Source organism: Salvelinus fontinalis, chromosome 28 (genome assembly GCF_029448725.1).
Source record: "Salvelinus fontinalis isolate EN_2023a chromosome 28, ASM2944872v1, whole genome shotgun sequence".
Taxonomy (NCBI): domain Eukaryota; kingdom Metazoa; phylum Chordata; class Actinopteri; order Salmoniformes; family Salmonidae; genus Salvelinus; species Salvelinus fontinalis.
In genome coordinates this window covers 10,164,617-10,308,795 of record NC_074692.1, presented here as the reverse complement: position 1 = coordinate 10,308,795, position 144,179 = coordinate 10,164,617, and the positions used below count along the sequence as shown (strand labels likewise).

Genomic DNA, 144,179 nt, shown 5'->3' with positions numbered 1-144,179 from the left:
GCACTCGCCCTGAGGTGCGTGTCATCAGCCCGGTGCCACCTGTATCGGTCCCACGCATCAGGTCTCCAGTGCCTCTCCACAGTCCAGTACGTCCTGTCCCTCTTCTCCGCACTGGCTCGGAGGTGCGTGTCATCAGCCCGGTGCCCCCTGTACCGGTCCCATGCATCAGGCCTCCAGTGTGCCTCCACAGTCCAGAGCTGCCGGCGACAGTTCCCAGTCCAGAGCTGCCGGCGACAGTTCCCAGTCCAGAGCTTCCGGCGACAGTTCCCAGTCCAGAGCTTCCGGCAACGTTTCACAGTCCTCCTTATCTCAGCTCACTGGTCACGATAACAACACCCACCTGTAGCATGCGCTCCAGCAGGTATATCTCACTGGTCATCCCCAAACACCGGAACCTCCGGCAACGTTTCACAGTCCGGAACCTCCAACGACGTGCCACAGTCCGGAAACTCCAACGACGGTCCACAGGCCGGAACCTTCAACGACGGTCCACAGTCCGGAACCTCCAGAGACGGTCCACAGTCCGGAACCTCCAGAGACGGTCCACAGTCCGGAACCTCCAGAGACGGTCCACAGTCCGGAATCTCCTGAGACGGGCCACAGTCCGGAGCCTCCAGCGACGGGCCACAGTCCGGAGCCTCCAGCGACGGTCTCCAGTCTGGAGCCTCCAGCGACGTCCCCAGTCCGGAGCCTCCAGCGATGGTCCCAAGCCCGGAGCCTCCAGCGACAGTCCCCAGTCCGGAGCATCCAGCGACGATCAGCAGTCCGGAGTCTTCAGCGACGAGCTGCAGTCCGGAGCCTCCAGCGGGGGTTCCCAGTCCAGAGCCCCCGGCGTCGAGCTGCAGGCCGGAGCCTCCAGTGGTGGTTCCCAGTTCAGAGCCTCCGGCGATGATCCACAGTCCGGTGCCTCCGGCAACGATTCACGGTACGGAGTCTCCAACGACGGTCGGTGGTCCAAAGCCTCCAGCGACGGTCGGCGGTCCAGAGCCTCCAGTGACGGTCGGCGGTCCAGAGCCTCCAGTGACGGTCGGCGGTCCAGTGCCTCCAGGGACGGTCGGCGGTCCAGAGCCTTCAGCAGGGGTTCTCAATCCAGAGCCTCCTGCGACGATCTACGGTCCGGTTCCTCCGGCATAGATCCACGGTCCGGTGCCTCCAGCGACGACCCACAGTCCGGAGCTTCCGGCGATGCGTCCCGCACCGGAGCCGCCCCCGATGCCCTGTGTCATCCGTCATAGATGCCCACCCCGACCCTCCCCTATTGAGTCGGGTTTTGCGGTCGGAGTCAGCACCTTTGGGGGGGGTACGCCCCGACCATGTCACGCCCTGACCATAGTAAGCTATTTATTCTCTGTGTTGGTTGGGGCGTGATAGTGACTTGGGTGGGTCATCTAGGTGTTTTTTATTTATATGGTGGCCTGATATGGTTACCATTCAGAGGTAGCTGTTTATCATTTTCTCCTTGATTGGGGATAATTTTTAGGTAGCCAATTGTACTCAGTTGTGTTTGTGGGATCTTGTCTATGTTTAGTTGCCTGCCAGCACTATTTGTGTTCATTCATTAAAAGAGAATGTACGCATACGACGCTGCGCCTTGGTCCATTCCATACGACGATCGTGACATACACTGTATATAGACTTTCTTTTTTTTCTATTGTATTATTGACTATACGCTTGTTTATTCCATGTGTAACTCGATGTTGTTGTTTGTGTCGCACCGATTTGCTTTATCTTGGCCAGGTTGCATTTGTAAATGAGAACTTGTTCTCAACTAGCTTACCTCGCTAAATAGAGGTGAAATAAAAAAAGTGTCCATCCCATCTAATACCTCCCACACCGAGACAATACTACAAGCAGTCTACAACTACCTGAAAATAGGAAAAATACACCATTGTATTGCAGTCTCATTATGTGTGTATCAACCACAGATTAATGTATCCTACCCCTCTAGTATTGTTCTTATGAATGGCTGCAGGATATGGTTTACAAACAGTATTGTTGGATTACAGGTTGTACTGTCAAATGGGAGGAAATGCTGGCCTGGGTCCCTGGCTGCTGCTCTCCTGAGGAGATTGTGTTGGGAGGGGGTGACAATAAGAAGTGTGATACGGGGTGAGTATTCCAACTGCTGATATTAGGCAATGGTGTTTGGCACCATGATCCATCTAAAGCCTTTTGAGTTGTCTGGTGACTAGCCAGTATTTCTAAACAATTTATTTTTTAGCCAACCCAGTCCGGAACGACTGCCACCCACCAACACTCACATTACTGTAAGGGACTGAACAAGACACTTAAAATGGTTCAAGTGGTGGCTAAAATCTCTAAAACCTAATCACAACTAATTAGGTTAATATTGGGTTAAAATGTCATGAGATGCGTAAACACACATTTATCACTTTTATGTTGGCCACTGCAGCCACTTCCCAGTATTGTGTCCTTGGCGCTCCAGCTACTGTAGGGGGACACAATGTAAGGACAGGCAAACCAAGGGTTAATAGTAGTACCTACCTCAGTGCTGTGGAACCGTGGGAGTTCAGACTCCTATAGCTGCTCTGGTTCTGTTTTGGGCTGCGCAATCACATAAAGGAAGTTAGTGGGAGCCAGTCACATGGGACAGCTTCCTTCTTTTGTTTACTGGAAGATTGTATCAACCTTTGTGGCTCCTGGATGCTGTCCTGTCACACCATGCCTGCTGCCCCATATTGTGCCCCTGCATTTTTCTATCCATCGTCACCCTCTGTCCCTCTCCCTAAGCTCGCATAAGACTCCTCTCCCTTCACACTGCATTCTTGGGCCCAGCACTTCTTCATGTCAATGCTAATATATTTATATTTTCAGTTGCTCATGTCTGAAATACAAGCTAGTTGAGGTTAAAGTTGCTATATGGTTGTTTCATCATGAACAATATGAACATGTAGAGTGTGGTAACAAAGGGAGTCACTGCTAAGTGAGAAACCTGATTTCTCTTTCATCAGAGGAATGTGTCATAGAGTAAACCTTTATAGCACTAATAAGCAGAAGAGTGCCTCTCCCACTGACCATGGTTCCCAGGAAGTGAGAACACCATTCCCTTCGTTACCTCAATTAAGTAATAATGCTCGAGAAGCCGGGTCTTTGGAGGATATATTGGCACGGGTGTTTTTCGTCGAGGGCCGGCAAACCGTGCCAATGTATCATCCAAACACCGGCTTCGAGGATATTATCACTTTTATACAATGGGTTAGCAATAAAATACAATGGGTTACTAACATATTCAAATAATTGTCATTAAAAATGTTATTTTGATTAATTTATTCACACTATTTCATCCTTCCACAAGATATAGTCCCGACACAAATCTAGGGTTGCTTCCCAAGCCGGCTGGTCGTTCTATCCGTTCGGTTGCCAGACCCAGACGTTCAGTCTTTTTATTCTGAATCTGTGGACGCGACCCAGTTGTTCGTTCTAAATGTTCCATTTCCGTATTGGCTGGCAATGTTTTTATCCCTTGGTTGCTAGTTAGCCAACTACGGCTAATTTACAGTCACATCAAACAGTGCAGCCAGAATAACAACAGTAGTTGCATTTGCATTTGTTTAAGCTGTTTTTTAGTGACATAAATCTGGTTACATCCGTAGCAATGAACTAATGAGGCGCGATTTCGCCTGGCATAGAAAATGTGCTCTCTCATCAGGACACTGTTGTTCAGAGAAGCTACCCAACAACACAACTAACACAATCACTTCAAACTGAAGCAGGAAAGACTGCATTCAAGCTGCAATTCGTTTAGTTTGACCTTTTTTATTTTCTTTGTATATATCCATAAAAATTATGCCAGTTGATAAACACTGCCTGCCTGTCTGTTTCATCCCGACTCCCGACATGTTCATTACTATGGGACAGCTGGAGATCGTTGAATATTGAAACAATGTTGCAAATGTCGGAGAGACAGACAGCAAAGTTTATACAAATCTCCACTGTTGAAAACTAAATGTTAGTCGAAAAGAAATCTGATATAATGTCCAGATACTTTTTATTGTGGAGATCAAGTTCATAAATTGCCTGGCTGGGCTGATGAGACAGTGGATTGCGCAGTCAGATGGAACAGAGTAAATAGGCATTTTAAAGTCATATATTTAGCCGGTTGTAACTTGTGAAATAGATACGGGCTGGAATGCAGTTTTAACCAATCAGCATTCAGGATTAGAACCATCCATTGTATAACAGTCAATAACTACTGGGATTTTATTCTCACAGTTCTGACCTCATGATACCACCGTTTTACCTGTGTTCTTCCAACTGTAAATTACAGCATCAAACCATAGCAAAATATGGCAAGTTAAAACCCCCAAAATGTGTTAAAGCCGTTTTGTTTACTGTCTCTATGAAATCAGATTATATAAAATGTTTTTCAGATTCAGGTTTATTTTATTTTCATTGTACGTACTGTATAAAATAAATCTGCTGAGGAAGGATTCTGTATTTGCTGAAGAAGTGTTCTCAAGGTTTTGACTTTCCCTGTGTTGGTCGGATGCGCTCTTTCCGAGACTCTAAACCCCCTCCCTTGAGCCCTAGATAACAGATACATTTCATAGAGTAAATGTTAGCTTCCCCAAATCCCATTAAAGCCACTGTGTGAGGTGCAGCCAGGAAAAATTGGTGAATTTAGTGAGTTTGGGAAATATGTGGCCTTTTCCTGACAAGGATATCCCCTAGGACACTGTTTCTCCCCAGTACTTTATCCATCTTTCCTTTTCTATCTAGTTCTCTCTTTCTCTCCCTCTCTCACCATCTCTCTTTCTCTCACTCATCTTTTACTTCCCTGCTTGCTGAGCCTTGCTCCCCAAGTCTCTATCTATCATATATATATATATACAGTAGTTGAAGTCAGAAGTTTACATTACATTTACATTTACATTTAAGTCATTTAGCAGACGCTCTTATCCAGAGCGACTTACAAGTACATACATTCATACTTTTTTTTTTTTTTTGTAAATTTTTTGTACATTACACCTTGGCCAAATACATTTATACTCAGTTTTTCAGAATTCCTGTCAATATATGTCGATATAGGACTCATTTTACTGTGGATATCAAATCAAATTTTATTTGTCACATACACATGGTTAGCAGATGTTAATGCGAGTGTAGTGAAATGCTTGTGCTTCTAGTTCCGACAATGCAGTAATAACCAACAAGTAATCTAACCTAACAATTCCACAACTACTACCTTATACACACAAGTGTAAAGGGATAAAGAATATGTACATAAAGATATATGAATGAGTGATGGTACAGAACGGCATAGGCAATATGCAGTAGATGGTATAGAGTACAGTATATACATATACATATGAGATGAGTAATGTAGGGGACATTATATTAAGTGGCATTGTTTAAAGTGGCTAGTGATACATTTTTACATAATTTCCATCAATTCCCATAATTAAAGTGGCTGGAGTTGAGTCAGTATGTTGGCAGCGGCCACTAAATGTTAGTGGTGGCTGTTTAACAGTCTGATGGCCTTGAGATAGAAGCTGTTTTTCAGTCTCTCGGTCCCTGCTTTGATGCACCTGTACTGACCTCGCCTTCTGGATGATAGCGGGGTGAACAGGCAGTGGCTCGGGTGGTTGTTGTCCTTGATGATCTTTATGGCCTTCCTGTGACATTGGGTGGTGTAGGTGTCCTGCAGGGCAGGTAGTTTGCCCCCGGTGATGCGTTGTGCAGACCTCACTATCCTCTGGAGAGCCTCCTGAGGTTGAAGAGGCGCTGCTGCGCCTTCTTCACAATGCTGTCTGTGTGGGTGGACCAATTCAGTTTGTCCGTGATGTGTACACCGAGGAACTTAAAACGTTCCACCTTCTCCACTACTGTCCCGTCGATGTGGATAGGTGGGTGCTCCCTCTGCTGTTTCCTGAAGTCCACAATAATCTCCTTTGTTTTGTTGACATTGAGTGTGAGGTTATTTTCCTGACACCACACTCTGAGGGCCCTCACCTCCTCCCTGTAGGCCGTCTCGTCGTTGTTGGTAATCAAGCCTACCACTGTAGTGTCGTCCGCAAACTTGATGATTGAGTTGGAGGCGTGCATGGCCACGCAGTCGTGGGTGAACAGGGAATACAGGAGAGGGCTCAGAACGCACCCTTGTGGGGCCCCAGTGTTGAGGATCAGCGGGGTGGAGATGTTGTTACCTACCCTCACCACCTGGATGCGGCCCGTCAGGAAGTCCAGGACCCAGTTGCACAGGGCGGGGTCGAGACCCAGGGTCTCGAGCTTGATGACGAGTTTGGAGTGTACTATGGTGTTAACTGCTGAGCTGTAGTCGATGAACAGCATTCTCACATAGGTCTTCCTCTTGTCCAGATGGGTTAGGGCAGTGTGCAGTGTGGTTGCGATTGCGTCGTCTGTGGACCTATTGGGTCGGTAAGCAAATTGGAGTGGGTCTAGGGTGTCAGGTAGGGTGGAGGTGATATGGTCCTCAACTAGTCTCTCAAAGCACTTCATGATGACGGAAGTGAGTGCTACGGGGCGGTAGTCGTTTAGCTCAGTTACCTTAGCTTTCTTGGGAACAGGAACAATGGTGGCCCTCTTGAAGCATGTGGGAACAGCAGACTGGGATAAGGATTGATTGAATATGTCCTTAAACACACCAGCCAGCTGGTCTGCGCATGCTCTGAGGACGCGGCTGGGAATGCCGTCTGGGCCTGCAGCCTTGCGAGGGTTAACACGTTTAAATGTTTTACTCACCTCGGCTGCAGTGAAGGAGAGCCCGCAGGTTTTGGTAGCGGTCCGTGTCAGTGGCACTGTATTGTCCTCAAAGCGAGCAAAAAAGTTATTTAGTCTGTCTGGGAGCAAGACGGGGCTGGTTTTCTTTTTGTAATCCGTGATTGACTGTAGACCCTGCCACATACCTCTTGTGTCTGAGCTGTTGAATTGCGACTACTTTGTCTCTATACTGGCACTTAGCTTGTTTGATTGCCTTGCGGAGGGAATAGCTACACTGTTTGTATTCGGTCATGTTTCCGGTCACCTTGCCCTGGTTAAAAGCAGTGGTTCGCGCTTTCAGTTTCACGCGAATGCTGCCATCAATCCACGGTTTCTAGTTTGGGAATGTTTTAATCGTTGCTGTGGGTACAACATCATTGTCAAGTTGTCTAGGTGTTATAATTATTTCATCTCTGCCCAAACTTGAAAACGGCTTGCTCAACACGTGAAGGATGCAAAGGGACAACTCAATTCCTTTCCAGTGTTTTATTATGGTTTTGATGCCATTTGTTGAATATGTTGAAACAGTTGATTTGTTGAATAGAGTAGTTGAATGACAGAGGAATAAGGAATACGGAATAGGAATAGGAATAGGTTGATAACCTTAAACAGAGAATAAACATACACTTTCATCAATGCACTTTCTAATGAACTCACTCACCGAATCAGCGTATTCGTCAATGTTGTTGTTGGACGCAATGCGGAACATATCCTAATCCACGTGATCGAAGCAGTCTTGAAGAGTGGAATCAGATTGGTCCGACCAGCGTTGAACAGACCTGAGCGCGGGAGCTTGCTGTTTTAGCTTCTGTTTATAGGCTGGAAGCAACAAAATGGAGTCGTGGTCAGCTTTTCCGAAAGGAGGGCGGGGGAGGGCCTTATATGCGTCGCGGAAGTTAGTATAACAATGATCCAATGTTTTACCAGCCCTGGTAGCACAATCGATATGCTGATAGAATTTAGGGAGTTTTGTTTTCAGATTAGCCTTGTTAAAATCCCCAGCTACGATGAATGCAGCCTCAGGGTGTGTGGTTTCCAGTTTACAAAGAGTCAGATAAAGTTTGTTCAGGGCCATCGATGTGTCTGCTTGGGGGAGAATATATGGGGCTGTGATCATAATCGAAGAGAATTCCCTTGGTAGATAATGCGGTTGACATTTGATTGTGAGGAATTCTAACTTGAGTTCCTGTATGTTGTTATGATCACACCACGTCTTGTTAATCATAAGGCATACACCCCCACCCCTCTTCTTACCAGAAAGATGTTTGTTTCTGTCGGCGCGATGCGTGAAGAAACCAGCTGGCTGCACCGACTCCGTTAGCGTCTCTCGAGTGAGCCATGTTTCCGTGAAGCAAAGAACGTTACAGTCTCTGATGTCTCTCTGGAATGTTACCCTTGCTCGGATTTCATCAACCTTGTTGTCAAGAGACTGGACATTGGCGAGTAGTATGCTAGGGAGTGGAACATGATGTCATGTTTGGCCGAATGCACCGAAAGCGTTGTCTTGGCTGTTTGCTTAGGGTCGTTTTACTGTTGGAAGGGGAACCTCCGCCCCAGTCTGAGGTCCTGAGCGCTCTGAAGCAGGTGTTCATCAAGGATCTCTCTGTACTTTGCTTCATTCATCTTTCCCTCGATTCTGACTAGTCTCCCAGTCCCTGCCGCTGAAAAACATCCCCACAGCATGATGCTGCCACCACCATGCCTCACAGTAGGGATGGTGCCAGGTTTCCTCCAGACGTGACCCTTGGTATTCAGGCCAAAGAGTTCAATATTGGTTTCATCAGAAGAGAGCATCTTATTTTTTCATGGTCTGAGAGTTCTTTAGGTGCCTTTTGGCAAACTCCAAGTGCTGTCCTCCCTTTTACTGAGGAGTGGCTTCTGTCTGGCCACTCTACCATAAAGGCCTGATTGGTTGAGTGCTGCAGAGATGGTTGTCCTTCTGAAAGGTTCTCCCATCTCCACAGAGGAGCTCTGGAGCTCTGTCAGAGTGACCATTGGGTTCTTGGTCACCTCCCTGACCAATGCCCTTCTTCCCCGATTGCTCAGTTTGGTTGGGCGGCCAGCTCTAGGAAGAGTCTTGGTGGTTCCAAACTTCTTCCGTTTTAGAAGGATGGAGGCCACTGTGTTCTTGGGGATCTTCAACGCTGCAGAAATGCTTTGGTACCCTTCCCCAGATCTGTGACTCGACACAATCCTGTCTCGGAGCTCTACGGATTATTCCTTCGACCTCATGGCTTGGTTTTTGCTCTGACATGCACTGTCAACTGTGGGACCTTATTTAGACAGGTGTGTGCCTTTCCAAATCATGTCCAATCATTTGAAATTACCACAGGTGGACTCCAATCCAGTTGTAGAAACATCTCAAGGATGATAAATGGAGACAGAATGCACCTGAGTTAAATCTGAGTCTGAATACTTATGTAAATAAGGTAGTTCTAAAAAACCTATTTTCGCTTTGTCATTATGGGGTATTGGGTGTAAATTGCTGAGGGTGTTTTTGTATTTAATCTATTTTAGAATAAGGCTGTAACGTAACAAAATGTGGAAAAAGTCAAGTGGTCTGAATACTTTCAAAAGGCACTATATATTATCTCCTGTCCTCCTCTGCTGTGGGTCTACAGTATCAGGCAGAAATGTTATGTCCCACACCCATTTCTTGGGCCATGAGTCAAGAGGTCCTCCCAGATTTTTTTTTTTACTACTTTTACTTCCCATTAAATGTAAAAATAGATTGAGCACACATCCATCTCAAAATATGTACTTTCTCAACACGACATGATGCTTTGCACTGGTGACACTGGAGGAACTTTCTCTCAAACAGATTATCCAAAGATCTCCCAAAAGAATACCTAAATTGGAAAATGAGTGCACCATTTTCACATTATGGTCCCTGAGGTGTTGTTTACCAGCCAATGAGCCAAGAGAACTGGTGGTCCAGGAAATGGCTCAACAAAAGGCTTCCAGCGGTATGGGAGTATCTGTCTGCCCATGCAGCTCAGTATTGTCATGATGAGGTAATTCACCAAATTGACAATATTCTGACTTATTGCATCACCTCCTCCAGGCCAATCTGAATTCCAGTTAGGAGAGTCACCTTTTCCTAGAAACACTCCTCTATTCATTATTTTTATTTTAGTGGCTTACTAATATCCTCCCTTTATGGGTATATGGTCGTGCATAGCTCAATCAAACATTTTGCCAGGTCGCAATTGTAAATGAGAACGTGTTCTCAACTTGCCTTCCTGGTTAAATAAAGGTGAAATAAAAAATAAATAAATAAAAATGTATCTTATCATTACTTCAGGATAAAATCCTGCATATATTATCAACATCAACTTCTGCAATTTTGATACTCGAAGATGAGAGATCCTGAATTTGATATTCCTTCATAGGGTAGGCTGATGTAGTCACGATTAGAGTGTTGTGAGAGGCTAAGGATCATTGATCAGCAGGACAGACTGGCTCCATGCCCCATGGAATTCTGGGTAAATATCTGCGGACCAGTCATGGGAATGAAATACATGTCAAGTCTCAGAGCCGGGTTAGTAACACTGGCTCCAACACAGCAAGGCCACAACTGTGCCTCTGTGTGTGAGTGAGGGACTTTCCTTCTTTCCCTCTTTCTTTCATTCTTCCTTTTCCTTCTCTCTCAATATTTGCAGCAAAACAATCTACTTAAGACTGATGGACTCTGGAAGTTTTAGCAAAATATAGTGTTACTTTAAGTTTTTTTTACAAGACTGAATAGTTGTGTATGCCTCAATTGTGTGTGTGTGATCTAATGATTGTTTGGGGAGAGGGAAGGAAGGGTGAGGAAGATTAGTACTCTCCTATGAGCGCTGTGTAATGTCGGTATGTGAGCGCTGAGTACTATGGTAGTAGATCGTGACACTGGTTTAGAAAGAGACTTGTAGATCAGTGTTGTGCTAGCTGGACAATGAACCACCAGAGGGTTTTTGCTACACATTGAAGACAGCATGTACATATCTTCCTTTCTTCCATAGCATGTGGTCCTATTCTGCAGCTCACATAGAGAGCCCGCCCAGATCAACAATATCCATATTTGGCTGTACAAATGTTTTTTCTTACTGTCCTCTATCTCTCTCTCCTTTCCCTCTCTCTCTAAACCTCCGTTAAGCAAGATGTTCCATATAATATGGTACCATCAACACTAAATCACCTTCAACTTCCTCCTCACTAATGTGTCCTGAATGCCTAAAATGTGAAAACCAAAACCGTTATGTAAGGCAAGTTTCAGCTCAAGCCCTCATGCTTTTCACTGGGTTTTCAGATGTTACTCTCTCCAAACAATGCCACATTTAAGAGTCAACACATTTCAGACCTATTTTGTTTGTGTCTGGTACAGAGTATTGTCCTATTCATGATATGACTACTTCTACATAGTGGGAAACACACAGAGTAACTGGGCGGAAATAATTCTGCAACGACATCTGTGAGAAAGAAGGAGAAACAAAAGGTTGATTACACCTTGGGCATTATACCACGATCCCACACAAATGGGACTATTGTAAAATATAATCAGCAGCCTGATAAGTGCACATCGGACATGTGAAGTCTAAGGAGGCAATCAGCAGTCGAAACGATAACAAAGCTTCTCTCCGCCATGGTTTCGCAAAGAAGCTGAGGGATGGTGCTGGAGAAATGTAACCACTCTCAAATCATAGACAGAGCTAAGGACTGACCATGCATGATATCAACATTAAAGTTTCAACACTGTTTTGAGGCTATGTAATATTTGTTTATTTTTACTTTGTTTACTTGTTTGGATTAAAAAAAGTTGATATTTTGGGTTTTTATGACAGTTGTACTCAGCTCATGAGGCATTTATATGTTATATTGTATTCAAGAATCAATGGTTGCATATCATTAATTTATGAATTTAAAGTCCAAAAATACATAGTAGCTACTGCATATTTCCCCTTTAAGTGCAGTGCAGTTCTTCAGTACTTTATTTCAACTTAATTTGGATGATAAAAAGTCCCTGTTATCATGAGGTCCTATTCTGCAGCTCACATGTCAAGCCTTGTATGAGTTTACTAGTTCCATATGAATGCATAATAAAAGCATTGTTCTAAGGATTTTGATTGATGTGCAATTAAGAACTTTTTACGATATCTGACTAAGATCTCAAATATGTCTCCCTGGTGTTTGGGGGTTCTTTCATCTCTGCCTTAAAACTCAAACCTGGCACATTGCCATTTTAAAGGTCCAATGCAGCTGTTTTGCCTCAATGTCAAATAATTTCTGGGGAACAATTAAGTACTTTACTGTAATTGTTTTCCGTTAAAAATAGTCAAAAATAAACAAAAATAGCTTCTTAGCAAAGAGCAATTTCTCAAGCAAGAATTTTGCTATAACTGTCTGGGAGTGGTCTGATTGGGGAGAGGGAAACTGAAAACTAGTTGTTATTGGCAGAGAGGTTTGGAACTCTCTTATTGGTCTTTAACTAATTTACCCCATCGTGATGCCACCATGGAAGGCCAAAACTTCCATGATGCACCCCGACCCAAAAGGCAGTGAGAATCTAAGGACATATGGCTTTCTTGAGCTAACTTCAGCAGTGCTCTGAGGATGCTCCCCCCTTTCTGATCTTTTGCTGTGTTCAATGGTACTGTACTGTGAGTATTTAACTTATGCACTATGTAGCAGCCTCCCTGGGGTGGAGATGATCTTTGACTGTACATTATCGTCACAGTAATACTGTGGTTTATGCATCCTCAAGAGGTTTATTAGAATAACATTGGAAATATCTATTTGTACAAATGTTATTTGGGGAAAATAGAGCTTTTGCATATGCACAATTGATGCTCTGTATCATGGCATCTGTGTCCAGTGTCTTCTATAGTTTGTCATTTCTGGGCAACAGAATATCTAACTTGGTACTGCTGTTTTATTCTGTCATCATTGACCATTTTAAAGCCCTACTGTTTATGGAACTTAAACAATTATAATTGTTTCATAATGTGTTGGTTTGTTAGACCCAAATGAACTGACTTATTCTAACTTGACATACTTCTGGTCAAAACATGGCATGTTCATAGACACAAACAGTGTCTCCTTCCTGTCGTGTTCCATTCATACCAGTGTCCCATCAGGTCAGAGGTAGAAATCACTTCTCCCAGCGTTCTGTGCAACAGGAAATAGCCTCCTATTCCCAGGCCGGGCGTGGGGTGGAGAATCAGTGTTGCCACAGGATGATGTTACACTCACTGTAGTAAGGGAGAACCAGGATGAACGTAACACTTTGTTTTTTTCCTAATTACTCAGCGATCAATAGCGATAGAGACACCATATTTTATTAGTTGTGATTTCATTTCAGTGGAAATAAGTTGAAATTAAATAGACAGAGAACAGAACTACCACAACCTTACTGTTGTACTTGCCAGCAGGACAGGAGTAACAGCTTTGGGACAGAAGTAACGGCTGGCGAGAAGTGCACAATATCTGTCTTATCTCCATGTTTCTTGTTTGTAATGCTCGTTACTTTCAACAAATGTACTATCAGCCATAATTTCATTTTTGTATCGAGTTAAATAAATTATGCTTTTGGTTCTAAATGTATGCAAATGAACCATGCGTCAACAGCACAATGTTGCACAACCACAATATTTAGCCTTATGAATATTAGTCAGACTAAAATGGATGACATGATAGCTGTATTAACCATAATTCTTTCATCTCACTTTAATGGGAATGTAGTAGGAGATGTTTTTCACCATTTTCATTGACTATTCATGCTTAATTCGACCAAGCAGGTGAGCTTCAGCTGTCCTTGTCATGCGCACTCTTGTCTTGATAGAATAAACATCTTTATTCACTTCACAAACAACAAACTCATCATGTTTCTCAAATTTCCATGGCTTGACATAAGGTAATAAGGACCCCCAGAATTATAAAGATACGTATTTGAACCACTTAACTTTCGATGAAAGCTCATGTGAGAAGCTGATCCATCAAGTGAATTAAGTCATAATTCTATTGATGTCATATATCATTTTCAAACATTCAGTCACTTGTTGATATTTTGCTAACATTATAAAAGCAATGTGAACTAGAGGAGACAACGGCCTGTGCTGAAACATTCATTTACATTTTATTCCAGGTCATCAGCTTACATTGTGTTACTTTCCCCCTACCCGTCTCACCTGCAACTTTTCCCAGACTAACACCCAAGAGCTAGCATGACACTTGAAGCCTGTGCTGTCATTTAGTCACTAGATGGAATAAAAAAATGACATATGTTTGGAACCTTAAACAACAACTGCGAAACATGTTCGGACTGGGCTGTTTTTTTGCAGGTAGGTCGTCCTCCGCATTATGAACATGCTGACTTCACTACGTCATTCTAGCTTTTGTGATATCTCAGAAAATGGGCATGTGTGTTACTTTCGCCCTGTGTTACTTTCGTCGCGGCTTTCCCCTTCACTTTGCAGTAGAGGGATATCAGTAAGACCCTGCAAGCTTTGGTTCTGAGGGTGGAAATGGGCTATAACGGGGAGAGTGATGACTAGTCTTTCCTAAAGCACTGTGTTCATTTGGTTCTTAATTAAAGGATAATAAACACTTAATACTATACCTCACACTCTCTGATGATACTGTATGTACTTAAAGCATGGCAGAAAAGAGATGAACGACGCTCACTCGTGAAGAGAATTACATGGTTTACATCATTTTCATCAAACCATTCAGTAACCACTCGTGCCCTGTGGATGGGGGCATTGTCATCCAATGGGGGCATAGCCATGGTAGCCAAAATTATGGCCTGTCCAAGCATGATGGAATGCTCATTGCTTAATTAACTCAGGAACCACACCTGCTTTCAAATCACTACAGTATGTATCCCTCATTTACTCAAGTGTTTCCATTATTTTGGCAGTTAACTGTACCTGTTGATAGATATACCCGTCCCTGAGATCTGGATTTTCTCCTCTCACCCAGGACAGGTAACTGCTGACTTTACCTTCCTATCTCTGAGAAATCTCAGCCGGACTCCCATTTTCACTTAACTGACATCTGCCATCCTGTGTCATCTCAGCAAACGGTTTACAGCCCCAGCACAAAGGGAAAGAGCTGGAGGGCATTAGGACTTTGTTTACCATTTAACCCGATATCTCTTCTTCTTTCTCTATCAGCACAGTTCTGCGGGTTCTGTAACATCACCACATTCCACATACAGTCAGAAGCCTGGGAAAAATGGTCCAGAGTGGAGAGAATAATATTTACATGTCTATTTACAGTTTTATTTCCCCACAAATGTCTGCTGTGACCTCGTGCAAAGAGTTTTGGGTTACACTCTTTTATGAGGCTCTGCCAAAATGTGTGTTTGTTTTTTATTGCTGGGTGTGCCATGTTGCAGTAGACCAGATTGAAGCCTTCACACTGTTTTGAGCTACTTTCATTTGGGTGGAATAATTGTAGACGAGAGTGAACATATGTTCGAGTTGGGGTGAAGAAGAGAAATAAGTCATGCTAGTTTTGTCACAACTGTCGCTGTGATTGCCTCAGGTCTCAACATTTTGCATGGAAACCTTTATACTGAAAACTATAAACACCGAACTAGGACACATTTTGCATAAGAGAAATTCAAGAAAATAGTGTCAGTTGTTCTTTGACTCATTAAGTCCACGTTGGGAGTGGAGTAAGTCTGCAAATTCAAAGTTCCCTCAACAGTTACTTGATTATGTTTTACAGTTAAGATAGGCCTATACATGTACTGTACCTGCTTTCCATTTAGAAGACACTTATTTGCTGACCATATGATCACTGTCCTTACCTCCTTCATTGCGGCTCCTAATAAGTTCAGTTTCAGGGAGCCATACTGCTAGGCTTGCCAGCCTGCCATTCAGAGCCGCTGAGCTATACAGTACTGGCTGGCAGGGTAGGTCAGGGTCGCCATGTCTTTGTCCCCCAGGCACCCTCTCAGTGTCCCCAGACAGGCACCAGTGCTCCAGTGTTGGACCGGCCATCCGTGTGGACATGTGCTGGACAAGCGCTCACGACAGTGAGGCCGCAACACTGGGAAGAACTCACCCGTGCGTCTGCCTATCTAGTCCCTGGGAAACAAAGACCCGTTTGTACTTCTGGACTCATGGACTACTCATTACCCCATCGCAATGCAACAACGCTGCCAGCTCCTCCAAAGCCAACCTCCACCCTTGCCGGCCTGTTTGGTTGTGTCCTTTCATTCATTGCCACCACATTCAGCTCCTCTCCTAATTTGTGATTTGTGTTTTGAATGGATGGAGGGGGTCAGGGGTGCAGAGAGAGGCAGAGACAGGCCAGGGAGATGGTCCCTCATTTGGGACTGAACGGCTGCCAATCTCCCAGCTGCCTTTGCTCAACTGGAGGATTACAAAGGAGAGACTGACTCCCACCTTCTTCTGGTGCTCTTCCTGTAAGTCCCCCTGTTTAAGATCTGTGTCAATTAGCCTCCCTGGTAGTGTGTGTGTGTGTGACAATAGTAAGTCCATCATCAGCATCAGCCTTGCTCACCTGTTCCTCATACATGAGAGGGTAACAACTGGTTACTGATTCCCCAGCAGTTCTCCCTCCCAAATGCCCCCCTGTGTCTGTCAAAGCTTCTACTCTGGGGATCTGTGGTGTAATTTAGCTCACCACACTCTGTGTAACTCACCCTTCATTTGTCACGGAGCTTATTGAATGGCCTGCTATTACATTCTAGTACTTTCCAGTGGTTTCCATGTGTGTAGAATTGAGCTGTACAATAATGCTTGATGATTCATCAAATTCTACAATAAAGCTCAATATGAAAAAAGACCTCATGGGAAAGCGACAAAATCATTCTTACTTAATCTGTCAATCATCCAATGAATAGTTTGCATAGTCAATTTACACACAGCTCTGACACTCACACGCACCCCACCAGACATGCCACCAGGGGTCTTTTCAAAGTCCCCAAATCCAGAACAAATTCAAGAAAACGTACAGTATTATATAGGGCCCTTATTTCATGGAACTTCCTTCCATCTCATATTGATCAAATAAACAGCAAACCTGTTTTCAAAAAACAGATAAAGCAACACCTCGTGGCACAACGCCTCTCCACTATTTGACCTAGATAGTTTGTGTGTATGCATTGATACTGTATGTACGTGTGCCTTTGAAAAAAGTGTATGTAGTTCTGTCCTTGAGCTGTTCTTGTCTATTGATGTTCAGTATTATGTCATGTTTCATGTTTTCATGTTTTCATGTGTGGAGCCCAGGAAGAGTAGCTGCTGCTTTTGCAACAGCTAATGGGGATCCTAATAAAATACCAAAATACCAAATACTAAGTAACATCCTCCACAAGTGAATCTCACTATATCTTTATATTCCCATCATGGACACTTTCACATCAGTCTCTATCAGTTGAGCAGTGGATCTCGTAAGCATTCTTGTCCTTGAGTAGCATCTGAATGAACACATTGTTCTCTGTGTGATAAAGTGTAAATGTGCAATTGACTCTTGGCCATGAACGATAGAATCTACGGAAATATTCATGTTTTCCCCTGATTGAGTTTGCCTTGCCAAGTGGAAGTCGCATGCTGATGTCATTACATGTAGTTGGACAATAAGAAAACGGGGCAACAAAACATACAGTACGAGGTCAACAAGGCTGCCGTCTCCAATACTACAATACTATTTGCATAAAGTTATATTCTAGGTTCCATTAAAAATGGATCGCTTTCCTAGTCAATTATAATGTATTAGATATCTCAGATGATCAAATTGTATTTGTCCAGCTCAACCCATTATGTAAACATTAATGTGCTTGTTATACTTTACATTGTTTTCTTTATTCAGTGCAAACAACAAATTTAGACCCAGATCTGTCCAAAATACATACCCCAAATCTCTCTCACTTGTCATCTGTCCAACACATCAGAATGACATGAATGAGTGGCATGTTAACCAAGCAGGAGAAAAGTCACCACATGTTACCAGTCATGCAATTCCACCGATTCCACTCTCTACTGTCCTCTCCACACTCCACTCACTCCCTCACAGCACTGACAGGCCATACTGAGGCATCTCAGCTATTTCCTTGATTATTCTCTTCTCTGTTGTTTGGGCGCATGCTATATTTGTGAAATCTGAGTTATGTGGAGTATTTCGTCATGTGTCTGTCTGTTAATTTGATTTGGGCTGATATGTTATCTTATACTGTTATAGTGTGTCAACTGTGTTATCTTATACCCTTATAGTGTGTCAATTGTACCATATAACTTGTTATAGAGACACAAATTATATGGATAAACTTCAGAGGTGACCTTCGCTTGTTCATGCCCCTCAAAAACCAAGACTGCTTTTCAGAATTGACCCCAGTGAGCACCATGGGGTTTGGGGCTTCAGCAGTTCAGTCAGACCAGAATCAAACTGATTTAGGCTACACATTTATTTCATTGAAATGATCGTGACCTTTCACAAAAAAACAAAGCTAAATCTTGACCCATAGACATGACTTTTTTTCCTGTCGTATTTTTTTGAATAGCCTTTATTTGACCATTTGGTTCTAATATGCTGTATATGTATAATTCCTCTCTGAAAAGACAGGTGCACATAGGTGCTGGAGCCAACAGCATGTAATGCAACACAGTAAATAAGACAGAAACTGGACAGGAAGGGGAGTAGTGGAATATGGAGTAGCTGCCTGGCTGTGAGAGTGTGAAGGAAGGCCTGCTGTGAAGTTGTGAACTTTAGGAGCAGCGGGCTGGCTCTGGCCAGTGGCTGGCAGACGCACACATGCTGCAGACAGCTGCAGCTCACACGTACAGATCTGTGCCAGTGACATCTCTGCTGCCTTTTTGTGGTAAATAGCATCGCCAACAGCTGCAACACGCTGAACTGCTGTACTGAAGTAATGTGTGACAGTCAATGATACATGGTGCATGTACAGTACCAGTCAAATGTTTGGACACACCTACTCATTCAAGGGTTTTTCTTTATTTTTATTATTTTCTATATTGTAGAATAATAGTGAAGACATCAAAACTATGAAATAACACATATGGAATCACAACATTTAAATTCTAATTTAAACAAAATTAGATTCTTCAAAGTAGCCACCCTTTGCCTTGATGATAGCTTTGCACACTCTTGGCATTTTCTCAACCAGCTTCATGAGGTAGTCACCTGGAATGCATTTCAATTAACAGGTGTGCCTTGTTAAAAGTTCATTTGTGGAATTTCTTTCCTTAATGTGTTTTAGCCAGCCAAACCTGTTAATTGAAATTCATTCCAGGTGACCACCTCATGAAGCTGGTTGAGAGAATGCCAAGGCAAACGGTTCCTACTTTGAAGAATCTCATATTTAAAATATATTTAGATTTGTTTAACACATTTTTGGTGACTACATGATTCCATGTTTGTTATTTCATAGTTGTGATGTCTGCAGTATTATTCTACAATGTAGAAAATAGTACAATTTTTTTTTTATAACTTGAATGAGTAGATGTGTCCAAACTTTTGACTGGTACTGTATGTGTGTGTAAACTTGAGTGGATCAAATCAGTGTGGCTGTAACAATGTCACACAGAATATAGTTTTTTTGTGTCTTTTCCTATCAGCACTGACTAGCAATGGGAAAATGTACTTGCTACGACTGTGATACGTGGTTGTCTCACCCAGCTACCTTGGGCTCCTGAGTGGCGCAGCGATCTAAGGCACTGCATCTCAGTACTTGAGGTGTCACTACAGACACCCTGGTTTGAGCCCAGTCTGTATCACAACCGGCCGTGATTGGGAGTACCATAGGGCGGCGCACAATTGGCCCAGGGTCGTCTGGGTTTGGCCGGAGAAGGCCGTCTTTGCAAATAAGAATTTGTTCTTAACTGACTTGCCTAGTTAAATAAAGGTTTAAAAAAGGTATATATATATCTTAAGATGAATTTGCAAGTTGCTCTGGATAAGATTGTGTGCTAGGCTAAATGACTAATACTGTTTGTAAATGTAAAATGTAAGAATGTTTTCCTGCAACATATCCAGACAGAATTGCCTCTTTTACAGCTAGAGAGAAGGGGAGAATATAAACTGGTGTATATGGGTTAAAAATGGCAGATTTGGTCACTGATAAAAGTCTAACTGTTGTGTCCTCAACTTTGGTCTATACAAACTGTTCCAGTTCAATTGTTACCATGATCATGCATCTGCTTTTCAAATGTCTTCAGTAAGAAACATTTCAATTTAGCCCTATCCATATAGGCCAATTCCCACGAGTGTAAATGGTTAAGTAGCATGGCTGTGTTATAAGCTCCCCCAGTACTTGATCCCTAGAGGAATGAATGAGTCAGTGGGAAGCAGCCATCTGTCCCACCAGGTGTTCTGCTGAGATCAATGGGAGATGAAAGGGCTCTATAACTTGACAATTATCACCTACGACCACTGGGGACTATCAGGAGAATTTACCCATATGCTCCTCTCAGCCTCTCACAGGCCGCTATCAGGCCTCGGGTCCTCCTCCGTGACATCACTTTCCAATGACATCCTCACATAGTGATTACATAGAAGTCATCAGGTTGATGGGAAATGGGTAAGAAGACAGGAGGAGGGTGAGATGGACCACAGAGAGAAGGAGAGAGAGAGAGAGAGAGAGATGGGGACAGGGAAGGGGGTGGGGGAGGCAGCAAGGTTCCCATGCCCCAGGGGCCCCAGGGGAGTAGTGATGGCAGATGTGTCGTCTGGGGTCCAGCTCAGGCCTCCTGCTCTGGGGATGGCAGTCTGCAATCTGTGCAGAGACCAGAGAGACTGTCATCCATCACCCTCAGAAGACCTTGCTCGATAAATACATAAACAGAAGATCTCACTCGGGGCTCGTCCAATCACAGTTGGGCATCTTGACTCAGATTTTTAAAAAATTACTAGGTCACCACAAATCCCAGGTCAAGATGTCATCTAGTTTGTTCATGTATCATTCTATTTCGGGTAGCTTAAGAAAAAGAGAGAAATATCTCAGTCTTGACCAAAAACTCTTGTGTCTTACCATGAAAATAACTTATGAAGTAAAATCAGCTCAAGGGATAGGCCAGGAGTCAGAGCTGAGGGATGGAAGGGAGAGAGAGGGAGAGAGATACAAGGGAGGAAGGATCCTTCCAGAGCCTCCCAGAGCCAGTTTTCCATGAGGCTGTCAGCATGAGACAGCTGTGAGGAGAGGCATTTATCTCCTAATGCACTGTATTATAGAGTCCTTGGAAAAAGCCTTGTCTCTGTGAGGGTGGATGAAAAAGATCCGGAGCGGATCCCTACTTTAAATAGATTAGGACTGCCAGCAGTCACACATCTGCAGCCCTCATTATCTCCCTTTGAAGCCCCATGAGTGGCTGTCGACACCGATCAAATATGGCAAGTGGTGCAGCCGGGTCGGGCTGCTGCTGTGCCAGGGAAATCATACAGGGTTTGAAGATCCGCAGGTGACCGTCTTTGAGGCCTCCTTTCTTCTCAAGCCGTGGATGATTTGTAAATAAACATCTGAAAGAGCTGATAAGTACATCACTTGGTTTCTCCCTTGGGAATGACAAAAAAGGAGGTGGGGAAAACATAACAAATTAAGCAAGGACTTCCTGTGGATGAAAAACAACCGTGGGTTATTCAATGACAATAGGATCAGGAATAGCACCACAGGAAATTACCTCGGAGGCCGAGAATAATGGGAGAATCTGAACTGCGTTTCCTTGACTCCTCGCGTCCCATCTCCTCACCCTCTTCTTAAAACCCATTGGATGAGAAGGGCAGAAGGGAGGTATCTTGGACCTTCTCATCCAATGGGGTTTTAGGAGGTGAGGAGAGAGGATGTAAGGAATCTCCCAATGTCTGGAGAATTCACTTGAACTCACTTCAGAATATATTTTTCACGTGGTTAATGTAATCGGATGAAATCAAGATATATCTACAAGGGCCAGAGTTTTTCCAGATCATGTGATCTGACCAGACAAAACTTCGGACCCTAGGGTCAGGTCATAGAGTCCTTGGAAATTGATATATAATTTGTATTTTTACAACTTCACCATTTGCCCAATTGACTCTGAACTTTATTAACTGAATAATGTTTTGACACCTGAAATGGAAAGATTGAGGTTTTACCTATTGGCCCTCTTCTTAGAGGAGACTGCTCCTCATTCAGCCTACTAGGATCTCAGTTAATGTGTATCTCTGACGGAGGTCAACAAACCTATTGGGAATGAATGACTAACTATGAGGTAGATTTATCAGGCTGGTTAAGTCTTTCTTTTTCCACACCACTGGTCTTCTCAATGAGCTGTGAAATAGACAGATGCAGTACATGAGAGACTAGGAGGTGGATTGCTTTGTTAACACTATGACACTTACAGCAGCACATTCACTCACTTGGCTGTAAATAACCCAATTCGTAAGCTCATCAAGATAATTTGTACTAGTGTCTTGAGACAAAACCAATTCGTCAGGAGACATTTCAAAAGTCTGAGGATTCTCTGTGTGTGTTGATCATTAATCTATTGTGTTCCCAGAAAGCTTTATTTTCTTTGTTGCTATTTAGAGGCAAGACATTAAACCCTACCCCCTTCAGCAGGACTTCCATCCCTATGGTTCTTTGGGGAGAACACATACCTAAAGCACCTGTGACACCACAGAGACAGAGAGACAGAGAGACAGAGAGACAGAGAGACAGAGAGACAGAGAGACATCCTCCCTCTAACTAACCAACCCCCCCACCATCCACATAATATAATAACACAATACAGACACAAATAACTCTGAAACAAAACACAACACAGGGACACAGGTCAAAGTATTAACAAGCTGCACCGCAAGCTGTTATCTCCCAGTAGACCGACCAACCTGATACCATTGTTGTTAGTTTGGGTTTGGTACCACACCCTCGCCCACACGAAGCCATGCAAGTGAGATCTCCGGGCATAGCTGGAGGAAAGGGCACTGACTGAGAGACAAAGGGCAGCTTTCCACCACTGTTTGGCCTCCTCTCATTGTGCTGCCTCCTGGTCAATAGTGTAGGAAAGGCACCCTCAGTAAGAGCACCACTGCCCCCTACTGGGGAGAATAGCACATACAGTGCCCTCAGAAAATATTCACACACCTTTACTTTTTCCACATTTTGTTATGTTTACAGCCTGAATAAAACATGCATTAAATTGAGATTTTGTGTCACTGATTTACATACAATACCCCATAATGTGTGTGTGTGTGTGTGGGGGGGGGGGGGGGGGCAATCCTGTAGAGGGGGGTTGTAAGATGAGAAAACTGAGGATGGATCAACAACATTCAATTACTCCACAATACTAACCTAAATGACAGAGTTAAAAGAAGGAAGCTGCACAGAATAAAAAATATTCCAAAACATGCATCCTGTTTGCAACATGGCACTTAATCTAACGCAACACATCACTGAGTACCACTCTTCATATTTTCAGCCATGGTGGTGGCTGCATCAGGTTATTGGTATGCTTGTCATTGGCAAGGACTAGGGAGTTTTTTAGAATAAAAAGAAACGAAATACAGCTATAAGCACAGGCAAAATTTAGCAGGACAACAACCTAAAACACAAGGCCAAATCCACACTGGAGTTGCTTACCAAGACTACATTGAATGTCCCTGAGTGGCTGAGTTACAGTTTTGACTTAAATCGGCTTGAACATTTATGGCAAGACTGGAAAATGACTGTCTAGCAATGATCAACTTGACAGAGCTTGAAGAATTTTAAAAAGAATGATAGGCAAATATTGTACAATCCAGGTGTGCAAAGCTCTTAGAGGCTTACCCAAAAAGACTCACTGCTGTAATCAACGCCAGAGGTGCTTCTACAAAGTATTGTAAATTAGATACTATTTCTGTATTTCATTTTCAATAGATTTGCAGAAATTCTAAAAACATGTTTTCACTTTGTCATTATGGGGTATTGTGTGTAGATGAGTGAAAAATAATATATTTAAATTTGGCGCCCTGCACGCAAACGTCCCACCTGACCAACATCCAGTGAAAGTGCAGGGCGCCAAATTCAAACAACAGAAATCTCATAATTAAAATTCCTCAAACATACATGTATTATACACCATTTTAAAGATAAACTTGTTGTTAATCCCACCACAGTGTCCGATTTCAAAAAGGCTTTACGACGAAAGCATACCATGCGATTATGTTAGGTCAGTACCTAGTCACAAAAAAACACAGCCATTTTTCCAGCCAAAGAGAGGAGTCACAAAAAGCAGAAATAGAGATAAAATTAATCACTAACCTTAATCACTAACATCTTCATCAGATGACACTCATAGGACTTCATGTTACACAATACATGTATGTTTTGTTTGATAAAGTTCATATTTATATCCAAAAATCTCAGTTTACATTGGCGCGTTATGTTCAGTAGTTCCAAAACATCCGGTGATTTTGCAGAGAGCCACATCATTTTATAGAAATACTCATAATAAACATTGTTAAAAGATACAACTGTTATGCATGGAATTTTAGATCCACTTCTCCTTAATGCAACCGCTATGTCAGATTTCAGAAAAACTTTAGTGAAAAAGCACACCATGCAATAATCTGAGTACAGCGCTCAGACACAAAATCAAGCCATACAGATATTCGCCATGTTGTGGAGTAAACAGAAGCCAGAAATAGCATTATAAATAGTCACTTACCTTTGATGATCTTCATCAGAATGCACTCCCAGGAAACCAAGTTCAACAATAAATGTTTGTTTTGTTCGATGAAGTCCATCATTTATGTCCAAATACCTCCTTTTTGTTAGCACGTTTAGCCCAGTAATCCAAATTCATGAGGTGCGATCACCAGGTCCAGACGAAAAGTCAAAAAGTTCCGTTACAGTCCGTAGAAACATGTCAAACGATGTATAGAATCAATCTTTAGGATGTTTTTTTTTTTTTTTTTTAACCCCTTTTCTCCCCAATTTTCATGGTATCCAATCGCTAGTAATTACTAACTTGTCTTATCGCTACAACTCCCGTACGGGCTCGAGAGAGACGAAGGTTTAAAGCCATGCATCCTCCGAAGGACAACCCAACCAAGCCGCACTGCTTCTTAACACAGCGCGCCTCCAACCCGGAACCCAGCCGCACCAATGTGTCGGAGGAAACACCGTGCACCTGGCCCCCTTGGTTAGCGCGCACTGCGCCCGGCCCGCCACAGGAGTCGCTGGAGCGCGATGAGACAAGGACATCCCTACCGGCCAAACCCTCCCTAACCCGGACGACGCTAGGCCAATTGTGCGTCGCCCCACGGACCCCCCGGTCGCGGCCGGCTGCAACAGAGCCTGGGCGCGAACCCAGAGACTCTGGTGGCGCAGCTAGCACTGCGATGCAGTGCCCTAGACCACTGCGCCACCCGGGAGGCCCCTTTAGGATGTTTTTAACATAAATCTTCAATAATGTTCCAACCGGAGAATTCCTTTGCATTTCTAAAGACAATGGAACGCAAGCTAACTCTCACGTGAACGTGCATGGTCAGCTCATGCCACTCTGGCAGACCTCTGACTCATGCTCTCATTCCCCCCTCCTTCACAGTAGAAACCTCAAACAAGGTTCTTAAGACTGTTGACATCTAGTGGAAGCCTTAGGAAGTGCAATATGACCCCATTTCCACTGTATCTTGGATAGGCAAAGACTTAAAAACTACAAACCTCAGATTTCCCACTTCCTGGTTGGATTTTTTCTCAGGTTTTTGCCTGACATATGAGTTCTGTTATACTCACAGACATCATTCAAACAGTTTTAGAAATTTGAGACTGTTTTCTATCCAAACTAATAATATGCATATCCTAGCATCTGGACCTGAGTAGCAGGCAGTTTACTCTGGGCACGCTTTCATCCGGACATGAAAATACTGCCCCCTACCCCAAAGAAGTTAAAACATTTTGAATTCAGGCTGTAACACAACAAAATATGAAATAAGTCAAGGGGTATGAATACTTTCTGAAGGCACTGTATCAGGGCTGACTCAAGCAGGTCAACTTCATGTTGGTATGAATGATTTGGGAGACAGGCGCAGGAATGCATAATAAGGGATTTTATTCAGCTCAAATTACGGTGTGCCGTGTAAAGGGACGGGGACGAAGACCAAACAAACACATAACAAAACACAGGGTTGAAACCCAAACAAAAGATCGAGGAGCACCTTGGATAAATACACACGCGCACAATGATTATCACACGGGACGAGACCCGTAATCATCCGCGCAATCCACAAGGCGAAAGCCCAAAACACACAGCACAGGTACTCACACGCACCAACAGACATAGTAACAATAATCGACAGCCCAATGGAAACCAAAGGGCACACTTATACAAGTACTAATCAGTGGGAATAGGGGACAGGTGTGCGTAATGAAAGTTCCGGAAGGGCCCGTGACAGTAGTACCCCCCCCCCCCCCCCCCCCCCAACGGCACTGCCCTCGCCTCGAGGACGATCACAGGGATGCAGTGCGGGCGATCAGAAATTGCTTCGTAGTCGGACGGGCCAGTTGCCACTGCCGAAGTTGGCGTCGTTGCACGGACCAGTCGAAGCGTCGTCGGACAGGCCGTTCCCACTGTCTCCCTTAATGGTCGTTTATTCTGTCATGTTGGCATGAAGAGAATCGGGAGACAGGCGCAGGAATGCGTAATAGGGTTTTCTATTGAACCCAAATTACGGCGTGCCAAGTAAAGGCATGGGGACGAAGACCAAATAAACACTAAACAAAACACAGGGTAGAAACCCAAAACAAAAGAGCGAGGAGTACCTCGAATAAATAACACACACGAACAATGATTATCACACGGGACGAGACCCGGAATCATCTGCGCAATCCACAAGGGCACGAAAGCCCAAAACACACAGCACAGGTACTCACACGCACCAACGGACATTGGAACAATAATCGACAGCCCAAAGGAAACAAAAGGGCACACTTATACAAATACTAATTTGTGGGAATAGGCGACAGGTGTGGGTAATGAAAGTTCCGGAGGGGTCCGTGACAGAATGTAATGAAAAGGTCACAGCACAGCATTCATATTGGTTCAATGTTCATGTGACAACATTTTAATTACAAGAATTGATCATCCAAACTGTCAATTTTTCATCCCAACTATAGTAACAAATTTAAAGATGGATGCACTATGCATAAATCGCTATGCATAGTTTGCCTATTTTCAGTTTATGTGACAAAACAAGCAAGTATAGTGTAGAGTAGGTATTGCAATGCCATCGGGGGGTACGTGTGATTCACATTTTAAAAAATAAAATAAAAATATTTTCCAATGAGGCTATACATTTAGGTGAGTTTTTTTTCTTGCCTGAGTAGCCTCGTTTCACTGCCAAAAATAAAATTAAACCATCTAGTGTTTAGCGAAATAACAACACAATGTCAAACACAGGTAACCTAGTCAAATAATTAACATCCTATCACATTAACCGTTACTCTCTCGCGGGAAACCTTCACTCTTGCGCAGACATTTAGAAACTAAACATGACAATTTGAAAAATAAGCTACGGGAGATTTTCTGCAAACCACTAGAAACCAGAACAACAGGAGAGGATATTTTTGAAGTATTGGACAGCTTTTGACATCAAATGGACTTAGGTGGTCAAGATGTGTTGGTATTTGTACTGATGGCGCAAAAGCCATGACAGTGGAGTGGTAATACAGTTGCTCCCTACCCCACTTGGGTACACTGCGGCAACCACCGAGAGGCTCTTGCTGCCAAAGGAATGCCTGACAGCTTGAAAGACGTTTTGGACACTACAGTGAATATGGTTAACTTTGTTAAAGCAAGGCCCCTGAACTTGTGTATTTTCTGCATTATGCAATAATATGGGCAGCGACCATGTAACACTTTTACAACATACAGAAGTGCGCTGGTTATCAAGGGGCAAAGTATTGACACTTTTTTTTTTAAATTGAGAGACGAGCTTAAAGTTTTCTTTACTGACTATCATTTTCACTTGTCTGACCTCTTGCATGATGATACGTTTCTCACACAACTTGCCTATCTGGTGTTTTTTCTTGCCTGAATGATCTGAATCTAGGATTACAGGGACTCTCCGCAACTATATTCAATGTGTGGAACAAAATTGAGGCTATGATTAAGAAGTTGGAGCTCTTTTCTGTCAGCATTAACAAGGACAACACACAGGTCTTTCCATCATTGTATGATTTTCTGTGCAAATGAACTCAAGCTTACGGACAATGTGATATAGTGAAGCATCTGAGTGAGCTAGGTGCGCAATTACACAGGTACTTTCCCGAAACGAACAACACAAACAACTGGATTCGTTATCCCTTTCATGCCCTGCCTCCAGTCCACTTACCGATATCTGAACAAGAGAGCCTCATTGAAATTGCAACAAGCGGTTCTGTGAAAATTTAATTTAATCAGAAGCCACTGCCAGATTTCTGGATAGGGCTGCGCTCAGAGTTTCTTGCCTTAGAAAATCGCGCTGTTAAGACACTGATGCCCTTTGCAACCACGTACCTATGTGAGTGTGGATTCTCGGCCCTCACTAGCATGAAAACTAAATACAGGCACAGACCTTGTGTGGAAAATGATTTAAGACTGAGACTCTCTCCAATACAACCCAACATTGCAGAGTTATGTGCATCCTTTCAAGCAGACCCTTCTCATTAACCTGTGGTGAGTTATTCACAATTTTTGATGAACAAATACATTTTTTTTTATGTAAGATGGCTAAATAAAGAGCAAAATGATTGATTATTATTATATTATTATTTTTGCCCTGGTCTTATAAGAGCTATTTGTCACTTCTCACGAGCCGGGTTGTGACAAACTCACACTCATTCTTATGTTTAATAAATGTATTGTATAGTGTGTGTACAAAACCGAAAAGTAAAAGACGCAAAAACCAAACTTAAAAACGGGAAGCATAGAAATAGCTGACATAGAACAGATCTACCACATCAACTAGCTTTCAATGAGAATGACAGATCTGTAACACACATTTCTATGTGAAATTTGTAAGGTCTCCCAAAAAGTTGCAAATTGCAGCTATATCAATATTTTCTTAATATGGATGATCAGTTATTGTAGAGCGGAGCTGCTGGTGGTTTAGTTTTGTAAGGGCGCTGGCAACATTTATTAATCAGTGCCTGATAAGATAAGACTAATAACAAAAGGGAATTTCAAAAATGTTTTTGTGTAAGAACAGGCTCAGAAATAAAACAGTGGCATGTCCAAGAGGGTTGTTTGCTTCCAGTGCCCTGGCCTACAAATTACTCTAGCGTTCTCTCAAGTGTAACAGCTAACAATCAAAATATCTTTACCTTTCAATTGTTTTCACAGTGAGTGTTGAGCCCTGTGAAGTGGGCTGGCAAGCACATGATGCATCCTGGTTTCTGGGTAGGCTACACACTCACCCCGCCTGCTTGCAGCTGTGTCAACAATACAGTAAGCTGGGAGACTCCCTGACTGCAGACAGACATCTTCTATTAATCTACAAATGGAGTCTCAGAGAAGCAACATGATTACGAACATAGCTGTAGAAATGTGCATAACATATTATTTCATATATCATAACATGAAATACCAGATTTGATTGATCCTTTTGAATTGTAAGTATGTACTGCATGGAAATCCAATAATAACACTTTATGAATTGTGCCTTTGTAGCTAATGATTATGTTGTTACAACGTTTTAGTTTTTCTACAACTTGTTTTGAAAAATTCAATCATATCATTAGGCCCTGAATAAAAACTTCAACATGTTTCATTTAATGTCATTCGAATATACAGAATAAAGTACTTTGTGTTAAACCATTAGCCATCTATGACCACTTCTTCATTCCTGGTGATCTCAGCTCCTTGGCTCCAGTGATCAAAAGAGTGGAGACTTTTACTTATGAAACATCCTGCCGGTGCGCTCCACTATGTCCTCCACTGTAAGTCACCATATGGAACTAATCTCTGTAGCCCTTACTAAAGCGTTTGGCCACAGCAGAACAGGGGTCAAAGATGACTAGAGGTTGGCAGGGTCCCACCCATAGAGATATAACCAAAGATGGTGGATAAATGAGGTCACTCAGGCCGTTTACCATTGGAAGAAAAAAAAGATAAGTTCCGGTCTACTTATCTGTGTGTCTCCATAAGACACCAATGCAATAGCAGCTGGCTCTGGTCTACTTAGCTCATTGACTTTCATTGAGGCAGAAAAAAATGAAAAAAACAGCAGCAAGTGGAGTGTCTCGCTTCCTTTTCCTGATATACCGTGTTCTATATCTATGGTCCAGATCCCACCGCTGTGTCTGCGGTAGGAGCATATTGGCTGTTCAACAAACCAACGCCTGAGGTCATCACGTCAATTGGCTTCAACACTAGTCTGGGGGAGAATCTCAATTGCAAACTCCTCTCCATTACAAACTCTCTCCTCTCTCCTCACCTCCTTCTCAAAACCCATTAGAGGAGAAGGTCAGAGGGGAGGGACCTCTGGCTTTCTCACCCCTCTGTGGAAAGGGTTCTACATGGAACCCAAAACGGTTCTACTTAGAACCAAAAGGGTTCTACCTGGAACCAACAAGGGTTCTTCAAAGAGTTATCCTATGGGGAAAGCCAACGAACCCTTTTAGGTTCTAGATAGCACCTTTTTTTTCTAAGTTTGTATTGGCAGGCTTTTGGCAGATTTCCACTAGATATCACAGCCACAATGTGAAAATTGGCTATATCGCTTTTTTGTCTTAATTAAAAGCTAGAATCCTTAATTTTGAACTTATAAATTAGTGATATACACCCATTGCATCTTGAAGAATATAACTTCTAAAGGGCTAGAGCTGCCACTTTCAAGGAGCAGGACACTAATCCGGACTAATCCCGCTATGACCTCCGACAAACCATCAAACAAACAAAGCGTCAAGAAAAGACTAAGATCGAATCCTACTACGCCGGCTCTGACACTAGACAGATATGGCAGGGCTTGCAAACTATCATGGATTACAAAGGGAAATCCAGCATCGAGCTGCCCAGCGAGGCGAGCCTACCAGACGAGATAAATACCTTCTATGCTCGCGTCGAGGCAAGCAACAATGAACCATGCATGAGAGCACCAGCTGTTCCAGACGACTGTGTGATGTCACTCTCCATAGCCGATATGAGTAAGACCTTTAAACAGGTTAACATTCGCAAGGCCGCGGGGCCAGACTGAATACCAGGACACGTACTCAGAGCATGCGCTGACCAACTGGCAAGTGTCTTCACTGACATTTTCAACCTATCCCTGACCCGGTCTGTAATACCAACTTGTTTCAAGCAGATCACCATAGCCCCATGCCCAGCAATACCAAGGTAACCTGCCTAAATTATTATTGCCCCTTGGCACTCTCATCAACAGCCGAGAAATGCTTTGAAAAGCTAGTCACGGCTCACATCAACACCATCATCCCAGACACCCTGAACCCACTCCAATTAGCATACATCCCTAACTGGGCTTGGGCGATATACCGTTTATACCGTATACGGGTTATTTCGAAGTACAGACGGTATGATTTTCAATAATGTTTAAACAAACAGGGGCACCTTCTTTGAACTAACTCTTTCACTGACTCTATGCACACACACTGGTCTCTACCCACACACTCACATATATTACACTGACACCCCAACACACACATACACTACATACTGTACACCCACATAATATGCACACACACGCATACTGAAGCCACACACACACTCACGCGTTTTCACACATATCTGCTGCTGCTACTGCTCCACATACGCTGCTGCTACTGCTCCACATACGCTGCTGCTACTGCTCCACATACGCTGCTGCTACTGCCCCACATACGCTGCTGCCCCACATACGCTGCTGCTACTGCCCCATATATGCTGCTGCCCCACATACGCTGCCGCTACTGCTCCACATACGCTGCCGCTACTGCTCCACATACGCTGCCGCTACTGCTCCACATACGCTGCCGCTACTGCTCCACATACGCTGCCGCTACTGCTCCACATACGCTGCCGCTACTGCTCCACATACGCTGCCGCTACTGCTCCACATACGCTGCCGCTGCTGCTCCACATACGCTGCCGCTACTGCCCCACATACGCTGCCGCTACTGCTCCACATACGCTGCCGCTACTGCTCCACATACGCTGCCGCTACTGCTCCACATACGCTGCTGCTAATGCTCCACATACACTGCTGCTACTGCTCCACATACACTGCTGCTCCACATACACTGCTGCTCCACATACGCTGCTGCTACTGCCCCACATACGCTGCTGCTACTGCCCCACATACGCTGCTGCTACTGCCCCACATACGCTGCTGCTACTGCCCCACATACGCTGCTGCTACTGCCCCACATACGCTGCTGCTCCACATACGCTGCTGCTCCACATACGCTGCTGCTACTGCTCCACATACGCTGCTGCTACTGCTCCACATACGCTGCTGCTCCACATACGCTGCTGCTACTGCTCCACATACGCTGCTGCTCCACATACGCTGCTGCTACTGCTCCACATACGCTGCTGCTACTGCTCCACATACGCTGCTGCTACTGCTCCACATACGCTGCTGCTACTGCTCCACATACGCTGCTGCTAATGCTCCACATACGCTGCTGCCCCACATACGCTGCTGCTACTGCCCCACATACGCTGCTGCTACAGCTCAGTCTATCTATCCTGTTGCCTAGTCACTTTACCCCTACCTATTGGAGTCGGTTGAAGTCGGAAGTTTACATACACTTAGGTTGGAGTCATTAAAACTCGTTTTTCAACCACTACACAAATTTCTTGTTAACAAACTATAGTTTTGGCAAGTCGGTTAGAACATCTACTTAGTGCATGACACAAGTAATTTTCCCAACAATTGTTTACAGACTTATTATTTCACTTAGAATTCACTGTATCACAATTCCAGTGGGTCAGAAGTTTACATACACCAAGTTAATAGTGTCTTTAAACAGCTTGAAAAATTCCAGAAAATTATGTCATGGCTTTAGAAGCTTCTGATAGGCTAATTGACATTGTTTGAGTCAATTGGAGGTGTACCTGTGGATGTACAGTTGAAGTCGGAAGTTTATATACACCTTAGCCAAATACATTTAAACTCATTTTTTTAACAAACATTTAATCCTAGTAAAATTTCCTGTCTTAGGTCAGTTAGGATCACTACTTTATTTTAAGAATGTGAAATGTAGTAGAGAGAATGATTTATTTCAGATTTGATTTCTTTCCTCACATTCCCAGTGGGTCAGAAGTTTACATACACTCAATTAGTATTTGGTAGCATTGCCTTTAAATTGTTTAACTTGGGTCAAACATTTCAGGTAGCCTTCCACAAGCTTCCCACAATAAGTTGTGTGCATTTTGGCCCATTCCTCCTGACAGAGCTGTTGTAACTGAGTCAGGATTGTAGGCCTCCTTGCTCGCACACACTTTTTCAGTTCTGCCCACAAATTTCCTATGGGAATGAGGTCAGGGCTTAGTGATGACCTTGACTCCAATACCTTGACTTTGTTGTCCTTAAGTCATTTTGCCACAACTTTGGAAGTATGCTTTTGCTCATTGTACATTTGGAAGACTCATTTGGACCAAGCTTTAACTTCCTGACTGATGTCTTGAGATGTTGCTTCAATATATCCACATAATTGTCATTCCTCATGATGCCATCTATTTTGTTAAGGGCACCTGTCCCTCCTGCAGCAAAGCACCCCCACAACATGGTGCCACCCCCGGGCATGCAATCCTCCCCCTTTTTCCTCCAAACATAACGATGGTCATTATAGCCAAAAGAGTTCTATTTTTGTTTCATCACACTAGAGGACAATTCTCCAAAAAGTACGATCTTTGTCCCCATGTGCAGCTGCAAACCAGTCAGTTTTTTTTATGGTGGTTTTGGAGCAGTGGCTTCTTCCGTGCTGAGCGGCCTTTCAGGTTATGTCGATATAGGACTAATTTTACTGTGGATATAGATCATTTTGTACCTGTTTCCTCCAGCATCTTCACAAGGTCCTTTGCTGTTGTTCTGGGATTGATTTGCACTTTTCTCAATATGTGCGTTGATCTCTAGGAGACAGAAGGCGTCTCCTTCCTCAGCGATATGATGGCTGCGTGGTCCCATGGCATTTATATACTTGCGTACTATTGTTTGTACAAATGAACGGGGTACCTTCAGGTGTTTGGAAATTGCTCTCAAGGATGAACCAGACTTGTGGAAGTCCACATTTTTTTTCTGAGGTCTTGGCTGATTTCTTTTGATTTTCCCATGATGTCAAGCAAAGAGGCACTGAGTCACTGAGTTTGAAGGTAGGCCTTGAGATACATCCACAGGTACACCTCCAATTGACTCAAATGATGTCAATTAGCCTATCAGAAGCTTCTAAAGCCAGGACATCATTTTCTGGAATTTTCCAAGCTGTTTAAAGGCACAGTCAACTTAGTGTCTGTAAACTTCTGACCCACTGGAATTGTGATACAGTGAATTATAAGTGAAATAATCTGTCTGTAAACAAATGTTGGGAAAATAACTTGTGGCATGCATAAAGTAGATGTCCTAACCGACTTGACAAATCTATAGTTTGTTAACAAGAAATTTGTGGAGTGGTTGAAAAATGAGTTTTAATGACTCCAACATACGTGTATGTAAACTTCCGACTTCAACTGTACTTTAAATGTGTTCAAAACCGTGGGATTTGAAAAATAACTATTCTTATATTAACACAAATCCATTTGTTTTGTCAATAGAGAGCATTGCACACACACACTGTGTAATCTGTAGATCTAATCTTGTTCCCTTCACTCTCCAATAACAGACACAGACACCTTAAAGGCAGCAGTGTGTGTGTGTGTGTGTGTGTGTGTGTGTGTGTGTGTGTGTGTGTGTGTGTGTGTGTGTGTGTGTGTGTGTGTGTGTGTGTGTGTGTGTGTGTGTGTGTGTGTGTGTGTGTGTGTGTGTGTGTGTGTGTGTGTGTGTGAGAGAGAGAGAGAGAGAGAGAGAGAGAGAGAGAGAGAGAGAGAGAGAGAGTGTTTGTGTTTCTGAGTGAGAGTGCTGTCATCATGGCTGGTTATGGCAGTTTGGCCAGCCCAGTGCCCGAGGCTCTAACGTGCGCCTGCTGTCTTTCTGCTGGAGATGCTATCATGTGTGATTAGTGTACAGGGTCTTTGCTGGCACATGCTCTTTCTGAGAGCACACACACACATACACACACGCACACACACACAATACCCCTGAGGTCTGCACCTGCTCCTCTCTTTGCCCAGTGTAAACAGAGCAGGGGCAGAGCCAGAGGGAGGAGGGGAGTGGGGGGATGGATAATGGAATGAAGCAATACAGGCAAATTCAAGTTGAGGTTCACTGGGGGCCTCTTTAATTTAAATAATATCTGAGCAGTAAATGCTAAATAAATACTGTAGCCTCGAATTTGAGGTAGGAGTAATTTGACAAGCCAAGTTTAGGTGTTGGTGAGTTTGAGTGTTGGTGATTTTGGGTGGAGCAGTGTTCATGCCAGGTGACCTGTAGACCTGCCTGGATCATTCCAACGCAAATTGGGAATGGGAACATGGAATGAAGCAAGCAGGGAATCTGGGTGGATTACACAAAGCATGTTTGAGCAAAAACATCACCTCTGAGGGAGATCTGCCACAGTGATTGAGTATGGGGATCTCTAACCTGGGCCTCCACAGCTTACGAACCCTATATCTTCCTAAAGACACCATCAGATACTACACATTGCTTGACGGTTTGTTTCCATCAAACTTCCAATAAGCAATGATGTTGTTTTTCTTCCTGTTTCGACCCCCTGTTTGGTGATATAAATGATAACGTTCCTTGCCCACTCGATGTGCGTGCACAGACATGGCCCAACCTACCCTCATAAAAACAAATTCTAAATGAAAACATGTTGGATATTGGATATGGATAGAATCAAAATCAACAGGCTGTGTTTTGGTTTTGATTGGCTGGTAAGGCAGTGTTTAGTGACACAGAGCTCTAAATTAGACCTGCAGAGTTCTCACTGTTTTGAAATGAATGCCTTGGGAAGGGAACACGAAGGGAGGCATCAACACCACAAGCTCAGATTTGTTGTGACAAAGCTAAGTGTATTTCAGCTGTCCCTTTGGGTTCAACAAAACAAAATGTAAATGCATTTCTATTCAAAACAATGTGCACATAAAATAAGATGTATTATGTATATTTGACATAAAATAGGAACTTAATTTTTGACTGCAAAAATATTGCCAGTGCTGGTCCCACTATAGAGATAATTCTGAATTACACCGGTTCAGTCTTTTGAAGACTGTTTTTTTTTCACCTCATATATGCTGCCATTAGCTGGAGAAGAAATGGGGAATCTGCCCCAAAAAAAGAAAGCAGGGCTCTTGATGCTGATATTCCTTCTCAGGTCAAAAGACACGTCTTTGATCTTCATTCAGACACACACAGATACTACTGTACCGATGTCTCTCTATAGCCTCATCTCGTCATGTGAGTGTTACATTAGTGTTTTAGCCACTCTTACTCTTAATGAGATTTGTTTATTATTATACGTTTTCTCCTCCCGCTCCATAGTCGTCCAGCAATAGGGTGAGGTATTTATGATGGCTGGGCTATAGCGACATCATCACCAAATAAATTATCCTCTCACCACAACAGTGGATCATTGCACTGCCTCTCTCTCTCTCTTCATATAATTCAACATTAACCTCCTTCATTAGTGTAAATTGGGGCGCGTGCATTGGTCGACAGGAATGGACGCTCTTGGTGTTGATAAGCTGGTTTTCACAAGGTTTGGATGCTATTCTCATCCACAGGGCTCAACAAAATTGTTCTAACATTGTAGTATAATAGAGCACAGAGTTTTTTCCTGACCATGTGAGCTGACCTGACTTTTCCTGGGAAAACTCTCAGCCCTATCTATAGCTGGAGCCCGTAACTAGGGCCTTCATGTTCAGGAATAATGTAGTAGAGGTCACCAATACACACATCTCCATTCAGACACCCAACACCTCATTCCACTGCGATATTTGAACTGGTCACAAGGTAAATATCATCCAACAACATTCCCTCTGGATATTTTAACATGCTCCATTCACAAGGGTATACCTTGCAAAGGTAATTGCAAAGCAATGTGGTTGGACAGGTTGGATTTCATAGGTTGATTGATTTCAGTGGTCCTGTCAGAAGTGTGTAGTCCTATACACGTATGGTGTCACATTATAGGTGTCATATCTGTTTTGAACACAATTCATGTAGGAGACTCTCAAGATGAGGTTTCTTTTGTAAAAGTCTATATGTCTGACTACTAATGTCACACTGTCCAAGGTCATACAGTAAGTATTACATGACTCAGAAGTGTCTCTTTACTTCTGGTCAAAGCCCAGCCAGTCTCAACACTCAAACTCCATTATAACATTTAATTTGATAAAATGATAAAACAATACGTCTGGGCCCCAGTCCCACACTGGTCTAGAGTTATTAAGCATATGTCTCATTTTCCATTTCAGTCCACTAATACCATAAGAAGTGCATACAAAAGCACTATTTTCAGCCCTGGAGCGCTTCTCTTCTTAAAGTCTAATGAGGGGATCAAATATAACTGACACCGAGAGAAGACAAAGAGAGCGTGGCCCTATGTGAAGGATGGGGAGAGGGAGAACAATACGAGGGGAATGTGACATGACTGCAGAGGTAGGAGCACTGAATACAGATTGGCCTGTAATGAGGGATTAAACCGGGATTACGGGCCTTTATTAAGATGTTTCTGATCCTCATTAGACTGAATCTCATATCAGCGCATCGATTCCCGCTCGCTCGGCCCTCTCAAAAGAGAGGGAGAGAGAGAGAGAGAGAGAGAGAGAGAGAGAGAGAGAGTGAGAGAGAGAGAGAGAGAGAGAGTGAGAGACCATTGCACTGCTGTACAATAGAGAAGTTTAATGAACAACTTTGTCCTTTTCTCACCCTTAAACGGATGGAATGGAGTGGGTGTGTTTGTGTGTCTGTATGACCACTGATGTATTTACTGCACTGCTCTGTTATTGTTTTTTTATAATGAGAAACGGGCCAAAAGAAAGTGTACAGTCTGGCCAAGATAGATACAGACATCAAGTGGCCAAAATCAATATTTACACCGCATGGCAACTTTGAATAGGAGTCAAGCAAATGCTGCTAATGCTAACATTACCAAAGAATCCAAAATATTCTGCCCAAGTTTACTACATGGCACTACAGACACAATGTTTGAAATTCCAATTAGTATCGTCACAGTCTAAACTTCCTCTGACCTATGGTTCCAGACAAAAATATTTTGATTCCAAAATCCATACAAAATCTACAACATGATTCAAAGAGTGGATCCACAGTTCCAATGTTTTATCAGGGAAGGTCGATCAGCTGTTTCTTGGTGGGGGGCGATACAGTATATGGTCACATACCAGTGGCAAGAAAAAGTATGTGAACCCTTTGGAATTAACTGGATTTCCGCATTAAGTCACAACAATAGACAAACATAGTGTGCTTAAACTGATAACACACAAATTATTGTATTTTTCTTGTCTATATTGAATACATCATTTAAACATTCACAGCGTAGGTTGGAAAAAGTGTGAAACCCTAGACTAATGACTTCTACAAAAGCTAATTGGAGTCAGGAGTCAGCTAACCTGGAGTCCAATCAATGAGACGAGATTGGAGATAATGGTTAGCGCTGCCTTGCCCTATAAAAAACACTTACAAAATTTGAGTTTGCTATTCACAAGAAGCATTGCCTGATGTGAACCATGCCTTGAACAAAAGAGATCTCAGAAGACTTTAGATTAAGAATTGTTGACTTGTATAAAGCTGGAAAGGGTTACAAAAGTATCTATAAAAGCCTTAATGTTCAACAGTCCACGGTAAGACAAATTGTCTATAAATGGAGAAAGTTCAGCACTGTTTCTACTCTCCCTAGGAGTGGCCGTCCTGCAAAGATGACTGCAAGAGCACAGCGCATAATGCTCATTGAGGTTAAGAAGAATCGTAGAGTGTCAGCTAAAGACTTACAGAAATCTCTGGAACATGCAAACATCTCTGTTGACGAGTCTACGATACGTAAAACACAATAGTGTTCATGGGAGGACACCACGGAAGAAGCCACTGCTATCCAAAAAAAACATTGCTGCACGTCTGAAGTTCACAAAAGAGCACCTGGATGTTCCACAGCGCTACTGGCAAAATATTCTGTGGACAGATGAAACTACAGTTGAGTTGTTTGGAAGGAACACACAACACTATGTGTGGAGAAAAAAAGGCACAGCACACCAACATCAAAACCTCATCCCAACTGTAAACTATGGTGGAGGGAGCATCATGGTTTGGGGCTGCTTTGCTGCCTCAGGGCCTGGACAGCTTGCTATCATCGACGGAAAAATGAATTCCCACGTTTATCAAGACATTTTGCAAGAGAATGTAAGGCTATCTGTCCGCCAATTGAAGGTCAACAGAAGTTGGGTGATGCAACAGGAGAACGACCCAAAACACAGAAGTAAATCAACAGCAAAATGGCTTCAACAGAAGAAAATACGCCTTCTAGAGTGGCCCAGTCAGAGTCCTGACCTCATCCCGATTGAGATGCTGTGGCATGACCTCAAGAGAGCAGTTCACACCAGACATCCCAAGAATATTGCTGAACTGAAACAGTTTTGTAAAGAGGAATGGTCCAAAATTCCTTCTGACCGTTGTGCAGGTCTGATCCGCAACTACAGAACACATTTAGTTGAGGTTATTGCTGCCAAAGGAGGGTCAACCAGTTATTAAATCCAAGGGTTCACATACTTTTCCCACCCTGCACTGTGAATGGTTACACGGTGTGTTCAATAAAATCATGAAAACGTATAATTGTTTGTGTGTTATTAGTTTAAGCAGACTGTGTTTGTCTGTTGTTGTGACCTAGATGAAGATCAGATCAAATTTGATGACCAATTTATGCAGAAATCCAGGTTTTTCCAAAGGGTTCACATACTTCTTCTTGCCACTGTACATATACAGCATACAGAAGATTCAGACATTGTGGAAAACCTTTTCCGTGAGTAGACCCTGATTACTTATCCATGGTTAAACTGCATACATCTCCCTTGAGCTTTCAGATAATTTTTATTCCCACACCAAACCTAGAGTCTTGTTGCAACATGCAGCTACCAGTTCACCAGGGCTCTCTATATAGCAGCTCTGTAAAATGTGTCTGAAACACTGGGAGAGAGAGGCATGTCTGAACACAGTCCTATTTGGGAGACCTTTGGGTCCACACCAACAGGCTATGTGTAAGTGGTATTCTCAAACATGATTGAACTGTGCAAGGATCATTCTCAATAGGGGAGATGAGATAGCCTGGTCCCCAGATCTTTAGTGTACATATAATAAGCTCTGGTACAGATGATCCAGAAGTTCATAATCATGGAGTGACATCATTGGGAGGCTATTTAGTCTTACAGTCATGAAAGAACATTGTTTACAGTGAACAGATGCCCTGGATTATGGAACCCTCTCTAGTCAAGATTCCCAGGTCCTCTCTACCCTAGCCATCTCACTTTCAACTGTAGGAGGGAACCATAAAATGTGACGATGTCAAACACGAGCTGAGTTGTGTGAAACCAGCTGCAGCATCCATCTGCTCTTTACCAGGGTGAGACTCAATGTCAGAGAGCTTGCTGTGATTTCAGATAAAGCACCGTGATTCAATCACAGGAGAACACTTCTGTGCTGCAGGATCATTGAGCCAATAAACATTTTAAACATGAGTAAACACAGGAACTTAACAGTTCTCAAACAGCTCAGAAAATGGCATTTGTATTTACTCTGGGTAAATAGCCTCGTCGACCGTATGCTGAATAATCATGGCCTCAACAGTCTGCAAACCTGCTCTCTTTACTCTACCCACGATTTCATTGTAAATGGGATATGTGAATGTGTGTAGATGACGTACAAGTCAATAATTGAGCTAAATCCGATGTATTTCATATGTTATTGTGAATCAAGCAGTCGCACTTGCTGCACTTACAGTACACATCCCTATAATGACACCTTCTGGTTAAAAGTGCAATTGCAAAAGTTGTCTCTGACTGCAACAAATATTTTACTTAATGTATTCAACTTCTATAGCGCTTTTCCTTACAGACAGAATCTCAAAGCGCTTATTGGGAAAAATAAAACAATAAGTAATTTAAAAAGAAATATAGGCTACAGTAGCTATGTGTGAATACATTGAACAAACAGACAAGTCGATTTGATTTATTCTATTGTAAATAAAAAATATATTTAAGCTTTATTTTATGAGGAAGTCGACTGAGACCAAGGTCTCTTTTACAGATGAGCCCTGAATTAAATAATTAACAGAAAATACACACATCAAAATATAAACACAAAATGCAAGCAGAAAGAAAAATATGGTCCTAAAAAAATAACACATTCATCAGTAATAAGGTCCTCAATCAGCTTTCTGAATTCCCCTAGAGGCACCCGAACATCACATTTAAGAACATTTTGAAGATTGTTGCAATTCCACTCTAATTAGGTAGAGTGGAATCGGTCAGAGTGACCATGAGCGGTATGATGTTGATATCGTGAGCACAAAAGGAGAAAGCTCTGTGGCTCTACACAAGATGCCGACGTATGACGTGGAAAGCTGTGCTTTTTAGAGTAGGGCTCCGGTTAAAGGTGTCATCTCGTGTAGGAGTGAGTGGTAGACGCACATCGCTTGAATCAAATGATAGATGGAAAGAAGGAGCAAAGCCTATCGGTTTTATTTAGTCGTTTGATGAAGTGGTTCACCCGATGTATGTAAAACGTGGGTATGTGAGAAATGCGGTCAGACCATATGTACAGTACAGAAGCCGCTGCAGTGTTACAATTATAACAAGTCTGGACACGTGGCAAGTGTTTGTCAAAGTAATAAATAATGTATGTAGCAGTTGAAGAGTCAGATGAAGCATGTTGTAATTGTGATGGGAATCACGTTCCCGGAGTGCCCTGTAAGGATGAAGGAGGGCGCAGTAGCTAGGGTCAGGGCTATCCAGCAGGTCTCCTATGTGGAGGCAGTGAAAATAGCTGAAGGAATGAGTAGAGGTGAGATGGTAGTGGATGGCCCACAGTCTGCAGTGAATTGCATGCAGGAGAAGGATCCCGACACACTAACAGTGAAGAAGGTGGACTTAGTGATAAATTGCACTAGTCAAATTAATAAAACATTCTAAGTTAGACATCATTGTGATGGCGGCAAATAGATTTCTGGATCTCCAGGACTATACAGCCGAAATGTTACAGGGAGTACTGAATGAAGAGGTTCCATGAGCCTGTTTAGGGATCTGAAAATACATTGAAATCCGACCGAAGGTGTAGTATTTTATACAGGATAGTAGCGTGAATTTGGTTTGTGTTTTTGGTAATTAGTATGAATTTGTTAATCCAAAACCTATTTTGTTTTTGGGGTATTTTTTTACTACCCCTTACAGTAGGTGGCGGCAATACACATTATGAGTGTAGTCTGCCAGTAAACATCAATGAAGAAGAAAAACCATGTCTAGAGAAGTGGAAAGTTTGGTTTAACGTTGGGAGCTAAACTAAAAATAGCTAGTTAGTTAATGTTACCTCTAACGATATATTCTCACAATGTTGTAATGGACGAAACTTGATTTCGCTTTTCCCCAGGTATCTAACGTTGATTAAATGTAGTGTCGTGTCTAATGCGTTTGTCTTTCCCAGACTGCCATATTTCTAGCGGTCTGTCATAGGTTAAAATATTAGCTAGCACAGCTAGCAGCTACAACGTTTCACCAATGCGTTTCTGCTAGCTATCTAGCGAATGTTATGTGAATTCGAATGCTATATAGCTAACGTTAGAGCGCATAGCAAGCAGCTATCTTTTTTAGCAGCACATGTTTACGAGGATGTAGCTAACTAGCTAGCATAATCGTAAACATGTGCTAGCTAGATGGCTTTACATGTCATCACAGTAGTTAGCAATTTTAGCGTCCAGTTAACATTACTGCCAACAGAGCTGTCAAATATACTGGTAACTAAGGTTTCTTTTGTCTGTGGAGTTCTCTCTTCCAGTCATTTAGCTAGCTAACATGAGCCAACCATATGTGCAGCTAACTTAGTCGGGCTAATCAACTCGTTGCTACCTAGCTTCATTGCTTGTGTAAGATAAGTAACATAGCAAGTGTCTAGCTAGCTAGTGTAACAAGCATATAATTAGAAATACTATCAATCCATTCTCATTAATAGTACAGTAGCTATAATTGTTTTCTAGATGACCTCTTCCATGGCATGGTACTGACATCTGACAGAAGGTGCAGCCTGGCATGAGGATGACTGAGAATGGGGAGGACAGTAGCCCCTCTCAGCCTGATGGAGTGTTACCTCGTGGAGCTCCTGGTGGGAAGGATCCAGAAGGAGTTAGCAGTGACAAGATGCCAGTGAACCCCCCTACAGAGGACATCAAACCCACCAAGCTCCTCGACACCCTGAAATTCCCTCAGGATGTACAAGACCAAAGCAGCAAGACCAGTCTCTACCAACCGCGACCGCCCCTACTGCCCAAGCCCCCTGCACTGTCGAAGGGAGGGAAGAGTGGTTCGATGGAGGAGGTGAGAAGCAGAAGACTTAAGCACAGCCAGGAGAGTCTGACTGACCCAGCTGAGACTGGTTCCTCCACAGACTCTCTTAAGGAGGACTCGGCAGTTACAGGTGTGTTCCCCTTGAGCGGTGCTGCCACCTTAAGGAACGGACAGAGCTCCATCGTTGGACCCCTCTTAACTCCTACAGGGTCCCCTGTCTTCAGAGCCAGGGGCCAGAGCCTCTCCGAGTACGAGAGGAGGCCCCACGACCACTACGGTGACCCAGCGGAGCAGCGGGGGAGGCCCTTCAAGGTACGCCTCTCTCCCTTACAGCCATCGGGTCCACTTCCTGCTCTGGAGCAGACCTTGGCGTCGGAGTCCTTAAGGACGGCTAATCGGATTGACAGGGATTGCGTGGATTATGGCACTGTGCCGGGGAGAGCTGGGCCGGAGAGGCTGCACCTGCACAGGAACCTGAGCGACAGCCGGCTTCTGGATAACATGGTGTCGGACAACACCTCTGTCAACTCCATGAAGTCCACCTTCAGCGTGTTGAACCCCATCAGACCCAGGGACGTCAGGAACAGGTAGGGCTACACGCCTCTCACTCATGATATCCTCTCTAGTTTACTTACCAGATACGTCCTGCAGAAGCCTTCTCTACCTGTATTGGATACCATACCGGTATCAAAGTGCTGTAAGTCTTGATAGCTTTCTGAAGGCATTGAAACTAATAGGTGATCTAACTATAGTGTATAAAGTATCATTTGAATGTTTGATGCAGCTCTAAAATAAAGATGGGCTTAAGGGATGCTCCATTTCATTGATACAATAATGCACTTCCTGTGATGTGGAACATGACATCTCATGATAAGAATTGAGGTGTGCCTTGAGTTAAATATATTCTGCATGAACTACAGATGGGCATTTGAGCTATTGTAACTTATTGTGAGCGGTCACAATCACCATCAGTGAATGGCAACCAAGAAGACTATGCTGTAATTATTACCGTGGCACATCTGCAGCTAGGGCATTAGCATCGGTGTGTGCACTAGCAACACTGGCTGCAGTTCTGCTTCAATGAAGGCCTCTGAGGCTTATGGTATGTAAGTGCTCACTCTGATGGAGGAAATTGTCAGGTGGGAGTGTGTGAATCAGCATAGCTTTTGCCACCATTCAGGGAGCAAAGATGGGTCTCAATACACATGTTGTGCCTCAGCAAGGAGCTGTTCAAGGAATCGGGGGATTTATCTGAAATGTTTGACAGCTATCAGCTAGGGAAGAAGCCTATGTTTTGAAATGTGCCTCAGCGCCAATAATATCCAGCGTTCTTTGAATTGTGTGTGTATTCTACTGAACTTGTATAATGGAGCCTACCAGACATTTGAAATGGGGTTGGTTCAAAGTAGCCAAGAATACTAATTGTTTGTTAGAGCAAGCAGGGAAAACAGTGCTGCTATACCTCCGGTTATGAAGTGTTCATTTCCTCATTGTGTTCCAGGAGTTTTCTGGAGGGCAGCGTGCTGGGCAGTGGTGCCCTTTTGGGCGCTGAGGAGCTGGACCGCTATTTCCCAGAGAGGAGAGTTGGCATCTACATAGCCACATGGAACATGCATGGAGAGAAGGTGAGGCCACTCCTACTGTTCAACATTAGGCCTAGAGCCTGAATATCTGTACACAAGTTCTACACTCACTCTTTGATAATAAAAAAAATGACTACTTCCGTGTCATTTTCAGGGACTTCCAAACAACCTAGATGATCTGTTGCTCCCGACAGACTCTGAATTTGCACAAGACTTTTACATCATCGGAGTCCAGGAGGGATGTCCTGACCGGTATAGGACGACTGTATGAGAGCATTTTGCATTATATCAATCGAGTCTTCAGCACTCTATGCTGATTGTGTGTGTGTGTGTGTGTGTGTGTGTGTGTGTGTGTGTGTGTGTGTTACAGGAGGGAATGGGAGATCCGTCTTCAGGAGACTCTGGGGCCGTACTATGTCATGCTCTACGCAGCCTCCCACGGGGTTCTCTACCTCACGGTGTTCGTCAGGAGGGACCTCATTTGGTTCTGCTCAGGTCCGTCCCGAATGTCTACTACAAGTTGTCGTTTTTTTCAGAGGAGAGTGAATCAGTCCTTTCCCATCAACAAATCTCAGAAGGTCTCTAATTAAAATGTTGTAAGAGAGGTAACATTATAAGGTGATCTCTCTGGCTACCCACATTTTATGTGTACAGTACGTGATCTGATTTGGTCCCTGTAACCACCGCATCTCCTCCTAACAGAAGTGGAGCATGCCACGGTCACAACACGCATCATGTCTCAGATCAAAACCAAAGGAGCCGTGGGGATCGGCTTCACCTTCTTTGGCACTTCCTTCCTCTTCATCACCTCCCATTTTACCTGTGAGTGACACCTCTGTTGTTCAGGAGGTGATGCTATTACCTGTGAATGTAAACAGGAAGCGGAAAGCCTTTTGGATACAGTCGCACTGCTAACTAGGTGATTTAATAAATGTCCTTATGTTCCAGCTGGAGATTCCAGAGTGTACGAGAGGATTCTGGACTACAACAAGATCGTTGAAGCACTTGCTCTCCCTAAAGTTCTTCCAGACACCAACCCTTACCGCTCCACATCCTGTAAGTACTCTTAAAGACAAGAGCTGTTTATTGCAGTACTACTACTATATTGAAGTACCGCTGTCACATCTAGAAGAGCATCCTAATTATGTGAGGAGAAATGCTGTAGTTTCCCTCATGCAACAAGTACTCAAGTCCATTGTTAATGTTACTGATAATGACTATGTTTCATGTCTTTCAGCGGATGTGACAACACGGTTTGATGAGGTTTTTTGGTTTGGGGACTTTAACTTCCGCCTGAGTGAAGACCGTGGGGGGGTAGAGGCCCTTCTAAACCAGAACCAGGGTGTGGACATGGGCCCTCTTCTCCACCATGACCAACTCTCCAAGGAAATGAAGGATGGTACGTCTACATGGAACACCATTCTAACACTAAGAACCAGAGGTTCAGGCAAATATTACATGTATTAGATTGTGAATGATATCTCAATGTATTGTTACCATACTCACTGTGACAGATACTTGACAATAGAGTACAAATGTGTTATGCTCTGTTCTAGGTTCCATCTTTAAAGGCTTCCAGGAAGCACTGATTCAGTTCCTCCCCACCTACAAATTTGACGTTGGCTGTGACGTGTACGACACCACCTCTAAGCAGAGAACTCCCTCATACACAGTACGTGCCACCGTCAGTCATACCTTGTGTCATTCATACAAGCAAGCCTCTTTGCTTTATTATATAGGCTTGTTTTAAACACACACAAAGGGAATATTTTATTTGACTGTTTCTCTGTGTGCTCTAGGACAGAATACTGTTCAGGAACAGGCAGGTGGATGACATCAAAGTGATAAAGTACACCAGCTGTTCAATGATAAAGACGTCAGACCACCGGCCTGTCATCGGCATGTTCCAGGTCAAACTCCGTCCTGGAAGAGACAAGTGAGTCCCACCCCTGCCTCTCTTAGCTGTTGCAGCAGCAAGCTATTTGCAGCTTTCAGCTCCAACACTTAACCTTTCTCGTAGTAATTACGTTGTCCAAAAGTGCTGTCAATGAAAAGCTCAAAGTTTAGAACAGCTGGTTAACCCTTTTTTATTTGTTCACCGTCTGGTGTTTCTCAGTATTCCTCTGGGAGCGGGTCAGTTTGACAGGAGTCTGTACCTGGAGGGTATCAGGAGGAGGATCACCAGAGAGCTGAAGAAGAGAGAAGCCACGAAGGACCAGGGCAGCAGCACCATCTGCTCCATCTCCTGAACCAGAATCACTCTGACCCAGCCATGAGGGACCAAAGGGAACCAGTCTTGTCTTTCCACTTCCAGCCCAGTCTGTGGGAGAATCTGTTAGTTTTGTCCGAGGCCTTGCATCCTCGTCTGCTTTTGAAAAAGGTCAAAGGTAATCGAGGAAACGTAGAAACAAATGTGCTTGTATGAAATGACTCTCGTTCTCCACTTGCGCGTCATCAGGCAAATTATGTTGACAGGGGTAGAATCCCCAAATAAATGTTTAAAGTGATACAAATTTAGCTAGTTGTGCAAGACATTTTCTAGACAAAAGTGCCGTATAGTTTTTAAATGTGTGCATACTTTTCTCCTTTGAGAAAACAACAGCTGATTCAAAAGGGGTGTGATGGTTTTTTAAACACTAGCCCAGGATACTATTGTGCATCTTCTGCTGAAGTAGGTAATGAGCAGACTCCTACGTTCGCCTACTAACGAATTGACACTCTCCTCGACCACTTATCGCTTTCCGGGTCAGGAAGTAGAGGATGGACTTTTGTCCAATTGAGAATCTCCCTGTGAGTCATGGAAGTCACGTAGGCTGATCCATGAGCGCCCCCCTACTGAGAGCTGTTGGAACTGTGTCGCTCATGTGGTTTGGGCGGGGGAGCTGTGGGGCTGTTCTCGAAGGCAGGGACCTTGAGTTCAGACAGACCCCAGCCTGCAGACTCGGCAGTAAACTGGTCTATTTATACAGACCTTCTATAAACAAGACTGAACTGGGGAACCTGACATTGAAGATTGAAAGTTAATCAGTTACTCACCCCCACCCGTGTGTCCTGGTTGGCTGATGTTGCTCTGAGTATACTGTACTTAATACATTCTTTTTTTGTTTTATTTTGTACATTTATTTAACAAGCCAGGTTGATATGGACCATATGTAATGTCACTTTTTACTTTGTGTACCTGTATTCAAAGGCCTTGTCAATGCATTTTCATCAAACAGATCTTAAGCAGTATAAAGCACTTTCTTTGATATACCAAACTTTTCGGATGTTTTTGGATTTCCTCTAATAAAGAAAAAACTGACCCATGATTTCACAGAAATTGACTTATCCCTGTCAAATTTAAGGGACATTTCGATGTTGCTTGATGAACATACATTTCCTGCAAGTATGGTACTTATTGAATTAATGCATGGTGGATTTTCTGGCATTGTATAAAAACAGATGCGTGATTGATTTTTGTGAAATATCTTGCTTATTAACATATTGTTTAATATCTCACATAATGGATACAGAACCATCTTTTGCAATGGTGATGTTGATTGTATTGGAGGGGTTGAACTCTGATTCATTGCCTTAATGTCATCTGTCATGACTAAATGAAATACACTCATGTAACTTCATCAAAAAAATACTTTCCATGTACTGTATTGTGCTAACGAGGGGAAGAGAATTCATTGCATGAAGATCAATGGTTCTGGTGTAATGGTGAATCATGAGTTCTCATTCACTTTAACGCTCAGGGCAAGTGCCTGTGATCTTGTTTGTGATTTTCTCAGGACTCCATAGCTGTGGATCTTTTATAACACATGATTTGTGATGTAACATCACATGGAATGTTTGTCATTTCTGTTTTATTTTGATTGTGAAACAAATGTTTTCTTCTGTCATCTGAAGTGGACATTAAATATCCCTCAAAGGACAGTATAATTGCTTTATAAATGCTAATTGACTGTCCATTCATGGCAATTATTAATTTACCAGAATACAGATATACATATGGGTCATTACATTCATTATTTTCACTTTCTCTCAAGGACCCAGAGAAACCTTTGTTTGAAATAAAATGTAAGATTGTGGCAGTATTCTGAAACAAAGTGAAAAAGCTAAATACATTATTACAATTTAGAGAAGACGCATACCATTCCTCTACTATAATAGCAATATAGTTTTGGAAATGAGAAATACATGTAAAGATTTCTCTGGCACCCGAAAGGATATCAGCACACACACAGTACTATATACATTGAGTGTACAACACCTGCTCTTTCCATGACATACTGACCAGGTGAAAGTTATTATCACCTGTTAAATCTGCTTCAATCAGTCTAGAGATGAAGGGGAGGAGACAGGTTAAAGGATGTTTAAGACTTGATACAATTGAGACATGGATTGAGTATGTGTGCCATTCAGTGGGCAACTGGGCAAGACAAGATTTAAGTGCCTTTGAACAGGGTATGGTAGTAGGTGCAAGGTGTACCAGTTTGAGTGTGTCAAAAACTGCAATGGTGCTGGGGTTTTCCACACTCAACAGTTTCCCGTGTATCAAGAATGGTTTACCACTCAAAAGACATCCACGCAAGTTGACAATTGTGGGAAGCATTGGAGTCAACATGGGGCCAGCATCCCTGTGGAACACTTTCAACACCTTGGCCTTGGGTGAGACTCCAGCCTCTGAAATGTCATAAAAAGTGTCTGTCAAATTTAAGGAAGTATCTGTGTTAATTGTGCAAACATCAGTGTAGTAGGACATTGCTAGGACATTCACACATACAGTGTAGTCCAGGGCCCGGTTTTCCAAAAGTATCTTAAGGCTAAGTTCATCGTTAGAGCCTTTGTAGGAGCATCGTTAAGTCTCTGAGCAGTTTCCCAAAACTCTTGTTACTAAAGTTGTATTTGAAAACGCACATTATTTACCGACTGCCTCAGACCACTCATAGAACTACTAAGTGCGTCATTAGATGTTTAATTTTTTCCCCCTTCCACGTCACTTCATGAACAGAATATCTACACTAAACACAGAATCAAGATGTTTATCTGTCTGTGATCACCAATAACCTCAGCAGTGCTGCCTTTCTTTTGATCCTATCACTATATCGACATGCTCCAACGATGGACTTCGTGAACGTTCTCTCTGTGTGTGGTTTTTGGGAAACGCATGTTACATCTTCGGCTGTTATAAGAACGACGCATCGTTAACACTCATAAGCCGAAATTCCATTGCTGTCGGGCAACCGGGCCCGGGCCTGTTTGCTATCCAACAGAAGGCTGGGAAACAGAAAATCACAACCCTTTATTTTCCTTTTTACCATGAAGGTAATTTGTAGGTCTCCCTCTACAGATCCAGCAATGTAAATCTCTAGCCATATTCATTCACACATACTTGGAATTAAACCCAAAAAGCATGCAAACCATCCCAGCCAACGTGGGTCAGGTGGGATAGTGAACAGGAAATGAAAACTTCCCTCGGGCAAGAAAGTGTAGACGCTCCAGGTACGCAGAGCAGGGTATATCCTCAGAGTAAAATGTTGTTTTTAAAAATCACCTCACTCAAAACTTTTCTTTTACAGTTGGAGATTCAAACAGTAGTTCTCTCCCAGTGCTTAGCACAGCTCCATTGAGAGAACATTAGTGTACCATACCGGTGAAAAGTTTTTACAACACCTACTCATTCAAGGGTTTTTCTTTTGACTATTTTTACAATGTAGAATAATAGTGAAGACATCAAAACTATGAAATAACACATGGAATCATGTAGTAACCAAAAAATATATTTTAGATATGAGATTCTTCAAATAACCACCCTTTGCCTTGACAGCTTTGCACATTCTCTCAACCAACTTCATGAGGTAGTCACCTGGAATGCATTTCAATTAACAGGTGTGCCTTAAAAGTAAATTTGTGGAATCTTTTCCTTAATGCGTTTTAGCTAATCAGTTGTGTTGTGACAAGGTAAGGGGGTATACAGAAGACTGCCCTATTTGGTAAAAGACCAAGTCCATATTATGGCACAAACAGTTCAATTAAGCAAAGAGAAACGACAGTCCATTACTTTAAGACATGAAGGTTAGTCAACGTGGAACATTTGAAGAACTTCAAAAAGTTTCTTCAAGTGCAGTCACAAAAACCATCAAGCGTTATGATGAAACTGGCTCTCATGAGGACCGCCACAGGAAAGGAAAACCCAGAGTTACCTCTGCTGCAGAGGATAAGTTCATTAGTTACCAGCCTCAGAAATTGTACCCAAATAAATGCTTCAGAGTTCAAGTAAAAAACATCAACTGTTCAGAGGAGACTGTGTGAATCAGGCCTTCATGGTCAAATTGCTTCAAATAAACCACTAGTAAAGGACACCAATAAGAAGAAGAGACTTGCTTGGGCCAAGAAACTCAAGCAATGGACATTTGTCCTTTGGTCTGGAGTCCAAATTTTAGATTTTTGGTTCCTTCCGCCGTGTCTTTGTGACACACCGTGTGGGTGAACAGATGATCTCCGCATGTGTGGTTCCCACCTTGAAACATGGAGGAGGAGGTGTGATTGTGTGGGGGTGCTTTGCTGGTGACACAGTCTATGATTTATTTAGAATTCAAGGTACACTTAACCAGCACGGCTACCACAGAATTCTACAGCAATACACCATCCCATCTGATTTGGGCTTAGTGGGACTATCATTTGTTTTTCAACAGGACAATGACCCAACACACCTCCAGGCTGTGTAAGGGCTATTTTACCAAGGAGAGGGATGAGTGCTGCCTCAGATGACCTGGCCTCCACAATCCCCCGACCTCAACCAAATTGAGATGGTTTGGAATGAGTCGGACCGCAGAGTGAAGGAAAAGCAGCCAACAAGTGCTCAGCATATGTGGGAACTCCTTCCAGACTGTTGGAAAAGAATTCCAGGTGAAGCTGGTTGAGAGAATGCCAAGAAAGTGCCAAGCTGTCATCCAGGCAAAGGGTGGCTAACACTTTTTGGGCTATTACATGATTCCATTTGTTATACTTCATAGTTTATGTCTTCACTATTATTCTACAATGTAGAAAACATTTGAAATAAATTAAAACCCTTGAATGAGTAGGTGTTCTAAAACTTTTGACCGGTTAGTGTAGGTCAGTGTCCAGTATATACATTGATGTCAGGGTAAACGCAGGGAGGTCTATCGGAAGAGGCGGTACATGCGAGGCAGGCGCCCGTCCTTGCTGGACAGGGCAGCTTGGATGTGCTCATAGGAGGGCATCTCAGTCAAGTCTCCTAGCGCTGCTACTGCTGGCTTGCTGCGTAGCATCTTGGTTGTGACCCTCTTGATATCGCTTGCTGTAATGTTACCTGGAAAGAGAAGTGAAAAGTCAGCATAAAGAACTACTGATCTGCCATGACAGTCATGATTTGTCATTTCCCTGCAGATTGTCAGACGCCAATGTTTCATTCTGGGCTTGAGGATATCAATATCCACTTATGACCCAGGGCACTACTACTCACTGATGAGGTCACACAGCTCGTGTGGCAGCTTCCTCTTCCCTGTGGCTAGAACCTGTCGGCCGACATCCTCAAAGATAACCGGCCGCGACTCCAGGTTCATCATCAGCATGGACTTGAGCTGCGTTTTCGCTCTCGCCAACTCCATCTGAGCACAGAAAGAGAGAAGCAACATTGGGAAGTTCACAGAGAGTTCCAAGTTCAGAAATCTTTGTCATTTTAAAATGGCTTTTGTGACAAGCCTTACCTCTCCTGCTGTCCCAGCCATCTGAATAAACTCTCTGGTTATAATCTCCACCATTTCCCGAACCTTGACAAAGCAAGATGTTGTAATCAACAACTTTGGAATGGCAGCACTTTCACAACGTCAGAGAACACACATCATACAAAGTCAAATCCAGGGGCGCCAGATAGCCTAAAGGTTATTGGGCCAGTAACATAAGGATTCTAACTAGCAATCTGAGCCGACAAGGTGCAAAATCTCTCAATGTGCCCTTGAGAAAGGCACTTGACCCTAATTGTGCCAGGGTCGCCATTGATAATGACAGAGGGTGTCTCGGAGAGTTGGGATGTGCAAAAAAAACACTTCCAATTATCACACCCTCAATGGCCAGTTTATTAGGCACACCACCCCATTCACAAAAATGGGTCGCGCCTACAAACAGTCACGCGGCCATGGGTTGCTATATAAAGCAGGCAGAGCCCGGCATTGAGGCATTCAGGTACTGTTCAATTGAATGCTAGACGGACAAAACGAGTGACCTAAGACACTGAGCGTGGTATGATCGTCGGTGCCAGGCGCGCCAGATCAAGCATCTCAGAAACGGCCAGCCTCCTGGGCTTTTCATGCACGACACTGTCTAGGGTTTACCGAGAATGGTACGACAAAACAAACATCCAGTCAGCGGAAGTCCTGTCGGCAAAAACAGCTTGTTGAGAGGTCGAATGAGAATGGCGGGCCACCAACAGGCAAATAACGCCGCAGTTCAACATTGGTGTACAGAACGGCATCTCGGAACGCACAACTCGTCAGTCCTTGTCTATTGCAGCAGACAACCACACCAGGTTCCACTCCTAAAGCAGCAGCTCCAGTGGGCACACAATCACCAACACTGGACAATTGAGTGGAAAAATATTGTCCAACGAATTCCAGTTGCTTGCTGTTGAGTCATGCTGATGGCAGTCAGAATTTGGCGTAAGCAGTATATGTCCATGGCCCCAGTCTGGTGGCGGTGGCGTAATGTGGGGAATGTTTTCCTGGCACACGTTAGGTCCCTTGATACCAATTGAGCAACTTGTCCATGCTCCGAAGAATTCAGGCTGTTCTGGAGGCAAAGGGGGGTCCGACACACAACTAGATGGGTATACATTATAAGTTGGCCACTGAGTGCATGTAAATGTGTGAAATTTGACAAATATAAGCCACCACCAAATTATTATTTTAAAAGACATAACAAAAATGTTTTATTTTTAACAGATATTATATTCCAAGCATCTGGCAGCTTAGTATTAGCCCTTTAAACTACAGTGTAAAGTCCTGCCCCTCCTGAATCTCCTCTCCCTACCTGTCTGGGGTCTGCACTGGCATGGATACACAGCAGGCCGCTGTCCTCGTAACTGTGATGGTATGAGGTGGCATTGTACATCCAATGATGCCTGTAGATAAAAAAATTAAAAAATGAATTAAAAAAAATACAATCGTAATTACTTTCATTAGAATTGAGAAGGGTGTATCCTGCTTACCTGTTGAGCACGTTCAGGTAAAGCCGAGTGAACATGCCTTTCCCAGGACCCCCCGCTGAGAAGGACCCGCCTCCACCCATCATCATGTTGAGGACGGCAAATGGGATGAAGTCCTCCTCCTGTATCACAAAATATGTATATTAACATCCAGATACAGGATAGCCTAGATAGCGCTTGAGACAGTTCAAACAAGTGGGCGGGAGATCCTCCACACCAACCAATCACAGTGAGCACCCACCAGGAACGAGCAGCTTTCCAGGCCAATCATGATGTGGGTGAGCTCAGGGATGGGAGTGGGGCCAAGGCTCACATCTGACATATCCTTATCCATCTGAGAGGATCAAAACAGAGATTTACATTCTGATTTAGTAAAATAAACAAGGAAAAAGGAAGGAAAGAAAGGGAAAAAATCTTCCTGCTCTTACCCTTACGATTCCACCAGTGTACTGTGCCACAGACAGGTCGACATTGGTAGGCGTACTGGCTCCCCATACTGGCTTCACATCCAGCAGATATTTCCTGGCGCAGGCCACCAGTTGTTCATGTTCGATGCCCACACCGGCTAGCACCATACGCTCTGGGCAGTAGTAGCTCCGCAGGTACGTGTGTAGCAGCTTCTTGTCGATCTTCTCCACGTTGTCTACTGGACAGAAGCGAGGCAACCCAACAGTGTTCCCCCGATATGCTGCCTAGTTCAAAGATGTGTTGTGAAAAGTTATGTATCATCATACGAATTTGTCCATAAATGGCGCTATTGATCTAGGCTCACTGCAGAGGTGGGGCCAAAGTAAATTAGTAACGGTGCAACAATAGACTTCATGCAGATCAAGAGTGTTGTAATTTCTGAGGATCAATCAACAGCATGACTCACTGCGTGGATCATCTCTGTCAGTAAAGGTTCAGGGTCAGGCCTCATGTTCAGATCCTCCAGCTCAAAGCGCACTGCCATCCTAGTCATCTCAATCTCCTCATCTAGTAACCAGAAGCAGAGCCACCCCTGAAGAAAATATACTCCCACAAAAACGTTTACTAGTCTTACTTTCGTAGACAATTCAATTAAGTCAACATTTTCCCCAAATCATTGAAGGAGACGTCAAACACGATGACAAACCTGTCACTCAAAGTGTTGACTCACCTAGCAGGCGTGGCTGCAATACAGCATCAGAGAGCAGGCTGACTACCGTGTCCAGTCCCTTCACCTCGGCAGAGACGGCATACATGGTGGTGTCTCTGTGAATAAAACCTTAGGCGTCACACAAACTGACTGAAAAGCTTCATTCCCTTCAAAAGCAGTACAACACTAAACGGGATAAAGAGTACCATGACTATAGTTAGTATACCTTTCCATCAGTCAGAGAGAAAACATACTGTGCCTGGACATTGAAGCCAAAGGAAATTATTCATACCTGGATGTTTGGCAGTCACAGATCCCTCCATGTTTTTCAAGTGTGAGAAGAATTTCATCTTTACTGCCATACTGGGCTGTGGACTGAAGATGCACATTGTACTTTCATCGTTTCCCATAAACAAAAACATGGCCACCAATTTGCTTAGGCTACAAAAGTGACAACACTGAGGCAAAAAGGTGGGACATGTCTTGCACAAGCCATCTCAAAGCAGATGACACTTACAGAAAAGGCCAGTTTCTCCAAAAAGTGTGCAATTCCACTGGGGTATTTTGTCTCATGTCTGGATCCTGAATTTACTAAAACTGGAAGGAGAGAAGAAGCAAATCATCATTCGTTCATACTTTATTGATTATGCAGCAATGGAGACTTTCTGAAATAGAATAAGAAAAGATAAGTTATATTCAAATGTTGTAGCAACTTACTTCCAACAGTGCAGAATTGACCAAACTTGTTTTGAGATGCTACTTTAAGGCCATTTTCCAAAGTAGTGATTTTAGTCTCGCATTGCTCATGCCCGTCAACGGACGCAAACACTGGTTTAGGGATCCCTGGTAACGGTGCAGAGAGTGAGATATTTGGATATCTGCTGCCACTGCTGTACTTTCTATATACTGCAATTCCAAACCTGTAAATGCAAAGATGTAAGGTTTAAATTTGCCTAATAAATCAGACTGTAATCCCATACTTCTGCAAACCAACCTGAATGAAAGGACTGCAAAAACATGAGTTTCCTTACAAGCCAAAATGATAAACATTACATTTGAACTTACTCTTGTAGTTGTCTTATTCAGGCAGAAATGTAAGAAAAATATCCACAGGGAAGTATAATTTACCCGACTTTTTAGAACGTCACTACTGCCATTGAGATTACTATAACCTGACACATGCGCAAAACCATGTAAACACCTGCAAAACTTCAGTTAGTATACGTGTTGCGTCCATGTACTTCCGTCTTGTGCACGTGCCTTTAACTAGGCATACATTACACGAAAACAAAAATCTTCACATCTTCGGAGCACCAACATTATGCGAACTGTCTGCATAATCTTGTCATCCTGAAGTCCGCGACTGGTGTGCTCATATTACACAAATTTGCTCACATTGCGACCTGTCTAGACCATGTCGGTTTTATAATTTCCAGATGAGTCACAGTGCCTGTGGCTTTAAGAAGTGTCATCATTACCCCTTCTTTGGGGTTGTAGCCAAGCAACAGAGGACAAGTTGCACAAATCGCATTGTAGAAAAGATACGACCCAAAATGTCTAGCATGTCAGAATTCTGTTTATCTGGACATAAGATGCGGATCGGGAAGCGAAAGACCCATTATCACACTTCTTTCTCCCGCTCACATTCCGCGACCTAAGACGTCTTAGTTAGCGCCTACAAGTATACAATTCACCTGCAATCGCAGAAATGTGTTGTGGATCCCAAGTAGTTTAAAATCATGTAATGTCCAGCTTTAGTCTATAAGCAGACAAAATCGGGATAGCCACACACAGAGATCCTCGTTTTAAGTCAGTTAATATTACTTTCCTGTGGATATTTTGTCTCACATTTCCACCCGAATAAGGACGAAATGGGCAGACAGAGTAAATTCAAATTAGATGTATTCGACATTCTGACTTGTAGAGACCGTTTGGCGTTTTAGACCATATATGTTAGAGACGAGTGAGGAAACAAATGTCACACTAAGATTAGAAAGAGGCCAGGTTTAGGTTAGTTTATGGATTGCGGCAATCAACAACAGCATGTCTTGACAGTCAGGGGAACTGAAGTCACAACTATTTACCATATTCACCTTCCCACATGTTCTAGGTAGCACCTAGCCAAATATATACTCTTAAGGAGCCTAACGTTACCGTTAGTCCATTAGGTCCAAGGACCTTGTGTTGTTTTCAGAGGTAGACCGGCTCTGGTAGCCAAAACAGCCAAAGACTCAATCTAAACGCAAATCGATTCTCAATTGCTGTACAGTTGTAGAAAGATACAGCCCTTTACTTTCATCACATCAAAATAATATCAAATGTAAAATATACACTTACTGTACACTGTTCTAACCGGTTTTAGTACTGTTGTAGCCGACAGTACAATGTCATGTGTAAATGCTAGGGATGTGAATCATTCCCTTTAAAGACCACTCAAAACGTATATATAGATACATGAGCTCTGATACAAATCAGTAACCATACGTTTTAGTTTGAAACGATTCGGTGCGATTCAGTTTGATTAGAGAACTAATCAATGCAATTTAGTCCGATGATCTAACATTTGTTACATTAAGGCTGTGAAAGGAAGGAAAATCATTAGAAACTTCAGCCACTCAAGCCATAGACTTCTCTCAGTTTCTGCATGGCAAGCGGTACATCAAGTCTGACACCAACAAGCTCCTGAATAGCTTCTATCACCAAGCCATAAGTCTGCTAAATAGCTAGCACGAGACATTAAAGCTTGAAACTTAAACCATTTTTTCATTCTAAATTAGAATCTGCCTCTTATGGAGCTCAGGAGCTGGGCCTCTCTGAGCTGGATCTGTCTGTGCAAGTGTAAATTATATATACTGTTGAAGTCGGAAGTTTACATGTTGGAGTCATTAAAACTAGTTTCTCAACCACTCCACAGATTTCTTGAAAACAAACTATAGTTTTGGCAAGTCGGTTAGGACATCTACTTTGTGAATGACAAGTAATTTTTCAAACAATTGTTTACAGACAGATTATTTCACTTATAATTCACTGGATCACAATTCCAGTGGGTCAGAAGTTTACATACACTAAGTTGACCATGTCTTTAAACAGAGTGGAAAATTCCAGAAAATTGTGTCATGGCTTTAGAAGCTTTTGATACAAACAATAGTACGCAAGTATAAACACCACAGGACCACACAGCCGTCATACCGCTCAGGAAGGAGACACGTTCTGTCTCCTAGAGATGAACGTACTTTGGTGTGAAAGTGCAAATCAATCCCAGAACAACAGAAAAGGACCTTGTGAAGATGCTGGAAGAAACAGGTACAAAAGTATCTATATCCACAGTAAAACGAGTCTTATATCAACATAACCTGAAAGGCCGCTCAGCAAGGAAGAAGCCACTGCTCTAAAACCGCCATAAAAAAGCCAGACTACAGTTTGCAACTGCACATGGGGACAAAGATCGTACTTTTTGGAGAAATGTCCTCTGGTCTGATGAAACAAAAATAGAACTGTTTGGCCATAATAACCATCGTTATGTTGGTAGGAAAAAGGGGGAGGCTTGCAAGCCGAAGAACACCATCCCAACAGTGAAGCACAGGGGTGGCAGCATCATGTTGTGGGGGTGCTTTGCTGCAGGAGGGACTGGTGCACTTCACAAAATAGATGGCAACATGAGTATATTTTGAAGCAACATCTCAAGACAACACTCAGGAAGTTAAAGCTTGGTCGCAAATGGATCTTCCAAATGGACAATGACCACAAGCATACGTCCAAAGTTGTGGCAAAATGGCTTAAGGACAACAAAGTCAAGGTATTGGAGTGGTCATCACAAAGCCCTGACCTCAATCCTCTAGAAAATTTGTGGGCAGAACTGAAAAAGCGTGTGTGAGCAAGGAGGCCTACAAGCCTGACTCAGTTACACCAGCTCTGTCAGGAGGAATGGGCCAAAATTCACCCAACTTATTGTGGGAAATTTGTGGAAGGCTACCTGAAACGTTTGACCCAAGTCAATTACCAAATACTAATTGAGTGTATGTAAATTTCTGACCCACTGGGAATGTGATGAAAGAAATAAAAGTAGAAATAAATCATTCTCTCTACTATTATTCTGACATGTCACATTCTTAAAATAAAGTGGTGATCCTAACTGACCTAAGACATGGGAATTTGTACTCGGATTAAATGTCAGGAATTGTGAAAAACTGAGTTTAAATGTATTTGGCTAAGGTGCATGTAAACTTCTGACTTCAACTGTATCTATGGTGTATGTGTGAGTGTGAATGTTGCATGTTTATGCTGTATGTACAATGTAGGCACATGGGCCATGAGGGAGACTTGGCATCTACCACCCAACTACCAATATCAGATTTGGGGAGCGGGGTGCAATGTAGCCTGTTTTTGTCCCCCCACTTCTGAAATAACCGTCACCCACTAATTAACCTATCATTTTTGCAGATTAAGTGTTTGGGCTAGTAACGTATCAATATTTATAGTTTACAAATTAGCTATGAGATCGCAAATGAAATATAGCACAACTTCGGATTTCACCTCACCTCAAAATCAAATGGTTTTGACCGTTTGAAAGTTTAGAGAGCTCCTTTTCTCCTGCATTGGCCATGCAGTGTGTCTCGCAAAGTGATTGCTGGCGTGGTTATGAAATGATCAACTTTACCCTGTATATCTTTACACTGATTGTTTAAATCAGTGCGCAGTTGGACTAGGATAGTAATATTGCCTGGAGTTGTTCTTGTTCAGCATGCAAAACAAATGTCAACAGTTACATGTTCCTTGGACCAGTTGTATCTTAAAGCCGCTGCATGGTCAATCCGTTGTCTGCATTGGCCGTGCAGCGTTCACAGTGATGTGGCCTCTGCAGAAGTCAGGGCATTCACACTTGTTGCGTTTTGCAGTCTTGCGCTTTGCAGAGCAACGCAGAGCTGTTGTTAAGGAATTTGTCAAGGAAGTGAGTTAGTGTTTATACAGGACCTCCCGCCCTCACCTACCGTCAACGAATCAAGTCAATGCAGAACTACACAGAGCTCTCTACATTGTTAAAAAAATTCAGAGGCTCACTACGATGCGGTACGGAGCTCAATTTGGCCTCTGCGTGCCTCCATCGTTTTTGATAACTTCATTTTATGCGATATCAGAGCTCCAGTCAGCCCACACTAGTCTACCCTCAACTTCATCGTAGTTGAGATATTTGGAGACTTAAATGTTTTCCGTAAACATAGAAATGTAATTCTCGGCCTACCGAGTGGCACAGCGGTCTAAGGATCTGCATCGCAGTGCTTGAGGCGTCACTACAGACCCGGGCTCGATCCCAGGCTGTGTCGCAACCGGCCGTGCCAGAGACTCCCATAGGGCAGCACACAATTGGCCCTCAGTCATCTGGGTTAGGGGAGATTTTGGCCAGAGGGGCTTTACTTGGCTTATCGCACTCTAGCGACTCATGACTCGACCTTCGGATATCACAAAACTGGGGAGAAAATGGGGGTAAAATACAAAAAATAATAATAATAAACTTAAAACTAAGTTCATTGAAAGTAAGTCTAAGAAGCAGTATATGTTTTGTGTGTGCTATTCCTATGCTTCCTGATCTTACCTTTCGTTTATGCATCTTTTACTATCGGTTTTGTACTCCTGCTTCAAACAGCTGAAAATACAATATTTTCGGTTATGGAAAATATTTCAGTGGTTTAGATGGTACAATGATTCTCTACACTATACTTTGTTTTGTTAGATTAACTGAAAATAGGTGAACTATTATAATTTTGCAATCAGGAAATAACCGCGCAATTATAGTGGACCTTTAAAACTTCCCCAGCCAGAAGATACTATTGTCAATAGACTCTAAAGGTAGTAATTAGCTTATAAAAATGGGCTAGGTAGCACCACGTGCTAACTATTGATGATGCCAAAGTGTGTTTGTCCAGAAATCCAAATTGCCAGTGATAGTGTACGTCAGCTACCTAGCTAACGTCAGCTACCTAGTTAGCTAGCTAAAGAGGAAATCACGACTGCACTCGCATGCATATAACGCTACTGTCAATAATGCTATTCGTTCGCAGCCGACTGCAGATTCAAAATATAGCTTTCCACAACATTGTTTTGTTTGAATTAATCTATTAGTTACACGGCTTGCTTGCGCGCTAGCTGATTACGAAATGACATATTTCAGTAAAGTCAATGCAAATGCTTTAAGATAAACGTGAACATAAAATATTACCTCTGAACACGGCCCCAACTTCTACAATGCGACATGTGCGCCGCCATCTTGAATTCTCTGTGACCACTAATTCACCCGGATGCTATTTCAAAACACTTTTATTTTCCTTATTCTTCTTCCTCCTTGTCTTCTTCTTTGATGAGGTTTAACGGCTGTTGGCATCCAATAAATGTTGCTTTACCGCCACCTACTAGACTGGAATACAAATCCCTTATACTTTGCTTGGGGGAAAAAATACCATCAAACACAAAACTCACAAATAATAACACCACCATACTTAATTGTTCTTAATTGACTTGCCTTGTTAATATAAAACATTTAGTCCTACCTCAGGCCAACAACCTGAATGGATGGGACACCACCACTTAACACACCCTATAACTCACACACTCACATATCTCTCCAAATACCTCTCTGCAGCTGACACCACAACCTCAATTATTCCTGCAGTACAGTTGATAACCATTGTTATAAATGCGAAAAATCCAATCTTACTGAAACATATATCACTAGGAGTTTTAGTAGATCTGTACCAGTATGGTGAACCCTTGGATTTAATAACTGGTTGACCCTCCTTTGGCAGCAATAACCTCAACCAAATGTGTTCTGTAGTTGCGAATTAGACCTGCACAACGATCAGGAGAAATTTTGGACCATTCCTCTTTACAAAACTGTTTCAGTTCAGCAATATTCTTGGGATGTCTGGTGTGAACTGTTCTCTTGAGGTCATGCCACAGCATCTCAATCGGGTTGAGGTCAGGACTCTGACTGGGCCACTCTAGAAGGCATATTTTCTTCTGTTGAAGCCATTCTGTTGTTGATTTACCTCTGTGTTTTAGGTCGCTGTCCTGTTGCATCACCCAACTTCTGTTGAGCTTCAATTGGCAGACAGATAGCCTAACATTCTCTTGCAAAATGTCATGATAAACTGGGGAATTCATTTTTCCGTCGATGATAGCAAGCTGTCCAGGCCCTGAGGCAGCAAAGCAGCCCCAAACCATGATGCTCCCTCCACCATACTGTACAGTTGGGATGAGGTTTTGATGTTGGTATGCTGTGCCTTTTTTTCTCCACACATAGTTTTGTGTGTTCCTTCCAAACAACTCAGCTGTAGTTTCATCTGTCCACAGAATATTTTGCCAGTAGAACATCCAGGTGCACTTTTGCAAACTTCAGTTTTTTTGGACTGCAGTGGCTTCTTCCGTGGTGTCCTCCCATGAACACCATTCTTGTTTTACTGTTTTACGTTTTGTAGACTACGTTTTTTATAGGGCAAGGCAGCGCTAACCAACATCTCCAATCTCGTCTCATTGATTGGACTCTAGGTTAGCTGACTCCTGACTCCAATTAGCTTTTGGAGAAGTCATTAGCCTAGGGTTTCACACTTTTTCCAACCTACACCGTGAATGTTTAAATGATGTATTCAATATAGACAAGAAAAATACAATAATTTGTGTGTCATTAGTTTAAGCACACTATGTGCAACTCTATTTGCAACTATGTGCAACATAGCTCAGGTAGTAGGAAGCTTTCTCATCCATTTATATGCAGATGATACAGTCTTATAAATGCTCTACAACAAAGCTTTCTTAGTGTCCAACAAGCTTTCTCTACCCTTATCCTTGTTATGAACACCTCCAAAACAAAGGTCATGTGGTTTGGTAGGAAGAATGCCCCTCTCCCCACAGGTGTGATTACTACCTCTGAGGATTTAGAGCTTGAGGTCGTCACCTCATACACGTACTTGGGAGTATGGCTAGACAATGCACTGTCCTTCTCTCAGCACATATCAAATCTGCAGGCTAAAGTTAAATCTAGACTTGGTTTCCTCTATCGTAATCGCTCCTCTTTCACCCCAGCTGCCAAACTAACCCTGATTCAGATGACCATTCTACCCATGCTAGATTACAGTTAAATAATTTATAGATTGGCAGGTAAGGGTGCTCTCGAGCGGATAGATATTCTTTACCATTTGGCCATTAGATTTGCCACCAATGCTCCTTATAGGGCACATCACTGCACTCTATACTCTTCTGTAAACTGGTCATCTCTGTATACCCATCGCAAGACCCACTGGTTGATGATTATTTATAAAACCCTCTTAGGCCTTACTCCCCCTATCTGAGATATCTACTGCAGCCCTCATCCTACACATACACACCTGTTCTGCCAGTCACATTCTGTTAAAGTCCCCCAAAGCACACACATCCCTGGGTCGCTCCTCTTTTTAGTTCGCTGCAGCTAGCGACTGGAACGAGCTGCAACAAACACTCAAACTGGACAGTTTTATCTAAATCTGTTCATTCAAACACTCGATCATGGACGCTCTTACTGACAGTTGTGACTACTTTGTGTGATGTATTGTTGTCTCTACGTTCTTGACCTTTGTGCTGTAGACTGTGCCAAATAACGTTTGTACCATGTTTTTGTGTTGCTACCATGTTTTGTTGCTACCATGTTGTTGTCATGTTGTGTTGCTACCATGCTGTGTTGTCATGTTTTGCTGTTATGTTGTTGTCTTAGGACTCTCTTTATGTAGTGTTTATCTAGTCTCTCTTGTTGTGATGTGTGTTTTGTCCTATATTTATATTGTATTTCTTTTTTAAATCCCAGGTCTCCGTCCCCGCAGGAGGCCTTTTACCTTTTGGTAGGCCATCATTGTAAATAAGAATTTGTCCTTTTCAATGACTTGCCTAGTTAAATAAATGTTAAATAAAAAAAATGTAAAAAAATGTGTCTATTGTTGTGACTTAGATGAATCGAGGTAACCCCAAAGGGTTCACATGCTTTTTCTTGCCACTGTATATGGGCAGAAAGCTTACGTTCTTGTTAATCTAACTACAATGTCCAATTTACAGTAGCTATTACAGAAAGAAATACCATGCTATTGTTGGAGGATAGTGCACAACAACAAAACACAATTATCACGGCAACTGGTTTGATACATTCACCTCCGAAGGTAAAAAATGTACTTACATTCAGTAATTTTGGTCTGGCTCCTGCAGACTTCATGCAAAATATTGTGTAGTGAGGTAATTCTTCACTGTGTCAGTCTGAAGCTTTGCACACACTGCTGCCATCTTGTGGACAAAATCTAAATGCCACCTAGGCTCTTATCTTAATGTATGGCCTTTCTCTTGCTTTTCTAAGATGATGGAGAAAAAAAATAAAATAGAAAACACTTGTTTTGTTGTTTGTATGATCCTTTACCAGATCTAATGTGTTACATTCTCCTATATTAATTTCCCATTTCCACAAACTTCAAAGTGTTTCTTTTCAAATGGTATCAAGAATATGCATATCCTTGCTTCAGGTCCTGAGCTACAGGCAGTTAGATTTGGGTATGTCACTTCAGGCGAAAATTGAAAGAAAGGGTCCGATCCTTACTACTCAATTCATCTGACGTGCATCAATCACTCCAGGGATATTTTTTTATTTCTTCCGTTTTAACTTCCCACAAAACTCCAGATGTTATCCCATTGAGGAGTTTCCTTCTCCGAAGCTCTATGTATGACCTCCGTAACATCAAACCAATTTCCAACTTTTGTCAGCTAACTTTGAACTGTAACCACGGAGGTGACTGCAACCCCCAAAAATGCAAATTTGTCAGTTTTAAAGAGGAATTGGACTTACTCAGGCATTACAGGATGTGCAGATGTCACAGACAGGTTACAGACAGAGACTGTAAACAGCTCAAGCCAATCCTCAACAAGGATAGAGGCTCGAGGTTAAATAGTAGATACTCCAGTCCCCTCCAGGTTCTGTGGTAAGTCTCGCCAAGTTTAGTTTAGTGGAATTGCTCCTCATCACAAAAATATGTCTCTGGTTAGAGCTACCCACATTAAAAAATAGCATAGTGTATACAATGGTAGGAATGTTTTTTTCATCGGACGAACTGTAGTATTCACTGTAGTATACTGTAGAATTTATAGTTAACTATAGTATAAATACTGTGGTAAAAAAGAGCACTATATACTACAGTAATTACTGTAGTGTTTTTGCAGACTGTAGTACGGTATACTGTAGTTTTTACTGTAGGGTTTTTGCAGACTCTAGTATACTGTAGAATTTACTGTAGTGTTTTGGGGGGCATTACTGTAGTATTTACTAAACTGTTTTTGTTTTAATATCTTTGACATAGAAGTGGGGGGCTTTCTCCTTGAGGAAACCTATTGGAGAAATACTGAATGAACTAATTTTCCTTAACCTGTAGGTAGGTAGGTAGGTAGGTAGGTAGGTAGGTAGGTAGGTAGGTAGGTAGGACTGGGGTCTGAACGGAGAGTTCAGAGCTTCTGCTCTTTTCTTCTAACCTGTAGGAAACAAAATATGTAGTCTGTACTTGGCATGTAGTTTTCTCACTTATGGGTGGCGCAAATTGGGATGTAGTGGAGGGGAATGGGCAGGGTATATGCAAATTAAATACTGTAGTATTTACTATAGTTGAAAAAAAAATTGAGGACTGTATTGTTTTTGTGGACATTTCTGTATTATTTACTACAGTGTTTTTTGTGGATAATAATGTTGTATTTACTATAGTATTCTACAGTATGCTACAAAATTCTTTACAAAGTACTACACACTATCAAGGGATACTACAGTGTGTAGCATAGTACAGTATACAACAGTTTACTCCAGAATTATATAGTAAGTACTGGAATATTTTATAGTAACTACTACTGTAGTATTTTTTATATGTGGATAACTACTTTCCCAGGCAATGCAGACTTGGGCTGAATCCATCTGGGTTTCTCTGGTTTCCTGGAATGTGATAGGTTCACTGTTCACAGCAGATTGGTTCACCTTTGTGGTGGACTTTATGAAGTCAATGTCATTAGGGAACAGAAAAGCACCTCCCTAGCCTAGATTAGGGATGCAGAACAGTACAATTGATCTCTGAAAGTTGCCAATGGCTGCCCACCACTACTGGACCCCAAATAATGGTTTGACCTAGAAAAAGGCAAGCCCTAGAAATAGGCAATGCTGCCATTTACACATGCTTTTATCACATGTTGGAGCAGCTGAGCCGTTTATCAGATCAGTTGCTGCAGTAAGGGTATTCAGACATTCTTGACAAAGCAATGAAACGTTGAGCTGATTTTGCCAGACAGAATTGCTATTAGCCTATCTTTCGCTATTATGGCCTTGAGGGAGACAACACTGCTCACTGTGCAGGTGGCTGTGATGTTCTGGGTGGTCTGTTCGTTTCTAAGCATTGGCTCTGGCTATGAGCTCCAGGATACCATCCACGCTCTGAAAGAGGAGAATGTCTACCTTCACCACCGTCTGGAGAATCTCACCCGCGCTCTCCGCGAACTGAAGCATCTGCTCTTGGATCACTCAAGAGGTGAGCACTTTATCTTAACAAACTACATGCTTGTACAGTAGGTGTGTTGTTCCCACATTTAATATTAAGTTCCAATTCAATTCCATTCCACACAGACACTGGAGGACAGCATAAAAGTGACTCACTGCATACCTGGAATGAATGGACACAACATGGTAAGATCATATTTACAGGATACAAAAAGTATTCTATGTATTCACTACTACATCTGTACCAATCTCCTCAACCCTCCTGGTTTTCCAGGTATCAGTCCTGAGACACGTCACACGTTGGAGCAGGCTTTCTGCTGGCCTGATCTCCACGGAGCTGCCAGTCCTGTCTTCAAAGTACCTGCCCTCTTCCTTTTTACTCCAATCATTGTCTGGCTGAGCCCTCTGCTTTCTGACTTCTGAACTCGAGAATACAGAAATCACTATTGTTTTAGCCTGGTCCCAGATCTGTTTGTGCTGTTTGTGTTGTCTCACCAACTCCGCCAACTCCTATGGTCCTTTTCACACGCATGACAATGACCAAAGGAGTATGCAAGACAGCACAAACAGATCTGGGACCAGGCTAACATTGTGTCTTCTAAAATGATTGCTAGGCATAATAGCACGTCCTGTGCATCACAATTCTTGCACCTGACCTGTAGCCTGTTTCTTTTGAATGTCATGCTTTTAACAAGGATCTGTTCCATATTACAGTTTATTGGGATTTTCAGTACAAACACTGAATTTAACTGGCTGTAAGACTTACTATTTCAATGATAATAGCAACAACTGAAGACCTTCATCCCTTGGTACTCAAATAAACCATTAAAAAACTGTCAAATCAAAACTTCTAGCTAGTTCGCAATTCTGGCCCTGAGAAACACGGCAGTGAATAGGTATACTTGGAATTAATTTATTGTTAGACATATTTGAATAAAAAGTCATTTAAAGCTGATGGTTTGTGTACCAATCAATATATTTATGTAGTAATAGTACTGCACGTTTTGCAGGGTAAGCTGAGTTATTGCTCAGTAGTGTCTGCCTGCTGGTCCACATGGCTTGATTAGAGAGCCGAGAGCTGAGGGTTTGAATGACACCACTCTACACACCCACACCCTGTAAATGTTGAGGAAAGTCCCTTCATCTGTCACATTATCATTATCTCACAACAAGCCCTCTCACTGGGAAGGTACATCAATGCATAAAAAAACAAGACAAACACATTTCTTATAATATTTGTTTTACTATGGTTGTTGGTAAATGCATTTACATTACCGTGCAAGAGCTGCAGAAGTTGATTCACAGAATACATATTCCTAGCTCTAGAGACAATTTGGCCTCAGTAAATCAATGACTCATCTTAGTACATTGCATGTCAATTACATTATTATTGCATTATTGAGGCTTCTGAGTAGAGTTATATTCATAACTAACCAATGACCACATTTCCCCCCCAGGATTTACATTTTATATAGTACTTTTTTTCAACTTTATCACATCAGCAACAAATGTAAATGCTTGGTGAATTTGTGTGTTTGATGTCCAGAACAGACAATATCACGTGCCAACTAAATTAGTCTTTGTCCGGTTAATTAAAATCACCCTCCTTGCATAGATTATAAATCGGGCCTATTTGTACATGAATTTCCATTTTATTGCGCTGAATTGATTGGGAAAAATAAGTCGATTTACATTTGCAAAGACTTACTACAGGTCGACTGAGGTGAGGCTATGTGTGGATAATAGCCATGCCTTTGGATGTGCTAAACAGTGCTACTATGGCCTCAGTTCCATGGAGATGAGACCATAGTGTTTAGCCTATCTGCTTTTCTCCCTAACATGGGAAGAAGAAACTTGCTTATCCGTTTATGCTTACATTGATGTGTCCTCAGCCTTAATTGACAGCCTTGTCTATAGACAATGCTTAATGAGTTCAGTCAAGGCAATCACAAGCCCCTTATTTTCTATGAACAGGTTATGTGTCTCATCAACATCTTACACGACACAATGGTGTTGTTAGCAATTGTTTGATAAAGTGTTCATTTCTGTTTTTCCTTATCTACGACAGCACATTATTTCCAATGACAAAAACGGGTACAATATTGGTTTAGTGTTGCCTTGCAGTCATTCTCATTAGCCTCATTTAAGGCAGAAAAAGTCCAGACAGCACTTTCCATGATGCACAGTCCATTAACAGATCCACTTCTATGGATTGAAAGCTATCATAGAACTGCTGGTTTTAGTCACTCATGTACAGGCAACTCTTTTGAGTTGTTACAGGACATTTACAATTCTGTCTTCATACTGTGTGTCCCATATTGTTCATTGATAGTACTTTCAAATTGTGCCTTTTGGTATATTAAAACACGTTCATCATTCGTAGTGTTGAAAAGCTACCAGTAGTTTACCAAAGTTAACCGAATCTTCAGTAATTTAGGTAATTTACAGAAAATCTATAGCAATCTATCGTAATTTATCTTTGAATAACTTTATAAAATTGTCTATGAGTTTCTAGTAGATAAACCATATGGCTCAAGAGAAAATAGCTGATTAATGAAAAAGCATCTAATCAACAATGGCATTATTTTTAATTAACTCTACAACTCTTCCAACTATTGACTTTTTTCATAACTGCCACCAATTTGACTGTCACCACTTCCACCAAAGTCGGTTCCTCTCCTTTTTCGGGCGGCGCCCGTCGGTCGGCGTCGCCGGTCTCCTTGCCATCATCGATCCACTTTTCCTTTTCCATTTGTTTTGTCTTGTCTTCTCACACACCTGGTCTCGATTTCCCTCATTACATGTTGTGTATTTAACCCTCTGTTCCCCCCATGTCTTTGTGCGGAATTGTTTATTGTAAGTGCATGTGCACGTTTTCTCTGGTGCGCGACGGGTTTTGTACCCATTTGTTTATTGTTCTGGTTTCCGGTGGTTTTATGAATAAAACTGCTCCGTTGATTACCCAGTTTTGCTCTCCTGCGCCTGACTTCCCTGCCGCCAGTTACGCATTCCCTTATATTGACGCCAAAACATTACTAATAAAGGATATTTCATGCTGAAAACCTCATATTTAACACCAATGTTATTCACTAAGTTGATGGTTTGTATTTAAGATAATGTTTTACAGCTTTGTCATCCATTATTTTATTTTTTTAAATCATCTTATTTAATGATTTCATATATTGTACATGTGATAAGACCACACAGAGGGCCAGAGATAATTACAGACACCTGTGGTCATCTGAAGTACCCAAAAGGGCCACTAGATGTCTTGTGATAGGTTACATAAAATCCTTGAAATATTCCTAAATTCTGATAGTTTACTGGAAAATGTAAAAAATTGTCAGTAATATACCTTCACTTTGCAACCCTAATCATTATCTGTGCATACCTTTTTTCACAACGCATCAGTGCTCCTTCATCTGGAAAAACAATAGAAACACAATACTTTCTATTGTATTAGGATGATAAGCTTGTTATAGTACTGTTGGAAGTGGCTATGAATGGATTATGCTCTGCTCTGCTCCACTGGGTGTGTGTGTGTGTGTGTGTGTGTGTGTGTGTGTGTGTGTGTGTGTGTGTGTGTGTGTGTGTGTGTGTGTGTGTGTGAGTGTGTGTGTGTGTGTGTGTGTGTGTGTGTGTGTGTGTGTGTGTGTGTGTGTGTGTGTGTGTGTGTGTGTGTGTGTGTGTGTGTGTGTGTGTGTGTGTGTATTTGTGTGTGTGTGTGTGTGTGCGCGTGTCTGATGCGTGCATGTGCAAGTGAGCGTGGCTTGTCCTTTCCACCTGAAACCTAAGCATATGCAGCGGACGAGCGGAGGGTCTGCGTGGACCAGAGATAGCTGGAGAGATCTACTGACTGAAGGTACAGTGTCTTACTTTATACATCATGATACTGTGTTTCATCATTCTATAACTTGCTAATAAATAGCCTAAGCAAAGGTTGTCTTGTAATTTTAGCAATTTTGCTACAATAGGAAACATTTACATGCATTCGGCATTTCATGCTGTCATTTGTTTGAATAGTAGTTTTTAGCAATAGTGTTAGTTCCAGTTACAATAGTGCTCCAATAGTGTTAGTTCCAGTTACAATAGTGCTCCAATAGTGTTAGTTCCAGTTACAATAGTGCTCCAATAGTGTTAGTTCCAGTTACAATAGTGCTCCAATAGTGTTAGTTCCAGTTACAATAGTGTTAGTTTCAGTTACAATAGTGCTCCAATAGTGTTAGTTCCAGTTACAATAGTGCTCCAATAGTGTTAGTTTCAGTTACAATAGTGCTCCAATAGTGTTAGTTCCAGTTACAATAGTGCTCCAATAGTGTTAGTTCCAGTTACAATAGTGCTCCAATAGTGTTAGTTTCAGTTACAATAGTGTTAGTTCCAGTTACAATAGTGCTCCAATAGTGTTAGTTTCAGTTACAATAGTGCTCCAATAGTGTTAGTTCCAGTTACAATAGTGCTCCAATAGTGCTAGTTGCGGTAACATTCAAATATATTGTAATATTACAGTGGGTGTGCGTTTCTGGTAATTAAGTTTCATGTCAATTTGTAAGTGTTGCAGTGGCCTTTTACAATAACCAACATTGATTTAATGTATCTTTGTATGTTTATATCATTACACATAAATAATGTAATTTCAAAAACAAATTGAAAACATTTTGATACTTTAGGAGCCTGTCTCGTTGGAGTATTATTATTTATTTTTTGTACAAATGCTGCGGACAAATAACACATGTCTGTAAAGGCAAAATATCTGAAAACAAAAAACAAAGAAACAGACAGAGAATATACAGATGTAGGATATTATTTTGATCACCCTGTTGCAAGAGAACGTTTAAAACTAGTAGTGCATTTGAGGTTTAAAAATGCTTCTGAAGTTTGCAATTTCCACTTTGGAATAAATATATCCATGAACCACATTTTCTGTTGCTGCTGTAGCAAACTGGCTCAATTTAAGATCCTGCATCTGTAAGTGCTTGAGTGAGAGATGAAGAAAAATCTTAATGACTTGCTAAACTGCTTGCTAGGTAAATGGCCTGTTGTTAGGTTAAAGAAAACACACACCCCCAGGCTCTCAGCAGATAGCTGTTAGCTTGCTACCCACGCCAGATGAGTCCAGGCCCTAAAGTGCCCATTCACATGACCACTAGCAAGTACTTCCACTGCCAATTAGGGGCCATGGCCATGGGACCGCTTTCACTATCACAGTTCTTAAGTAATCTGTGTCCTCTCTGCCTGCAGTATTACACTGACATTTGTGTCAAATTTTCAGGCGTCTACTTCAAATATTTAGGTTTAATGGAAATTGAAGTGTATGCTCTCAGTTGCCTGAGGTGACTTTTTTTATGTCAATTTTGTTGTTTCGTGTTATACAGATATTCCGTGAAGGAGTAGATGACCATTGATACAATCTGAGGTGAATTTATCATTCAATTATTGTGATTTGAGCTATTTCCTCATAGTTTCACTATAGCTGCTCACGCCACTGAGAAAAACATACTTTAGACATCTCATTACCCCATGCAATATGAACCTATACCTTAACCCTGCATCACAGCAGAGTAAATGCAGTGTTTTTTTTGTTGTTGTTTATTTATCACTATCACGTGTAACTAATCTACTTTTATATGCATGTCCAGCATGAGGATTTTAAAGCTTCTTGAGATCAAATACACTACATTCCCCTCTTCAATCCTGTCATGTTTACAAGCGCGAAACACACACCTCTACGAGCACAAACTGTGTCGCATTACATAGTCATTCTATCCTTACATGGCCATGTCGAGCTTAGTATGAGCATGAAAGCCCATATGATCAGACAGGCAGCTTTCTTCCAGGGGGGCTGATGATAACTGATCTTCACAGTACAAAGCTCTGCAGGCCTTTTCATGTCACCTACATTGAGTGGAGGGGCTGCTGCTGCTGAGCTGGAGGATAAAGTGGCTCGCCCATTGAAGAGAGTAAAGAGGCCAGTAGCAGACAATGCTCCACTGCCATCGCGGTGCCACTGAAATACACAACCAAATTAGGAATTAGAGAGAGAGAACACAAGAGAGAGAGAGAGAGATCTAGTGAGAGAGCGCAAGAGAGAGAGAGAGAGATCTAGTGAGAGAGGGAGCTAGAGAGAGAGAGAGAGAGAGAGAGAGATATATATATAGAGAGAGAGAGAGATATAGAGAGAGAGATGGGGGAGTGGTGCTAAGTGAGCTCTTTCATATATTGCATGGAGCTTTTAGAAAATGCATGCACACATGCACAAAAGAACTGCAACAGTGCAACAAGATTGGCAACCTCTTTGTATGCAAAATAATACAATGAATGTTATTAGTTACACACTATAATAAATCCACAATCAGACAAATAATTGCAAACAACATAGGGAAAATGTGAAATAATCGCTGCTAGGCCCCTGATTTAAACTGGTCAAACAATCAAGTTACCTTTTTCAAATCTACTCATATAATCTCTGATTCACCGCATAAAATGAAAATGATATGTGATTGTCACACTGTTTTTCAGGACACACGCACTGCTGTTCCCATGGACAAGCCTCTCTGGACTTCAGCGTCAGGTGGAGCCCTGCAGTAGGATGCTGGAGTCTATGTCTGTCTGTGGTCCCCCTGCTCTGGCCTCTCACCTTTGGCTGCTCATTTTCTCCTGCTCTCTTCACAGTCAACCAGCCCTGTCTGACCTTGGTGAGTGAGAGGCAAACTGAATACAGAGTGCTCAATATGTATGCTTTCGTCTTTGTTGTTGTTATTGCAGTTTGATGTCAAAGAGTGGAGCCAAATGTGGTAATGCAAATGCTGCTGCCAAATTATTGCACACTTATTGTAAATACTGGTTGCTGCACAATGATTGATTAATACTGGTGAGTTTTTTTTGGTCATATCATTAATCACATTTACAGGACAGACTATACATTTTCATGAGAGATATAGGTCCACACTTTATTGACCTGCAACGCTAATATTACAAGTTATTTATGTATCAATGAAATACTGATACTGTCATGATTTCTGCAATGATCGAGACTAGTTTTCTAAATAGTCCCCATGCTAATTTCCAGACCTCGTGTATACATGTGACAAAAGGCCTGAAAAAAAACCTGCTTCAGCTTCATCTGTCTCCTAGCAACACACAGCTTCACAAACACTGTTATATGATTATCAAGGTTCTCAGATAAATTGGCTGTTTGGGAACATTCAATCATTAGATCTTTTGTAAATTCATATATGAATGTGAATCATCTTCTGTTGTTTTATTCTGTAGAGTAATAACTCAAAACAATACTCACTTTTACTGGCTACTTCACTGTCAATGATTGCAGCTAATGTTTTGAAGTAAAGTATTCATATTACATACAGTAACTAGCCATTTTGGTGACTAACTGGTGCATTAATTAGCTCTGTATCCTTTCACATGACAAGTTACTGACAAGCAGAGACTGACTGGGTCTCATATGTTGCTTAACCTACAGTTTAATAAGATCCTAGCTTTAGCCGGTTGGTATCTTGTGGAATAGACACTGCCTGGAACGCGGTTTTACCAATCAGCGTTCCAGGATTAGACCCAACCAATGTATGGGATCAACTCTGAATAGTGAAGCCTCAGAATTAGTATGTCGATTTGCTGCCTGTTAACTCTCTCTCTCTCTCTCTGGTTTGTGTCTCACACTTCTGTCTGTGGTCAGTGTTCTCCACCCTTCCAGAGGATAGTGTTGGTGTGCTGGGTGCTCCCCTCACACTACACTGTGCAGTGTCTGACTCCAGCCGCCAGGGGGCACTGTCTGTTCGATGGGAAAGGGCCAGCGGAGAGGCAGCAGCACTGAGTCCTGGTCCTGACAAAGGGATCCACCAAGTGGCCAACGGATCTCTGTTCTTCCCCCAGCTGAGAGAGGGGGACCTGGGGAGATATGTCTGTAGTGCAGGCATTGGAGCCAAACACATCAGGACTGTTGTCCATGTGATGGAAGCTGGTTGGTTAGCCTTCTCACCTCTTGTGCATGCCTCTGCTGAAGTAATACAATACATTTACATTAACTTTAGTACACAGAACATATCTGGCTTGTATGTGATGTCTGTTTCAGAAATGAGAAAAGCATAGATACATTTGATCCTTTGTTTGATACTGTGTGTGTAGAGCTGGAGGCAGTGTTATTTAGTCCTCAGTCTCAGACGGTCAGTGAGGGTCAGGCAGTGTTCCTCCAGTGTGTCTCAGGGAACAGCTCACCCCCTGCACACATCACCTGGCTCAAAGACAACACACTCTTCACCAAAGGCACTCAGATTCAGGTATTGAATGCATTAGTCTGTGCATGGATTTGAATGCATGTCTTTTTTGTGTCTTTGTATATGTGGAGATTTGATTGTGTGTGGCTGTGTGTATGTCTAAATGCACACTGTGTTACTCCAGGGCCAATATGGAGGGGGTAACCAGAGGAAGACCTCAGGCACTCTGCACCTCTCTAATGTCTTAGTAGAGGACGACGGGGAATACGTCTGTGTCACACACAACGCCTTAGTGAACAGCAGCCTGGAGAGCAAGGCGGCTACACTCACTGTACAAGGTGAAACAATGCACAGCCTCTTCCCTACTTCCTGCTTACCCCCTCTCTCTGCCCTGTCTTCTTAGAACAGCATGGATGACGGCACTAGAGTTGGTGCCAGTCTTTTTCTGTTTTAGCCAGCTCCTGTATCAATCTACACCGCCTTCACAAAGTATTCATACCCCTTGACTCATTCCACATTTTATTGTGTTACAGCCTGAATTCAAAAAAAGATTAAATAGATTTTGTTCTCATCCATCTACACTCAATACCCCGTAGTGACAAAGTGAAAACATGTTTTAATATCAAGTCTACTAAACTATATGGAAATGTTTTAAGAAGGCCATACCTAGGACCATTTACCTATTTGATTGTGAATTCTGCCGTTTTAAAAACATATATTAAAAAAATATTTGATAAACCGTGTGTATGTGTATGGCCTTACTGCTATTAGCCCATACACAAGCACGGAACAACAGATAGTCCCAAAAACAAATCAAAAGGAAGTTTGTTCTGAAGAGGCTGTCCTTTATCTTAGAGATATAAGAAAGATCAGGAAACACTTGTTTTAGTTTTTTTTCTTGTATATTTAACCCCATATTTTTGGCACTGAACAGTCTCCATGTATACTTCCATATATTTTGTTCAACTGGTACCGGGGGACCTTCAGATGAGTCTTGTGAGGCCTGTTTCAAAACAACCCACATGTACATGTTTGTGAGTCTCAGAGGGGTCATAGTGTGTAGCCCAAATTGTTCGGACGGTACTGACCGAAGTTGGCAGATCGGAGGTACCGACTTCAGACGAGTCCCAAGACGCTTGTGGGGGTCGTAGAACAAAACAGAGAACCCCATCGTGTTTGTGATAGTCTCATATTTTCATAGAGTGGTAATTTGTAGACCTGAATACTTTGTAGGCTAAACCGACGCTACAGGTAATTTTGTGAGAAGACTGATTTTCGGGATGTCTCATGGTCAAATAAAATGTATTGGTCACATGCACATATTTAGCAGATGTTGTTGCATGTGTAGTGAAATGCTTGTAATAAAGTATGTAAACATTATTAAAATGACTAGTGTTCCATTATTAAAGTCACCAGTGATTCCATGTCTATTTCTATAGCGCGGCAGCCTCTAAGGTGCAGGGTTGGATAACCGGGTGGTAGCCGGCTAGTGATAGCTATTTAACAGTCTGATGGACATGAGATAGAAGCTGTTTTTCAGTCTCTCAGTCCCAGCTTTGATGCACCAGGCAGTGGCTCGGGTGGTTGATGTCCTTGATGATCTTTTTGGCCTTCCTGTGACATCGGCTGCTGTAGGTGTGCTGGATGGCAGGCAGTGTGCCCCCGGTAATGTGTTAGGCAGACCGCACCACCCTCTGGAGAACCCTGCGGTTTGCGGGTGGTGCAGTTCCCGTACCAGGCGGTGATACAGCCATACAGGATACTCTCAATTGTGCATCTGTAAAAGTTTGTGAGAGTCATAGGGGCCAAGCCAAATTTCTTCAGCGTTCTGAGGTTGAAGAGGTGCTGTTGCGCCATCTTCACCACACTGTCTGTGTGGGTGGGCCATTTCAGATTGTCAGTGATGTGTACGCTGAGGAACCTGAAGCTTTCCACCTTCTCCACTGCGTTCCCATCAATGTGGATAGGTGCGTGCTCCCTCTGCTTATTCCTGAAGTCCACGATCAGCTCCTTCGTTTTCTTGATGTTGAGGGAGAGGTTATTTCCCTGGCACCACACTCCCAGGTCCCTCACCTCCTCCCTGTAGGCTGTCTCGTCATTGTTGGTAATCAGGCCTACTATGGTTGTGTCGTCTGCAAACTTGATGATTGAGTTGGAGGCGTGTGTGGCCACGCAGTCATGGGTGAACAAAGAGTATAGGAGGGGGCTGGGTACGCACCCTTGTGGGGCCTTGTGTTGTGGATCAGTGAAGTGGAGGTGTTGTTTCCTACCTTTACCACCTGGGCGCAGCCCGTCAGGATGTCCAGGACCCAGTTGTACAGGGCAGGGTTCAGACCCAGGGCCCCGAGCTTGATGATGAGCTTGGAGGGTACTATGGTGTTGAAGGCTGAGCTAAAGTCAAAGAACAGCATTCTTACATAGGTATTCCCCTTGGCCAGGTGGGATAAGGCAGTGTGCAGTGCAATAATGATTTCATTGTCTGTGGATACATTGGGGCGGTAAGCAAATTTGAGGTGGGTCTAGGGTATCAGGTAAGATGGAGGTGATATGATCCTTAACAAGCCTCTCAAAGCACTTCATGATGACATTTAGTTCAGTTATCTTTGCTTTATTGGGTACAGGAACAATGGTGGACATCTTGATGCAAGTGGGGACAGCAGACTGGGATAGGGAGAGATTGAATATGTCTTTAAACACTCCAGCCCACTGGTCTGCACATGCTCTGAGGACGCAGCTAGGGAAGCTGTCTGGGCTGGCAGCCTTGCGAGGGTTAACATGCCGGCAAACACCGCTCTTGCTCTGTCACCTTTCACCGCAGATGCGGAAGTGCAATATTGGCGGATGCGGAGGATTGAGACACATCCAATACAAACATATCTCTAGCTTAAACTGACATGGGGATTGTTTTATTATGCTAATTTGATTTCGGTGGGGGAGTGGACATCGACTCTAGTCTTATTTTTCACCATTGGCCTCATGGTGAAATCTCTGAGCATTTCCCTTCCTCTCCGGCAACTGAGTTAGGAGGGACGCCTGTATCTTTGTAGTGACTGGGTGTATTGATGCACCGTCCAAAGTGTAGTTAATAATTTTACCATGCTCAAAGGCATATTACATTTTTTGTCCCATCTACCAATAGGTGCCCTTCTTCACGTGGCATTCAAAAAACTCCCTGGTCTTTGTGGTTGAATCTGTGTTTGATATTCACTGCTTGTGTTGGGTACAGAGATGAAGTAGTCTTTCATAAATCACGTTAAAGAGTGTTTTTGCACACATAGTCCTTGCAACTTATTATGTGACTTGCTAAGCACATTTTTACTCCTGAAGTTATTTAGGCTTGCCATAACAAAGGGGTTGAATACTTATTGGCTCAAGACATTTCAGCTTTTCATTTTCAATTAATTTGTAAAAATGTCTAAAAACATAATTCCACGTTGACATTATAGGGTATTGTGTGTAGGCTGTAACACAACAACATGTGGAATAAGTCAAGGGGTTAATAATTTCCAAAGGCACTGTACATCTGCTGTACTCTGCTGTACTGCTGTACTGCGTGGCGAAGTACAACACCAACTCCATCTTCAAGTTTGCGGCCGACACCACAGTTGTAGTCCTCATCACTGACAAGGAGTCCGCCTACAGGGAGGATGCCAGAGACCTGACAGTGTGAGGCCAAAACAACAACTTCTGCCTCAATGTCAGCAAAACGAAGGAGTTGATTGTCGACTTCAGGAAGCAGGGAGGAGGACACGCCTCGATCAACATCGACGAGGCTGTAGTGGAAAGAGTCAGCAGCTTCAGGTTCCTCGGCGTCCACGTCACCGAGAAGATCACATGGACTGACAACACCACAGCCCTGGTCAAGAATGCGCAACAGCACCTCTACTTTCTCCGACGGCTCTCCAAATTCTACCGCAGCATCATCGAGAGCTTCCTGACCGGCTGCCTCACGGCCTGGTACGGAAACTTCTCTGTTCACAACCGCAAAGCCCTTCAGCAGGTGGTAAAGACAGCCCAGTACATCACTGGAGCCGTGCTCCCCACCATACAGGACATCAAAGGACCTCGCTCACCCCAGCCACGGACTATTCACTCTGTTACCGTCTGGCATACGGTACCAGAGCATCGGGTCCCGTACCTCCAGGCTCAGAGACAGTTTTTACCTACAAGCCATCAGACTATTGAACATGGACTGACCGTCGGCACAACAACCGTCTCTTGCACTGTCTCCCTGCACCTTAACCAGTTAAACTAAATGTAATTTATTATGTCATCTAAGTAATCCCCAAAAGTAATTACTCATCATGAGAGGGCCATAAACAATAACTAGTAAGGCTGCATACTCAAAGAAAGATTAAAATCTCACCTTTCTGGAGAAAATGTTTATATATTGAGGTGTAGTCACTTTTCAGGACACTCAAGTATTTTTAGAAGGCTGAAGTACACAGTAGAAATATAATACAAATATAAAATATTTTATATGATATATCTCCTATTCAACTAAAGTGAATGAATAAGGCTTGAAATTACTTATGTGCTTTCTAAATATAGCATAATCAAATTTATAAAATGACTAACTATAAGATTTCACCTTCCTTATAACTGTACAATACATATTTGTATGTTTAGTGTTAGAGAAAATGTGCATATTTTCTAAAGGTCTCTCTTGATCACTGTGAACGTCTCACAGAGCTCTAGCTTGGCTTGCTGAACTCGTTAGGAGCTCGTTGTTTTTGTTTAATATTAACGGATTAATGGATAATAAATCAATTTCTGAATGTGCTTCTGTGATGAAACCACTCTCTCCTGCTGAGCTACGATGTAATGATTGCAGGCATGTGCTTTGTCCGTGGCTGTGATGTAGGGTTTAACCAGGAGTTGATGGACATTCAGAAGAGCAAATGAAATGGTAGGAGGGACATCCCAGCTTCAAGTGGTTTGGGATTTCGCATCCTACGTCACACAGGCTCAGAAAAAAATACTACTGTGTCTGAGGGAACAGGGGCAAACTTTAAGTTCATTACTACTGGAACTACACACTACTGCCTAATTCTCACTTGAAACATTGTGTTTGTGTTTAATTGGCTAAATTATACATTCTGTTAACATTATGACTCCAACGTGATCTGTTCATGAATTTTGTAGTCTATGACATTTACATATGATCATTTTTCACTAAGTAGTTGGGTGTAGTGGACTACTTTTTCAAAGTAACTATAGTTAAGTACTTGTACACCTGCATTGCTTGCTGTTTGGGGTTTTAGGCTGCGTTTCTGTACAGCACTTCGAGATATTAGCTGATGTATGAAGGGCTATATAAAATAAACTTGATTGATTGATTGAAGTAAGCTATATTATTCTTAAGGGTCGTTTTAGTGTAGTTTAACTTCTTTCAGTGTGAAATAATTGGTAGCTTGGTAAACTATATTTTCAGAGTAGCTTCCCCAACACTGACAGGAAGCCACTGTAGTGTTGAGACACACCCCCATGTTTATCTGTTGAACATTACACAGGAAGTCTGTGTAGAGTTGAGACACCCACCCCCCACACAGACATGTACTGTATCTATTGCTCTTCAGGAGTCCCTACAGGGCTGCAGATCACCCAGGGCCCTGACAACCTCACCATCGCCATGGAGACAGAGGTCTCCATGTGCTGTGCTGCCCGAGGCTTCCCAGCTCCCACAGTGCAATGGTTCAAAGACAGCCATCTCCTGGTGAACAGCTCCGGCTTGAGTTTGCAGAACAAGGGACAGCTGCTTGTGTTCAAGTGAGGAGATCTTGAGGACATTATGACATTATCATTGTTTTTTAAATCATTAAATCCAATGTAAAAAGCATCTGTGCTCCTCATTCCCAGGAATGTGTCTGAGGAAGATGAGGGTTCCTACCACTGTGAGGCCAGGAATGAGAGGGAGACTGTCAGATCTCAGCCTGCCTATCTCCTCCCAGCAGGTACTGTATACCATGCTCTGGTTGTTATTATTCCAACCTAAATATCAATACTATCACCTTAACTGACATACAATACCTCTCTCCCTCTCCACAGAGATGGAATGGAACTTTGTCCTGCAGCCCACCAACCAGACAGTGAGGATGGGAGACTCTGTTACTCTGGTCTGCAGACCCCCCTACAGCAGGCCTCCAGCCACGGTGTCCTGGTTCAAGAACAACCGCCTCCTCACTACCAAGACACACTTCACTGTTGGGCCTAATGGAGACCTCATCTTCCACAGGTGTGTGTGTGTGTGTGTGTGTGTGTGTGTGTGTGTGTGTGTGTGTGTGTGTGTGTGTGTGTGTGTGTGTGTGTGTGTGTGTGTGTGTGTGTGTGTGTGTGTGTGTGTGTGTGTGTGTGTGTGTGTGTGTGTGTGTGTGTGTGTGTGTGTGTGTGACTATGTTAATATATTGTATGATCATTTATTTATATAGCTCTTCTTACATCAGCTGATATCTCAAAGTACTTTACAGAAACCCAGCCTAAAACCCCAAACAGCAAGCAATGCAGGTGTAGAAGCACCTAGAGAGGAACCAGGCTATGAGGGGTGGCCAGTCCTCTTCTGGCTGTGCCGGGTGGAGATTATAACAGAACATGGCCAAGATGTTCAAATGTTCATAAATGACCAGCAGGGTCAAATAATAATAATCACAGTAGTTGTCGAGGGTGCAACAAGTCAGCACCTCAGGAGTAAATGTCAGTTGGCTTTTCATAGCTGATCATTGAGAGTATCTCTACCGCTCCTGCTGTCTCTAGAGAGTTGAAAACAGCAGGTCTGGGACAGGTAGCACGTCCGTTGAACAGGTCAGGGTTCCATAGCCGCAGGCAGAACAGTTGAAACTGGAGCAGCAGCACGGCCAGGTGGACTGGGGACAGCAAATAGTCATCATGCCAGGTAGTCCTGAGGCATGGTCCTAGTGCTCAGGTCCTCCGAGAGAGAGAAAGAAAGAAAGAAAGAAAGAAAGAAAGAAAGAATTAGAGAGAGCATACTTAAATTCACACAAGACACCGGATAAGACACGAGAAAAACTCCAGAAATAACAGACTGACCCTAGCCCCCCGACACATAAACTACTGCAGCATAAATACTGGAGGCTGAGACAGGAGGGGTCAGGAGACACTGTGGTCCCATCCGATGATACCCCCGGACAGGGCCAAACAGGCAGGATATAACCCCACCCACTTTGCCAAAGCACAGCCCCCACACCACTAGAGGGATATCTTCAACCACCAACTTACCAGACAGGAAGACCACGTCAGTGACTCAACCCACTCAAGTGACGCACCCCTCCTAGGGACGGCATGGAAGAGCACCAGTAAGCCAGTGACTCAGCCCCTGTAATAGGGTTAGAGGCAGAGAATCCCAGTGGAGAGAGGGGAACCGGCCAGGCAGAGACAGCAAGGGCGGTTCGTTGCTCCAGAGCCTTTCCTTTCAACTTCACACTCCTGGGCCAGACTACACTCAATCATATGACCTACTGAAGAGATGAGTCTTCAGTAAAGACTTAAAGGTTGAGACCGAGTCTGCGTCTCTCACATGGGTAGGCAGACCATTCCATAAAAATGGAGCTCTATAGGAGAAGGCCCTGCCTCCAGCTGTTTGCTTAGAAATTCTAGGGGCAATTAGGAGGCCTGCGTCTTGTGACCCTGGCGTACGTATGTACGGCAGGACCAAATTGGAAAGATAGGTAGCAGCAAGCCCATGTAATGCTTTGTAGGTTAGCAGTAAAACCTTGATATCAGCCCTTGCCTTAACAGGAAGCCAGTGTAGGGAGGCTAGCACTGGAGTAATATGATCACATTTTGGGGTTCTAGTCAGGATTCTAGCAGCCGTTTTTAGCACTAACGGAAAGTAGAGCATTGCAGTAGTCTAACCTTGAAGTAACAAACGCATGGATACATTTTTCTGTATCATTTTTGGACAGAAAGTTTCTGATTTTTGCAATGTTACGTAGATGGAAAAAAGCTATCCTTGAAACAGTCTTGATATGTTCGTCAAAAGAGAGATCAGGGTCGAGAGTAACGCCGAGGTCCTTCACAGTTTTATTTGAGACGACTGTACAGCCATCAAGATTAATTGTCAGATTCAACAGAAGATCTCTTTGTTTCTTGGGACCTAGAACAAGCATCTCTGTTTTGTCCAAGTTTAAAAGTAGAAAGTTTGCAGCCATCCACTTCCTTATGTCTGAAACACAGGCTTCTAGCGAGGGCAATTTGGGGGCTTCACCATGTTTCATTGAAATGTACAGCTGTGTGTCATCTGCATAGCAGTGAAAGTTAACATTATGTTTTCGAATGACATCCCCAAGAGGTCAAATATATAGTGAAAACAATAGTGGTCCTAAAACAGAACCTTGAGGAACACCGACATTTACAGTTGATTTGTCAGAGGCCAAACCATTCACAGAGACAAACTGATATCTTTCCGACAGATAACATCTCAACCAGGCCAGAACTTGTCCGTGTAGACCAATTTGGGTTTCCAATCTCTCCAAAATAATGTGGTGATCGGTGGTATCAAAAGCAGCACTAAGTTCTAGGAGCACGAGGACAGATGCAGAGCCTCGGTCTGATGCCATTAAAAGGTCATTTACCACCTTCACAAGTGCCGTCTCAGTGCTATGATGGGGTCTACAACCAGACTGGAGCATTTCGTATACATTGTTTGTCTTCAGGAAGGCAGTGAGTTGCTGAGCAACAGCTTTTTCAATAATTCTTGAGAGGAATGGAAGATTCGATATATAGTTTTTTATATTTTCTGGGTCAAGGTTTGGCTTTTTCAAGAGAGGCTTTATTACTGCCTCTTTTAGTGAGTTTGGTACACATCCGGTGGATAGAGAGACGTTTATTATGTTCAACATAGGAGGGCCAAACACAGGAAGCAGCTCTTTCAGTAGTTTAGTTGGAATAGAGTCCAGTATGCAGCTTGAAGGTTTAGAGGCCATGATTATTTTCATCATTGTGTCAAGCGATATAGTACTAAAACACTTGAGTGTCTCCCTTGATCCTAGGTTCTGGCAGAGTTGTGCAGACTCAGGACAACTGAGCTTTGGAGGAATACGCAAATTTAAAGAGGAGTCCGTAATTTGCTTTCTAATGATCATGATCTTTTCCTCAAAGAAGTTCATGAATTTATTGCTGCTGAAGTGAAAGCCATCCTTACTTGGGGAATGCTGCTTTTTAGTTAGCTTTGCGACAGTATCAAAAATAGATTTCGGATTGTTCTTATTTTCCTCAATTAAGTTGGAAAAATAGGACGATCGAGCAGCAGTGAGGGCTCTTCAGTACTGCACGGTACTGTCTTTCCTAGCTAGTCGGAAGACTTCCAGTTTGGTGTGGCGCCATTTTCGTTCCAATTTTCTGGAAGCTTGCTTCAGAGCTCAGGTATTTTATGTATACCAGGGAGCTAGTTTCTTATGACAAATGTTTTTAGATTTTAGGGGTGCAACTGCATTTAGGGTATTGCGCAAGGTTAAATTGAGTTCCTCAGTTAGGTGGTTAACTGATTTTTGTCCTCTGACGTCCTTGGGTAGGCAGAGGGAGTCTGGAAGGGCATCAAGGAATCTTTGGGTTGTCTGAGAATTTATAGCACGACTTTTGATGCTCCTTGGTTGGGGTCTGAGCAGATTATTTGTTGCGATTGCAAACGTAATAAAATGGTGGTCCGATAGTCCAGGATTATGAGGAAAAACATTAAGATCCACAACATTTATTCCATGGGACAAAACTAGGTCCAGAGTATGACTGTGGCAGTGAGGTCCAGAGACATGTTGGACAAAACCCACTGAGTCGATGATGGCTCCGAAAGCCTTTTGGAGTGGGTCTGTGGACTTTTCTATGTGAATATTAAAGTCACCAAAAATGTGAATATTATCTGCCATGACTACAAGGACCGATAGGAATTCAGGGAACTCAGTGAGGAACGCTGTATATGGCCCAGGAGGCCTGAGTAGGCTGCATAGATTTCATGACTAGAAGCTCAAAAGACGAAAACGTCAGTTTTTTTTTTGTAAATTCAAATTTGCTATCGTAAATGTTAGCAACACCTCCGCCTTTGCGGGATGCGTGAGGGATATGGTCACTAGTGTAACCAGGAGGTGAGGCCTCATATAACATAGTAAATGCATCAGGCTTAAGCCATGTTTCAGTCAGGCCAATCACATCAAGATTATGATCAGTGATTAGTTCATTGACTATAACTGCCTTTAACAGCCAGTATAATAGCCATTTTTAACTGCTTGTTTCTCTAGTGCCCATGACACAGACAGGGGAGTGTACTTCTGCAGAGCGTCCAACATCCACCTGTACAGATCTGTGACCTCTAGAACAGCCAGACTGAACGTTTTTGGTAAGACATCACACATGGCGTGGGTTTATTATTCACTAGCCTTGTGTCTGTATAGGAGATATTATATTCTGTGTCTGTATAGGATATATTATATTCTGTGTCTGTATAGGAGATATTATATTCTGTGTCTGTATAGGAGATATTATATTCTGTGTCTGTATAGGAGATATTATATTCTGTGTCTGTATAGGAGATATTGATAAAACATGTTTACATTCAGTACGCATATACAATTGCAATCATCATCTGAGACACAGTCCATTGTCTGAGATATATTGATACAGAAGTAAGACGTTCAGCCTACTCTTCCTCCTCCCCCTGATCCACTATTGTCCTGCCAGCCCCTCCCTCGGTGAGGCTGTGGCCCCCAGTGGTGATGGTCCCTGTGGGGGCCCAGGTGGTGTTCCACTGCCAGGTTTGGGGACATCCCCTTCCCTCCATCGTCTGGTCCAAACAGGGACGCTCTATGCAGACTGGTGGAAAGATCACTGTGGGGTACGTTCAGTGTAACAGAACTGGTTCTGTGAGGTTTTAGCTCAGTGGGCCAACACAGTCTTGTGTTACTGTACACTAGAAAACATTTTTGATGTCATCATCCAATCTTTTGTCAGGAACCTTTAGCTTGACAAGGACAGGAGACCACTTTCCTTCCTGTGATAATGACCGAGCAACTTCTCTGTTCTCAGGGTGAGAAACGCTACCCTCTACATCCTGTCTGTCAGGAACTATGACGAGGGCACTTACACCTGTGCAGCCTCTAACACTGTGGGGCATGACCGGAGCACAGCTACTTTACATGTCGCTGGTAACTTCCCTCACCTAGTACAGTACACACATTCTGTTTGATGTTAAACTATAGTACTGCGTGGCTCATGCATTTCTGGATGCCAAATAGAGCAGACTAATGTAGAGACACAGGAGAGGAGTTCTTCTTTGGTTGATAGTTAATCCATGAGGTGCTCTTTGATCATGGAATTAAAACTTCCAGAAGTAATCAAGGCACTGTAATGTAGTGGAACAATGTAAAAGCCTTTATTGTTTTAATTTAAAAAAACACTGACGTGTTTCGGCTACAACAGCCTTCATCAGGGTGGCAAAGAATAGTGGTGGACAAACGTGTGTATCCCAACTCTAACAGGAAGTGACTAAATTCATGACCATATGTACACTGAATAAAAATGTAAACACAACATGTAAAGTGTTGGTCCCATGTTTCATGAACTGAAATCAAAGATCCCAGAAATGTTCCATTCGCACAAAAACCTTATTTCTCTCAAATTTTGTGCACACATTTGTTTACATCTCTGTTGGTGACCATTTCTCTTTTGCCAAGATAATCCATCCACCTGACAGGTGTGGCATATCAATAATCTGATTAAACAGCATGATCATTACACAGGTGCACCTTATGCTGGGGACAATAAAAGGCCACTCTTAAATGTGCAGTTTTGTCACACAACACAATGCCACAGATGTCTCAAGTTTTGAGGGAGTGTGCAATTGGCATGTTGGAATGTCCAAATGGAATGTCCACCAGAGCTGTTCCCAGAGAATTTAATGTTAACTTCTCTACCATAAGCCACCTCCAATGTCGTTTTAGAGAATTTCGCAGTAGGTCCCACCGGCCTCACAACCGCAGACCACGTGTATGGGCGAGTGGTTTGCTGATGTCAACGTTGTGAACAGAGTGCCCCATGGTGGCAGTGGGGTTATGGGCAGGCATAAGCTACGGGCAACGTTCACAATTGCATTTTATCGATGACAATTTGAATGCACAAAAATACCGTAATGACCCATTGTGAGGCCCATTTCATTTAAGGTACTATATCTGTGACCAACAGATGCATATCTGCATTCCCAGTCATGTGAAATCCATAGATTAGGGCCTAATGAATTTATTTAAATTGACTGATTTCCTCATATGAACTGTAACTCAGTAAAATCAATGAAATTGTTGCATGTTGCGTTTATATTTTTGTTCAGTATAATTGATTAAGTTAAAAAAAACTTGATCATGCTGAATATATTGGCCTATATCCCAGGTATGGACAACTAAGTTAACTTGATCAACATTACCTGGAAATGAAGCTCGGGCATATGATTAAGGTGTTTATTACCTGAATTAATGTACTGAGACGATGATAAGGATTGCCTGATGTGGTGCTCTCTCCCCCTTCCCCCCCTCTCTGGCTCAGTGAGCCCCATCATAGTGTCCTTCGTTGGAGCAGTGAGCAGCTCAGAAGGGTCCTCCGTGGTCCTGCCATGCAGAGCAGTGGGGGAACTTCCCATCAGGTACACCTGGACCAGAGGACACTCTCAGACCTCCATCACCACAACCCCGGAGAGGCATGTAGATGGTGAGCCAGTCACATTTAAAAAGTACACCTGCTAAGAAAGAAAAACAAGCACATTCCCCTATAGAGGCAAAGCCCTTTCTATCTCTATAGAGGCAAAGCCCTTTCTACTTCTATAGAGGATAAGCCATTTCTACTCAAGTAGAAGAGGTCAGATTGGTGAAAGCAACATGTTGAAGCTCTCCTTAGCTTTTTAGTGGTCTGAATAGCTTCTGCAATATTGGTTAGGGGAATGTGCTATAGGCTAGGGGTTATTTTTGTACCTGGCTATAAAGGCTGTTGTTGCAATGTTCATTAATTGTTTGGTGAATGTGTGACTTTGTGCTTTCATGTGTGTGCAGATGAGGGGGCTCTGCATATCTCCAGTGTTCAGTTGTCTGATGCAGGGGACTACCACTGTGCCGCTGAGAACAGAGCGGGACAACAGCAAAGAAGAGCCACCCTCACCATCTCTGGTATTATCCATGTCTTTATGATATCTACAGTAGAATACACACACACAAACACACACACTGTCAACCTATCTATGCTCATCATTATCTCCTCTATCTAAAGCTGAAGATGACCCGGCTGATAGAGACAAGCAGCATAGACAGATTGTGTCTGCAGTGAGTAATAATGAGGTTGATGTGAAAGTCTCTAACGCTTGTTTGCTGAATTGTTTACCGTTGTTGAACATCATGAGTCACATCTTTGTTGCTATCTCCAGTTGTGTGTTTATTTCTAACGGCTTTCGGTGGTTCAGTTGGTATGCGTTTCTGACAATGTCACATATCATGAATCTGACAAACATCTTTCCACAAATTGCAGTTTCCAAACACTGAAGCAGAGCAAAGAATTCCCCTGCCCAGTAACGTCCTGAGTTTAGCTCAGCGTTCTGAGATGACCCAATTACAGGCAGGAAGCACAGGTGTGTACAGCCCAAAACTTAAATCATAGTATGCTATGCATGCGAATCCTTGTACTAACTACCTTTTTCAGTATTTACAAGGCTGAGGCCATATTGTAATGTGTTATGTTATGTAATATGCATGTGTTGGGGTTTGTTTCCTTGTTCCTTGTGTCGTGTCTTTGGCTATGCCGGATTAAGTGATATGACATGCTATTCTATAAAATCCTTTCTCTGTAATTAATATTACCTGATTGAGCTAATCATGTAAATGTAATTAACTAGAAAGTCGGGGCACCACAAAAAAAGTGTTTATAGAGCTGTTAAAAAAGTCTGAATAAACTCTTAAAGATCTAGTAATATTTTACATCAATAGCAGTCAATATTAATCGTCACCTTATTTCAGTCTCATCTGAAAGTTGTAAATTCTTGGTTATCTTCACGAACTCTGGCTAACAAGTTGAATCAGCAATACAAAATTGGGTTGAATTATTTATTTACTAAATACCTAACTAATCACACAGAATTACATATACACAGAATGCAAATTATGCCATACAGAAAACGTCCATGGTGGACGGAGCCGACATGACGGCTGGTTACACAAAGGAAAGGGGGTTGGGTTTGAGTGAAAGAGCGGGAAGACTGAAGAACAAAGGGAGAAGCCATGCTATCGTAAATACAGTATTTTATGCATTCTAAATTACCGCCCATTTGGAAAAGGAAAATACAATAAATATTTACTCTGAGCTGCGCTTCGATAGGTTGGTCGTAGGTGTTGGCCCACAGAGATCTTCATGTCCTCCGAAGAATGTCTCTGTTGGTAAATTAGATACGTTGTAGTATCGTTGTTGTGTGTTAGACTGGATACGACGTTCGTCCTTTCCTAGCCCACATTTACAGCTGCTGCTGCTAACTCAATGGCTAGGATGTCTCACTTCTTTAGTGAATAAGAGTTCAAAGTTCATACCATTCACAACCAAAGCTCACGCCGAGGTTGGCTTAGTTCTGTAGTTGACATGTTAGTCCTTTTTAATGTATGGACCGTCGTCCTCTCGTCCTCGGAACAGAAGGTTACATTTTCGTCAAGGGCTTATATAGTTGAGGGAGAGAAGGGTGTGTTTTATAGTTTATAACCAATGTCTCTTCACAGGGGTGGCTCACTGATTGAGCAGAGCTCTAACCTTATGAAAACCCAATTCTCTCATTTGGAAGCAAAAATTACATTTCATCTTTTCACATAGTTTCATATTCAAACATTTAAATTGCACAACAATTCCATGTGAATCTGATAACTAGAATGTGTAGACTTTCCCAGATACAGTTTATGTCATCCTGTCATCAGTCATAATGTCTCAGATGACAACCGAACTGACATCATATTCATTATTCATTAAGTACCAACGCATATTTTCCACTGGTTGGATTACCGAAATATGGTTCCTTTCCCCCCACAGTTTGATGTTCCCAGACTCTCTACGTTTAACAAAGGCTATTCAAGAGTACTTCAGTAGAGTCAAGAGAGAGAGGGGAGAAAGGTATTTATGGGGGGGGTCATAAACCTTACCCACAGGCCAACGTCATGACACTTGTCAATCATTGACTCATTGGTGAAATTAGCATTATGACAATATCTTTAATTAAATCATTCAAAAACCTTTATTAATGCAATTGCAGACAGAAGTTGACAACAGGAACATAACGCATGTTTCCGAGTAAGTTCTGCAACATTTAAAAGGTCCCAAGTTATTTTATTAAACCCGAAGTCCAGCCCTAGTGATGTCACTGCCTACGTCATTATCTTCTACTCCTGAGACCAAAACCATGCCTACTCAACACTAAAACTCTTGTTTATATAGCTATCTAAAAGCTTAGAAGTAAATGTCCAAGTTGATTTATGGTGGAATGTCTGACTAATCTCTTATCTCTTACACTCCCCTGCAGAGTTCTAACTTCACAGTCACACATTTCTCAGACAGTTTCTTCATAAGAGGCAGTGAGCCTAGAAAAGTACTGTGGAACAATATTAAACCTCATAATGTATATATATTGTTAATCTGTAGTCTAGGACCCTATAAATGTAAGTCGGGAGGGGTCGTATAACCCTTCTATTAATACAAAATAAGCATTATCAATTATTATAATACATGCTTTAGATTTAGAACACTCTTTGAAAGCAAACTTTATACAGTCAACTTACAGTTTTTTTCCCAATCACTCCCACATAAAAAATGCCACAGTTTACTATAGAATACAACAATACTTACTATAGAATTCTGTAGTAAACTGCAGTATACTATACTACACACTGTAGTAGCCCTCAATCATGTGTAGTACTTAGTGTAGAATTTTGGAGTTTACTGTAGAATACTACCCACAGGTTATGGAAGATGTGCTTCTTTAGTATTTCTCCAGTAGGTTTCCTCAAGGAAAACCTCAAAGACAATAAAACAGTAACACTTCATTAAATATTACAGTAATGTCCCCTAAAACACTACAGTAAATACTACAGTATACTACTGTCTGCAAAAATACTCCAGCAAATACTACAGTATACCATATTACAGTCTGCAAAATTACTATAGTAAATACTACAGTATACTACAGTCCGCAAAAACACTACAGTAAGTACTACAGTATCTACAGTCTGCAAAAACACTACAGTAATTACTATAGTATATGCTACTCTTTTTTACTATAGCATTTATACTATAATAAACTGTAAATACTACAGTAAGTCTGTAAAAACACTACAATGAATACTATAGTATTCCTACCATAGTATACAGTATAATATTTTTCATGTGGGCTTTGGTGCAATTTTCACAAGTATGTGGTACATTGTCACAACTCTAAGCACACAAACCAAAATAGATCATCAAAATGGCTTGCATTTCAAAACTCTAAGCACATTTTAAATTGACTGAGTACAAGAAACAAATTCACAAAGTCACTTGTTCATTGCACCAAACCACTCTTTCAATTTGTATACATATTCAATCCAGATATCTGCTTTTCAAAATGCTACACCTTTTGATGTGATTTTTTGGTAATTTGTAAACAATACAATTAACTACTTAATCAAACTGCTCGAAACGGATAACTACTGAACCAAAATAATGTAGTGCCTAGTTAACGTATAGTGCTGTGAAAAAGAATTTGCCCCCTTTCTGATTTTCAAAATTTGTGCAGATTTTTTTACACTAAAGGCTATCAGATCTTCAACCAAAACCTAATTTTAGATAAAGGGAACCTGAGTGAACAAAATATGATACTTATTTCATTTATTTAATAAACAAAGTTATGCAACACCCAATGCCCCTGTGTGAAAAAATAATTGCCACCTTACACTCGATAACTGGTTGATTGCAACAAAACAATTCCTGTAGTTGTTGATCAGTCTCTCACATCGTTGTGGAAGAATTTTGGCCCACTCTTCCATGCAGAACTTAGCGGTATTTGTGGGTTTGTGAGAATAAACTGCTTGTTTCAGGTCCTACCACAATGGGGTTTAGGTCTGGACTTTGACTATGCCATTCCAAAACGTGAAATGTGTTGCTTTTCAGCCATTCTGATGTAGACTTGTTTGTGTGTTTGCCATCATTGTCATGCTGTGTGACCCAGCTGCAGCTCACGGACGGATGGCCTGACATTCTCCTGTAGAATTCTCTGATACAGAGCAGATTTCATTTAGCCGTACATTTATATTTTTTTACCTAATAAATGTATCAATTTGATAAAGATAAAACCAAATCATATATGGATGTGGCTGTAAATACTACCTCATAATTCTCCATCAGCCAGGCTCTAAAGTGGAAATTGTCACTATGTGCTACAATTTGGAATTATATTGTGGTGTACAATGCACTGCTGAAATACCTGGGTTGTACAGTTGAAGTCGGAAGTTTACATACACCTTAGCCAAATACCTTTAAACTCAGTTTTTCCCAATTCCTGACATTTAATCCTAGTAAAAAGTCCCTGTCTAAGGTCAGTTAGGATCACCACTTTTATTTTAAGAATGTGAAATCACATTCATCACATTCCCAGTGGGTCAGAAGTTTACATACACTCAAATAGTATTTGGTAGCATTGCCTTTAAATTGTTTAATGTTTCAGGTAGCCTTCCACAAGCTTCCCACAATAAGTTGGGTGAATTTTGGCCCATTCCTCCTGACAGAGCTGGTGTAACAGTCAGGTTTGTAGGCCTCCTTGCTCACACAGGCTTTTTCAGTTCTGCCCACAACTTTTCTATGGGATTGAGGTCAGGGCTTTGTGATGACCACTCCAATACCTTGACTTTGTTGTCCTTAAGCCATTTTGCCACAACTTTGTCCATTTGGAAGACCCATTTGCGACCAAGTTTTAACTTCCTGACTGATGTCTTGAGATGTTGCTTCAATATATCCACATAATTTTCAATCCTCATGATGCCATCTATTTTGTAAAGCGCACCAGTCCATCCTGCAGCAAAGCACCCCCACAACATGATGCTGCCAGTCTCGTGCTTCGAGGTTGGGATGGTGTTCTTCGGCTTGCAAGCTTCCCCCTTTTTCCTCCAAACATAACGATAGTCATTATGGCCAAACAGTTCTATTTTTGGTTTCATCAGACCAACGGACATTTCTCCAAAAAGTACGATCTTTGTCCCCATGTGCAGTTGCAAACTGTAATCTGGCTTTTTTTATGGCAGTTTTGGAGGCGTGGGTTCTTTCTTGTTGAGTGGCCTTTCAGGTTATGTCGATATAGGACTCGTTTTACTGTGGATATAGACTATTTTGTACCTGTTTCCTCCAGCATCTTCACAAGGTACTTTGCTGTTGTTCTGGGATTAATTAGCACATTTCGCACCAAAGTGCGTTCATCTCTAGGAGACAGAACGCGTCTCATTCCTGAGCAGCATGACAGCTGCATGGTCCCATGGTGTTTATACTTGCATACTATTGTTTGTACAGATGAACGTGGTACCTTCAGGTGTTTGTAAATTGCTCCCAAGGATGAACCAGACTTGTGGAGGTCTACATTTTTTTCTGAGGTCTAGGCTGATTTCTTTTGATTTTCCCATGATGTCAAGCAAAGAGGCACTGAGTTTGAAGGTAGGCCTTGAAATACATCCACAGGTACACCTCCAATTGACTCAAATGATGTCAATTAGCATATCAGAAGCATCTAAAGCCATGATATCATCTTAGGGAATTCTCCAAGCTGTTTAAAGGCACAGTCAACTTAGTGTCTGTAAACTTCTGACCCCTCTGGAATTGTGATACAGTGAATTATAAGTGAAATAATCTGTCTGTAAACACCTGTTGGAAAAATTACTTGTGTCATGCACATTTTTACAGTAGCCAACTGCTTTACAATACCCCATACTGTGTTTGATCTTGTCTAGACATCTTGTCTCAAGAGGACCACAATGGAAATATGTCCCAGACTTTGTGTGTTATCCTCAATGATTTTATTCATGTGCATGTATGGCTTTTAAGTTTTATGTGTGCTTGTTTTTTTAAATGGTCGAATTAATAAACTAAACTAAACTTAACTGATCAACAAGATCTCACGGTTTGACTAATTTGACTTCAGATTCTGACGCTTGTCAACATTTCTCCAAATGTCAAATTTCGAAGTTGCTCCAAACGTTTTGAGGTGTTTTGGACACACTGGGTTTCTCCTTCTGCTGCAGCTGCACCCCACATTGTTACGGCATTCATTCCGAATGGTTCATTTAACAGTTAAGGTTTGGGACATTACAAGTGTTATCAGTTTAGAGTTTTGTACTTAGAGAATATACCACTGAAAAATATGCTTAAGTGATTGACTATTGTGCCTAGAAACCCACAGGAAGCAGTGGTACTCTTGTTTTTCGACTAGCATGCATTGTTTTGTTTGACACCATTCTTTTCATTATTTTCTTGTTTCAGTCCAAGCATCTCAAAAAGACTTGAGCAACGACATCACCCAAGTGTCTACCCCTGGCACGTTACGACTGCTCTCGTCTCTCAAGAAGAAAGCTTTAGGACTAGCAGGTCTCAGCGGAGGACAGACAGGATTGCTGGTACTACCCGACCTTCACTCCCAGCTCCCATTGGACCAGGCCTCGGCCAAACCAACCCAGCCCACAATCACACAGATCCAGCTTCCAGTACTACAACCCCCACATCCACCTCTATATCAACCCTTAGAACTACTAAGCCAGCCTTCAGTAACTCATAGAGTCCTCTCACTTACCCAGCTTCCAATAATACATACCCAGCCAACATTAGCACATAATCCACCCCAGTGACACAACGCCAGGTTTTAGTCCCACATAGCCAATCTCAATTAACACAGTCCGTATCCCAAAGCATCTACAACCAGCCATCAGTCATGCATATCCAGCATCAAGTCACTGACCAACCAATTAAGCCACTAAAGCTCATTGCCAGTATTACCCAGTCTCTGGTCCCACGCCAACAACCTTCTCCAGACTCTCCCACCCACCTTTCAAACCCCTCTACCCAGAGTCCTGATTGTCTTACCCAGCCCAGAGAACCTGTGACTCAGTCTCTACTCATGCAAACCCTGCATCCTTCTGACTCAATCACTCAAACCCACCGTCCTGTAACGCAAAGTTATCCTTCATATCCACATATACAGCATCCTAGCCCTGTCACCCTGTTTTCAGTCACACAAATCCAGCCTGAACCTACACAAACTCAGCCTGAACCTACACAAACCCAGCCTGAACCTACACAATCTCAGTCTGAACCTACACAAACCCAGTCTGAACCTACACAAACTCAGCCTGAACCTACACAAACTCAGCCTGAACCTACACAAACTCAGCCTGAACCTACACAAACCCAGCCTGAACCTACACAAACTCAGCCTGAACCTACACAAACTCAGCCTGAACCTACACAAACCCAGCCTGAACCTACACAAACTCAGCCTGAACCTACACAAACCCAGTCTGAACCTACACAAACTCAGCCTGAACCTACACAAACTCAGCCTGAACCCACACAAACTCAGCCTGAACCTACACAAACCCATCCTGAACCTACACAAACTCAGCCTGAACCTACACAAACTCAGCCTGAACTTACACAAACTCAGCCTGAACCTACACAAACTCAGCCTGAACCCACACAAACTCAGCTTGAACCCACACAAACTCAGCCTGAAACTACACAAACTCAGCCTGAACCTACACAAACCCAGCCTAAACCTACACAAACCCACCCTGAACCTACACAAACCCAGTCTGAACCTACACAAACCCAACCTCAACCTACACAAGCCCAGCCTGAACCCACACAAACCCAGCCTAAACCTCAACAAACTCAGCCTGAACCTAAACAAACTCCGCCTGAACATACACAAACCCAGCCTGAACCAACACAAACTCAGCCTGAACCTACACAAGCCCAACATGAACCTACACAAACCCAGCCTGAACTTACACAAACCCAGCCTAAACCTCAACAAACCCAGCCTACACATCTCCTGACCCAGCCTTCAGTCTCAATCACACATTCTCCTGACCTGAGCACCATACCACCCACCCCTGACCCCAAGGGCCTTAGTGCCCCATGGACCTCCACACCAGACCACCTGCAGCAGAACATGAGTCAGCCCGCTAAGCCAGTTCATCCAGCCAAACCAACCAGGCACAATGACACAGAGCCCACAGAGTGGCTGAAGAGGAACACTTCTCAGTCCCCCATCAAGACCAGTGAGGACCCCAGGTAGGGCAGCATGCGGTACAGTGGCAAGAGGTGGGAGACGGAGTTTACTATTATTTTGAAATCATCCCAGTCGTCTGCTTACAGCATAGATAGTTTTTACTGTATCTGCCAGTGGTGGAAAAAGTACCCCATTGCCATACTTGAGTACAAGTAAAGATACCTTTAATAGAAAAGGGAGAATCACCCAGTAAAATAATACTTGAATAAAAGTCTAAAAGTATTTGGTTTTAAATATACTTAAGTATCAAAAGTAATGTAGTTGCTAAACTATACTTAAGTATCAAAAGTAAAAGTATAAATATTTTCAAATTCCTTATATAAAGGACATAATTCACAAGCAAAGCATGTGTTTAAGTGAGTCCGCCAAATCAGAGGCAGTAGGGATGAACAGGACTGTTCTCTTGATAAGTGTGTGAATTAGACAATTTTTCTGTCCTGCTAACCATTAAAAATGTAACGAATACTTTTGGGTGTCAGGAAAAATGTATGGAGTAAAAAGTACAGAATTTTCTTTAGGAATGTAGTGAAGTAAAAGAAAAAGTAGTCAAAAATATAAATTGTAAATTACAGATACCCCCAAAAAACTACTTAAGTAGTACTATCCAGTATTTTTACTTAAGAACTTTATACCACTGGTGTCTGCTTACAGTGTGCATGCATTCTTTGCAAAGCAAAATATACAGTAATACTCAATGTTTTGAGTGATTGTGTGCTATGTGGACAATGGTGAATAGGGGGAATGCAACAGTAAGGCTTAATCAATGGAAGAACTTTCAAGACGTAGCTTTCTGTGAATCTGAGGGGTTGTATCAGGATCTACGAGATCATTTACCACTTTATATATGGGGTTCACAGGCTTAAACTGCTGACAAGACTCCAGATAAAACTCTGCAACCACCACACCTGCTATCACACTTGGGGATCTATTCAATTTGCATCGCGGAAGTTCAGCTTTACAGCGTGACTGAAATTTACAGGCAATTTTCCTGCTTTAGCGGAGACTGCATTCACGGTAAATGCTGCATGTCTAGGCTCAATCGGAAATGACCTTTACATTTCTGTTGCCGAATCTGTAACTCTTCAGTAGTACAGACTGAATAGAACCTTTGGTCTTGCTTAAATATTTGCATAGTTGCGACAAAGATGTGGGTGTATTATTCTGTTGGCTGTAATGACTAACGTTTTTACACAGGAGGCCATTAGTTTGTTTTACTCCTAATTATTTTTATTGGATAATGTTGCAAGAGCAATGTACATCACAACTGAACCTCCTAATATCCAAAGTCTGTCTTTTACCTATTATATTTGGAGCTACTTCGACTAAATGCTGCATTTGGACATAATTATGATCACCATTAAGACAACAATGGAACAGTCGTTCTCTTGCTCTCTGTCTCACTCCCTCTCTTCCCCAGAGTAAAGCCTCCTCCTCCGTGGCTCCCAGTGCTGGAGAAACATGACATCCCCATCGTGGTGGGAGTGGGCGTGTCTCTGGCCTTCATCTTCATCACCATGGCCTTCTACTCCCTGGTCCAGAAGAACGAGCCTGTCCCCGTGATTAGAGGTCAGTGGACTGACCAGCTCAATCTCTGCTGGATCTCAACCCTAATGCCTATCTTTTAGCATACTGTTTTCATGGTTCAAATTACTCATGGGCAGGACACTTGTAAAAAAACAGGGCACCGCCTATTAAATGTGAGCACACCTACAATCATAAAAAATCTTAACAACCAGAAATTGCAAGATTCTGACAGTGATTTGAACCCTGGGCATGGAGTTACAAAAAGGGAAGAAGTATACTGAACAAAACTTTAAACGCAACATGCAAAGTGTTGTTCCAATGTTTCATGAGCTGAAATAAAAGATCTCCGAAATTTTCCATACTCACAAAAAGCTTATTTCTCTCAAATTTTGTGCGCAAATTTGTTTACATCCATGTTAGTGAGCATTTATCCTTTTCCAAGATAATGCATCCACCTGACAGGTGTGGCATATCAAGAAGCTGATTAAACAGCATGATCCTTACACAGGTTCAATTGGCATGCTGACTGCAGGAATGTCTACTAGAGCTGTTGCCAGCGAATTAATGTTAATTTCTCTACCATAAGCCACCTCCAACGTCGTTTTAGAGAATTTGGCAGTGCGCCCAATCGGCCTCACAACCGGAGATCACGTGTAACCACGCCAGCCCAGGACCTCCACATCCAACTTCTTCACCTGCGGGATTGTCTGAGACCAGCCACCTGGACAGCTGATGAAACTGAGGAGTATTTATGTCTGTAATAAAGGCCTTTTAAGGTGAAAAACTAATTCTGATTGTCTGGGCCTGGCTCCCCTATGGGTGAGCCTGGCTCCCAAGTGGGTGGGTCAATGCCCTCATGGTTAGTCAAGGTAATTGAGGTAATATGTAGGTAGAGTTAATACTTGTAGGTAGAGTTATTAAAGTGACTATGCATAGATAATAACAGAGAGTAGCAGCAGTGTAAAAGAGGGGGGCAATGCAAATAGTCTGGGTAGCCATTTGATGAGATGTTCAGTTGTCTTATGGCTTGCGGGTAGAAGCTGGTTAGAAGCCTCTTGGACCTAGACTTGATGCTCCGGTACAGCTTGCCATGCTGTAGCAGAGAACAATCTATGACTAGGGTGGCTGGAGTCTTTGACAATTTTTTGGGCCTTCCTCTGACACCGCCTTGTATATAATTCCTGGATGGCAGTAAGCTTGGCCCCAGTGATGTACCCTCTGTAGTGCCTTGTGGTCGGAGGACAAGCAGTTGCAATACCAGGCAGTGATGAAACCAGTCAGGATGCTCTCGATAGTGCAGCTGTAGAACCTTTAGAGGATCTAAGGACACATGCCAAATCTTTTCAGTCTCCTGAGGGGGAATAGGTTTTATCATGCCCTCTTCATGACTGTCTTGGTGTGCTTGGACCAGGTTAGTTTGTTGGTGATGTGGACACCAAGGAACTTGAAGCTCTCAACCTGCTCTACTACAGCCCTGTCGATGAGAATGGGGCGTGCTCGGTTCTCCTTTTCCTGTAGTCCACAATCATCTCCTTTGTCTTGATCACGTTGAGGGAGAGGTTGCTGTCCTAGCACCACACGTTCAGGTCTCTGACCTCCTCCCTATAGGCTGTCTCGTCGTTGTTGGTCATCAGGCCTACCACTGTGTCATCTGCAAACTTAATGATGGTGTTGGAGTCGTGCCTGGCTGTGCAGTCATGAGTGAACAGGGAGTACAGGAGGGGACTGAGCACGCACCCCTGAGAGGCCCCAGTGTTGAGGATCAGCGTGGCAGATGTGTTGTTACCTACCCTTACCACCTGGGGGTGGCCTGTCAGGAAGTCCAGGATCCAGTTGCAGAGGAGGGTGTTTAGTCCCAGGGTCCTTAGCCTAGTGATGAGCTTTGAGGGTACTATGGTGTGGAATGCTGAGCTGTTGTCAATGAATAGCATTCTCACACAGGTGTTCCTTTTGTCCAGGTGGGAAAGGGCCGTGTGGAGTGCAATAGAGATTGCATCATCTGTGGTTCTGTTGGGGTGGTATCCAAATTGAGTGGGTCTGGTGTTTCTGGGATGATGGTATTGATGTGAGCCATGACGAGCCTTTCAAAGCACTTCATGGCTACAGACATGACTGCTACGGGTCGATAGACATTTAGGAGGTTACCTTAGTGTTCTTGGGCAGGGACTATGGTGGTCTGCTTGAAACATGTTGGTATTACAGACTCAGACAGGGAGAGGTTGAAAATGTCAGTGAAGACACTTGCCAGTTGGTCAGCGCATGATCGAAGCACACCTGGTAATCCGTCTGGCCCTGCGGCCTTGTGAATGTTGACCTGTTGAAAGGTCTTACTCACATCGGCTGCAGAGAGCGTGATCACACAGTCGTCCGGAACAGCTGATGCTCTCATGCATGTTTCAGTGTTACTTGCCTCGAAGCGAGCATGGAAGTAATTTAGCTTGTCTGGTAGGCTCGTGTCACTGGGCAACTCTCTGCTGTGCTTTCCTTTGTAGTCTGTAATAGTTTGCAAGCCCTGCCACATCTGACGGACGTGGGAGCCGGTGTAGTACGATTCGATCTTAGTCTTGTATTGACGCTTTGCCTGTTTGATGGTTTGGTTACATTTAACTGTAACTCAGTAAAGTTGTTGAAATTGTTGCATGTTGCGTTTATATCTTTGTTCAGGATATTAATCTTATTGAATCCCATTAGCCTTGTCTTCCACAGTTCCCAGGAACCTGGGAGTCCCCTTCAGACATGCTGAACGTCTGGCCACTGGGAGGACTTATGAGAACAGGTGATTGTTGTTGGCACTATTATTATGTTTGTTGTTCTTGTTGTTGTTGAAGATATCTCTATGAAAATAGGACTGTACTTCCCCTCATGTCTAATGTACAGTATATGTATCCTCGGTTCTGGAAGGGCGTTTGAGGATGATGATTTGGTGGCTGTGATTGAACAAAGCCCCAACACGTCAGATACACGTACCAGGCTTCCTGCCCCCAGCCCAGTCACTGTGATGATAGACCCTGCCATTGATGAGATTCAGGAGACACAGCCTTGCCCCCCGCCCACTCCAGAACACTCAGTCATAGCAGAGACCTACACTGAGCCCATCGAAGACACACAGGTCAGTATATGTGTGTGTGTGTGTGGTGTGTGCGTGTGTGTGCATGTGTGCTTGCGCGTGTGTGTGTATGTATGTAAAATCATGTCCAACATTTCCCACACATTGCCATGCCAAGATATTACAAATTCAGGAGTAGCAGCTGTCTGGATCCTCTCCACCTCAGGTTGACCCCTTCCAGGATGAAGAGAAAGACTGCAGCCTGTCTCACCCCAGCATCCAGCTGCAGTGTGTGGAGGACTGGGGGGGTGGAGGAGTATACGGACAATGCCAGGGCCAGGACTTTCTCCCTGAGCCCCCCTCTCTCACTCCTTCACCTTTCCACTCCCCGTCTCCCTCCCCTCCTCCTGTGCGTGAGGAAAGCCTGCGTTCCTCCCTGACACTCCAGACCACTGAGCCCTGTGCCACGCCCGTCCGCCACAGCGTCAGCATCTCCCACGGTAACGCCCCCCTCCTCCTCTCCCACTGCGTCTCCCTAGGCCTCACCACCGTCGCCGTTGATGTTCACTTCTACCCAGCAGCTCTTGCGTCAGCCACCGCTGCCATGGCGACCGTGACAGCCGCCACACAGGTTAATGCTACCGCCGCTGCTGCTCCAGGGCCCCAGCTCAGCTCTCGATTAGCACAAGGTCAGGAGCATGACCAATCGGCTCCCAGCATGTGCCAGAGTAAGTAACTAGAGGGAATGCCGGATGGAGAATTTGTTCCAACACAGATGTTGCAATTAGTCTCCACTTTGGACAGCTTGGCTGGATTGTTGGTTGTCTTCACGTGTCTCTCTGTGTTTATCAGCCTGTTTCCTCTGCCTTGATCTGATGCTGGTGTGGAGAATGTGTTTGTGTTGGAACCATCCACTGAAGACCATAGGACAACATCCTAAATGCACTACACATACTGCACCACAGTCAGCTATAAACATGTCAACTACAACTACATATTCTGTTGCTGTCCTTCATAAAGAAAAGTCATGAGATTTTCATTATTGATCATGTATATTATGGCTTCATTGTGTATTACAAATGTCAGTTACATAATGATGCTTGAGGCCTAAAATAATGCATTTATAGGAAGCAAAAACTAGAATATGTGTGACTGCTTTCATAATCTTCTTTTACATGCCAATGTTTCTCTGCCTTGACTGAATATATAGCTCATTATATTTATATATACACTTTATAAACTCATTTGGGTCAAATACATTTTATCAGTTGAATATTCTACAATGAAAAAGCCAAGGAGAAAACAGCTGTGTACAAAATATTGCAATCTTTGTTACTTTACACTTCCTAATCAGGTAATCCACAACCTCTCTCTGTTGCACCATAAACCTGACTGTTATTTCTGTGCTGAAACCAAAGGAAGACGACGACGACGACAGGGCTTAACTTACTGTAAGTCCCAATTGACCTGAAATGTAATTTATCTGGATCAGTTCACTTTATGATCAGTGAAATGTCTATAACTTTCATGAATTTCCCTTTCCTTTGCTACTGCCATGAATTCTTTACTCTTAAATGAATGTGTTAAACTGAAAATTATATATTTTTTCCTGTATTTCTCATCTTATTTGTTTCAATAACATGTCCAGTATCAATTGTTGCTAACAAAAGTTAATGTATTTATTTTTTGTTTATCTTACATATTTATATTTGAGTGTATTAAATCAGTGAACTTATTACCTTTGTATGGGTGATAAAATGCCAACAAAAAATATAAAAAGTTATTTGACACAGATCTAACATTCACATACTGTGATAATTATATATTTTTTAAGTACTGTATCAAATGGATTTTTATTTACTCAACAATGGCCAAAAATAAAAAGGGAAATAATACTGCTGTATTGGTTTTTGTTTGGTAGCTTCTGCAAAAATACAGTCAAATCAATTATCATAGCTATATCACTATGGACGTACTGTAATGTAGACCTAAATCAATGTCAAATAAACCTTATTACAGAGTGGATGGTTCCGGATGGATCCCACTTTCTCATACATAGGGCCGTTACTGAGCTAAGCAAGACCGCCTTTTCCTATTGTGCACCGGAGGCATGGAACCAGTGGAGGCTCCTCAGAGGAGGAAAGGGAGGACCATCCTCCTCAGTGAATTTCAAAAAAATCGAAATGGATAACTTTTTAAAAAATGTTGCAATTTCTTAGATAAAACTATACTAAATATATTCACATCACCAAATAATTGATTAAAACAATGTTTTGCAATGAAGGTTTACAGTAGCCTCAACAGCACTCGGTAGGGTAGCACCCTGGTGTTGCCAAAGGACAGTTTGTTTGGTTGACTTCAATACAAAACCTAGAAGGCGCATGGTTCTTACCCCCTTCCATAGTCTTACACAGTAATTATGAGAACTCCGGAGGACTAACTCCAACCTATCAGAGATCTTGCAGCATGAACTGACATGAATCTAGTACTGAAAGCATAAGCTACAGCTAGCTAGCACTGCAGTGCATAAAATGTGGTAAGTAGTTGACTCAAAGAGAGAGAGAAAGACAATAGTTGAACAGTTTGGAACAAATTAATTTCTTCAAAAAGGAAGGAGACGCGAGAAAGAGATTTCATTTTTTTCACATTCACTTAGCCAGCTCTAGCTATTGCTATCCAACACTGGAGCGCTTCCAAGCCAAGATAAGCTTTTGGTTTTATTAATTTATTGCCACCGGGGCCCGCTTGTGTAACTGCTAAACTGCTTGCTTATTGTACAATTTACTTCATGATTGTAGCGGGTTAACTGCGTTATTTCTGGTAGCTATGTTGACTATGGCATTAGCTAATACGGTGACAATGATGTAGGATGTGTGTAGCGTTTAGCGGTTATGATTCAACGTTTGTTTTGCCTGGTCACAGGCAGATGTGTTGTGCAATCAAGTCCACAAGCAAAGGGAAAAGGTGAGAGGAGGAGAGTGCGTAGATGCAAGAAGGAATTATACAACGAGCAAAATGATCATGCTGTTTGTTGGTGGCTGCCATGAAAGTGAACTATGTTTGCAAACAGACCGAAACTGGGATAAACATAACTCGTTTGCAACTGTTGCACTAATGATTACAACATAGATCAGCGAGATGCAGGCAAGAGTGTGCAAGGCAGTATTGAATGTGTCACTGTCTATCACCATGATTACTCAAATTTCTCTCACAACCGGTAACCCTACGTTGTAAACTTTAATTCATAGGCTAGGTTGTAGCAAACTCATGATGGGAGAAGGGAAATTCATGTAGTAGCCTAAACCTATCGATCTTACATTGAGCTGGGTGAATGGATATGAATGATAGTCTTTTTTATTTTTTTATTTTTTTATTTCACCTTTATTTAACCAGGTAGGCAAATTGAGAACACGTTCTCATTTACAATTGCGACCTGGCCAAGATAAAGCAAAGCAGTTCGATACATACAACAACACAAACTTTTGGAACTATATAATGTACTGAAAATAAAGTTTGCCCTTACTGCTATTAGCCAATACAAAAACGCATTGAATAACAAACTCACTACATGGAACAACAGAGTTCTCCCCAAGAAATTTAAAACGAGTTTGTTCGGAAGTGTTTGTCCTATATCTGAGAGATAAGTAAGATCAGGAAACATTTGTAAAAAAATATTTAAAATGTATTCAAACTCTTATTTTTGGCATTATACAGTCTCCATATATACTTCCGTTCATTTTGTCAACTGGTACCGGGGGACCTTCAGACGAGTCCTGAGGCCATCCTAAAGCAAAATGTGAGAGTCTCACCTTTGCATTGAGGGGTCATAATAGTTTGTACAGTAGGTCAAACCCTTTAGACACTACAGAGGACTTTGTGAGAAGACTGATCATGGTTTGACAAACACCGCTCTAGCTCTGTCACAGATGCAGTGGACTGAGACTCATCCAAAAAAAAAGATGTCTGTAGCTTAAATTGACTGATTATTATGAGGATTATATTTCTACTGGGGTGCGGACATTGACCTTAGGGGGTTAATAAACTCCGAAACCACACTGCTTTCAACATACTTGTATTCCTCATTTACTCAAGTGTTTCCTTTATTGTGGCAGTCACCTGTACATAGGACATAAGCAACATGGGAATGATTCATAAATGCAGTCTATGCATTGTAAACATAGTATACAGTACAGGCATCATAGGTGGACAAGGGCATTACAGTAAGACCATAGCCAAAAAACTAACATAACCATGGATACAGTAATCACAATGGCTTACAGTTCAGTGGACTGTTTCCTTGGTGGCGGCTCCTGCCCGGCTGGAGGGACATTGAAGGCTACGTACGGACACCAATTAGTGTTCAGACACACCAGTCTCTCAAGCGAGGCTGAGTTGACTATATCAAAGCCTGTCTGGCCTCCAAATGTGCTGGGCTTCCAGTACTCAGGGGAACAGATGGGGTTACCCAGAAGGCCTTTCAGGGAGAACGGAGCCCCCATCTCCACCATGCTCTCACCAAATATGGCGTTGGGGCGTGTCTTCTCCAGCATGAGGGCGGGGTAGAACTCCAGCGCATCGATGTCACCATAGAGCTCCTCCAGCTCCCTGGCCATCTCCTCCTCACCTGCAGGACAATATAAAATATCATTATTGTCCCAGAAGGGCACTTCGGTTGCAGCAAACTACACAGATAGGTCACATTTAAAGTAAATGAATACAAGTACAATACAGAAGAGTAAAAGAGTTCATTAGAAACACATGATCAAGTTAAAGACTGGTTTGAGATGAGGACAACAAAGAGTGCAGTTGTCTTCTTAAGAGGCTAACCCATGTCAGGATGATGCTGTACGCTGAATGACAGCTGCTCTGAGAGAACGTTGCTATTTTACATATTTTCAATTTGCATGAGGGCAATTACACGGTGACAGAGTGATGCTGAGACTCTGATTTGTTACTTTAAAATGTATGCCAAGCTAAACTAATCGTTGCAAAGTTAAACAAGCCATAAAACTCAATGCACAAGGATGTCTTAATTTCCACTGAACATTTTATAAAAACACATTTACTTGCAGAACAGTGCAGATACAAAGTTTGGTAACAGAATGAGTTCATCCTTGTGCATTGAGTTCTATGGCTTGTTTAACTTTGCAACGATTAGTTTAGCTTGGCATACATTTTAAAGTAACAAATCAGAGTCTCAGCATCACTCTGTCACCGTGTAATTGCCCATGGGCATATATAGGAATGTGGTCATAATTTTTTTTAATTTTTTTTAAAATGTGATGGTGTAACAGACGTTCAGCTGCTTGCATAGAGAGTACCTCATTCTATAGAAGCCTTTTGTGGTGCCGGCATTTCTAAACTCTAAAATACATGTGGTCTTACCAGTGAAGTCAGAGAAAGATGTGTAGGGCTTCAGGTTGAACCTCTTCCTGTACTCGTTGAAGGGTTGGAGACGCAGAGTCCTGGACTCTTCAATAACCCCCTCGGCCACCTTGGTCACCACTGGGTGGATGTTTCGACCTCCTCCTATCTGAGAAACAGGATTAAAATCAGCCAGACCGCATACACATTGTAGGCAATGGTGTACACTACACTAAGGGCTCGATTCAACCTGCTTCGTGGAAATTCAGCTTTACACTGTGATTGTAATTTAAAAAGGCAATAATCCCGCTTTATCGGAGACTGCATTCCGGTAAATGCTCCTTATGTCGGCTCAATCAGAAATGACCTTTACGCTTCTATCGCGGAATCTGTAACGATTCAGCTTTCCTGATTGAATAGAGCCCTACATCTGAAAGGATCAAACAGGCATCTCCTGTATAAATATAGGATGCATGGGAACTACATGAAAAAAAGTCATTCAAATAAATGAATGACCCACCTATGAAGGGCCCGAAATGTGTTACTCCATATACACATAGGCACCTACTACCATACCACGTTCAAAGGCACTTGAATCTTTTGTCTTGCCTATTCACCCTCAATGGCACACAAACACAGATATCATGTTTCTACTCTCTAATACTGCATAGATAGCTGCTGCTCTGCTGACAGATTGATATCAATAAGCCACAGAGAAAAAACATTATCAGACAGATAGCATCTTGGTTAAGCCTCCTGTCATGTCTATCATAGCTTCTAATCAACAGAAAACCGCTCTGTAGTTGATTCTGTAGATGCCGAATGCAGAGCACTAACAAGTTTGCAGGGCTGTGGTAACAGTTACAACATGTGCTATTTTACTGCACACGGTTATGGACTTCACACCAAATAGTGTCAAATTTACCATCAGGCTACTCAATCTTACCTTGTTATTTGCCCTGTCCCAACCTCCCTTTCTCCTACCTCCATCTCTCTTACACAACATCTGCCTTGCTCAAAAGAAGAAGTACCAGAACACACAAATCAGGCCAATGTGTCCATTTGAATTCAAGTCACTCACCAGGTGACGTGGAGAGGATCTGTGTCTGCACCACGTACTCTCACTACTGGTGTCCCCCAGGGCTTGGTTCTAGGCCCTCTTCTTACTAAACACCAAGTCACTCGGCTGCGTTATATCCTCACATGGTCTCTCTTATCATGGCTATGCGGATGACACTCAACTGCTTTTCTCCTTTCCCCCCTTCTGACACCCAGGTGGCGACACGCATCTCTGCGTGCCTGGCAGATACCTCAGCTTGGATGACGGCTTACCAACTCAAGCTCAACCGCTACAAGACGGAGCTACTCTTCCTCTCGGGAAAGGCCTGTCCGCTCCAAGACCTCTCCATCCCGGTTGACAACTCCATGGTGTCCCCTACCAGTGTGTAAACTACCTTGGCATGACCCTTGACAACCCCCTGTTGTTCGCTGCAAATATCAAAGCAGTGACTCGCTCCTGCAGGTTCATGCTCTACAACATCCATAGAGTTCTCCCATGTCACCCCGCTCCTCCACACACTCCACTGGCTCACATCCACTACAAGACCATGGTACTTACCTACGGAGCAGCAAGAGGAACTGACCCTCCCTACATTCAGGCTCTGTTTAATCCCTACACCCCAACCCGAGTTCTCCGTTCTGCCAACTCTGGTCTCTTGGCCCTCCCACCCCTACAGGAGGGCAGCTCCCACTCAGCCCAGTCCAAGTACTTCTCTGTCCTGGCACCCCAATGGTGGAACCAGCTTCCTTCCCTCTGAAGCTAGGACACCAGAGTCCCTTGCCCATCTTCTGAAAACATCTGAAACCCTACATCTTCAAAGAGTATCTTAAATAATCCCACAGCAACCCCAAAAAAAGACTTTTGTGAACTAACACTCACACTTGACTCTTTTCCCCCCTTTACTAGCTCTGACTTTGCTGATAGCTACTTTATTGAGGAAAATGTACTTACTATGACTGAGATATGTGGTTGTCCCACCTAGCTATCTTAAGATTGTCTGCAAAAATTACAAAAAAACTAAGATTTTAAATTCAGGAAGTGATTTCAAATAAATAGCTTCTCCTTGTCAGTTTATTGAGAACTCTTAGAAAATAAGTGCCATATTATCATTGACCCCAACCGACTTATGTATGGTATGACAACATTATCGAGACCAGGGTTTATCATTACACCACTTCTTATGAAATCCCGTAGTCACCACACAGCCCATACCTGTCCAGCATACTGGCGTGAGAAAGCGTCCACCAGTTTCTCCACCCCGTAGTGTGTGACGATGGAGGTGTTGAAGATGAACTGGGAGTAGGACACCACGTCTCCGTCTATGTGGAAGCTGTCTGGCATCAGGGGGTGCCAGTGGTACAGCTGGTTGAACTCCACAGCGATGCGGTTCCTGTACTGGAACGTGGACTTGAAGAGCAGGACTGGGTCAAACTTCAGATCCAACAGGTAGCCACTCAGGTGCTGCACGTACTCCTCAATCACTATCCGGATGGTCTCACCTGGAATATAAACTAAATATGGATCTACACCCAAGAAAATACATTTTGGGGAGAATCTACTAGAGAAGTGTGTTGATTCTTATTCCCCCCAACTATTCACACAACCAAGCAGGGACAGCTCTAGTCTTTTGGGGGTCCTAAGCGAGATTTGGTTGGGGACCTCCTGAAGGTCAGGGGCCCTGGACACTTGTCCTGCGTGACCGGTCGGTATTCGGCCATGAGTACTACAAGTTTAGATAGCTGGGAATAATAACGTACCAATCTAAAAACTGTTAGCTGACATGGCTAATTGAGTGACTGTCAATGACTGACAGAACAAGAGTAAAATTGCTGATGCACAACCAAATTTCGAACTTGCACCTACTATTCTAATTCGCAACAGTAAGTTGAGACCCCGCTAGGGGGCCCTAAGCAAACATTTCCTAGAAATGTATATTCTGCCTAAAGCACTTGAGTGTCTAAAACGGGCAATCTCTGGTGGTATGAAAGGCTAGAGAGACATCCCTATCCAGTCAAGTATGTACTTACCTATTACGATGAGCCTGGCGGTCTGGAAGAGCTGCTCGTCCCCCCAGGTGGGGTGCTCGGCCTTCAGGATGTCACAGACGCGGTTGTGTTCTCTCAGCCACAGGGTGGCGTACATGGTGAGGCCTGGCAACAGCCCAAACACCTCCTGCCCGATGGCCATACGCTGCCCCACGGGAGTGCCTTGAGGGTATCTCATATTCACCGGTGCCTCGGCCACCGTAGGAGGGTACACCTCACCTTTAACCACCTGGAAGAGAAGATAGTATTAGCCCTCAAGAGCTTTACTGATCCTTTAGCACAATGTAGTAACTTGTGAGCATGCTTAAGGAATTGGTGTGCATAATGGAAAAAATTCAGTTATGTGGTGTCCCCTTTGGGTTTTTGTGGAAAAGCGATGTCAAAAGGTTTCAAGCGAGTCACTGTCAGGACTGACCCTCCCGAGTTAGGTTTGGCAACCTGCCAAACCAAATCAATGAACATGTCTTGCCAGAGCCCAGTCTTAAGCAGTGGAAAAATGACCCCAACATTTTGGAAACACTACTGTAAATAATGACTATCTGAACCCATACAGTGCCTTCTGAAAGTATTCAGAACACTTGACTTATTCCATATTTTGTTACGTTACAGCCTTATTCTAAAATGGATTACATTAATAAAAACTCCTCAATCTTCACACAATACCCCATAATGACAAAGCGAAAATAGGTTTAGAAATGTTTGCAATTGTATTAAAAATATCTTATTTACATAAGTATTCAGACCCTTTGCTATGAGACTCGAAATTGAGCTCAGGTACATTGTTTCCAGTGATCATCCTTGAGATGGTTCTGTAACTTGGAGTCCACCTGTGGTAAATTCTACTGATTGGACATGATTTGGAAAGGCACACACCTGTCTATATAAGCTCCCACAACAGTGCATGTCAAAGCAAAAACCAAGCCAGGAGGTCGTAGGAATTGTCTGTAGAGTTCCGAGACAGGATTTTACAGAGACAGGATTTTACCGAGGCAGAGATCTGGGGAAGGGTACCAAAACATTTCTGCAGCATTGAAGGACCCCAAGAACACAGGGGACTCCTCTATTCTTAAATGGAAGAAGTTTGGAACCACCAAGACTCTTCCTAGAGCTGGCCGCCCGGCCAAACTGAGCAATCAGGGGAGAAGGGTCTTGGTCAGGGAGGTGACCAAGAACCTAATGGTCACTCTGACAGAACTCCTCTATAGTAGAGTTGCCAGGCAGAAGAGACTCCTCAGAAAAAGGCACATGACAGTCCGCTTGGGAGTTTGCCAAAAGGCACCTGAAGACTACCAGACCATGAGAAACAAGTTTCTCTTGTCTGATGAAACCAAGATTGAACTTGGCCTGACTGCCAAGCGTCACATCTGGAGGAAACCTGGCACCATCCCTACGGTGAAGCGTGGTGGCAGCAGCATCATGCTGTAGGGATGTTTTTCAGCGGCAGGGACTGTGATACTAGTCAGGATCGAGGAAAAGATGAATGGAGAAATGTACAGAGAGATCCTTGAAGAAAACCTGCTCCAGAGCACTCAGGACCGCAGACTGGGGCGAAGGTTCACCTTCCAACAGAACAACAACCCATGGCACACAGCCAAGACAACGCAGGAGTGGCTTCAGGACAAGTCTCTGAATGTCTTTGAGTGGCCCAGCCAGAGGTCGGACTTGAACCAGATCAATCATCACTGGAACGACCTGAAAATAGGTTTGCAGCAACGCTTCCCATCCAACCTGGCAGAGCTTGAGAGGATCTGCAGAGAAGAATGGAAGAAACTCCCCAAATACAGGCGTGCCAAGCTTGTAGCGTCATACCTAAGAAGACTCGAGGCTGTAATTGCTGCCAAAGGTGCTTCAACAAAGTACTTATTTAAGGGTCTGAATAGTTATGTAAATGTAATATTTCTGATTTTTATTCTTTAAAAAAAACTTTTTGCAAACATTTGTAAAAAAAAAAACTTTTTGATTTGTCATTATTTGGTATTGTGTGTAGAGTGATGAGGGAAAAAAACTATTTAAATCAATTTTAGAATAAAGCTGGAAAAAGTCAAGAGTATCTGAATACTTTAAGGCACTGTAAATAACCAACAGTTGCTCAGTAATCTCATCCTGAGTTTCACAAACATACCACTGCCAAAAGAGACAATCAATGGCGTTCTTACAACACAACCTCTCCCTGATTCTGAACCAACACCTTTGCCAAAAACAGATACCATTCCCTAACATCCTTCTTTGGAGTCGAATTCAGCTTATTCAACAGATAAAGAAAATGGGCCTCATGGGTGTACTTCTTTATCCTGACACGAATCAGGATTTTTGGTCACTCAAATGATACACTAGCTGGCACCTGGTCGCTGAACAATGGCTATGCGGTTACCTGCTACCTCTGTGCAGTGGTGGGAGAAGCACCCAATTGTCATACTTGAGTAAAAGTAAACATACTTTCAGACTTACTTACTTTGCTGACTTTCACATTTACCTTAATAGAAAATGACTAAAGTATCTGGTTTTATATATACTTAAGTATTAAAAGTAAATGTAATTACAAAAATATACTTAAGTATAAATCATTTCCCATTCCTTACATTAAGCAAACCTGAGGGCACAATCTTCTGTTTATTTTAAGTTATGGATAGTCAGAGGCACTCTACCAACACTCAGACTTAATTTACAAACTAAGCATTTGTGTTTAGTGAGTCCACCATATCAGCAGCCTGGATGTAACAGAGTAAACGTAAATCCGTGACACCAAAATTAGTATGATATGTTACATTTGGTATGGTTACATATGACAGATGGTTACTTAAGGCAATGTGAACGTCTAGCAAACCAACGTTTGCGAGTTCGAATCTCAGACAACTTTTGCATTTTTGCAACTTTCAACTACTCTGCAATTACTTAGCATGTTAGCTATCCCTTCCCCTAACCCTTTAAACTAACTCCTAAACCTTAACACTAACCCCTACACTAGCTAATTTGTAACATACTGTACATTTAGAAAATTGGTAACATAATACGAATGGTAATTTGTAACCTATCATACGAAATGGGTGATAGACATTCATGATTTGGAAATGTGAAGTTCACATTTCGACTCACGGGTGTTTGGCTTGCTTGTATGACATCATAGCAGTATCTTTTATAATCCTCAACTTCAAATTTTTCAAAATACATTGAGTCCTCAATTTACAGCACTTCCCTCCCTCAGAGAACAAAAAAACATGCAAAAGCTGCCCAATTAGCGGGAGGGAATGAGGCAAATTCTTGTCGCACGAGGTGCTCAAGTTCAGAATGGCAGTCAGTCAAAATCCATACAGAGCTGTGAAGCGCAGTGCCAGACCTCTGACGTCATACAGCCACTGCGTTCCAATGTAGGTGTTAATCGGTGCCCAAATCTGCCATTTTAAACCTGTATATAGAAGAGCAAATCCGTTTTGAGATTTTTCTTTAAATGCAATTTATGTTGGTTCCACCTTCTTTTGATATATTTAACCACATTAGTATGAAATAGGTTGGAAAGGGTTAAAAGTGTAAAGAGTTGAAAGCACATGTACCTCAGAGAGGAACACAGAGTGGTACCGTGTCTACAGTAACATTCCAGTGGAGACTTGTTGTTAAAGTAATTTAAATGTTGAAAGATAATGATGAAATAATTCCACTCTGAAACCTTATAACTGTATGAAATTGATTAGAATCATACATTTATTATCTGATGGGTTTGTTTAGGTTTAGTCAATAAAAGTATATATCTGTACAATATATCTTTATAATATCTTAAACACATATAGCTGTACAATAGATCTTTATAGTATCTTAAACACAGAATGTCTGAGCAAAATTCGGTGCCGACCTTAGCTAGGGGCCACAGAGATTTGGGAGAGGGCAGGGAGTGCTTGTCACGGTCTCTCTAACCTTTGTCGGCTGGGTATTGATACAGTATGTGCGTAGGACACCTTCTGTTTGTGTGTGAATGTAAGTGCGTAAGGAGCCAGTATAAAATGAATGGTTTTGTACAACGGACTAGCGCTCTCGTAAATAAACATTTTTGACTATCATAGCTGGGCCTCCGTCTGTTTCATTCAACCAGAATCTTACAAATTCTGGGTTGCAGACCGAGTAGTTTAATTGAAGTGGTTTATGAACATTGAGAACATAATTCTCGTAACACTTGTATGTGCTTTCGCAGAGCTGGAGTGGAGTTACGCATTACTCCACATACCTGATATTTCATCTTTCCGTCTTTAAGAAGCCGGAGGTTCAGTTGACGCACCAGATTATCTCCGTAGACATTGCCGGCATCCACCTGGTTAGAGATGAATAACATGAGATTAACATGAAATATGAGATTAAAAAAGAGATTCACATTCGTGAGACAGGATGCATGCAAGAGACATAGATGAATATGACTCCCATGTATCTCGCAGAGCGTGCAAGACTTGGTTCCAGCAAGGAACAAGATTATATTGCGGCTGTTTGAATAGTATGGAGGGGGGAACAAAGTATGGAAATGTATTGACTCACTACTGTAAATCGCTCTGGATATGAGCATCTGCTAAAATGACTGAAAAGGTAAAGGAAAAGGTGCTCTAAAGATTGGAGTTGTCCACCTCTCCCTAACACCTAAATACATCACTTACTGGTCATCCTCCCCTAAATATAATAGAATAAATACAATGATTCTATCAAATTGAATAATATAATATACAGTGCAGTCGGAAAGTATTCAGACGCCTTGAACTTTTTCACATTGTGTTACGTTACAGCCTTATTATAAAATGGATTAAAAAATATATAAATTCTTAATCTACACACAATATCACAATTACATAAGTATTCAGACCCTTTACTCAGTACTTTGTTGAAGCCCCTTTGGCAGCGATTGCAGCCTCAAGTCTTCTTGGTTATGACGCTACAAGCTTGGCACACTTGTATTTGTGGAATTTATCCTACTCTTCTCTGCAGATACTTTCAAACTCTGTCCGGATGGATGGGGAGCGCCGCTGCACAGCTATTTAAGTCCGAGCTCTGGCTGGCCCACTCAAGGACATTCAGATAATTGCCCTGAAGTCACTCCCTGTGTTGTCTTGGCTGTGTGCCATGGGTCATTGTCCTGTTGGAAGGTGAACCTTCGCCCCAGTCTGAGGTCCTGAGTGCTCTGGAGCAGGTTTTCATCAAGGATCTCTCTGCACTTTGCTCCGTTCATCTTTCGCTCAATCCTGACTAGTCTCCCAGTCCCTGCTGCTGAAAAACATTGCCACAGCATGATGCTGCCACCACGCTTCACCGTAGGGATGGTGCCAGGTTTCCTCCAGTTGTGACGCTTGGCACACAGGCCAAGTTCAATCTTGGTTTCGTCAGACCAGATAATCTTGTTTCTCATGGTCTGAGAGTCCTTTAGGTGCCTTTTGGCAAACTCCAAGCAGGCTGTTATATGCCTTTTAATGAGGAGTGGCTTCCGTCTGGCCACTCTACCATAAATGCGTGACTGGTGGAGTGCTGCAGAGATGGTTGTCCTGGAAGGTTCTCTCATCTCCACAGAAGAACTCTGGAGCTCTGTGAGAGTGACCATTGGGTTCTTGGTCACCTCCCTGACCAAGGCCCTTCTCCCCCGATTACTCAGTTTGGCCAGCTCTAGGCAGCGTCTTGGTGGTTCCAAACTTCTTCCATTTAAGAATGATGGAGGCCACTGGGACCTTCAATGCTGCAAAAAACATATGTGGTAACCTTCCCCAGGTCTGTGCCTCGACACAATCCTGTCTTGGGGGCTCTACGGACAAACCTTCGACCTCATGGCTTGATTTTTGCACTGACATGTACTGTCAACTGTGGGAATTTGTATAGACAGGTGTGTGCCTTTCCAAGTCCAATCAATTGAATTTACCACAGGTGGACTCCAATCAAGTTGTAAAAACATCTAACGGATGATCAATGGAAACAGGATGCACCTAAGCTCAATTTTGAGTCTTATAGCAAAGGTTCTGAATACTTATGTAAATAAGGTGTTGGAATCAGCTAAACTTTGAACATTGAGATATTAAATAAATGATAGAGACGTAGCCATGAATAGAAAGAATCTGTAGCAACCCAGAAGGCTATGGAATGTGTTTGATGGAGGAGAGGAGAGCGATGTGTTGATATAGGGAAGACAGATGGATATCTGTGGATTAGGTGAAGGAGGGGTTGAGGTCAGGAGGTGAGGTCAGTTCCCCTTAAGGGACTAATCAGAGTTTGTCATCCTGTTACCCTCTTTATTAGTTTCCTGTGGAGCCATAAACTGTAAGGATGAGTGTCTTAACTTCTTTGGGGTAGGGGGCAGTATTTTCATATCCGGATGAAAAGCATGCCCAGAGTAAACAGCCTGCTACAAAGCCATAAAAGCTAGAATATGCATATTATTAGTAGATTTGGATAGAAAACACTCTGAAGTTTCTAAAACTGTTTAATGATGTCTGTGAGTATAACAGAACTCATCAGGCAGGCAAAAAAACTGAGAAAAAATCCAACCAGGAAGTGAGAAATCTGAGGTTGGTCGATTTTCAACTCAGCTCCTATTGAAGATACAGTGCGATATTGGTAATGTTGCACTTCCTAAGGCTTCCACTAGATGTCAACAGTCGTTAGAACCTTGTCGGATTCCTCTACTGTTTAGTGGGGCCGAAGGAGAGAGGAATGAGTCAGGTCTGCCATGACTTGAACATGCTCTGACCATGCGCGTTCACGTGAGAGCGAGCTCTGTTCCATCACAATTCTGAAGACACAGGAATACTCCGGTTGGAACATTATTGAAGAATTATGTTAAAAACATCCTAAAGATTGATTCAATACTTCGTTTGTCATGTTTTTTACGGACTGTAATATAACTTTTTTTAAACTTTTCATCAGTACTTTCCGCTGGACGTGCCCGTGCGTCGTGAGTTTGGAAAGTGTACTGAACGCTAGAACAACAAGGAGGAATTTGGACATAAATGATGAACATTATCAAACAAAACAAAAATTTATTGTGGAACTGGGATTCCTGGGAGTGCATTCTGAGGAAGATCAAAGGTAAGTGAATGTTTATATTCTGTTGACTGCATAATATGTCGGCTATATTTGTGTCTTGATTGGGCTCTGAGCACCGACTCAGATTATTGCATGGTGTGCTTTTTCCGTAAAGTTTTTTTGAAATCTGACACAGCGGTTGCATTAAGGAGAAGTGCATCTAGAATTCCATGCATAACAGGTTTATCTTTTAGCAATGTTTATTATGACTATTCCTGTAAATTGATGTGGCTCTCTACAAAATCAAAGGATGTTTTGTGACTTCTGAACATAAGGCGCCAATGTAAACTCAGATTTTTGGATATAAAATATGAACTTTACCGAACAAAACATACATGTATTGTGTAACATGAAGTCCTATGAGTGTCATCTGATGAAGATCATCAAAGGTTAGTGATTAATTTTATCTATATTTCTGCTTTTTGTGAATCCTCTCTTTGGCTGGAAAAATGTCTGTGTTATTCTGTGAATAGGCACTCACCTAACATAATCGTTTGGTTTGCTTTTGTCATAAAGCTTTTTTGAAATCGGATACTGTGGCTGGATTTACAACAAGTGTATCTTTAAAATGGTGTAAAATACATGTATGTTTGAGGAATTTTAATTATGGGATTTCTGTTGTTTTGAATTTGGCGCCCTGCACTTTCACTGGCTGTTGAAGAGGTGGGACGCTAACGTCTCACATACCCTAGAGAGGTTAAGTAGGATGTATATAACTGTGATGGAAAGAAATGTTTTGCTGTCTGATTACAGCTGTACAGAACCGTTGGGAATGATTAAACTTGGTTAAAGCTTCTCTAGTGTCTGAGTTATTTACTCTGAAAAATTAAAACCTAACAAAGGTATTTCAGTTTTTGTTTTTTATAAATGTGCTACTTTTTCTAAAAACCTATTTTGGCTTCATCATTACGGGGTATTGTGTGTAGATTGATGAGAATAATTTATGTAATCATTTTTAGAATAAGGAAGTAACAAAACGTGGAAAAGTTCAAGGGGTCTGAATACTTTTCGAATGCACTGTATAACATACTGTACTGTACAGTACAGGGAGTACCAAGTAACTCACCCCATGCCCCAGAGCGCTGGTAAAGCCCAAGCCCATGCTGTTTCGGGTCTTGAAGAACTGATGGGTGAAGTGCTGAGCGAAGAAAGCAAACATTAGGTTGGTTCCCTTTGGATCCGGCCTGAATTGCCTCCTCAGAAGAAACTTCTCCACCACCAGCTTTGGGTCTGGAAGGACAGACTTCCCTGGAGAAAAGAGGAACGAAAGTATGTTAGCTATGCATATTGCAGTTGGGAAGATTTATTTCACTGGGTAACCTCCAGTAAAGTCTTTGTGGGATGCCTTTATCCTATTTTCTGATAGGAACTTTGGATGCACTCCATCTCACCTTTGGTACCCATAGGGGTGGGGCAGTCTTCAGGCACAGGGGGTAGGATACGGGTATAATAGGAAACATTGGAGTAGGACTCCCAGCTGAGGTATCCATACTTGGAGTTGAAGGTAGGAGGACTGGGAATAAGGTTGGATCTGACTTTGGGAGGGAGAAAACATAATTGTTTGACACATGGATCATTATAGCCCTAAAGCTTTACTGAAAATGCAATAGCAATGTTAGGAGGAAATACAACCCATGGGATTGGTGTGTGTGTGTGTGGTTGTACTATCCTTGTGGGGACCAAAAGTCCTCACAAGCAGTGGAGGCTCCTAAGAGGAGGAAGGGGAGGACCATCCTCCTCTGTGAATTTAAAAAATAAATAAATTGTGAAACATTTAAATTGATCCATTTTAGATAAAGCTACACTAAATATAATCACATCACCAAATAACTGATTAAATACACACTATTTTGCAAAGGTCTGCAGTAGCCTCAACAGTACTCTGTAGGGTAGCACCATTGTGTAGCCGGAGCTCAGTTAGCTTCTGTCCTCCTTTGGGTACATTGACTTCAATACAAAACCTTGGAGGCACATGATTTTCACGGCCTTCCATAAACTTACAGTAATTATGACAACTTCCGGAGAACATCCTCCAGAATATCAGAACTCTTGCCGCATGAACTGACATGTTGTCCACCCAATCAAAGGATCAGAGAATGAACCCAGTACTGAAAGCATAAGCTACAATGAGCTAGCACTGCAGTGGATAAAATGTGGTGAGTAGTTGACTCAAAGAGAGAGACAATAGTTGAACAGTTTTGAACAAATTAATTTCTTCCAAAAAGCAAGAGAGACAGAGATTGAAAGTAACAAAAATGACACTTACTTACCTAGAAAATGCTGCTAGCTAGTTTAGCATACTGAAACACCCTGCTCAAACAGAGGTACGCTATGTTAGCTAGCCGGCTATGACTTTCTAACACAACACTGGAACTCTTCCAAGTCAAGGTAAGCTTTTGGTATTATTAATTTATTGCCACTGGGACCCGCCGGTGTAAATGCTTACTGACTGTACACTGCAACATTACTGCATGATTGTAGCCGGTTTACTAACACGTTAGTTCTATTAGCTATACTGACTATGACTTTACTCATGCCAACGATGTAGACTGTGTGTAGCGGTTTGGCTTGGAAAAGTTTTCGCCTGGTCACATACAGCTGATGTGTTGCGCATTGAAGTCCACAAGCGAAGGGAAGAGGTGAGAGAAGGAGAGCACATAGGACGTGGCTGCCATGAAAGTGAACTGTGTTTACGAGTGATCAGGGGTGTACTCATTCGGCCAATTCTGTTAAAAAAACGGAAGCAAGCGGAATAAACATACCTGAATTTGTCCAATAGAAACTCTTGTTTGCAACTGTTGGACTAATGATTACACCCTGTATCAACTAGATGCAGGCAAGAGTGTGCAAGGTGGTGTTAAATGTCACTGTCTGTCCATATGTCACTGCCTGTCACACATTTGTCTGTGGACCTGTGTGCACCTACATTGTAAACTTTCATTCATAGGCTAGATTGTAGTAACCTCATGATGGGTACAGGGAGAATTTGAGTATCATGTAGTAGCCTAAACCCATCGCTGTTACATTGAACTGGGTTATTGGAATATGAATGAGAGTTATCTGATATGCTGTAATAGAAATAAGGCCATGCTCATGAAAAAAAATAACTTGGCCTCCCTCATCTTACACGGCACTGACCGCCACTGCTCACAAGGATAGTAAAACAAGCAAAATTCGGACAAGTGGGGACATGTCGCCAGTCCCCACAATGAAAAAGCTATTTTAAGCTTAGGGGTTAGGTTCAGGGTTAGAATTAGGGGTTGGGATTAAGGTTAGGGGTAAGGTTAAGGGTTAGATTTAGGGGTTGGGGAAAATAGGATTTCGAATGGGAATCAATTGTTAGGTCCCCACAAGGATAGCAAAACAAGCGTGTGTGTTTGTGTATTTTAGATGAAGAGATGTCACTTCTCTCATACTCATAATGTCAGAAAATAACTGTAACAACCCAGATGATAATCAGTTTTTAAAACTGCAACTCCAGCAGAGTTAAGACATTCTCAACTTTGAAGAAACTTCCAATTTCAGTGAGTTGAAGAAACTTTCAATTGAAGTTAAGAAACATTATCAACGTTCAGTTTAAGACCATGGCTCAATCCAAGGCACATTATAAAGCAGTACAATAGACGCCCCCTTTAAGGACAATTTCTTCGCTGTTCACGGAGATTGCACTCACGGTAAAAGCTACGAATGTCGGCTCAAGCAGAAACGACCTTTAAAAAGGGGCAATGCTGTCTAGTGCGCCGCACTATAACACACCATGGATTGAATCCCAAATACAACGAAGAAACGTTCAGTTAAAGAAACACGCAGAACAAAAAATATGATTTAATTAATTTGAAGTGTAGCTTGATTTGGAAAGCCTCAAGCAAACATTCGAGGGGTGAAAGTGTCAATGTGATGTAACTGAAAAGCAATTCACATTATAGTACATAATATCAATAAACTATACTTTAACTTTATGTCTTTCACATGCAAAGCAAAATAAACCTGGGGGCTCTATCATTATTATTTGACACACAAGTCTGGTTTTGCATTTTAGCCAGGGGTTGGAACAGGGTTATTTTCCAAAATGTTTTTAGTTTTGTTCCAGTGTTCCGACCAGCAAAATAAAAACATTTTATTTCTCAACATTAAATTACTTTGCCAATCTGTGTGGATATAGCAGCTTGCTATGGTGGCGGCAAGCTATAATAGTTCTGTAGGGCGCAAGATGCGACTGAAATTTGGTGGGTGGGGAGAGAGCAAGAGAGGGTGGAGGAAGAGGCTTGGCATCTTGTTATGATGACATGCATTATCAGAATTCAGCCTAAAGAGGAACGGCTTCTATGAAGGAACTTTGAACTTCTTTGAACTTCCGAAAGTTTGCTTAACTTTAGACCAGAGCTAGCTAGCTGACAACATCACTTTTAATACCTCGCCACGCCCCTCAGATTTTAAACCTTGTAAACACGCCTAAAACTGCAGTTCTAGCGAGTTAAACAGAAGAACTCAGAGAATGGTGATGACACCATGGGCCAATGTGTGTGATCCAAATATTTACATGCTGAGAACATAACAGAAACCCTGAAGCAAATGGACATAAGTTGTAAGCAAACTATCCAATAAGTGCATTGGTAGGGAAGAGAAACTCTTCTCTTAAAGTAACAGCATAAGAGTAGATATGAATATGTACAGTACAGGTCTGAGTAGTGATAATGGGATAAGGATGCAATTCTAGAAGCACTTTGGAGAGCATTTCTGCATTTTCAACTGTTACAAGAGCACAATGGATCCATGCATGCACTTCTATCATCATAGCATGTTTCACCTGGTTGCAAAACACTGTACATTTTATGGTACTAAGTTAGCGCTTCCACCACTTATACACAGCGCCCACTATAGCAACCATTTTGTGCCAGAATGCTCAGGGCTGCATTGAATGTCAGGCGACTAACCTGTGAGGACCATCCTCATGAGCCAGTCCCGCATGAAGGTCCTGTTGATGAGGTTCCACAGCCAGTGGAAGTGTGTGAGGATGTAGTGGACCACGTCAGGGCTCGGCTTCAGCTGCTGGTGGATCCTCGTCCAGAACTCAGCTAAAACACAGAGATAGAAGACAAACCTCACTGTAATTTTTTTTAAATAAATCTAGTAATTTCAACTAATCAGTATTAAGTAACTGGTTCCACAGCCTTTTTTAGATTACTCAACTTTTCAGTCAGTGTTACCTGAACTTAAAATGTTTAGTTGGCCCAAACTTAGCTCCAACTTGAGAAAAATTTGGCAAAAATGCAGTCAACTTAAAATGTGTTTGCTCAACTTGTCTCATATGTTCATTCAACTAGAAATTATTATTTGGGCAGCTTCATTTAAAAAAAAGGTTGTGGAACCAAACACACGGTGCTTTTTCTTTTCATCTTGTTACAAATCCTTCTGCACATGAGGAAAGGATAAACTAGAGAGGAAAATTGAAAATATAACTTGAATCAGAAGAATGTAGAAGCAAAACACTTAACTTACGGATAGTGCAATTCTGTCCATAGAAGCCGGTGCGAGTGCAGTCACATTCATAGCGGTCAATGCCAAACCTGACACACAAAGCCCAGTTCTGACAGGGGTAATAGCAACAGGGATTCACTGCAAATGAGAAAACATACACATGTCAATTAAAGTATAGTTTAGGCACTGAGCTTTTCCTGACCATGTGACCTTACCAGGAATAACAGAGTTTTTCCTAGTGGTGCACATACTTTTTCCTGATCAGATTGCCAAGACACAATAGATGGTGTCCATTTGTCCAATGTCTCTCTAGCTTGGGTTCCAGCCTGAAAACTGTGCTTACAGCATCAGCAGAACAATAATCTCAGGCTGGAACTTGATGTGTTTCCCTACTCCCTTTTGTTTGATGAGGTAGAGAAGATATTTATTACAGTAACTGCGTGACATCATCTGACGAGGATACTCACCGGAACCACAGCTTTAATTACCTCTGAGCATGGTATCTTAGTCAGGTACAAATCCAAATTTGAGATGTGTGCACAACCTAACCTACTATTGTCACACAAATCTCCCACTGGCAGCAATGCAAAATTGCATTTACAGTAGGTTAAATAATCTCAAATTAAGATTCAGCCTAGAATAAACTAGCAAACTAGGAAAGAAGAGGGTTAGGACTACTGGGAGTCTGACTGGGGTCAGAGGGCTGTGGTAACAGAAATGTCTGCTGCCATGAGACAAGCAAGATGCCAACTCTCACATCCTTGGCCCTGCCATCTCTATCATGTTACAGCTTCCTGTCCTTCCCTCACAGACAGACACACATCCATTGAGATGATCATAAATAGCATTTATCATTTTCAAAATGAAGAGTGGATGTATGAATGGCAGTAGTTCCGCAAACCCTTCCTAATTGAGCAGGATTCTTCAGTCATGTCATTTAGATAACTGGAGTCTTTCAGTCAAAAGGAAACTCTGTCTTCATGATAGGAGACAAAACCCTGTACTGTGCTAGTAGTCGACGCATTCAACTGACAGCAGTTATTGGGGTTTATATTTATAATATAACATTTGTATTAACACCATGGTGTGTCCCCCCTAACCTTTAAAATGACCAAATAATGGAAGTTAAAGATATGTACAATTAGGGCTGTCAATTTATTTGTACAAATAAATTGCATGATCCTTCCATGCAAATCGTCTTGCTTATTTCAAACTAGCTTCCTCCACTTGCAAATATGTTTACTTGTGTCATCTGTGTTTCCATACAAACAAATATGTCTGGATGCCTGTTCATTGTAGCTTCATATTAAATGTTGTATAAAGACACAATGTGCTCTTTAGAGATGTTTTGTATATTATTTTCAGCAGTTCTAAATAACTGTATACATCTCATATAATCTGGTTGATAGAATTTCAACATATTGATAGTAGATAATAATGAAACTATAGTTCAGGGATGGGCAACTTTGATGGGGTTGGGGACACAAAAAAAATCTACTCATGATGAGCCTCAGTGGCTAGCAGGTCTGTGTACCCATATCCATAAAGGATTCCCGAGCCTTTTGTCAGAGTCGGCAATTCCACCTGTTGCCCATCGCTGCAAGTTGCCCGCTCCTGCTATAGGTTTTAAAATATTAGACACCTACCAACATTTGTACTGACGTCTTTCACCTCCTCCCCGCGACATGTTGGTAACCTTTGCAGCAGGATACATGCCCAGACGCACACGACCAAACCTAAAATAATGTGAAGGTTTGGTGCCATTGGTAAAAAAAAAAATATATATATATATATATATATATATATACATTTAATTGTCAAAAACTCACCTCTCATTGTAAGATTTACTGCATAAGCACCTTCAGCGGGCGCGTCTTCCCAATACAGCAGTGCAAAAATAATATATGCTGCACTCATGAAGAAATACACATAACCAATACGATGCATTTCCTTCCAGGAAGTTGTTTAGATAACATCTAAAAATAAGTCCACACAGAATTGCATACGTGAAAGTTCATTTTGGTAGGGGCGAAACAAATGATAAGCAACTTCCCCATCTCCTGGTTCACTTCAATACAACACATGGGACTTCCTCTTCTTTGGGATTGGGTTTGCGGATCGCATCCAACTTTGAGGTGCTTACACCGCCACCTACTGTACTGGAGTGTGAGGCCAGTCACGGCCTACCTAAATTACTTTCCGGTAATACAGAATTGGGGAAAAGGAAAATTAGCCTGCCAACTATTAGCCCTCACAAAAAAACAACACCCCTCCATTCGCCCCATTTAATAACCCTTCTAATCCTTCTCAAGGCGAACGGTCTGGGAGGACAGAATCACATTGGATTTGATGCAGTTGCGCATATAAGGAAGAGGCAAAGGAAGAGCCTCCACTCCCTTCAAAAAGACAACGATAAGCAGAACAAGTGGAGATGTTTTGTATGGAGGTCTGAGAGTTTTGAATTTGTTCTTCAAAAAATGTAATTGGTAATTTGTTAAGTGAGGCGTATTTGATAGAATAGAAGTTACGTCATGTTTAGGTTACAAATGTACTGATATTAGTGGACGCAATTAGCCTCTGCAACTTTTGAGAAAATTATTTTATATCGGAGTTGTGTCTGCTGTGCACATGTGTATCTGCCCTCTGATTGGCTAGAATGTTCCCATCTGATCTTGCCTCCTCCCGCCTGCCAGCGAGAGTGTCCCTTCCTGTCAAAATCTATCCACGCGGGAATACAGCTATAAGCAGGGGCATCATGCACCCCAAAAATCTGAGTGGGAACAAAGTATTTAAGGATGGCTGGGGAGTGGAACGGAGGGGGCTAGGCCCCACATCGTTAAGATGGAGAATTTAGAATTTTTCAAACAGCTTTTTCCTGCACACTAGAGCTGTAGTCATTATGCCCAATTCTATGTAAAAAAGAGACACTCTTATTGGTGTCATTTAGTAGTGGTTTCTTTGGAGCATTTCGACCATGAAGGCCTGATTCACGCAGTCTCCTCTGAACAGTTGATGTTGAGATGTGTCTGTTACTTGAACTCTTTGAAGCATTTATTTGGGCTGCAATCTGAGGTGCTGTTAACTCTAATTAACTTATCCTCTACAGCAGAGGTAACTCTGGGTCTTCCTCTCCTGTGGCGGTCCTCATGGGACTTGGTCTTTTACCAAATAGGTCTATATTCTGTATACCATCCTAACTTATCACAAAACAACTGAATGGCTCAAACTCATTAAGGAAAGAATTTCCACAAATGAACTTTTAAGGCACACCTGTTAATTAAAATGCATTCCAGGTGACTACCTCATGAAGCTGGTTGAGAGAATGTCAAGAGTGTGCAAAGCTGTCTTCAAGGCAAAGGATGGCTACTATATATAAGGATGGCTAGAATATATACACTGCTCAAAAAAATAAAGGAAACACTAAAATAACACATCCTAGATCTGAATGAATGAAATATTCTTATTAAATACTTTTTTCTTTACATAGTTGAATGTGCTGACAACAAAATCACACAAAAATTATCAATGGAAATCAAATTTATCAACCCATGGAGGTCTGGATTTGGAGTCACACTCAAAATTAAAGTGGAAAACCACACTACAGGCTGATCCAACTTTGATGTAATGTCCTTAAAACAAGTCAAAGTGAGGCTCAGTAGTGTGTGTGGCCTCCACGTGCCTGTATGACCTCCCTACAACGCCTGGGCTTGCTCCTGATGAGGTGGCGGATGGTCTCCTGAGGGATCGCCTCCAGACCTGGACTAAAGCATCCGCCAACTCCTGGACAGTCTGTGGTGCAACGTGGCGTTGGTGGATGGAGCGAGACATGATGTCCCAGATGTGCTCAATTGGATTCAGGTCTGGGGAACGGGCGGGCCAGTCCATAGCATCAATGCCTTCCTCTTGCAGGAACTGCTGACATACTCCAGCCACATGAGGTCTAGCATTGTCTTGCATTAGGAGGAACCCAGGCTCAACCGCACCAGCATATGGTCTCACAAGGGGTCTGAGGATCTCATCTCGGTACCTAATGGCAGTCAGGCTACCTCTGGCGAGCACATGGAGGGCTGTGCGGCCCCCCAAAGAAATGCCACCCCACACCATGACTGACCCACCGTCAAACCGGTCATGCTGGAGGATGTTGCAGGCAGCAGAACGTTCTCCACGGCGTCTCCAGACTCTAACGTCTGTCACATGTGCTCAGTGTGAACTTGCTTTCATCTGTGAAGAGCACAGGGCGCCAGTGGCGAATTTGCCAATCTTGGTGTTCTCTGGCAAATGCCAAACGTCCTGCACGGTGTTTGGCTGTAAGCACAACCCCCACCTGTGGACGTCGGGCCCTCATTACCACCCTCATGGAGTCTGTTTCTGACCGTTTGAGCAGACACATGCACATTTGTGGCCTGTTGGAGGTCATTTGCAGGGCTCTGGCAGTGCTCCTCCTGCTCCTCCTTGCACAAAGGCGGAGGTAGTGGTCCTGCTGCTGGGTTGTTGCCCTCCTACGGCCTCCTCCACGTCTCCTACTGTACTGGCCTGTCTCCTGGTAGCGCCTCCATGCTCTGGACACTACACTGACAGACACAGCAAACCTTCTTGCCACAGCTCACATTGATGTGCCATCCTGGATGAGCTGCACTACCTGAGCCACTTGTGTGGGTTGTAGACTCCGTCTCATGCTACCACTAGAGTGAAAGCACCGCCAGCATTCAAAAGTGACCAAAACATCAGCCAGGAAGCATAGGAACTGAGAAGTGTTCTGTGGTCACCACCTGCAGAACCACTCCTTTATTGGGGGTGTCTTGCTAATTGCCTATAATTTCCACCTTTTGTCTATTCCATTTGCACAACAGCATGTGAAATTTATTGTCAATCAGTGTTGCTTCCTAAGTGGACAGTTTGATTTCACAGAAGTGTGATTGACTTGGAGTTACATTGTGTTGTTTAAGTGTTCCCTTTATTTTTTTTAGCAGTGTATTTTGATTTGTTTAACACTTTTTTGGTTACTAGATGATTCCATATGTGTTAGTTCATAGTTCTGACGTCTTCACTATTATTCTACAATTTAGAAAAATAGTCAAATAAAGAAAAACCCTTGAATGAGTAGGTGTGTCCAAACTTTTGACTGGTACTGTATATATATATATGGTCTTGTCGTTGTTACAAAAATATTTAAAAAAAATAAAATAATAATAAACATGTATTTAAATATACATATATATTTTTTAATGTTTTTTATATATTTTTTATATACTATGTATTCTTTTAACACGGCAAATCTGAGGGGGCAGACTGATAAGCAGAACGCCTGCTCTCCCTCCTTTGGAACAGCGACAAGACCATCTCATCGTTATATAGAGTGTCTCTGGTGCATTCTAAGCACCTTGGGTAGTGTGCAGTGTAGCTTACTGGCTCCATCTATTGGTTGTTCTATGAGCATTACCGTTCATTGTGTAGATACTTGATACTAGTACGGATACTTGCTTTTCTTGCAATTGTAATATCCTTGAATGTTACAAATTACACAACACAAAATTGATCATTATCTTCCTCATTATCGTCGTTTTCGTCGTCATTGTAAGGTGGCCCAGCAGTAAGGCTTGAAAGGATCGGAACGGAGGCAGCAGTACTTGTGGAGTCACCATTTAGGGTGGGAATTTACATTGCAGGATTTTTTTATTTAAAAAAAACATTGCACCACGCTTTTTGGGATTGAAGGATGTCATAGGCGAGGAGTTACACAGAGCTGGAGAAGTTCTTTCCTCTCAGGTCCCCGGTTATGCATTCCGTTACCTTTCATTTTTCCACATCCAGTAGTGGGCTGCAATACACCATTTCGGGATGTAGTCTGCCCTAAAAACCCACCTGACTGAAGAACCCTGTATACACCTCCTTGGAATCTCCCGCCTCAGTTCAAACAATGTATTGGAATTACTTTTACAAAACTGAGAGACTTGTTCAATGTTTTTTTTTTTTTTTTTTGGGGGGGGTGGTGGATCAGCTTAATATTGCGGAAAGAATGTTGCTTCCAATGTAATTGTCTGCATCATTTCCAATCCCCCAAATTTTTGGGGGTAAATATATATATATATATACACATATATACATACACATACCTACATAGACATACATACTTTTTTTAAAGAGTATACCTTTATTATTATTCCCTGCAAACCCTACCACCGATCCCCCAATTGGAGTAAACTGATAAACATTTCTGTTTTTACCTTCAATTTATACATCTTATACACATTTTACAGACACAGTCTACTTTATAATAGTTCTCTCTTGTTTGTTCTTAGTCCTTCCTCTATTTCTGTTGTCCATCCAGTTTGATTTCCACTTGTAACTGTGCTATTTCACAATAGCTCCGCACCTATACACATTTCACAGATCCCGTATGCCCTATATTGTTTATCTTGTTATTAGTCCCACCCTTCAGCTCCACTCAACCTTTCCCATCTATCTTCCAACATCATCCATTTCAGATTTTTATTTGCCATATATTTTTCAACTGTGCTGTGATGCTTCTTGTTCTTCTTGACTTGTTCAATGTTTGGTTATACAACTTTCCTTTTGAGTTGTTACTCATAAGTTAAACTTTGGGATAAAGAAATGCCTTTACAGTTAAATATCTGGATATAAAGTGATGAGGTCACTTTATGCCAACAAATGTTTTCCTGTGGTGTGACCTTGGAGGGGTGACCTCGAAACCAGGGTTGCGTCCCAAAGGGCACCCTATTACCTATGGGCCCTGGTAAAAAAGTAGTGCACTATATAGGGAATATAGGGTTCCATTTGAGACGCTGACCAGAACACCCCTGGTCAACCTGTGTGTTCAAGCTAATGACATAATTAGCTAATATAAAACATGTATTTATTTGAGATAGTTTAATTGTACACACATATAATGATAAATATGTAATGATAAAACATAAAAATTATGTGCTGGGCAAAAGTAATGTGTTTGTAGGCCTTTCCTTACAAATTTGTGCTATATGACCATGGAATAAAGTGCATGGATTATGTGAGCAGTGCTAACAAATACACAGATAAGTATTACAAACATGTTATTTAATGTGTGCCGCCATGTCGGCATAATGCAACTGAGATAAACATGAATGAAAATGGCTTCTGCGTGTATATAGTTGCTTCAGGAGCAAGGGCTGATTTCAAGGTGTTACTGTTAACCTATAAAGCGTTACATGGGCTTGCTCCTACCTATCTTTCCGAGTTGGTCCTGCCGTACATACCTACACGTACGCTACGGTCACAAGACGCAGGCCTCCTAATTGTCCCTAGAATTTCTAAGCAAACAGCTGGAGGCAGGGCTTTCTCCTATAGATCTCCATTTTTATGGAACGGTCTGCCTACCCATGTGAGAGACGCAGACTCGGTCTCAACCTTTAAGTCTTTACTGAAGACTTATCTCTTCAGTAGGTCATATGATTGAGTGTAGTCTGGCCCAGGAGTGTGTAGGTGAACGGAAAGGCTCTGGAGCAACGAACCGCCCCTTGCTGTCTCTGCCTGGCCGGTTCCCCTCTCTCCACTGGGATTCTCTGCCTCTAACCCTATTACAGGGGCTGAGTCACTGGCTTACTGGTGCTCTTTCATGCCGTCCCTAGGAGGGGTGCGTCCCTTGAGTGGGTTGAGTTACTGACGTGATCTTCCTGTCTGGGTTGGCGCCCCCCCTTGGTTTGTGCTGTGGTGGAGATCTTTGTGGGCTATACTCAGCCTTGTCTCAGGATTGTAAGTTGGTGGTTGAAGATATCCCTCTAGTGGTGCGGGGGCTGTGCTTTGGCAAAGTGGGTGGTGTTATATCCTTCCTGTTTGGCCCTGTCCGGGGCTATCATCGGATGGGGCCACAGTGTCTCCTGACCCCTCCTGTCTCAGCCTCCAGTATTTATGCTGCAGTAGTTTATGTGTCGGGGGGCTAGGGTCAGTTGGTTATATCTGGAGTACTTCTCCTGTCTTATCCAGTGTCCTGTGTGAATTTAAGTATGCTCTCTCTAATTCTCTCCTTCTCTCTTTCTTTCTCTCTCTCGGAGAACCTGAGCCCTAGGACCATACGTCAGGACTACCGGGCATGATGACTCCTTGCTGTCCCCAGTCCACCTGGCCTTGCTGCTGTTCCAGTTTCAACTGTTCTGCCTGCGGTTATGGAACCCCTACCTGTCCCAGACCTGCTGCTTTCAACTCTTAATGATCGGCTATGAAAAGCCAACTGACATTTATTCCTGATTATTATTTGACCATGCTTGTCATTTATGAACATTTTGGAAATCTTGGCTCTCTCTAATTCTCTCCTTCTCTCTTTCTTTCTCTCTCTCGGAGGACCTGAGCCCTAGGACCATACGTCAGGACTACCGGGCATGATGACTCCTTGCTGTTCCCAGTCCACCTGGCCTTGCTGCTATTCCAGTTTCAACTGTTCTGCCTGCGGTTATGGAACCCCTACCTGTCCCAGACCTGCTGTTTTCAACTCTTAATGATCGGCTATGAAAAGCCAACTGACATTTATTCCTGATTATTATTTGACCATGCTTGTCACTTATGAACATTTTGAACATCTGGCCATGTTCTGTTATAATCTCCACCCGGCACAGCCAGAAGAGGACTGGCCACCCCTCATAGCCTGGTTCCTCTCTAGGTTTCTTCCTAGGTTTTGGCCTTTCTAGGGAGTTTTTCCTAGCCACCGTGCTTCTACACCTGCATTGCTTGCTGTTTGGGGTTTTAGGCTGGGTTTCTGTACAGCACTTCGAGATATTAGCTGATGTAAGAAGGGTTATATAAAATAAACTTGATTTGATTTGATTTCTTTCACATCAGTGCAGGTTAAGAAAAGGAGACAAAAATACTTCAGACTATTAAAATGCATCCCTCGATAAACTACAATAATCCAATAGAGGGAGGTGGTCTTTTTTACTTTAAAAAGTAATCATCAGCATAGTCGGTCTTGGCCATAGAGAATGATCGAGAGAGCATCTTTAGATACGTCCCATTATGGCGTCTGTGAGCGCAAGGGCAGCACCATTGAGGAAATCTCCATTTTGAAGTGGTCAATTTTCTTCTTCAACAACTTCTATGAAAGGGTGCATACTGCCACCTAGAGTGTGTTGTTTGAACAGGTATAAAGCCAAGGTTGGCAATTTACTGCAACCTACAGTCATGGAACATTTGTTCACGGGTATAATTCATTGCCTGATCCCTCATGATGACCGGATGGAATCATGTGATCCTTCCTTAACCCATAGGAAGTCCCAACCAGTTGACTACTTTAAAATAGTGGGAGCCCTCAATGGCAACGTCTATGCCAAATAGGTTTTATCCATATAGAGTCCTCTATCTAACTCTATGGTCTTGTGTTTCAATGGAGCTCAAGCATGTGTCATGTTTTGTCTTTGATCTTCTTGTCTTGTCCCTGTGCTTCCCTCTGCTGGTCTTATTAGGTTCTTTCCCTCTTTCTATCCCTCTCTCTCCTCCTCCCTCTCTCCCTCTCCCGCTCTCTCTCTCTATCGTTCCGTTCCTGCTCCCAGCTGTTTCTCATTCTCCTAACGACCTCATTTACTCTTTCACACCTGTCCCCTATTTTGCCCTCTGATTAGAGTCCCTATTTCTCCCTCTGTTTTCCGCTTCTGTCTTTGTCGGATTCTTGTTTGAGGTTTGCTGCTCTGTGTCCTTGTTCCGCCCTGTCGTGTTTTTGCCTTTGTCAGATGCTGCGTGTGAGCAGGTGTCTATGTCAGCTACGGTCTGTGCCTTCCTGAAGCGACCTGCAGTCTGTGGTCGCGTCTCCAGTCGTTCCTCTCTACTGACGAGAGGTTTTCAGTTTCCTGTTTTGGATTTACCTTTGATAATATCCAGGAGATTCATTGTTTGTTTAAAACTGGAATAAAGACTCTGTTTCTATTACGTCGCTTTTGGGTCCTCCTTCATCAGCATAACAGAAGAATCCGACCAAGAATGGACCCAGCGACTACGGATTCTCGCAAGACTGCCATCGAGATCCAGGGAGCAATGCTCGGCAGACACGAGCAGGAATTGTCTGTTGCTCGTCATGCCGTTGAGACCCTGGCCGCTCATGTCTCCGATCTCTCAGGACAGTTTCAGAGTCTTCGTCTCGTGCCATCAGCTACTTCCTGGTCTTCCAAGTCTCGGGAACCTAGGGTTAATAACCCACCTTGTTACTCTGGGCAGCCCACTGAGTGTCGCTCCTTTCTCACCCAGTGTGATATTGTGTTCTCTCTCCAGCCCAACACATACTCTGGAGAGAGAGCTCGGATCGCTTACGTCATATCGCTCCTTACTGGTCGGGCTCGGGAGTGGGGCACAGCTATCTGGGAGGCAAGGGCTGAGTGTTCTAACGTTTATCAGAACTTTAAGGAGGAGATGATACACGTTTTTGATCGTTCTGTTTTTGGGAAGGAGGCTTCCAGGGTCCTGGCTTTGCTATGTCAAGGTGATCGATCCATAACGGATTACTCTATAGAGTTTCGCACTCTTGCTGCATCCAGTGACTGGAACGAGCCGGCGTTGCTCGCTCGTTTTCTGGAGGGACTTCCACGCTGAGGTTAAGGATGAGATTCTCTCCCGGGAGGTTCCTTCCAGCGTGGACTCTTTGATTGCACTCGCCATCCGCATAGAACGACGGGTAGATCTTCGTCACCGAGCTCGTGGAAGAGAGCTCGCGTTAACGGTGTTCCCCCTCTCCGCATCTCTACCATCTTCTCCCATCAGCTCAGAGACTGAGCCCATGCAGCTGGGAGGTATTCGCATCTCGACTAAGGAGAGGGAACGGAGAATCACCAACCGCCTTTGTCTCTATTGCGGTTCTGCTGGACATTTTGTCATGTCATGTCCAGTAAAAGCCAGAGCTCATCAGTAAGCGGAGGGCTACTGGTGAGCGCTACTACACATGTCTCTCCATCAAGATCCTGTACTACCTTGTCGGTCCATCTACGCTGGACCGGTTCGGCTGCTTCCTGCAGTGCCTTGATAGACTCTGGGGCTGAGGGTTGTTTTATGGACGAAGCATGGGCTCGGAAACATGACATTCCTCTCAGACAGTTAGGGAGGCCCACGCCCATGTTCGCCTTAGATGGTAGTTCTCTCCCCAGTATCAGATGTGAGACACTACCTTTAACCCTCACAGTATCTGGTAACCACAGTGAGACCATTTCCTTTTTGATTTTTCGTTCACCTTTTACACCTGTTGTTTTGGGTCATCCCTGGCTAGTATGTCATAATCCTTCTATTAATTGGTCTAGTAATTCTATCCTATCCTGGAACGTTTCTTGTCATGTGAAGTGTTTAATGTCTGCTATCCCTCCTGTTTCTTGTGTCCCCTCTACTCAGGAGGAACCTGGTGATTTGACAGGAGTGCCGGAGGAATATCATGATCTACGCACGGTCTTCAGTCGGTCCAGAGCCAACTCTCTTCCTCCTCACCGGTCGTATGATTGTTGTATTGATCTCCTTCCGGGGACCACTCCCCCTCGGGGTAGACTATACTCTCTGTCGGCTCCCGAACGTAAGGCTCTCGAGGATTATCTGTCTGTTTCTCTCGACGCCGGTACCGTGGTGCCTTCTTCCTCTCCCGCCGGAGCGGGGTTTTTCTTTGTTAAGAAGAAGGACGGTACTCTGCGCCCCTGCGTGGATTATCGAGGGCTGAATGACATAACGGTTAAGAATCGTTATCCGCTTCCCCTTATGTCGTCAGCCTTCGAGATGCTGCAGGGAGCCAGGTTTTTTACTAAGTTGGACCTTCGTAACGCTTACCATCTCGTACGCATCAGAGAGGGGGACGAGTGGAAAACGGCGTTTAACACTCCGTTAGGGCATTTTGAATACCGGGTTCTGCCGTTCGGTCTCTCTAATGCTCCAGCTGTCTTTCAGGCATTAGTTAATGATGTACTGAGAGACATGCTGAACATCTTTGTTTTTGTTTACCTTGACGATATCCTGATTTTTTTCACCGTCACTCGAGATTCATGTTCAGCACGTTCGACGTGTACTCCAGCGCCTTTTAGAGAATTGTCTCTACGTGAAGGCTGAGAAGTGCGCCTTTCATGTCTCCTCTGTCACTTTTCTCGGTTCTGTTATTTCCGCTGAAGGCATTCAGATGGATCCCGCTAAGGTCCAGGCTGTCAGCGATTGGCCCGTTCCTAAGTCACGTGTCGAGTTGCAGCGCTTTCTCGGTTTCGCTAATTTCTATCGGCGTTTCATTCGTAATTTCGGTCAAGTGGCTGCCCCTCTCACAGCTCTGACTTCTGTCAAGACTTGCTTTAAGTGGTCCGGTTCCGCCCAGGGAGCTTTTGATCTCCTCAAGAAGCGTTTTACATCCGCCCCTATCCTTGTTACTCCTGACGTCACTAAACAATTCATTGTCGAGGTTGACGCTTCAGAGGTGGGCGTGGGAGCCATTCTGTCCCAGCGCTTCCAGTCTGACGATAAGGTTCATCCTTGCGCTTACTTTTCTCATCGCCTGTCGCCATCGGAACGCAACTATGATGTGGGTAACCGCGAACTGCTCGCTATCCGCTTAGCCATAGGCGAATGGCGACAGTGGTTGGAGGGGGCGACCGTTCCTTTTGTCGTTTGGACTGAAAAAAGTAGAAAAACAAGAAGCCATTACCGAAAACAAAGCAAGCTCTTCAGATTGATTGAAACCCTTCACTTGGAATAGCATGCTATAGAAATCACAAAGAAAGAAGTATAATTAAAGATGGCTGCCGTAAATACGTGAAACTGAAGTATCCTGGGAGGTAGTGCCTCTTGATGACAAGCTGAGTATCCCTCTGTTTATATCCAGATGCCTTGATACTAAGAATATTTCATGAGAACCTTGAGTACATCCGTTCTGCCAAACGACTTAATGCACGTCAAGCTCGTTGGGCGTTGTTTTTCGCTCGTTTCGAGTTCGTGATTTCCTATCGCCCGGGAAATAAGAACACCAAGCCTGATGCCTTATCCCGTCTCTTTAGTTCTTCTGTGGTTTCTACCGACCCCGAGGGGATTCTCCCTGAAGGGCGTGTTGTCGGGTTGACTGTCTGGGGAATTGAGAGACAGGTAAAGCAAGCACTCACTCACACTGCGTCGCCGCGCGCTTGTCCTAGTAACCTTCTGTTTGTTCCTGTCTCTACTCGTCTGGCTGTTCTTCAGTGGGCTCATTCTGCCAAGTTAGCTGGCCACCCCGGTGTTCGGGGTACGCTTGCTTCTATTCGCCAGCGGTTTTGGTGGCCTACTCAGGAGCGGGACACGCGCCGTTTCGTGGCTGCTTGTTCGGACTGCGCGCAGACTAAGTCAGGTAACTCTCCTCCTGCCGGTCGTCTCAGACCGCTTCCCATTCCTTCTCGACCATGGTCTCACATCGCCTTAGACTTTATTACCGGTCTGCCTTCGTCTGCGGGGAAGACTGTGATTCTTACGGTTATCGATAGGTTCTCTAAGGCGGCACATTTCATTCCCCTCGCTAAGCTTCCTTCCGCTAAGGAGACGGCACAAATCATCATTGAGAATGTGTTCAGAATTCATGGCCTTCCGTTAGACGCCGTTTCAGACAGAGGTCCGCAATTCACGTCACAGTTTTGGAGGGAGTTCTGTCGTTTGATTGGTGCTTCCGTCAGTCTCTCTTCCGGGTTTCATCCCCAGTCTAACGGTCAAGCAGAAAGGGCCAATCAGTCGATTGGTCGCATTTTACGCAGCCTTTCGTTTCGAAACCCTGCGTCTTGGGCAGAACAGCTCCCCTGGGCTGAGTACGCTCACAACTCGCTTCCTTCGTCTGCTACCGGGCTATCTCCGTTTCAGAGTAGTCTTGGTTACCAGCCTCCTCTGTTCTCGTCCCAGCTCGCCGAGTCCAGCGTTCCCTCCGCTCAGGCTTTTGTCCAACGTTGTGAGCGCACTTGGAGGAGGGTCAGGTCTGCACTTTGCCGTTACAGGGCGCAGACTGTGAGAGCTGCCAATAAACGTAGGATTAAGAGTCCTAGGTATTGTCGCGGTCAGAGAGTGTGGCTTTCCACTCGTAACCTTCCCCTTACGACAGCTTCTCGCAAGTTGACTCCGCGGTTCATTGGTCCGTTCCGTGTCTCTCAGGTCGTCAATCCTGTCGCTGTGCGACTGCTTCTTCCGCGACATCTTCGTCGCGTCCACCCTGTCTTCCATGTCTCTTGTGTCAAGCCTTTTCTTTGCGCTCCCGTTCGTCTTCCCTCCCCCCCTCCCGTCCTTGTCGAGGGCGCACCTATTTACAAGGTACGGAAGATCATGGACATGCGTTCTCGGGGACGTGGTCACCAGTACTTAATGGATTGGGAGGGTTACGGTCCTGAGGAGAGGAGTTGGGTTCCATCTCGGGACGTGCTGGACCGTTCGTTGATTGATGATTTCCTTCGTTGCCGCCAGGGTTCCTCCTCGAGTGCGCCAGGAGGCGCTCGGTGAGTGGGGGGGTACTGTCATGTTTTGTCTTTGATCTTCTTGTCTTGTCCCTGTGCTTCCCTCTGCTGGTCTTATTAGGTTCTTTCCCTCTTTCTATCCCTCTCTCTCCTCCTCCCTCTCTCCCTCTCCCGCTCTCTCTCTCTATCGTTCCGTTCCTGCTCCCAGCTGTTTCTCATTCTCCTAACGACCTCATTTACTCTTTCACACCTGTCCCCTATTTTGCCCTCTGATTAGAGTCCCTATTTCTCCCTCTGTTTTCCGCTTCTGTCTTTGTCGGATTCTTGTTTGAGGTTTGCTGCTCTGTGTCCTTGTTCCGCCCTGTCGTGTTTTTGCCTTTGTCAGATGCTGCGTGTGAGCAGGTGTCTATGTCAGCTACGGTCTGTGCCTTCCTGAAGCGACCTGCAGTCTGTGGTCGCGTCTCCAGTCGTTCCTCTCTACTGACGAGAGGTTTTCAGTTTCCTGTTTTGGATTTACCTTTGATAATATCCAGGAGATTCATTGTTTGTTTAAAACTGGAATAAAGACTCTGTTTCTATTACGTCGCTTTTGGGTCCTCCATCAGCATAACAGCATGAGCAGTGGCGGTTCTAGACCATTTCAACTGGGGGGGCAAGCTGGGGCCAGTTGTGCTGTTAGAGGGGCCAGTTACATTAGACATTGTTTTCTTCACTGCATTGAAGGCATTAGCAGGCAAAAGACCATGTTCGTAATCATCATCGTTGCCACTGTCTAATAACGGATGTAAAAAAAGAACGATAGCAAAAATTAGTTATGTAAAAATTATTTCATACTCCACATTTAGGGGGACCACAAGGGGGTCCAAAATTGTTGTCACAGGGGCACTGCCCCCCCCCCCCCCCCCCCCCCCCCCCCCCCCCCGCCGCCACTGAGCATGAGCGAATCATCCCAACCCTCTTGAGTCTGCCAAATTAATTTGGTATGTTCTGAGGGAGAGAGAGATAGAAAGAGAGTAGGGGAGAGAGCAAAAGAGGGGGAGAGAAAGAGAGAAAGGGGGAGGGGTAGCTGTGTCACTCTGCAGCCCAGAGACTGCAGGAGAGAGAGGAGACCCAGCTGGTCCTGTATCCTTCATGTCCAAGAGCCCAAGACTGTGTCAGTAATACATCCACTCTGAAAATGGCTGCCTCTCCACCAGGGAGAAGATACACATGTTAAGCAGCTTTTCTCTTTTTAGGCTTATCACAAAATGGGGATTTTAAATCTGACCACTGGAGTATTGCGAGCTAAACTAATTGATTTCCAATTAAGCTGTGCCAATACAGTTCCCTCCGGACTGTGATTATATAGTACCCACCATAGAATAAGAATGTTTCTATTCTATTCACCTCAGAACAATCCGTCTGAACTTGACTATGTCTGATGTTTCTGCAAATTGAGCTCGCAGCCGCAAAATCACAATCATCTCGTGATGGATATAAAAAGGAATGAAAAAGCACCGGGAACCAATTATCAAATAATAATTTCCCTCTTTTCAAGATGCATGAAAAAAATGCTCATACCGTATCTGAATAGGGCTATAATCTCGCTATTGGTTAAAATGGCCGCACTGCACTATTTGGCTCATATAAAAGCTCTTATAGGTCTCCCAGGCAGCAGTAATTGAGATCAGATGCGTGATACGTCTCTGACCTGGGCTCTGACTATGACTGAGTAACCTGGAAGCATTTATTTTATGGAATAGATGTTTAGTTAAGAGCAGCAGCGTAGCTTAATGAGTCTGGACCCAGGCGGCCCGGCCTGGTGATGAATATGATTGGTGAAAGCACTGAAGGCTGGTTCCTGAGTCCTTCCTTCCCCCTGGATCAGGTTTCAGATTAGCAGACTTCCTGTCCAGTTGGTGAGAGAACCGAGTGGACTGACTCTTCAGTTTTAACTGATGGTTTCTGGTAGTGGTGGGGAGCATCATGTATTATCTCAGATGGGGTTTACGACAGAGCCACACTGCGCTGGTGCTCTAAGAGGCCCTCCGAATCTCATTTGTAACAACTTTGAGGAGAAGCAGCTGATTCAAAATATGTACTTCCCTTTTTTTTTGGGGGGGGGGGGGGGCAGAAGTACCTTGATGGCCCTCTTTGGAGATGTGGTGTGGGATTTCGATAGTGTAGTAGGTGGTCTCCGACTGCATAAGGTGCCCTCTCCCCATTTCGGTTCTTTGTGAGTTTGTAATAGGATCAACTTGAGTTTATATAGGTTTACCTGCTTTATATACATTGAGTGTACAAAACAATAGGAACACCTGCTCTTTCCATGACAGACTGGCCAGGTGAATCCAGGTGAAAGCTATGATCCCTTATTGATATCACCTTAATTCTACTTCCATCAGTGTAGATGATGGGTAGGAGACAGTTTAAAGAAGGATTTTAAAACCTTGAGACAATTCAGACACGGATTGGTTATGTATGCCATTCAGAGGGTGAATGGGGAAGACAAAATATTTAAGTGCCTTTGAACGGGGTATCGTAGTAGGTTCCAGGCACAGCGTTTTGAGTGTGTCAAGAACTGCAACGCTGCTGGGTTTTTCACGTTCAACAGTTTACTGTGTGTATCAAGAATGGCCCACCACCCAAAGGACATCCAGCCAACTTGACACAACTGTGGGACGCTTTGGAGTCAACAGGGGCCAGCATCCCTGTGGAACGCTTTCGACACATTGTAGAGTCCATGTTCCGACGAATTGAGTCTATTCTGAGGGCAAAAGGGGGTGTCCCTAATGTTTTGTGCACTCAATGTATGTTGACATGCATAATGATGTCTACAACACAAGTGACAATCCAAAATGTATTTTATAGACAGGAAGTCTAGTCAACGTATAGCCTAAGAGTATATCGTCACCAAACAAAATATAGTGCTGCTAGTAGTAGCCCCGCCCCTGCGGTGTGTAGTGTGAAATGATCTGTAGGCTGACTGACGAGCCAGTATTGTGCGCATTTATCATCTGTCAGAAAGTTGGCACAGTTCACTGCAAGAAAACACAGAGGGCCCTCATTATAATGTAGTCAAAGTGAGCTCCAGGACAGGGGCCGTGCCGTAAGAGCCTGGGTTTAGGCGTTCAAAGGCAATTAGTGAAGGAGTCCTTTAGGGATTTTCTCTGCTCAGTGTGCATCAAAACAGAATACACACAGGAGCACATGAGTTGCTCATTTGCTGTAGCACTTTGGTTGTCTACTCTGTGGGTTATGTCACTTGATGATGTGTCCAAAATTCTACACCGGGAGTGTATGGCCTGTCAACTAAAGTCTTTGCCCCTCAGTCCCTGATAAATGTCCAATTGTCTATATCTATCCTTGTGCTGGGCAGTTGAAGGGTGTAGACTTGTATCGCATGTTTCGTCTCCTTCTCAACAGTGGCGAATGAGCAGGGGGACTCATTGAAACCCAACTGCTGTGGAGGAGAAATGACTCTGACTTTGGTCCAGGTTACAGACTCTGTCCAGTCCCACTCTTATAAATACTCCTCTCCTTCCTGTCCCACCTTGAGTATTCCCTCTGGTTGTTTAGAGTATACGAGTGGCAAGCCTCGGCCACCTCTCCTTGACAGTGCTAGATTGGATACACTCTGAGTTGTTAGGATCAACAGGAGGAGCAGGATATTGCAGCCGGCATTAAAACAAACATACAATGGCCTGCTGCACAAATAATCTCCAAGTTGAGCCGATATGATCTGACAGTTTAAACACTTGAACTCAAAGACGCCCTGTTTTGAGGGGGATTGCTCAGTGCCAGGGTGTATTCTGGACCCAAGGGCTTTTTCTTCTGATTAGGGCTTGTTTCACTGTGAATTGCTCGGGTCACTGTAGGTAAGTGTCGGAAGGAAACCATTTTCCTCCTCTAGCTTGTTACCTGATTGTGTAAATAGCTGACCCCTGACCCCAACCCCACTCCACACGTATCTGTGGCTGGGGCTGAGGTTAGAAATGGGGCTGCGGTTAGGGCTGGGGCTGGGGTTAGGACTGGGGCTGGGGTTAGGGCTGGGGTTAGAACTGGGGCTGGGGTTAGGGCTGAGGTTAGAACTGGGGCTGGGATTAGGGCTGGGGGTTAGGACTGGGGCTGGGGTTAGGGCTGGGGCTGTGGTTAGGGCTGAGGTTAGAACTGGGGCTGGGGTTAGGACTGGGGCTGGGGTTAGGGCTGGGGTTAGGACTGGGGCTGGGGTTAGGACTGGGGCTGGGTTTAGGGATGGGGTTAGAACTGGGGCTGGGATTAGGGCTGGGGCTGGGGTTAGGACTGGGGCTGGGGTTAGGGATTGGGTTAGGGCTGGGGCTGGGGTTAGGGCTGAGGTTAGAACTGGGGCTGGGATTAGGGCTGGGGCTGGGGTTAGGACTGGGGCTGGGGTTAGGGCTGGGGCTGGGGTTAGGGATGGGGCTGGGGTTAGGGATGGGGTTAGGGCTGGGGCTGGGGCTTGAGTTAGGGCTGAGGTTAGAAATGGGTCTGGGGTTAGGGCTGGGGCTGGGGTTTAGGACTGGGGCTGGAGTTAGGGATGGGGTTAGAACTGGGGCTGGGATTAGGGCTGGGGCTGGGGTTAGGACTGGGGCTGGGGTTAGGGATGGGGTTAGGGCTGGGGCTGGGGTTAGGACTGGGGCTGGGTTAGGACTGGGTCTGGGGTTAGGACTGGGGCTGGGGTTAGGGATGGGGTTAGAACTGGGGCTGGGATTAGGGCTGGGGCTGGGGTTAGGACTGGGGCTGGGGTTAGGGATGGGGTTAGGGCTGGGGTTAGGGATGGGGCTGGGGTTAGGGATGGGGTTAGGGCTGGGGCTGGGGCTGGGGTTGGAGTTAGGGCTGAGGTTAGAAATGGGTCTGGGGTTAGGGCTGGGGCTGGGGTTTAGGACTGGGGCTGGAGTTAGGGATGGGGTTAGGGCTGGGGCTGGGGTTAGGACTGGGGCTGGGGTTAGGGCTGGGGCTGGGGTTAGGACTGGGGCTGGGGTTAGGACTGGGGCTGGGGTTAGGGATGGGGTTAGAACTGGGGCTGGGATTAGGGCTGGGGCTGGGGTTAGGACTGGGGCTGGGGTTAGGGATGGGGTTAGGGCTGGGGTTAGGGCTGAGGTTAGAACTGGGGCTGGGATTAGGGCTGGGGCTGGGGTTAGGACTGGGGCTGGGGTTAGGGATGGGGTTAGGGCTGGGGCTGGGGTTAGGGCTGGGGCTGGGGTTAGGGATGGGGTTAGGGCTGGGGCTGGGGCTGGAGTTAGGGCTGAGGTTAGAAATGGGTCTGGGGTTAGGGCTGGGGCTGGGGTTTAGGACTGGGGCTGGAGTTAGGGATGGGATTAGGGCTGGGGCTGGGGTTAGGACTGGGGCTGGGGTTAGGGATGGGGTTAGGGCTGGGGCTGGGGTTAGGGCTGAGGTTAGAACTGGGGCTGGGATTAGGGCTGGGGCTGGGGTTAGGACTGGGGCTGGGGTTAGGGCTGGGGCTGGGGTTAGGACTGGGGCTGGGGTTAGGGATGGGACTGGCATGTTTTCCAAAGGCAGGATTTCTGCAATACAATAACTGTGTCAATGTTTACCACAGCGGTTGACATTCAGTCAGTCTGTCAGTCAGTCACCTGGACACCTACCTGCACACGACCCCCGAAACGAGTGGACAATCCATTACCATATTTACAGAGTCCCCTTACAGCCTGTATATTTTACATCCTTCAGAGAAAAAAACATGAACTCTCCTTGCTGCTCAGCTCCAACCTATCAGCTGCCTCCTAGTCATAAACACGAAGGCATACTGTAATCCACTTGATAAATATCAACTAAAATAAAGCAATCAGCTGAAAGCAATTTGCATGTCTGTGTTGGAGCCAGCGGCTGGTGATTTTCTCTGCTGTCATCCATCATGGGCTCCCGACTCAGGCCAAGATACACAATGCCTTTAAATTGCTGTCATATGGAGCCTAAGTTCTGAAAAACCCACCATTTCTCCTGGTCTGTTCTTCAAATAAACTTGTTTGTCTAATGACTGTAGAGTTTTTGTTTTTCCACTTACAGTACAACAATGATTCAGAGAGAAAGTTGGTGTAAAGTGTTATTTCCTTTGTTTGATGTAAGGTTGGCCGCATGCAGGACCTCAACTAGAGGTTTTTATTCTGAGCGTAGCGCCAGCCCAGCGTCACAGTAAACTCCTCATGGGGATTGACAACCATGGGCCATCACCTGTACCAGGTCACAATTCAATATGTCATTATCAAGGCAACATGTGTCCACCCGTTAGCTTACTTATCAGAGATCATTTTTGAGTCATTCCCATTACAATAAAGGGTTTCAGGAATCTCCGCACCAAACCAAAAATATAGAGAAAGCTGTATATGAGCTGCGGTGTTTACCCAAAAAAGTATCCAAAAGGGGGCTGACTGAAATATATTGAATTAATAGATGTAAAGTAAGCAAGAACAAACTTGTATTTTCTTGCTCTACAATCAAATCAAATCAAATGTATTTATAAAGCCCTTCTTACTGTCACGTTCTGACCTTTATTTCCTTTGTTTTGTCTTTATTTAGTATGGTCATTGCGTGAGTTGGGGTGGGCAGTCTATGTTTGTATTTCTATGTTTTGCTATTTCTGTGTTTTGCCTGATATGGTTCTCAATCAGAGGCAGCTGTCAATCGTTGTCCCTGATTGGGAACCATATTTAGGTAGCCTGTTTTGTGTTGGGTTTTGTGGGTGGTTGTTTTCAGTCTTTGTGTGTCTGCACCAGATAGAACTGTTTCAGTTGTCACTTTTGTTGTTTTGTATTTTGAGAGTTCACCTTTATTAAAACATGATGAACAATTACCACGCTGCTCATTGGTCCTCCGATCCTTCTAACTTATCCTCCTCAGACGAGGAAGACGACAGCCGTTACACATACATCAGCTGATATCTCAAAGTGCTGTACAGAAACCCAGCATAAACCCCAAATGCAGGTGTAGAAGCACAATAACTGACCAATGGAAATATGAATATAATAAACTGCCAACACCCATTGGTTCACCCATCATTTTCAATTCCACAATGTTTATCAATGTGTTCTATGGTGAAACAAGCCCACAGTGGCAGAGGTCCTACAGAAACAAGATAAGGTCCCAGTGTTGGGTTTGAGCTTCGCTGCCTCCTTCCCCAAACATTTTCTTTCAGCGAACATGCCAAGCAGAGCATCTGTCATTCTGTCAGGCTGTGTGTGTGTGTGTGTGTGTGTGCGTGTGTGTGTGCGTGCGTGCGTGCGTGAGAGCGTGCGTGCGTGCGTGCGTGTGTGTGTGTGTGCAGGACGTCTGTAATCGACACCATCAGGGGAAAACCCTCGAACGATACAGAGGGGTGTGAGTTTACCTCAACTGCACAGGAAAGATCAACATACTTTAGTGAGCCTTGTTCCACATTATGCTGAAGGGGACATAGACATCTGGTCAGAAACATTTCTTGATATAGAGGCCAACTTTAATGGGATACTTTTCAGTTAAACTGAGCTGGAAGCTATTCCAAATCCTGTACTAGACTAGTATAACAGTTTTGGACTAGACTAGTAATAGATTGATTGTGCCGTGGCAATATGTGATAACTGGTATTAACCATGAGATGGAGCTGTTTGTTTCACCCACTCAGAACAAAGCAAATACCGTAGCCTACACGAATAGGCATTCGAGAAAATAGCTATCATGATGAGAGAATCTATAAAACGTAACATCTTCTGAATCCCATCTCTCCCCTGTCACCTCAAATAATGATGTAACGCTTCAAGAGCCTAGTTTACCTGTTAGATACTGAAAGACGGACAGACTAGAAGATGTTGTTCAAGTTTACTTGTTTTCCAAGCGCAACAATAGGACTCCTCCTTAATGCTGATAATTCCCCTCTATGCACTGAGTGCACAAATAAATAACGTCCTCAAATAACCCCTCCTCATCTTACACACGCGTTCACACAGACCCAACGACACATGTGATCTGCCCTCGACGTACTGCC

General features: G+C 43.2%; 6 protein-coding genes across 12 annotated transcripts; 4 read left to right on the top strand and 2 right to left on the bottom strand.

Moving 5' to 3' along the window:
- Nucleotides 1-41,378: 41,378 nt before the first annotated feature.
- Nucleotides 41,379-48,799, top strand: LOC129826110 (phosphatidylinositol polyphosphate 5-phosphatase type IV-like). 4 transcript variants are annotated; one of them, XM_055886443.1, is made up of 11 exons: nt 41,379-41,528; nt 42,989-43,882; nt 44,797-44,920; nt 45,033-45,130; nt 45,249-45,373; nt 45,581-45,700; nt 45,827-45,934; nt 46,116-46,277; nt 46,435-46,550; nt 46,678-46,814; nt 46,995-48,799. In XM_055886443.1, the coding sequence occupies exons 2-11, from the start codon at nt 43,041-43,043 to the stop codon at nt 47,125-47,127; spliced, it is 1,965 nt and encodes a 654-aa protein (XP_055742418.1). In that variant the 5' UTR covers nt 41,379-41,528; nt 42,989-43,040; the 3' UTR covers nt 47,128-48,799. The 4 variants fall into 4 exon arrangements, with proteins under 4 accessions (XP_055742418.1, XP_055742415.1, XP_055742416.1 ...); XM_055886440.1 differs by lacking the exon at nt 41,379-41,528 and adding an exon at nt 42,217-42,384; XM_055886441.1 differs by lacking the exon at nt 41,379-41,528 and adding an exon at nt 42,217-42,384 and having other exon boundaries at nt 42,972-43,882.
- Nucleotides 48,800-50,149: 1,350 nt separating this feature from the next.
- On the bottom strand, nt 50,150-61,523 carry LOC129826111 (mitochondrial-processing peptidase subunit alpha-like). Its single transcript, XM_055886444.1, has 13 exons — nt 61,421-61,523; nt 55,924-56,126; nt 55,724-55,803; nt 55,499-55,581; nt 55,228-55,322; nt 54,964-55,064; nt 54,518-54,781; nt 54,331-54,423; nt 54,093-54,211; nt 53,915-54,005; nt 52,597-52,659; nt 52,353-52,497; nt 50,150-52,199 (listed from the first exon to the last, which is right to left on the bottom strand). Exons 1-13 carry the CDS (start codon nt 61,465-61,467, stop codon nt 52,030-52,032), a joined length of 1,554 nt encoding a protein of 517 aa, XP_055742419.1. The 5' UTR covers nt 61,468-61,523; the 3' UTR covers nt 50,150-52,029.
- Nucleotides 61,524-70,505: 8,982 nt separating this feature from the next.
- Nucleotides 70,506-85,517, top strand: LOC129826108 (peroxidasin homolog). 2 transcript variants are annotated; one of them, XM_055886435.1, is made up of 10 exons: nt 70,506-70,595; nt 72,106-72,146; nt 73,250-73,425; nt 74,424-74,708; nt 74,873-75,024; nt 75,146-75,299; nt 80,541-80,730; nt 80,821-80,915; nt 81,010-81,196; nt 85,206-85,517. In XM_055886435.1, the coding sequence occupies exons 3-10, from the start codon at nt 73,320-73,322 to the stop codon at nt 85,501-85,503; spliced, it is 1,467 nt and encodes a 488-aa protein (XP_055742410.1). In that variant the 5' UTR covers nt 70,506-70,595; nt 72,106-72,146; nt 73,250-73,319; the 3' UTR covers nt 85,504-85,517. The 2 variants fall into 2 exon arrangements, with proteins under 2 accessions (XP_055742410.1, XP_055742411.1); XM_055886436.1 differs by lacking the exon at nt 72,106-72,146 and having other exon boundaries at nt 70,524-70,595.
- A 155-nt stretch (nt 85,518-85,672) lies between these two features.
- LOC129826109 (peroxidasin homolog) lies at nt 85,673-94,826 on the top strand. The gene is made up of 7 exons (XM_055886437.1): nt 85,673-85,798; nt 85,990-86,108; nt 87,499-87,660; nt 87,999-88,112; nt 88,213-88,265; nt 88,468-88,567; nt 94,465-94,826. The coding sequence occupies exons 1-7, from the start codon at nt 85,680-85,682 to the stop codon at nt 94,824-94,826; spliced, it is 1,029 nt and encodes a 342-aa protein (XP_055742412.1). The 5' UTR covers nt 85,673-85,679.
- An 83-nt stretch (nt 94,827-94,909) lies between these two features.
- LOC129826107 (proteoglycan 4-like) lies at nt 94,910-102,720 on the top strand. 2 transcript variants are annotated; one of them, XM_055886433.1, is made up of 5 exons: nt 94,910-96,273; nt 97,689-97,837; nt 100,487-100,571; nt 100,697-100,904; nt 101,068-102,720. In XM_055886433.1, exons 1-5 carry the CDS (start codon nt 94,910-94,912, stop codon nt 101,575-101,577), a joined length of 2,316 nt encoding a protein of 771 aa, XP_055742408.1. In that variant the 3' UTR covers nt 101,578-102,720. The 2 variants fall into 2 exon arrangements, with proteins under 2 accessions (XP_055742408.1, XP_055742409.1); XM_055886434.1 differs by having other exon boundaries at nt 101,381-101,546.
- Nucleotides 102,721-104,923: 2,203 nt separating this feature from the next.
- On the bottom strand, nt 104,924-123,938 carry LOC129826106 (prostaglandin G/H synthase 1-like). Of its 2 annotated transcripts, XM_055886431.1 has the most exons (11): nt 123,653-123,938; nt 123,470-123,559; nt 121,845-121,961; nt 121,280-121,420; nt 117,737-117,880; nt 117,412-117,593; nt 113,524-113,607; nt 109,293-109,539; nt 108,478-108,764; nt 106,227-106,374; nt 104,924-105,465 (listed from the first exon to the last, which is right to left on the bottom strand). In XM_055886431.1, the coding sequence occupies exons 1-11, from the start codon at nt 123,768-123,770 to the stop codon at nt 105,116-105,118; spliced, it is 1,908 nt and encodes a 635-aa protein (XP_055742406.1). In that variant the 5' UTR covers nt 123,771-123,938; the 3' UTR covers nt 104,924-105,115. The 2 variants fall into 2 exon arrangements, with proteins under 2 accessions (XP_055742406.1, XP_055742407.1); XM_055886432.1 differs by lacking the exon at nt 123,470-123,559.
- Between the last annotated feature and the right edge of the window lie 20,241 nt (nt 123,939-144,179).

Excerpts from the sequence above, each read along its gene's own strand:
- LOC129826110 (XM_055886443.1), top strand. The coding sequence starts at position 43,041 with ATGAGGATGACTGAGAATGGGGAGGACAGTAGCCCCTCTCAGCCTGAT. Across the intron at positions 44,921-45,032 it reads GGAACATGCATGGAGAGAAG|GGACTTCCAAACAACCTAGA; the intron begins GTGAGGCCACTC and ends TGTCATTTTCAG. Across the intron at positions 46,815-46,994 it reads CTCCGTCCTGGAAGAGACAA|TATTCCTCTGGGAGCGGGTC; the intron begins GTGAGTCCCACC and ends GGTGTTTCTCAG.
- LOC129826111 (XM_055886444.1), bottom strand. The coding sequence starts at position 61,467 with ATGGCGGCGCACATGTCGCATTGTAGAAGTTGGGGCCGTGTTCAGAG. Across the intron at positions 54,782-54,963 it reads TGACAGAGATGATCCACGCA|GCAGCATATCGGGGGAACAC; the intron begins GTGAGTCATGCT and ends TCTTTGAACTAG. Across the intron at positions 54,424-54,517 it reads ACACTGGTGGAATCGTAAGG|ATGGATAAGGATATGTCAGA; the intron begins GTAAGAGCAGGA and ends TGATCCTCTCAG.
- LOC129826109 (XM_055886437.1), top strand. The coding sequence starts at position 85,680 with ATGGTCCCTGTGGGGGCCCAGGTGGTGTTCCACTGCCAGGTTTGGGGA. Across the intron at positions 86,109-87,498 it reads AGCTACTTTACATGTCGCTG|TGAGCCCCATCATAGTGTCC; the intron begins GTAACTTCCCTC and ends TCTCTGGCTCAG. Across the intron at positions 87,661-87,998 it reads CCCGGAGAGGCATGTAGATG|ATGAGGGGGCTCTGCATATC; the intron begins GTGAGCCAGTCA and ends ATGTGTGTGCAG.
- LOC129826106 (XM_055886431.1), bottom strand. The coding sequence starts at position 123,770 with ATGCATCGTATTGGTTATGTGTATTTCTTCATGAGTGCAGCATATATT. Across the intron at positions 117,594-117,736 it reads CACCCCTATGGGTACCAAAG|GGAAGTCTGTCCTTCCAGAC; the intron begins GTGAGATGGAGT and ends TCTTTTCTCCAG. Across the intron at positions 109,540-113,523 it reads ACGGAAAGATGAAATATCAG|GTGGTTAAAGGTGAGGTGTA; the intron begins GTATGTGGAGTA and ends CTTCTCTTCCAG.
- LOC129826107 (XM_055886433.1), top strand. The coding sequence starts at position 94,910 with ATGCATATCCAGCATCAAGTCACTGACCAACCAATTAAGCCACTAAAG. Across the intron at positions 97,838-100,486 it reads GCCTGTCCCCGTGATTAGAG|CCTTGTCTTCCACAGTTCCC; the intron begins GTCAGTGGACTG and ends GAATCCCATTAG. Across the intron at positions 100,905-101,067 it reads AGCCCATCGAAGACACACAG|GTTGACCCCTTCCAGGATGA; the intron begins GTCAGTATATGT and ends TCTCCACCTCAG.
- LOC129826108 (XM_055886435.1), top strand. The coding sequence starts at position 73,320 with ATGCTGGAGTCTATGTCTGTCTGTGGTCCCCCTGCTCTGGCCTCTCAC. Across the intron at positions 73,426-74,423 it reads ACCAGCCCTGTCTGACCTTG|TGTTCTCCACCCTTCCAGAG; the intron begins GTGAGTGAGAGG and ends GTCTGTGGTCAG. Across the intron at positions 80,731-80,820 it reads GGACAGCTGCTTGTGTTCAA|GAATGTGTCTGAGGAAGATG; the intron begins GTGAGGAGATCT and ends CCTCATTCCCAG.